The sequence below is a fragment of the Xenopus tropicalis genome, chromosome 3 (assembly GCF_000004195.4).
Source record: "Xenopus tropicalis strain Nigerian chromosome 3, UCB_Xtro_10.0, whole genome shotgun sequence".
Classification (NCBI taxonomy): domain Eukaryota; kingdom Metazoa; phylum Chordata; class Amphibia; order Anura; family Pipidae; genus Xenopus; species Xenopus tropicalis.
In genome coordinates, this window is record NC_030679.2 from 68,660,440 (window position 1) to 68,804,618 (window position 144,179).

Here is a 144,179-nt window from a genome sequence, read left to right on the forward strand (position 1 = left end):
TTGTTTGCAGAAACTGAAAGTGTAATGGATTTAAAAATTATGGAACTTGATAGGAGTGAGGTAGAATCATAGGAATAATGGAGTAAATGGTCTTAAGAAAGTGTTGGGGATACAGATATAATTCTTAGAGTCGGTAAGAGGAACATTTAATTTAGTAAAAGGAATAAACGACTGCTTTCTAAACTAAGGTCTATTGGTCTTAGTGAAGTCATTTGCACATGGTTAGAAAACTGCCTACAGGATTGTGTACAGAGGGTGGTAGTTAATGGTACATTCTCTACTTGGAATAAGGTTCTCAGTGGGGTCCCTCAGGGTTCTGTACTGGGTCCACTTTTGTTTAACTTGTTCATAAATGACTTGGGGGAGGGTATTATAAGTAATGTATCAGTGTTTGCAGATGACACACAACTCTGCAGACCAGTCAATTCTATCCAGGATGTGGCATCCTTGCAGCAGGGTCTTGACCAACTGGCAATCTGGGCAGCTAAGTGGCAGATGAGATTTAATGTGGATAAATGTAAGGTCATGCACCTGGGATGTAAAAATATGCAAGCCACTTATACCCTTAATGGGACTGCACTAGGCAAATCCATAATGGAGAAGGACCTTGGAGTCCTTGTAGATAATAAACTTGACTGTAGCAAGCAATGCCAGGCAGCAGCTGCAAGGGCAAACAAGGTTTTGAGCTGTATTAAAAGGGGTATAGATTCACGGGAGGAGGGGGTTTGTCAGAAACTGCAGGGAATCGAACCCTGGACATGGTGCTGGACTGCTGGTGCACTAGCTTAATGAGCCACAGGAGGCTCTTTGAGCTTCGTGGGGTCTGTTGCCCTTATGTGCTTTTGACATCGCTACCCATTTTCCTTAAGTCTCAACCAATCCTGTTTATCACATTGTTGCTGTTTTACTAATTACCTGCCTCTCCGGGCAACACCCAGTTGCTCGTTCATTGTTCCTGCTGAGCCTGGTCTTGCCACTTCTGATTCTGTGTTCCCTGCCTGGTCCCTGTCTGATTTCCCTGATTTGACTTCTGCCTGACTTCTGATTTGCTTGAACTCTGCCTGGACTGACCTCTGCCTGCTTACGGATTTGCCTGTTGCTGGACTCTGTATTTTCTTCATCTTAGGCTTGTACATTACTTTTACTTTTTTTCTGTTTGGTCTTCATTAAACTTCCTTGGTTATCATACTTGGCTGTCTGGCCCTTAAAGGGAGTTCTGGGGGTTATTTACTTATAGGCTCCTACCTGCTGGTCTCTTGCCAGAGGCCAGTCCTGACAGGGTTATTCTTCCCCTTTACAGAGCGCTAGTAAGGCCCCATCTAGAATATGCTTTCCAGTTCTGGTCTCCAGTGCTCAAAGGAGACATTATTGAGTTAGAGAGGGTCCAGAGAAGGGCAACTAAGCTGGTAAAGGGTATGGAAAGTCTCAGTTATGAAGAAAGACTGGCCAAGTTGGGTCTGTTTACACTGGAGAAGAGGCGCTTAAGAGGTGACATGATAACTATGTATAAATATATAAGGGGATCATATAATAACCTTTCTAATGTTTTATTTACCAGTAGGTCCTTCCAACGGACACAAGGGCACCCACTCCGTTTAGAAGAAGGGAGGTTCCATTTAAATATTCGGAAAGGATTTTTTCCTGTGAGAGCTGTGAAGTTGTGGAATTCCCTCCCTGAATCAGTCGTACTGGCTGATAAATTATATAGCTTTAAGAAGGGGCTGGATGGATTCTTAGCAAGTGAGGGAATACAGGGTTATGGGAGATAGCTGGAGGTTGATCCAGGGACTGGTCCGATTGCCATCTTCGAGTCAGGAAGGAATTTTTTCCCCTCTGCGGCAAATTAGAGAGGCTTCAGATGGGGTTTTTTGCCTTCCTCTGGATAAACTAGTAGTTAGGCAGGTTATATATAGACATTATGGTTGAACGTGATGGACGTATGTCTTTTTTCAACCCAACTTACTATAAATATCAAGTGAATTGAGGAAAATAAAATGGCAAAAGCAAGTCTTGCTTGCATGTTCCGCCTAATTTATAGGGATGCACTGAATCCAGGATTCTGTTTGTGATTTAACCAAAATGTAATATTTTTCAGCATAATTTGGCTAAATTCATGCCTCTGGCCAAATCTGAATCCAAATTTATTTTTTTTCTTTGACCCCATCCTTATCCTAAGTTGCATATGCAAATTAGGGTTTGAATTCAGTTCGGTATTCGGCTGCATCTTTTGCAAAAGATTCAGGGTTTGGCCAGATCCTAAAATAGTCAATTTGGTGCATCCCTAGTAATTTACTTTTTTCTTTCATTATAGGGATCTAGAGAATTCTCTCTCTAAACTACATAAATCCAGTAGGGATTGTAGTGTATCTACCTTTCTATTGGGTAAATGAACCAGAGTTATGAGCACCAGACATGACCTTAATAGGAATATAGTGGTGCTGTTCCAAGTCATATCCAGTTTTGTGTACCAGTGGGAAGTGGCCGTTGGAGAACCTGCACTGCATTTAAGCCTACACATATCCTTGTGCTGACTGCTAGCTCCCAAACTGAACTCCACTCAAACACTGCCTTTGATCTGCACTTTTGCTAGAATCTGGACCATCATGGTAAATAACCATGAGCCCCTGTAGGCTTTTCAAATAGTTATGATGAGCTTTTCTACTGCATTCACTACCTCCACTACCTCTACTGCATCCACCTGCGACCTATCCAATAAAGAGTTTATTATGTGCTCCCCATTATCCACTTATACATAGCTCACCTTGGCCAGCATTTCTTCACAACTGAGATCTTCCATACCCTTTACCAGCTTAGTTGCCCTTCTCCAGACTCTAATTCAATACTATCCAATTTGGAGAAAAAACGGCACTGTATAGTCTAGGTGGAGCCTTATCAATGCTTTATAAACAGGGAAAATATGAATCTATACTTTTTTTAATACAGCCCAAAACCTTGTTTGTCTTTGCAGTTGCTGACTGGCATTGCTTGCAGATAATTTATTATATACGAGAACCCCTAGGTCTTTCTCCATTATGTTTCTTGCCTAGTCACATTAGGGGTATAAGTGGCTGCATATATTGACATCCCAGGTTCATAACCTTACATATATGGGCATTGAATCTCATCTGCCACTTAACTGCCCAGATTGCCAGTTTGTCAAGACCCTGCTGCAAGATGCAACATCCTGGATGGAATTAATTAGGCTACATAGCTTTGTATCAACTGCAAACACTGATACATTACTTAGAATACCCTCCCCTAGGTCATTCATAATACATGATTCTTAATATCTGTCCTTTTATTAGTTATTGGTCAGGCATTTCACATTACATTGAACAAATGAACCCTTACTAGAACATTTTTGGACTAAGGAGTGTCAGAAGTGGCACAGTCAGGCATTTTCCACTTAATTAAATGGCAGAGGCAGGAGCAATTAGGGCTGCTTGTCTGTCAGCTAAAATATGTCAGGGGGAGAAAACACCCTGTCATCAACATATAAGCAAAAAGTTGTGGAAAAGGCTTTGCTTAGTTGCTGAACTACAGTTGTCTGTATTTCACTACAAAAGGCTTAAATAATTGGATTTTAACAAGAATTTTTGGAATGTTTCCTTTAAGTGCCCCAGGTTTAAGTTTTATTTAGATAAGTGTCTCACTAAGGATACTCCCAGCAGTTAAATGAGCTGATATGGTACCAGGGCATGGACTTTTACTATCTTACAACTAGCTGTAGTAAAATACTTTGTAAAGAAAATGGCAGTATATTGCCTGGTAGCAAACTTATCTAAGATTTATGGGACCATGCATACTGTTCCAATTTTTGACGGGACGGTCCCTCTTTTAACAGTCAACCTGCAGTCCCAGATTCTTACTGAAAAGTCCCTCATTTTGATCTGCACTGAGCTCTGAAAAAAAGATACAAAATTAATTAAAAAGTAGCTTTTGGCAGAAATCCCAGAAATCTTAACAAGCTTCACCTGCAATTAGATACATTGTTCCTAAGACGTAATTATATAAGTGGGCTTTTGGCAGAGAGCCCAGAAAGTTTACAAGATATACCTGCACTTAGATACAATTTAAATCAATACAAAAGTTTTTTAGTGAAAAAAACAAACATTTATTGGCTCAGAAGATTTTTTTGAATTTGTGTTAAATCTTCTGAGCCAATAAATGTTTGTTTTTTTCACTAAAAAACTTTTGTATTGATTTAAATTATTTAACATTCAGGACCTTTTGGTGAATTTAACTTAAGTTTTTCTGCTCAATTTATTTTTTCTTAATTACTTAGATACAATTGTAACTAATAAGCTAAACAGGTCTCTTGGGGGAACTGAGACTTGCAGCTTAAAGGGCAATTTTAGCTTTTTTTTAGCAAAACTGTAACAACACATAAAACAAGACCCCAAACCCCCAAGAAATGTGTTCAAACTTTAAATAATCTGCCAAATTTTGTAAAATGGGAGTGTTAATTAGGGGGTGTGGTTGCAAAAAATGGGCGTGTTAAAAAAAATCTACACATGCCATTTCTTTTTGTCCCTTGTTCCACTTTCCATATGTTGGGGGGTATGACATCATGAAGATGCCAGTGTATCAAAGCCCTTCCTTTAGCAAAAGAAAAGAAAAAAAGTGTAAGAAAAAAAAACATGTCCGTAAAAGCCTTTAAAACAGTCAAGACTTTTCTGTCACATATACACATAGGGGTATATTTATCATGCTGTGTAAAAAGTGGAGTAAAACAAAAGTGATGTTGCTCATAGCAGCCAATCAGATGCTTTGCTTTGGTTTTCTAACTGTTGAAATCTAATTGTTGATTGGTTGCCCTGGGCAACATCACCGGTAATGATTCACTCCACTTTTTACACAGCATGAAAAATATACCCCATTTTGTACTGTTTAAACTACTGTGTTAAGAATTAGTTACCATTTAAAAGGGTGGGAAGATAAATTAGCTGTAGAGACAAAAATCTTGTGTGAAAATCAGAGGAAAAATACATAGATTGTCTTTATTGCTGTAGTTCAAAAGAAGCATTTATATACATTGTATTAGTTTAATTTACCATAGAGTTGTTTATTAGTAATTACTTATTTTCAGCATCTTTTTTAACAACTTCATTAGTGACTAAAATGCTAGCAATGTTCATATCTGACTACAAACCTTAGTATTAAGAGATATGCATCTTGCAGTGCATCACTCCTAATACAATTCTTTCATGATTTATTTTATAATGGATTGTTTTATTTTACATATGTTATAAAATTTCATGTTCAGTTGATGCTAGTATTTATCTTCTCAAGATCCTGCTGTGCATTTATACATCTTATGTATAAATGCCTAATTGTATGATATATTACCTGCTTGTCAGTTATGTTTGCTGCTTCACTATAACATCTGAACAAAAAAAACAGAATTTGTGTCAGCCATGCTTGAAGTAGATCAATAAAAATGCTAGGTGGTATTGTATGGAATACCCTAAAGCAGTGCTATCCAACTTCTGTGGTGCCGAGGGCTGGAATTTCTTTAGCATATATAGTGGAGGGCTGTTAATGGAAGCCCATTTTGACCACTCCCCTTTTTTAAACCGCACCCACTTCAAACCACACTCATGTTATCACAAGACCATGCCCACATTAATGGTGGTAGAGCAGCAAAAACCCAAATGGTTGGTGCTCACTGCAGGGATATCAACCATCATTCATATGTAAAAGAATTATATTATGTCATATTAAGACACACCCTGAAATCCATATGCCTTCTCCTCCCGTGTGGATAGCACAGCTACCCCCAGCACATAATTACATAATTACACACCTTAGGGACCATTTAATGGCTATTTCCAGCTACTAACAAACTCCCAGAACAAACCTCTGCTAGGTTTACCTCCTACAGGCAGCATAGGGCAGGCAGAGTATGGCACATACAGGCAGCATAGGACAGGTAGATTATGGCACACAGGGGCAGCATAGGGCAGGCAGAGTATGGCAAACAGGGGCAGCATAGAGCAGGCAAAATATGGTACACACTGGGAAGGTAGGGCAGGCAGAGTATGGCACATACATGCAGCATAGGGCAGGTAGATTATGGCACACAGGGGCAGCATAGGGCAGGCAGAGTATGGCACACACAGGCAGTATAGGGCAGGCAGAGTACTGCCTGTGTGTGCCATACTCTGCCTGCCCTATGCTGTCTGTGTGTGCCATACTCTGCCTGCCCTATGCTGCATGTATGTGCCATACTCTGCCTGCCCTACCCTCCCAGTGTGTACCATAATAAATCAACTTAATCTAGCAGATCCAAATTACAGAAAGACGCCTTATCCAGAAACCCCCAGGTCACGAGCATTGTGGATAATTGGTCTCATACTTGTACATCAACGTCTCTTTGCAGTTGTTGATATTCAGACAAGAAATTTCCATCCTTCTTTACAAAACAATGCCTTTTACTAAAATTTACTGAAGCTTCATTTTATTTGTATTGGCAGATACAATCTGTTTCCAAAACAAATAGTGTACCCACTGTGTGTGTGTGATAATGTCACATTTGTCATGGTTTGTATGCATCAAAGACAGCATTATTTTCTAACACATGCCTTACATGCCTCCTGCTTTGTGCAGAACCAGTTGTAATATATCTAATTACTGAGTATTCAGTACTAAGAGATTGCTAGCGTAAATTATGAAAAGGAAATATAAAAAGTTTTTGAATTAAGAACACAATGAATTAAAAAGCAATATAAAGTTTTATTTTAAATTTGAACTAAATATATCTAAAAAATATTTTTAAATAAATCACTTTATTCTTAGCTTTGCGCTTGGCTACATATATTATCCTGAAAAGGGATATGGCACTAATTAATACCTAATGGAAAAACTATTGTAACTTAGTGTGTTGCCTAGCTACCAACATATAGTATTACTGACATGCAGCAGAAGCCCTGCATTAAAGTGCTTTGGTTTATTGGAGTCACAGAAGGTGCTAGTGTATCTTTTGTAAGGACAAATGTCATTTATTATTTAGTCCCACTAACTTGAAAGAAATGCATCAGAAAGAACCTTTGTGTATGCAGATTAATTGTGATGCTGTTCTGTATATACTGGTTCCATATTTTATGCTTAATATAACTACGGATTTATGATGTTTTACACAGGCACAACAGGATTCATTTTTGTTGTTAATGTAAAATGTTGCTAAGAGCCATCTTACAGTATAGGAAAATTCCAAAACAGTATTAATGTTGTTTATCAGTCAATATCAGTGCTTTAAAGGTACATTTTAGAGCCTAGCAATTGCTCTTGGTGAAAATTGGTCAGGGATGTCCTACAGACCTCTAGAAATGTTAAAAAGATACTGTCATGATTTTTATGGTGTACTTTTTATTTATAAATTACACTGTTTACATAGCAAATAATTCACTCTAGCATTTAAAATGTTATTCTTGAACCAACAAATGTATTTTTTTATCTGTAATATTGGTGTGTAGGCACCATCAACTGGAGAAGTCGCAAGCCGGACTTGGATTTCTTACTACTGAGTGCTATTCTGATATCTACTAGGAGCTGCTATCCTCTTACCTTCCCATTGTTCTGCTGATTGGCTGCTGGGAAGAGGGTGATATCACTCCGACTTGCAGCTCAGCAGTAAAGTGTGACTGAAGTTTATCAATGTTACATGGCTGTGGCACCCTGGGAAATGAAGAATATGGCTAGCCCCATGTGAAATTTCAAAATGAAATATAAAAAACAGATTTCAATGCAGGAATCCGCTGGAGAAGCTCTATAAACTGATGCGTTTTGAAAAAAACATGTTTTCCTGTGACAGTATTCCTTTAATCTCCCTGCATTTCTTGACTGCCAAAGGCCTTACAGCAATAATGTTTGTTTAGCTGAGTAGCTAAAGGACATATAGCAGAATAATAGTTATAAAATACATAAGTTATCCCAAGTTAATGCGGGCAAGTAAGAATTATTTGGATTGCAACTATCACAAACCACAAATTCTCCTTTAATACAAAGCAATTTTATATTCTGTTGATCTCTATAGAAGAAATTTCAAATTAAGTCCTGTCATACAAATTTCTGTTTTTGTACTTTGATTAATACAACTAAAAATTATATTGGCTAGCATATCCTTATAATTACTATAGGAACTGCATAGCTGCAGTAGTCAGTCCTAATACTAGCTACTAGGGTTGCCACCTCTCTAAAAAAATGTTTACTGCCCACTGGGGGGGAAACACAAAAGGGGGCAGGGCAGTGATGTAAAAGGTGTGGGGCAGTGATATAAAAGGGGTGAGGTGGTGACACACGGGTTGACGGAGGATGAGTTGAAAGAGGATCGGGGGGATAAAAGATAAAATTGGGGTGAAACGGGGGCAGGCCAGGGGCTCCTCTTAAGGGTATTACAAATTTACCAGCAACTACATGACTGGTACATTTTTAATACCAGGCCTGGCCTTTTCAGGTGTTTCACTGGCTAGACCCGAAAAATACTGGCCAGGTGACAACCCTACTAGCTACGTGCCACATGGACTAATGCAACTCTATACTTCTGTTTGCAACCTTTCCAAATGGGTATTTTTACTGTTAATTTAATGCACATTTGAGTGCAGGTTGCATTTTCCTTAAAGCAGACAAGCCAGAGTAGTTGTTGGGAATTTACAAGTCAACAACATCTACAGTGCCTGTTGTGTTAGCCCTGCTACTTATACACAGATATAGATAAATCTGTTGCTGCTTAGACATCAGTGTTGTGTAGCTGAAAAATAAAATAAAATGGTAGAGTACTGTACAAAGTATATATACAATTCATTTCTTAAAGAGCTAAATAGAAACATAAATAGCTGGAAAAAGGTGAAACATTCATCTTATCTGCTAATCTGTGAATGTTTACAGAATGATCATGAATAATTTGGAGAGCACAGGATAAATAATTAGACTGGAAGTAAAGAAAAGATTAATGAGTTGAGGACTGTGGGATAATTAAAAATGTGGAATCTTGGTATGATTAGTAAACTCTGGATTATGAGGTCTGTAATAAAAAAGGGATTGGAGAATGATTAAAGCATTGTGGATTGTGGTATGGGTAATGCATTCAGGATTATGTATTGATTAATGAATTGCGGAATAACTGAAGTGCGGATAATGATGAATAAATGTGGGACTGTTAGAAAAATAATAAGTGTCACTTTGCCAATGTAATCTGGTTGTTCAATAACGTTTTACCGCAGTGTCTGCAAGAGAAAGGGGGATGGGGTGGGCTATGAATTGATCATCATGTTTAAAGGTATTGTCTTTTTAACATTGATATGGTTTTCTGTACTCAAATGAAAGTCGTCAATTATTAAAATGTGTATTCCAAAACACAATATTATTAAAGCACACATGACAATTAGTACCATCAATGAGACTCACCACAGATCAATCAATTCCTATGGAACAGTTGCAGGATTGTAGAGAACTCACCACGTGAAGTTATGCTATGACTCTTTTTACATTTGTATGCCTGGTTGGCAGTGCCAGACACATTTTGCAGCATCCAACTTACTACAGATCTCCCATCATATGCTTTAAAATAAGTGCTGGGGCATGCAGCTGTAATCAAAACACTTTGGGGCTGATTTACTAAGACACGAATTCGAATCCGAATTGGAAAAATTCCGATTGGAAACGAACATTTTGCGACTTTTTCGTATTTTTTGCGATTTTTTCGGCGTCTTTACGATTTTTGCGAAAAAACGCGAGTTTTTTGTAGCCATTACGAAAGTTGCGCAGTCGCGATTTTTTCGTAGTGTTAAAACTTGCGCGAAAAGTCGCGCCTTTTTCGTAACGTTAAAACTTAAAAGGCGCGACTTTTCGCGCAAGTTTTAACGCTACGAAAAAATCGCGACTTTGCGCAACTTTCGGAATGGCTACGAAAAACTCGCGTTTTTTCTCAAAAATCGTAAAGACGCCGAAAAAATCACAAAAAATAAGATAAAAATGGAAGATAGTGCCCAGGTATGCCTGGTCCATGCTCCCTTACCTCCTACTGTCCCTTGCTCACATGCACAGAGACACCCCTTCACCCACAACGTCACTGTGCATGCATGCATGCGTTTCTTCGCTCTTGTGTATGTTGGGGGGCGGAGGATGCAGGGGCCTAGGGTGCCCGGTCAGCTTGGCCTCCCCCTGATGTAAACGTAAACAAAGCTCCGGACCGAATGTCAGACTAATTTAATTGCCTTTTATGAGGAGGTGAGCAGGAACTTTGACTCTGGGATGGCAGTGGATGTCATCTACTTTGACTTTGTTAAAGCATTTGATACAGAACTGCACAGAAAATTAATGAATGGTGGTAAACGGAACATTTTCTAATTGCACCAGTGTTTTTAGTGGAGTGCCGCAGGGATCAGTCCTTGTTCCTTTGCTTTTTAACTTGTTTATTAATGACCTGGAGGTGGGAATTAAAAGTACTGTTTCTATTTTAGCAGATGATACTAAATTGTGAAAAATAGGATGCTGCCTTTGCAGAGCAATTTGACAAAATGTAAAAACTGGGCAGCAAAATAGAAAAATTAGGTTCAATGTTGAAAAGTGCATAGATATGCACTTTGGTAGAAATAATATAAATGCAAGTTACACACTAAATGGTAGTGTGTTGGGGGTATCCTTAATTGAAAAGGATTTTGTAGATAACAAGTTATCTAATTTCAGGCAGTGTCATTCTGTGGCTATTAAAGCAAATAAATTGCTGTCATTGACTCAAGGAATAAAAACACAATTTTGCCTCTTTATAGGTCCCTGGTAAGGCCTCACTTTGAGTATGCAGTGCAGTTTTGGGCTCCAGTCTCCAGTCCTTAAGAAGGATATTAATGAGCTGAGAAGAGTACAAAGTTGTGCAACTAAACTGGTAAAGGGGATGGAAGATTTAAACTATGAGGTTAGACTGTGAAGGTCATGGTTGTTTTCTCTGGAAAAAAGCGCTTGTGAGGGGACATGATTACTCTGTACAAGTACATTAGAGGGGATAATAGGCAGATAGGGGATGTTCTTTTATCTCATAAAAACGAGCAGTGCACCAGAGGCCACCCCTTTAGATTAGAGAAAAGGATCTTTCATTTGAAACAGCAGAGGTGGTTTTTCATGGTGAGGGCAGTGAGGTTGTGGAATGCCCTTCCGAATGATGTTGTGGTGGCAGATTTTGTTAATGCTTTTAAGAATGGCTTGGGTGATTTCTTTAAGCATAATACAGTGGCTTGCAAAAGTATTCGGCCCCCTTGAACTTTTCCACATTTTGTCACATTACAGCCACAAACATGAATCAATTTTATTGGAATTCCACGTGAAAGACCAATACAAAGTGGTGTACACGTGAGAAGTGGAACGAAAATCATACATGATTCCAAACATTTTTTACAAATAAATAACTGCAAAGTGGGGTGTGCGTAATTATTCAGCCCCCTGAGTCATTACTTTGTAGAACCACCTTTTGCTGCAATTACAGCTGCCAGTCTTTTAGGGTATGTCTCTACCAGCTTTGCACATCTAGAGACTAAAATCCTTGCCCATTCTTCTTTGCAAAACAGCTCCAGCTCAGTCAGATTAGATGGACAGCATTTGTGATCAGCAGTTTTCAGATCTTGCCACAGATTCTCCATTGGATTTAGATCTGGACTTTGACTGGGCCATTCTAACACATGGATATGTTTTGTTTTAAACCATTCCATTGTTGCCCTGGCTTTATGTTTAGGGTCGTTGTCCTGCTGGAAGGTGAACCTCCGCCCCAGTCTCAAGTCTTTTGCAGACTCCAAGAGGTTTTCTTCCAAGATTGCCCTGTATTTGGCTCCATCCATCTTCCCATCAACTCTGACCAGCTTCCCTGTCCCTGCTGAAGAGAAGCACCCCCAGGACATGATGCTGCCACCACCATATGTGACAGTGGGGATGGTGTGTTCAGAGTGATGTGCAGTGTTAGTTTTCCGCCACACATAGCGTTTTGCATTTTGGCCAAAAAGTTCCATTTTGGTCTCATCTGACCAGAGCACCTTCTTCCACATGTTTGCTGTGTCCCCCACATGGCTTGTGGCAAACTGTTAACAATGGCTTTCTTCTTGCCCCTCTTCCATAAAGGCCAACTTTGTGCAGTGCACGACTAATAGTTGCCCTATGGACAGATTCCCCCACCTGAGCTGTAGATCTCTGCAGCTCGTCCAGAGTCACCATGGGCCTCTTGGCTGCATTTCTGATCAGCAATCTCCTTGTTCGGCCTGTGAGTTTAGGTGGACGGCCTTGTCTTGGTAGGTTTACAGTTGTGCCATACTCCTTCCATTTCTGAATGATCACTTGAACAGTGCTCCGTGGGATGTTCAAGGCTTTGGAAATCTTTTTGTAGCCTAAGCCTGCTTTAAATTTCTCAATAACTTTATCCCTGACCTGTCTGGTGTGTTCTTTGGACTTCATGGTGTTGTTGCTCCCAATATTCTCTTAGACAACCTCTGAGGCCGTCACAAAGCAGCTGTATTTGTACTGACATTAGATTACACACAGGTGCACTCTATTTAGTCATTAGCACTCATCAGGCAATGTCTATGGGCAACTGACTGCACTCAGACCAAAGGGGGCTGAATAATTACGCACATCCCACTTTGCAGTTATTTATTTGTAAAAAATGTTTGGAATCATGTATGATTTTCGTTCCACTTCTTACGTGTACCCCACTTTGTATTGGTCTTTCATGTGGAATTCCAATAAAATTGATTCATGTTTGTGGCTGTAATGTGACAAAATGTGGAAAAGTTCAAGGGGGCCAAATACTTTTGCAAGCCACTGTATCTAAGGCTATTTTCATACTAAAATCTACAATCAGCATTGATATTGGTATATATAGTTTATAGCTGGGGTTTGCTTGGACAAGTTGAACTTGATGGGTTTTGGTCGTTTTTTTATCTCCCACTCTGCTACACAGACAGTGTACAGACCACCCAGTATATACGGCTAATTAATATAAATTAGCAGAATCCAGATGCAGCACTGAAAGGAAGCCTGATATAAAATATGTCCTCTAGGTGAATGCTTCAAGCAATGACTGTAGAACTGTTATGGCTATAATTAGACTGGACAACCAACAGTTCTCTAGCTGATGACTCAGTGGGAAGCTGTGTGTTTTAGTTGAGCAACAGCACCAGAGAAACACCCACAGCACCAGGGGCTAAAACACTACTTTGGAGACATATTTCTTTAACATGTTATGGACTACATTCCTGCAATAACCTTTATCTTTATCCAGTATGTTTCCACAGCAGAAAAGGCATTTTCTAGTCACTGTATATGCAAATAGTTTTCACTGTAAACCCGATTCAATGTCAACAGCCAAAGTCAAAGCTGTGTGCTCTAGCTGTGATAAAAGAGGCAAGTATTAACAGACCAACACAGTGTTCTTTTCACATAAAGCAAAGCACAGTTGGGGGTACACCATCACACTGTGAACAAGCATTTCTACATTCCGGGACCTTTTGTGCTCACAAATTGCATCCAATATTCTTTTTGACAGTGAGAAAAGCTATGTCCTGTAGCTCAAAAACTATTTATTATTGAACTTAATGAAAAAAAAAATAACAGGTTTTCTTGGTTGCATAGTGATTATATTAATAATCAGGCAGAAATTATCACTTGAAAACATTTTCAAAATGAGTTGGTGTTGGTAATTTCTGACCGACCAGAACCTTATTACAGAACAAGACCCTGAGACAAGGTTCTCAGTATATCAAATTATTTATTAATCAAATACAGAGTCTTGTGGAAACTTTCAGCAACACAGAACAACAACTGAAATGTGTCACCAACAGCTTCAAGTGAGACCCTGAAAGTTTCAGTCTTTTAAAGAAAATGTCATACCTTATCTCAGAAGTATAAGATACCCACTTTTACAACTTTCTGTGTGCTCTGTGGTTACAGCTGTGCAAATAACAAAGTGCATGTGGGGTCTTAGCTAGTCAGCACTATCATGTCTAATCCTTGTGATTTTATAAGATGGCATATTAGACTTTTATATTCTATTCTATACTTTGCATATATAGCGTATTTATATACTTTTATCTCCTACCTCACCTGCCTTGGGTTGCCTTTATAGGGGACACTATATAGGGGGATTTTATTTGTCCCTTTATATATACAGAAATTACCCGTCATAAGTGAGCGTCTCAACATTGGGGTTATCTAAATTAAAGGAACAATATTCCCCACACAACATAGGTTCAATGAATAGGGTTTGTGCTGAAGATACTTTTTGCTTATTATTTTAATCACAAAAAAATTATGTTTTTGTTATTTCTTGAGCTAAACAGCAAATCTGAAGCTACTCCATGTTGGTACTTGTGCGGTAGATCATTCGATTATCGTAGGTGTGCATATATTGTTAGTAATAAACTGATTTTAAAAGGACTAGCAACACTTAAAAATTATAACGTTTTATATGCCTTTAAATATAATGTATTGTTACACTGCACTGGTAAAAAGTGTGTTTTTGCTTCAGAAGTTCTACTGCAGCCATCAAAAGCCATTAAGAATAAAATGGTATTAGATTTTACACAGGAAGGTATATGGGTAAAATAAAACTTTTTTTTGTATAACAAATTACATTTGTTGATTGCAAAGAAATCTTTTATTTCTTTATTTGCATTACTGGCCCTGTAACCATTTACCTGCCAATGACATTGATTCTATGCCATCAGCAAGCAGAGGGACAGCGTGACAATTCTGTCTACATTTCTTGGTTTAAGTTCATGCTATGAGAAAAACATGTTGCTTAGCAACATGCTTCCCCATAGCACTCCTAAATCTGGTGAAATGCTGGCAGCAAATGATTTATGGGATTCATTTTGTTAATATTGCTTATTCAGTTACATTTTCTTAAACTCTTTATAGAGATTAGGGATAATTATTAAAAGACTAGCTATAAAGAAAATAGGTCATCCACATATCCTGCTATTTTGTGCTGCTACTTGGATAGGCGCTTGAATACATTGCAAAATATGTACAAACAATCCCTGTTTCATTTAAAGTGGGGGGGGGGGGGATTTTTGGTAGCCAAATTCACAGAATGTGGTATCTGATATACCCATGGATTGGTAATCAAAGGAGTACTAAAGCTTAACTAAAGAAAAAGGCTAGAAATATTGTACATTATGTTTTGAGCTTCTGTACCAGCCCAAGGCAACAACTGCCAATTAGCAGGGAAGATCTATGTCTCCAAAGATGCCCCAGTAGCTCCCCATCTTCTTTTCTGCTGATTCCCTGCACATGCTCTGTGCTGCTGTCACTTACCTGAAATTAGGGACCAACTCACAATATACTGTATCTATAGAATATAAATGTCACTATATAAGGCTGATTAGTAAATAATACCGATTATTATTGGTAGTCTTATAGCTTCACCCTCTTTGATAGACAAACCTCATTTTCTTCTTTTTATAATTTGCTACAACCCCTTACCGTAGCTTCTCAACAGCTGGCCAGAGCAGAGTACTGCTCTATTGTAATAACATGATTTTGTATACAAACGATCGTAAACGGCGAGAAAACCTTTCTGACTTTGATCCTTCTGTGCATGATTTTGGAAGCCTCCCATAGGACTCAATGGCACTCTGCACACCTGGCCAAAGGAAAGTCACGGTACCGAAGCTTGAATGAATCACAAACTTTCGTACTCGGCACGACAAATACGATTTAGTCACACAACTTGTTGCGCTTTTTGTTGCAAGGTACGAAAAAGTTGCGCAAATTAACAAAAAAGACGAACAGTACGAAAAATACAATTTTTTGTATTTGGAAGCTATCGTACTTTGATAAATGAGCCCCATAGTATTGATGTTAATAGAAAACTGCACTGGCCTTCAAAATCCCAGAGCCGACACACAGAGTAGGGTGAAAAAGTTGGCTTTTTTGTTAATATTGGGCTATTTGCTTTATTGGACATGTCCACATGACACAAAGATGTCCTCCAGGTTGGTGTGGTTTTCTGGCCCAGGGTATCAGGTAAGTGATTACAGTCACTGGGGGGGGGGGTACCTAACATTTACCACCCCCGAGTAATTGAACCTTTCCTTCTTCTTAATTTGCTTTTTATGACATGGCACTTTTATTTGGTGATAATATTTACCGAGGTGAAGACATTCTGGGCTACACAGCTCATAAATCTCTTTCTGATGCATCAGTTTAAAAAGCATATTTAATGTTTTGCTTTTTAATTAACAGTTCAAATGCTGCATATATTACATCTAATGCAGAGCAGAAAGCTGTAGCTCCATACATATCCCTGCTGCACTCATTATATTGTGCCCTCTAGAAAGCTGAATATTTTTGTGCATGCTCTGATGACTCTGGTGCTTCTATTTATGGATGGTGTTTCATTCAGCTGCAATTGGTTATGAGCTGCATGTTCCTCTTACCCAGTTATATGTCTTAGCTCAAGTTCAAAACTGTTGTACTTTAAGAAAAGAAAAGTCATGTACTGTGCATTTAATTTTTTTCCTTGCTTCCATTTTGATATTTTAGATATGAAATGTGCATTGTTATTGTGCATTTTAACTCCTCACCTAAGTAATCTTTGATTCCCAGAGAGTAGTGTGATCCTGAAAACTGTTTTTCACTTGTACATGAAGCACTGGCTTCCATGCTATCATATATAAGTTCATGCTAATGGTCTATTTGGCTTGTACATAAACTGATACATGAAGGTAAAAAAAAGGTAAATCCTCTCACTGCTAGTTGTGCTTCCTATAGTGTTTAGAAAGGATTTAGTTTATCCTTACATTTTTAGCACAAAAATACATACACTATATTTATTGCAAATGCAGTATATTCCTTCTCACTTACCTATGGCTAACTAATTAGCTGTCAACTAGGAGTATTTTGGATGGATTCTGTAGATCAATTTGCGGTCATTAAATTTGACCTTTAGGTCTATTGCACCTAAATTCATCAGGCCATGTGACAGTGCTCCATGCATTATACGTTTTCTTAATGCACACAGACTGTTAAATATCTATTAAGTTACAACAGTTGCATTTTAGAATTAAAATTCCTTGAAATCTAAGGCTTCACAGAGCCAGTTTCCATAGTAACTGTCACCAGGGGAAGCTGCCTCAAATAATAACCTAGCAAAATTAGTTTTTGATGATGGATTCATAAAGAGCTAGGATAAAACATCTTGTGTGAATTTAATGATGCCAAAGAAAGAGGGTCATATAACAAGTGCCATGTGGTTGCAGAAACCTTTTCCTTTGCTTAGCAATGTCATGAGGGCAATTCTAAGAAATACAATTTCTCTGGCAACAGCTGACTTTGGAGAATGGCTGCTGCAATTATTATGAATAACAACAGAATATTTTATGCAAAATAAATGTTATGTTTTAGTGAAGAAAAACAGAAATACCACTAATTACAAATAAGCTGCTATTAATGGGTTCAGATTTTGTTCTTTAAATATCTTCTAAGTCTCCTTATCCAAGTTGCTTTTTTCTCCCATCTTTCCTCTGATGATATGTATAAATATATACACCTTTTTCCTAGTGTCCCAGATATCCCTAGCACAGATTAATATTTGCACATGTGCAATAGCGTAAAGCCAGAACCCAAGTGCTGATGACTTCAAGGTTAGAATGCCAGCTCAGCACTTCTCTGCCAGATAGAGTCCATAAGATATAATCATATTTTAAAAGGATTTAAATTATTGAGAGGAGAGGGTTCTAATTTCAATTAACAAGGTACTGCTAAGGTCCCGTTTAGAAAATGCACTGCAGTTTTTGTCTACAGCAATGAAAAGAAGGATTGCCGAAAAGGAGGGGGTCTAGAAATAAAAAAAGATCCAGCTGATAAAGTGTATGTAAGGTTCAGCTGTGAAGCTGCCCAAAATGAGAACATGATATATTTATACATATAATATATAAGGTGCATATGCAATAAACTCCAGTGACTTACTGACCTGTTTATTTCTTCAGAAGACACAAGGGCATCCCTTTAGAAAAAAATGGAGCTTCCATATTAAGATGTGAAAAGACTACTTTGTAATAGTCTATAAAGCTGTGATATTTACTTTGTGAGCTGGCTATTTTGGCAGCAACATTAGACATAAAGAGAGGGATTGGTAACCTCTTAAGCAAGCGCGAAAGTACAAGGTTACTGAAGTTACCACCTAATAAAAGTTGATCCAAGGAATGGACTGATTGCCCTTTTGGAGCCAGAAAAAAATATTTCTGCTCTGAGACAGACTGGAGACAGTGTGGGGGGCTCATCTTTCTTTGGCTCAGCTAGAAGTTAGGTAGTCCTTACATGAACAATAAACAGGTTAAACTGATGGACATATTTTTCACCCTCAAACTATGTAATTATGTGCCTATATGTAATATTCCTGGACTTGATTTTGTTGGACTTAGATGAGGAATCAGAGGACCATATTATAGATCTGTATGAAACTGAAGTTTATTACAGTGCAATAAAAGTATCATTTCAGAGAACCACACCATTCTACATCTTCAGTAAAATGTTCCAGAAATGTAGTGGTTGAACAAGTCTTGGAAACCTGCCAAGAGGGGCAGCCATCTCAAGACACATTCATTGGAATGCATGTGGAACACACCTACTTCATGTAAACACACATATGTTCCCAAAATCTTATACTGAATTTGAGAGAAAACACGGCAACATCTTTTTATTCTTCAAAACATTATTTTTTTTAACTTTTTTTACATGATTTACTTTAAAAACCTGTAATCTTCATAAATCAGTTTTTCATATTCAACATACAAAATTTTTTTTAAAAAATGGTTGATACATTTTTAATAAATACTGTGAAATATCTTGCTATTTATTTGAGTGAAGAAGCATCCATAATGCACAAGTAATTACATAAAGAGGTGGCGGTGAATTGACTGGTTTTGCTGTACAAGAAATTTATTATGCTAAATGAGGCTTTGTTTCAGCTATTATACTTTGTGATTCTGTTAAAATAAATAGAGGGGGGTGGGAAATCAGCTAGCCTAAGGTTCAACTGGATGGCCTTATTGTTCTCTTTGCCCCTCAGCCCAAATTTCGTAGCCTTCTCCTGTAAGTGGAGTAAACAGCATTACCAATTATTAGTTTCTCTTTTACTGTCATGCTGATATTTTAGATCTCCACCAGATGTCACCCTCAGACCACTAATTATTGAATTACAGGTATGGGACCTGTTATCCAGAATGCTTGGGATCTGGGGTTCTCCAGATAAGGGGTCTTCCTGTAATTTGGATCTCATAACTTAAGTCTACTGAAAAAATTATTTAAACAGTAATTAAACCGAATAGGATTGTTTTGCCTCCAATAAGGAAAATTATATCTTAGTTGGGATCAAATGCAAGGTACTGTTTTATTATTACAGAGTAAAAGGAAACCACTTTTAAAAATATGAATTATTTGATTACAATTCAATCTATGGGATATGGCCTTTCTGTAATTTGGAACTTTCTGGATAATGGTTTCCGGGTAAGGGGTCCAATACCTGTACTAACAAACTGCTTTCTCACATGAAATAATTATAAACATATAATGCATGTATTAAAAAATCTTTTTTAATACATCCTAACAACTCCTTACACAAATGGATGTACACATATAATATGTATATCTTATATATACACATGAAAGTTTGCCCAACATGGGATAAAATGTACCTGGGGTTTTCGAAATGTGCTAAACTCCAGTCTGTCAAAGCACCTCTCCCAGACGATCACTTTGGTTAAGCTGGTTAAAAATGGCCACTCGACTTAGAGAAAAACATCATTTCTACAGTGTACCTAACCCCTCGTGAGTCTGGGTCTCCTCTTAATGCACATAAAACATTAATTTTTTGTTGCTACCAGTCCATTAAGTAGGGAGACGTTATTACTGACACCCATTTATTTTAGGTGACTTTAAGGGTCATATCAACCACTAGGTGTGGCTAGTGTATATTAGCTAGTGTATATTAGCTGGCAGAGAAATGCCTAAAGCCACCTTAAATTATTGGGATGGAGTATAGGCAGTTTTGCCTGTTTACCTGCTCACTAAGGGGCTGATTTACTAATCCACGAATCCGAATGGGAAAAATTCAGATTGGAAAACGAACATTTTGCGACTTTTTCGTATTTTTTGCGATTTTTTTCGTCGCCGTTACAACTTTTTCGTAACCATTACGACTTGCGCGAATTGTCGCGACTTTTTCGTAGCCGTTACGATTTGCTCGTATATTGTCGCAACTTTTTTGTATTGAGCGCTCGTAAATGGCGGGCAAACCTTTCAGACTTTGCATGATTTTGGAAGCCTCCCATAGGACTCAATGGTACTCTACAGCTCCAACCTGGCCCAAGAAAAGTCATGATACTGAAGCTTGAATGAATCCGAAACTTTTGTACTCGGCGCGACGGCTCCGAAAAAGTTGCGATAATTTGCGCAAATCATAATGGTTACGAAAAAGTCGTGACAATTTACGAAAAAAATCGCAAAATACCGATCATTACGAAAAAAACACATTCGGAGCATTTGTGGATTAGTAAATGTGCCCCTAAAACTCAAGACAGCACAAGCAGTGCTATTAGCCTATGGAGGCACTATCAGTTCAGGCAGCTGAATCCTTCACCAGAGGAAAGGGAAGGGGGGGGGGGTGACATCACTCCAACTTGCAGTGCAGCAGTAAAAAAAGACAAGTATTTAGAGCAGGGCCACCTGGACTAGTAAGGAAATGGCTAGCCCCATGTGTTATTATTAATTATATAATAAACACGTATTCCCATGACAGTATTGCTTTAACCCATGGTTCAAAAACATAATTTCACTTCTAGCAATAGGTTTCTCTCTCCAAAATAAACCTGATTACTAGGGATGCACTGAATCCAGGATTCGGCCTTTTGAAAATGTAACCTCTCCGTAACCTAATCAGCATATGCTAATGAAGATTTAACCCTTCCATAACCTAATTAGCACCTGCTAATTCGGATTCAGTTAGGTATTCTACCAAACCCTTTACAATGGATTCGGCGCTGATTACATATGCGATCTTTACCACATCAGAAACGTTAGTTATCTAACATCATAACTGGAGTCAAAGCATTTTCCCATACAATATTCCCTCCTATTATCTTCCCAGCTCAGAAATACGCTATCATTAAGAAACCAACGCACACACACACGCACAAAATGAATGCAAACTTCAGATAACGCGCACTTGCTCCTTTCACTAAGGGGCGGGGCTTTGCTCAGTCGCCTAACAATGACGTAGAATTTCCTCGCTAGAGCCGTGGATTTCCTGCGCGTGTGTTTGTAGTTGCAGCGGATACGATTCCAATATGGCATCAGCTTTGGAGAATTATATCAACCGTATCCTTTGTTGGGGTTGTTGGCATAATATGCGGAGGGCTTGCACTGAGAACCTATGGTGTGCGACTTTTAACCCGACGGTCAGAATAAACATGCAGATTAGCAGTCTCCCCTGCTCTCTGAGCTCGGCTGCTACAACTCTCTGATACCGGGGTATTGTGGGAAATGTAGCCTAGCACGGCTTGGGGGCTATTGTTTGGAAAGCGACTTGTGCTAGAGAAATACAGTATGTGGGGGATGCATGTTACTTCATCATTCGTCTGAGGGTCCTAAGTAGCTTTAATTACAGTTTATCGTCCGGTTCCTGTATTCCCTGGGGGAACCCCGACTTACTTATCACAGGGCCAATGTTGACCTGGGCTGTAACCCCTAGCAACCAATTACCAGTTAGCGTCTGTTTTTTTATTTTTTAGCCAGCTGAAAGTATAACAGGTGGTATTCATTTTAAACCTCCCTTTTAAATGAATGCCTGTTAGTGCCCTTTCCCCCTGTAACTTACCTATAGTGTGAAATGCTCAAATCTAATGCGAGGGGATGATATTATACATGGAGTGAGGGGATGATATTATACATGGAGCACGGGTTTGCCTATGTTACATTTGCTTGGCTATATTATTCTATGTTAAATTAGAACTCTAGTAGGAAAACTGCTGTGGTCCAGAAGCACTGACATTCAGTAATATACAGTAATACACTATTGTGCGGCTAGTAGGAAAAGTATTTCATTTTTCAATAAAAAAAAGTGAGAATTTTTCAGTACATCAGTATAGCGTTTTATTACAGGTACGGGGCCTGTTAACCAGAATGTCCTGGACTTGGGGTTTTCCGGATAAGCGGTCTTTCTGTAATTTGGATCTCCTACCTTAAAGGAACAGTAACAGCATAAAATGAAAGTGTTTTAAAGTAATTGAAATATAACGCACTGTTGCCCTGCAATGGTAAAACTCGGGTGTTTGCTTCAGGAACACTACTATAGTTTATATAAATACACTGCTGTGTAGCCATGGGGGCAGCCATTCAAGCTGGAAAAAAGGAGAAAAGGCACAGGTTACATAGCAAATAACAGATAAGACACCATTGTATTCTACAGGGTTTATCTGTTAGCTGCTGTATAACCTGTGCCTTTTCTTCTTTTGAATGGCTGCCCCCATGGCTACACACCAGGGTTTATATAAACTCTAGTAATGTTTCTGAAGCAAACACACAATTTTTACCAATGCAGCGCAGCAGTACGTTATAGTTTAATTTCTTTAAAATATATACATTTTTTGGTGTTACTGTTCCTTTAAGTCTACTAAGAAATAATTTAAACATTAAATAAACCCAATAAGGTTGATTTGCATCCAATAAGGATTCATTCTATCTTAGTTGGGATCAAGTACAAGGTACTGTTTTATTATTACAGAGCAGCCATTTTTAAAAATCGGAATTATTTGATTAAAATGGCATCTATGGCAGATGACCTTCCTGTAATTCGGAACTTTCTGGATAACGGGTTTCCGGATAAGGGATCCCATACCTGTACTACAGGTTTATATAATGCATTAAAAGCAAAAGTGGAGAAAACATTTTGCATGATTATATACAACAGGGGATCTTAGAGCAATAAGCAATATTGGGTACCGGAAGTCAGAGGTATCATAAACTGAGGATTTGTGTACTGACTCCACAGCCCTGGGGGCTCTTAAGCTGAGTGATGTACCCCATTGGGCACTATACAGTATACTGACGATATGCAATAAATAGTAAATTAAAGGAGGGAGGCATCCTTCATTCTAAACCAAATTCTGGGTTACAAAGCTGACTCCCAGAGTAATATAAATTACATGTTAGAAGAGACGGGAATGTAAGCTGCACTTCTGGATACAAAATTGAATACATTAAAAATAATTTTTGCAAACTTCAAAATGCTTTTTCCAACATTATATTATGAGGTGTTGAAGTAGACTTTTTATTTTTTCAAGGATCCATGGTCCAAAAATTCGTAATATTAACTTCACTTGTGGCCCCTGTAGCCTGACTACCCTGTAATGTGTTTTATGCCATTGTCCAACCTTAGAGAAAATGTGAATATGTTGTAGTTAAGGGAATCGCACACATTACAGTAGATGATGCATTATAAAGAACTCGTTTCACTTTGAAAATGGTGCTCTATATTTTTTATGATAACGTTTTACAGATTAAAATAATTCCTTGACATAAGATTCAGGAACTGTAGCTGTAATTACATCAGATGGTAGAATGATTGTGGTAAGTATTTATTTACTTTACTTGCTTAATATTTGCTATTAGAATTACATTCATATATTTCCTCAGCATGTATCTGTAGGTGGAGCCAGGCCCAAGATCCTTTGGAGGAGAATAAGCAAATCTAATGAAGCAGTGCTTCTATCTGTACTGTGTTTTGTATCAAAGTGCTTGGCTAGGTACAGATGCTCATTTTTCACCTTCTGTTGACATTACACTTTGGTCCTGAAGTTCTGGTTGTGGCAAGTTCAACCTTTGCTATAGCTGCATTTTTAAGCACTACACAAAGTGAATGCATAGCCATATCTAGAAGGATTTAATGATCCTAAGGAGCTGCTTTTTTATTTTGCTTATGATGATGTCTTGTCTGGGGCTCAGTGAATCCTGATCTCTAACTCACACTTTATTTTCAGCTGAGTAAAATGTAACATTCACAAAGATCAGCTCCTTCAATACCATATGAAGGGGAGACTCTTCCTCTTTAGAAAAAATTCAAGTATTTGGAATATTGATCACAGGTGATGGAACAGCTAGAGTGTGAGAGTAATGAAAATATTTAGTCAGTATCAGTTGTGTTGTACTGATCTCTGGTAGGAAAGTAGGTGCTGAGGTCTTGAATATTGCTTTTGGTCAATGTTCCCGTCCTCACCTGTAGTCAGGAACTATGGATCCTAAATGAAAGAAAAGGGCCATGGGAGGCTACAATAAGGTCTATTCATAGGGTCTCTGTGGTAGTGTGCAGAGATGTGTGATCTATGATCTATGGGGTGCCTAACATGTTGGCTTTAACAGAGGTCATAGATGTTTGAGGTGATTTGTAGTAGTAACCTTATATTTTAAAGTATAAGTACTGGCATTCTTTATTGCAGAGAGGCTAGATAGAAATGAAATATTCTAATTTAAAAAACAAAAACACACTGACACTTCACACATTTCTCTCCCTGTCTTGTTCTAACTTTAAATCTAAATGGAAAGTGATTGAGAGTAGCATCCAGAGATGCCAAACAACCCTCTGGTGGGCATCATAGCAACTGGGGAGAAAGTAAGATATCAGTATAGAACAGATAACATAATGAAAATGTTGCAGAACAGGTAGTGGCAACTCTGTGGTTGTTGTTGCCTGGGCTACTTTTAAACATGCTTTTTATATTTTAAGAAATATTTATGACTTTTTTGTTTTAGGGTACACTGAAAGGTTTTGATCAAACCATAAACCTGATTTTGGATGAAAGCCATGAACGAGTATTCAGCTCATCCCAAGGAGTAGAGCAAGTAGTGCTTGGTCTTTACATTGTAAGAGGAGACAATGTGTAAGTATTCTGCAAAAATCTTACTGAATTTATGGGAAAAATAGCGCACTGATTTGAAACAGGCCCTAAGTCACTCTATTTGTGTTAAAATATGTATGGATCAGCCAAGCCAAGATCCCATTAAATTGGTTGCATAGAGATAAAATAATAGCCCCCTTTCTGGGTTTCCCCCAGAAAAAAACCAATTTGGAATATACTTAAATGACAAAATCAGTACCTTTTTCATAAAATAAACCGTCTTCTGAAGCCTAGTTCCCCTTTGTCTCCCCTTCCTCTCAAAGCTGCCTGCAGAAATCTGTCGACGGCTGCAGGCTGGAGTATTGTGAAAAGCGCTGCTCTGCATTCTGAACTGCAGGAAAGCAGCAATGCAGGGTTGTTTCTCTGTGTAATTCTTAAAGGAGAAGGAAAGGCTAATAAAGAGTTAATCAAGCTGCAGGCATACCTTCAGTTCTCTCAATAGTGCCCTTAAGTCTCCCCATATTTCTCCCATTCAGATGATCAGAAGCCAAACAGGAAGAAAAAATGCTGAGCTGTGTAAAGAAAGTTCCCATAATGCCTCACTCCTGCACCAAAAGCAAGACCCCTGTACATGCTCAGTTAGTAAGACTATGAGTCAGCTTCCTGCTGACTGGCTCAGATCCACATTCCTAAGGTAGTGAGTTCTTAGCATTCTTGAGGGGGGGGGAGCAGGAGAGGGCAGAGAGCAGGAGAGGGCAGAGAGCAGGAGAGGGCAGAGAGCAGGAGAGGGCAGAGAGCAGGAGAGGGCAGAGAGCAGGAGAGGGCAGAGAGCAGGAGAGGGCAGAGAGCAGGAGAGGGCAGAGAGCAGGAGAGGGCAGAGAGCAGAAAGCTGCGTGTCTCTGGCAGAGGAAAACAGACACTCGAAATCTTTTGACAGAGAACTCAGTGCAGCGTTTCTGTGAGTGCTTATGGCTGTATTTACATAGACCTTTCTGATAAAGCTTACTTAGTTTTTACCTTTCTTTCTCCTTTAATACATTTATGGGCTTCGTTATCTGAAAACCCATCATCAAGCCCTGAAGGTCATCTCCCATAGACCCCATTTTAAATATTTTAAAATTTTTAAAAACGATTTCCTTTTTTTCTGTAATAATCTTGTTCCTAGCGAAGATATATTTATATAATTAATTTCCTAAACTATTAGGTTTAAAGGGGGCCTGTCACCAACAGATAAAAAGCTGTATAATAAAAGTCCTATAAAAATTAAATATGAAACCCAAATTCTTTTTTTAATAAAGCCATACCTGTTAAAAATTCATTTAAATTCTGAGCTGTCTGTCATATATTTCCTGCTCTGTGGAGATCCAAATTATGGAAAGACCCCTTATCCAGAAAACCCTAGGTCCCCAAGCATTCTGAATAACAGGTCCGATATCTGTATATTAATGTTACTACTCTTGAAGTATGTGAGAATTTACATACAGAAGCCATAATAATGCATTTGTAAAGCCCTTTCTCTACTTTAGCACTAGAAAATTAGTGTTAAAAAATCACTTACATTAAACTGACATTTTTTCTTTTTTTTTTTTGCTCTTTTTTTCCTCTCATGCTTTTCAAGCATTAATTTCAAGGTCTCTTATCTAGAAAATTCCCTTTAGCCTTTCTCTTCCCTGTAATCTCCCATTTTCCCCAGCTCAGTTATGCTTTCCACCATCTTGATTTTACTGTTTTTTTTTTTTACTCTTTGCTCCCTGTTCCCACTGTCACTGCATATACATAGTGGGTGTTGTCTCCAAACTGATCAAGCCTGCAGTTTTGAGCCAACATCCTCCCAGTGTGGGCAGGGACAGGCGGAAACCATTCTCACTGCTAGTTTAGTTTTTATTATGCTTGATATATCTGTTGTGTTATTAATGCTTTTCCCAGTCTATGGTGTTCAGTTATATTCATATTCAGAAACTGCCCCCAAAAGCCCAACCAGAGTAACGGCAGGTAGTTTAAAATAGAAACATGTTTTCTAATAATTCTAGCAATGCTGCATTTTGAAAAATGCAGACTGAGTGAATATAATATATAAATGGTTGTAGGACATTCTGATTCTTGGCTTGGATGAGTTTTTGAACAAGCATATTATCCAAGGCTATTGTGACACTAAAATCTAGTTAGTATTGGTGTTGGTGTATATGGTTTATGTACGCAGGCCTGGATTTGTGGCGAGGCCATAAAGGCCCGGGCCTAGGGTGGCATAAATTTAGAGGCAGCGTGCTGCTCAGCCGGATTAAAATTTGCTCGCATACAGAGCACAGGGGATGGGGCGCGCAAAGAACTTCAGCGCGTCCTGTCCCCAGTGCGAGTGAAAAGGGGGTGCACGCAATCCAGGTGGGGAGAATGCTCAGGGGAGGCGGCAAATAGGGTGGCCTCAGGGCACTGTGTTTATGTGAGTGTATAGATAGGTCAGTATAGGTTTGTGTGTGCTGGGTTCACTTGGAAGGGTTGAACTTGGACTTTTTTGGATTTTTTTGGAATTTTTTATTACAACTTTACGGAAACTATACCCCCAAACACTGTAGGTCTCCCAAAAATTATATTGGTAAACAAGCTCATATGTTAAACCCTGTTTCATCTAAATAAAAATACACTCTTTAGTAGTATGTGCTATTGGGAATTCCTAAATAGAAAACTGTAATTTTTTAAGAATTAAAGGAAGCCCCCTGGGATCATAGGATTTACAGTTCACACAAACAAGCCAAGACACATACATGCTAGGCCCCATCAGCCAATTATTAGACACTTCTTCCTGTTACAGTTAGAGCTACATTATTTCTGGTCATGTGATCTCTGAGGGAGCACCCAGCCCATCACTAAATGGTGGATCCATAGTAGAAATTATGTAAAAGGGCAATGTCATGAACACGCCACTCTCAGGCACACCTGACACGGGGACGGGGAACTAAGGGGTTACACTTAGTCACCTTCCACACAGGTTAGACTAACATCAAGCACCCCCAAACACACCACTGCCACAAATAACTTCGCTGCCACCATATATCATTAACAGGCGATAGAAACCTAATACACAAATATATCAAACAAGCTTTCTTACTGCAGTTAGGGTTAGTTTTCCACTAATTCCACACTCCAGCAGTCACAGGGTTAATTTACAAACACACTCTCCTGCTGACAGTCCACTAGTTAATTACCGTATATACTCGAGTATAAGCCGAGTTTTTCAACACTAAAAATGTGCTGAAAAAGTAACCCTCGGCTTATACTCGGATATATACGGTATATGGACGACCTTACCATGCATGTAAATGCGTCGTGCGCACAACATGTACGGTGCAACGCTGCACCATTGAGGGGCGATTGTTCCGCACCCCCCCCTTGGGCAACTGTAGCTAGCCAGGCTGGGAGCAAGCTGTGCCGATGCGCACAGACCGGCTGTGTCTGTGCGGCGCGTCAGCACCCCCCCCCCCAATCCCCTGTGGGCGTCCGTACCTTGTGTGCTAGCAATAGCTGGGCAGGGAACAAGCTGTGCCGATGCGCTGCGGCTGTGTCTGTGCAGTGCGTCAGCACTTTCCTCCGTGGCCATCCGTACCCCATCCGTTCCCTTTGCAGTGCGGCGATGCTAGCCATAGCCGGGCAGGGAGCAAGCTCTGCCGATGCGCTGTTAGCGGCTGTGTTTGTGCGGCGCAGTACCGAGTGAGTGTCTGTGCTACGTGATCTGAGCCACACTAACTAAAAATAATCTTGGGCCTTCAGCCCATGCAAATCCCGGGAACCTCCTGCTGCTGGTGCTGGGGCAGCCAGGCAGTACTCATATGCCTCATTATGTGCGAGCCCAGAGACAGGCAGGGCTGCAGCCCACAGAGGGAGGAACAATTAACTGCCACAGCCTAAATAGCAGCTTTAGTACAACAAAAACAACTGCAAGGGGAAGCTATTACTGAAACACCCAGGTAAACAACTCTAGATATGATATGTAACAAAGGTAAAGTGGTTGCTTTCTTTCTAATCTGTTATCCTCTAGTCATGCAAAGCACACAGCAGGATGGCAAGTACTTCATAATTAGTATGGCAGCTTCCTTAGCCTTCCCAAACTTGCTTTTGTCTGCTGCTGTAGAATTTTTCTTTCCCTAAATTTGATATGTTATCTGATCTGATATGTTATTTGATTACTGAAACTTCGCTGTAGCTGCTGCATTTCCCACCCTAGGCTTATACTCGAGTCAATAAGTTTTTCCAGTTTTCTTAGGTAAAATTAGGTACCTCGGCTTATATTCGGATCGGCTTATACTCGAGTATATACGGTAGCTTCTACACAGAATTTGCCCCCCTACTCAACACACACACAGCCAAGCAGTTAATACATTTAGGCCTGAGCAGTTATACAAGGTAGGTGGAGATCGTTATAGAGCCAAAGGACAGAACTTATTAAATTTTATATTTAATATAACAAAGGTAAATAGTGCAAAAAAGTTTTTACAAAAAGAGACCTATACATACAAAACAGTAAATCGAATAAAAAAAAGTTATCTTTTGTGTCCTCCTGAGGTAAGAGTTTGGAACGTTGAGCCCATCCCCCAACATAAGTTAGGACCTCCAGAATGAGCTAAGGAATACCTGGGCATGTGTGCTTTTTATGTGCTGCTGGGCCCCTCCCTCATTACCGCATGCATGAGGAAGGAGGGCCCAGGAACTGGTCACATGACCCCCCGCCCGTTTACAAAGTTCACGCCCCCATCCAATGAGAAAGGGGAGGGCGGGTCACCATTTGGTAACTGGCTGTTCTGGTGACATTTCTTTTCCAGCTAGCCTCAAATACTTATGGGGTCTGTGGGGAGCTCTAGCTACAAGCTAATGACTGGGCGCCATGATTTTTATCTTTAGTAAAAGATATGTATTTTATGGGCCTAAAGAAATATTAGCTAAGAATCTGCTAAGAAGAGACAGACCCCCCCCCCACTTGTAGCACAGGTATGATAATTTGGTTACCCTTGTTGATTCATTCTGGCTCTTTACACCTAACCAGACAGTGCGACTTCAGTGTCAGTTACTGCTCCAACATGACAGGCAATGTTTACTGATATATATTTATATTCCAGTTTCGTAGGATTCTTTAATAGGTCACTTAGCATAATATAAAGTATCTGTTGGTTAAAGGAAAAAGAAAGGTGTAAAAACTAAGTAAGCTTTATCAGAAAGATCTATGTAAATACAGCCATAAGCACTCACAGAAACGCTGCACTGAATTCTCTGAAAAAAGATTTCTTGTGTCTGTAATTCCTGTGCCAGAGACACCCTGCTCCCCCCTCCCTCAAGAATGCTAAGAACTCATCCCCCCCTTAGGAATGTGGATCTGAGCCAATCAGCAGGAAGCTGACTCATAGTCTAACTAACTGAGCATGTTCAGTTTGGTCTGCATGTCTGTGCAGGAGTGAGGCATTATTTCTTCCTGTTTGGCTTCAGATCTTCTGAACAGGTGAAATATGGGGAGACTTAAGGGCACTATTGAGACAACTGAAGGTATGCCTGCAGCTTGAGATTAACTCTTTATTAGCCTTTCCTTCTGCTTTAAGTATTCATTCTGGGGGTATAGTTTTCCTGCAACTATGTAATTTCCTAGTGTAACTGATCCTGTGGCATAAGAGCCATGTTTTTTTTATGGTACATTTAGAAAAAAATGTCATCCACATTCTAGTATTCTGCTGAATTTTATATTGTGCCATAGCTCTAACTTTTTATATCTCACCCACAGGGCAGTCATTGGAGAAATAGATGAAGAGACAGACTCTGCACTGGATTTGGGAAACATTCGAGCAGAACCACTAAACTCAGTAGTGAATTGAAAAACTTCAAAGAAATTGTGTAAATCTTGGACTGTATATGGTTTATTGAATACAATATTTTTTACAAGCTAAGGAATTAAGAAACATTGTACTTGAGCTGTTTACATGTTATTTTAAATGTGTCCTTCTCTATTATGTACATTAAAATCTTTCTACATTTTAAATCTGTTTTTTTACAGCAAATCTTTAATGACACTTTCTTCTGCACTGACTGTAATCCACTCTACCTCAACCCCATGTATTTACAGACATCTATTGTTCAGTACTGGGAGACCATACTTTTAACCCCTTCCCTGTTGTAATATTTTAACTGTTTAATGTTGAGCCTGTTTGAGCTCTGTAATTGCTATTGCCCTTAAGGGATCACTCCAGCTTTGCAGCTGGATACCTCAAACAGCTTATTGATGTTGGAAATATATTTTAGACCAGGAAAATTAATCAACTCTCGGCATGCGTGAGTTAGGTACAGAAAGTCCAATACAACATCTAAAATTGTTAGCAATAAAGCTTAATAAACAGCTACTGAACAGTAGTGAATGTTTAATAACCGAGCTCCAACATCTCAGAATAGTCCTTCCCCATGTGGGAATTAACAATTCAGACAATTACTTTCCATTTTAGTGCAGAAATAGTTAATAAACATTTAGTAAAAACGACTGATCCCTGTTAAATTGTCCCTAAGATAAAGCTTTATATTACTTAGTGTTAGTGAGACTCCCTGTGTCAATCAGAGCTCTACATTCAATCCTATAATATAACTATAAAGAGTGGAAATTCTTTAAATCTGTCAACCAGAATAGGAGTGTGTAGGTAGTGGGCAGAGGAATGTCGCAATGCCAATAAAAAGTGCAGTTGCATTGTTAGGATTTTTTGATGCAAAAATGAATTTACAGCTCAACTGCAGATCAAATGCTGAATTTGCTGTTTGGGTAAATATTTCTCAAATAGATGCAGTTTCTCCCAGCTGACTCATATACCATGAATTTTGAAACTCTAATAACTTACATTTTGATCATTTTCCCATTGTACATGTTTTTTCACTAAATCATTTCATTTTTCATCTTGTCATAGCCCATGTAGGAGATAAAATGACGCTTGATTTGCAGATGCTCTATGGACTAATTTTAGAAAAAATGTATAACTTGGTATATTTGTGTAAGACATGGGTGCCAGTTTTTAATTCTCCTGCACCACCTTTGTATGATTTGTAGGGCTACCTTATTGTAAAGGGCTTTTCTAATGCATGCAACTTAGATGGTGTGTTAAGAAGGGCCTGGTATTGTTACTTAATCACCCAGTGCACAAAAAAGCTACTGTTAGAAATGGAGGAGGTGCAAACTATGGTGTAACTATGTTAACAAAATATAGAAATGTTTTTTTTTTTAAGGGAGCTAAAGCATAAAGGACACTGGAGAGGCCCCCCAAACACATTAACAGTGTCATGTGGATGACGCGATAACTCATGAGCCATCCTCTAAACTGCTTATTCTGGTTAGATGTGATGCAGGTATAGCATTATCCAGAATGCTTGAGACCTGGGGTTTTGTGGATAAGGAATACCTTAAACTACCATTCCCAGAATGCATTGCTTGTACTTGGAACAAGGCAAAGGAGTAGGGAATGATCCATTAGCACCAGGAGCAGGGAATTGACAACCTTACATGGTTTATTCCAGTGCTGTCCAACTGTGTGGCCCCCCACCTGTCTGGCTGCTTTGATGGCTTACCTTTGAGTAAGCATTAAATGGTATCAGTACTGAGATTAACTGGCCCCCTGCATGGTTAACACCTCAGATTCAGGCTGTAATCCCTCTGTATTGTTTAAAAATGTAATCCCCTGTGTTTTTCACACCTTTTAATACCTGCAGTGTTCACACCTCAGGCTCAGACTGTAATCACTCCCATTGTTCACTTCTTCACACCTCAGACATAGGTACTGTAGGCAGAGTATGGCACACACAGGCAGCATAGGTCAGGGAGGGTATGGCACACACAGGAAGGGTAGGGCAGGCAGAGTATGGCACACAGAGGCAGCATAGGGAAGGCAGAGTATGGCACACACAGACAGGGTAGGGCAGGCAGAGTATGGCACACACAGACAGCATAGGACAGGCAGAGTGCTGCCTGTGTGTGCCATACTCTGCTTGCCCTATGCTGCTTGTGGGAGGTGAACCTGGCAGGGGTTTGTTGTGGGAGTTTGTTAGCAGTTGGAAATAGCCATTAAATGGACCCTAAGGTGTGTAATTATGTACTGGGGGTTGCTCTGCTATCCACAGGGGAGGAGGAGGCATATGGAATTTAAAGGTATATCTTAATATGACATAATTCTTTCACATATGAATGATGGTTGATATCCCTACAGTAAGGACCAAGCATTTGGGATTTTGCTGTGCTACCACCATTGTGATAAAATAGGTGTGGTTTGAAGTGGGTGTGGTTTCAAAAAGGGGAGTGGTCAAAACTGTCTTCCATTAGCGGCCCTCCACCATGTATGCTAGAGAAATTCCGGCCCTCGGCACCGTAGAAGTTGGACAGCACTGGTTTATTCCAAACAGTGGATTGATTGTGGAAAAAAAACATAAAAAAAACATATGTTTAATATATATAATAAGCATGAGCCCAGCTGTACAGCCTCATGTCGTATTTTTCCTTTAAATGCACTTCCTGTATAGTCAGATAAACCTAGGGTTTCTAACTGACATTCACAGTGAGCTGTTAAGCTTAAGGCCTGGTGGTGATATTCTAAAACTGCTAATATTTTTAGAAGCTGCACACAAGTTTTTCAAAGTGGCCTCTAAGCCATAACTGTTTATCAATACACAATTCCCTTTAGCAGTTTGGGGATGAGAAGTACTTGCCCATTGTTTGGAAGATACTACACAGACAAAAGATTTTTGTTAATAAAATATTTAATGTAAGCATATAACCGCTCTCATTTCACAGGTTTATAATAGAAACTATTGTTTAGATACAGTTTGAGAAATATAGCTTTGTTGTGTACTATCAGTATCTGTACCAGATCAGTTATGAATTCAAGCTTACAGAATGTAGCAAATGGGTGGATAAAACAGTGGAATTAAGACTGATAAAACCTACAAGTAGAAAAGCACCAAAGACCACAGAGTTATTTAAAATATCTATATTCATAAGACCTTAATAGGGATGTGCCAAATTCACTATTTTAGGATCTGGCTGAATCCCAAATCCTGCAAAAGGTTCAGCTGAATACTGAACCGAATCCAACCCCTAATTTGCATGTTTATGTGACAAAAAAAATCACATGATTTTAAGGATGACTCCAAATCCTGCTGAAAAAGGCTGAATCCTGGATTTGGTGCATCACTACTTGAATATTTCATATCATTGTTATCATGTATATTCCATGGTCAGTATAAAGTACTGCTAGCTCAACCTAAGCCCTTAGGGTAATTTGCAATGCCTCAGGTAACATTATATCCTCTAGCTAGTAAACTTACTTTATTCATGTGACAAAATATAAGAAAAAAGTAAAGAGACAATTCTAAAATAGAATCATTTTCTTAGCCTTTTCAAGTATTTTCTGGAGGTATTTTTCTGAGAATAAAATCTGGGTTCTTTGATGCTTTCCTCAGGCTTTTAAGATACAACGCTGTTTGTAGCAGTCGGCATATCTTTATTTCAACTGCAGCATTCAAACCCCATTATGGCTATGCAACTACTTTTATGCACTGATTGTAGCTGAATGAACTGGTTTATAAAAATACATTCTAGAAAATATTGGCACTAAAATCTGTTCTTTAGTATAAATACTGTTACAGAGTGAAAAGAGCACAGAATTCTCAAATAACGTACCCTTGCTAACAGATATTTGTAAGATATGTTACAAATGGAATATTCTTACATCATCAGACAGAATGCAAACAAGAACATGTATGGTTACATTTAACAGCAGCAAATGGTGCAAAACATGCACTCTTTCAACAAATGGTTTGACATAAGTGGACTCTTAAATAGTTACTAACAACATAAATAGATGCAGAACAAAAATCCAATATAAAAATAATACTACAATGTTCTTGCTAAATATGTACCGTAAATGTTTGTAGTGTCATTACAAGAAGTTCAGAGCATACCAGACATATCAATAGAGTGGTACAGCTGTATGTATAGATTGCCTGTATTGTTTCATATGCGGCCGGCTCCCTAGGGGCAAGCATAAGTACCAGTTTGGGTGAGGGGGCAAGGGAAGTACGTTGTATTGTTGGATGTTGGCAGCACTATAGCAGTGTAATCACAGCTTCATGGATTTTTAACACTGAGGACTGTACAAATGTTCAACTACAAGGAAAGGATTGAAACCAAGAAGTCTGCAAACCTGTGTTAAATTCAAACCACCTTCTGTGTTGTCTAGGGATGATGAAGACAAAGGTGTGTAATAGCAGCCATCAGCAACTCTCAAATAGAAACAAAACTCATGTACAGACTGCTTTAGTGTGCTGTGGATGGCTTAGGGTGTCGCAGGTTGTAGAAAATTGTATGTACAAGTGCATTGTGCAAGACAGTTGAAGGGGTGGTTCATCAGGTAACTTTTAGTATGTTATAGAATAGCCAATTACAAACAGCTTTTCAGTTAATCTTTATTATTTATTTTTTTCTAGTCCTTTAATCATTTTTTGCAGCTTTAAAAAAGGTATCACTGACCCCCGCAGCCAAACCAACTACTGCTGTGAGGCTACAGTTTTATTTATTATAACTTATTTTGATGCAGGTTCTCTCCTATTCACACACCAGCCTCTCATTCAAACCACTCCCTGGTTGCTAAGGTAATTTGGACCCTGGTAACTTGCTGAAACTCCAAACTGGAGATCTGATGAATACAAATTGAAATAATTAAAAAAAAATGATAAAAAATGAAGACCAACTGAAAATTGTTTTTGAATATCACTCTCTGCATCATACTAAAAGTCAACCTAAAGGTGAACAACCCCTTTAAGTAATATTTCCAGGTAAGTTAAAATATTCACATTATTGTAAACAGTTTAAGTTCATAAAGTTTAAATAGTGTTTAGATCTTGTAATTTTTCTTAAGGACCTCAAGATACTGCTGTGTGGCTCTGGAGACTGGGTCTTGGTCGACGTTTAAGTTTCTTAAGGATCCCGCAATGGAACCTACAGGAGAAACTCTTGCAGAGGAGCCAGATTCTAGTTCTGCATTCGCTATTAAAAAAAAAAAAAAAAAAAATTAAAACAAAGAACACTGTAAATGCAGCAAATTAAATATTTCTGTGAGGGTTAAAACAGAGCATGTACGTTTGTGACCTTCAAGCCACAAACAGGTTCTTCAGAGCATATTTTCCTTGACTGTACAGTAGGAAGAACTGACCAGCAGGCATTGCTGTTGTAACAAACTGCACCATATTAGTTTATAAACAGCTTGAAAGGGATTCTGTCATGGAAAAACATGTTTTTTTGCAGAACACATCAGTTAATAAAACGTCTCCAGCAGAATCCTGCATTGAAATCTGTTTATCAAAACCAAAAATATTTTTTATATTTAATTTTGAAATTTCATATGGGGCTAGTCATATTCTTTATTTCCCAGGATGCCACAACCATGTGACCTGTGCTGATAAACATTATAAACTTCAGTCCCCTCCCAGCAGCTGATCAGCAGAACAATGGGAAGGTAGCAAGATAGCAGCTTCCAGTAGATATCAGAAAACCAAGAAATCCAAGTCCGGTTTGGGACTCCTTCAGTTACATGGGAGTAGGAGAAACAATAGGTTACATGAAAGCAGTTCTGATGTGTAGCACTGGCTCCTTCTGAAAGCTCAGACTCAGGACAATGCACTGAGATGGCGCCTACACACCATTATTACAGCTATTAAAAAATATTTTTGTTTTGGTTCAAGAATAACATTTTAAATGGTAGAATTAATTATTTGTAATATACAGTACATAGTGTAATTTAGTAAAAAAAAAACACCTTAAAAATCATGACAAAATCCCTTTAATAGCTTTGCAATGATAAAAAAAATCTATGTAAAACTATGTAAAAGTGCTTAGAAGCACCTACTGTGATCAATTTTACGTAAATTTCATTTACATGCATAAACTGCCCTTTAACATGTTTATAAAAATAAAACACACAATTACAGGGAAAAATGTACACACACCTTGGTCCAATTCTTTAGTGATGTTTTTTTCCAGCTCCTGCTGCATCTAAAAGAAGAAAATAATTCAAGGTTAGATTCACCTATTTTATATGAACTGAAATGTATTCTTTCCATACTTGGCCTTGAAATACAAAGTATACTTACCTGTGATCACTTGCATGATACTTAGCAGATACAAGTTTCTTACCTTAGTAAGGTAGTTTTCTACTCTATTTGTATTCATTCCATTGGCTGTTGAACTAAGGAAGCTTCCTCCAAGTCTGAAACCACTATTAGAGAAATTCCCAAAGGAGCTTGCATCTACAACAGGACTTGTGGCAAGGCTGCCATTCATAATACTGCTGGCAATCAATGATTTGGTTCTTTGACGCTCATTGAGCAGCTTAGCATTGGCATCTGCAAGTCTTTCGTTAGATCTGTGGGTGTAGGTAAGTACTTCAGTTTAGTACGGATTTCATTATAAAAACCAATGTTAAAACAGCTTTCTTTAACTTGCTATTTAAATTATGAAGTGTTTCAAGTCAATGAAGACACAAGTGTTGGAATATTCTGTACTTTCTCAAAGATCCACTTCAATCCAAACTTTTATCACAGCAATGTAAATCTTATCAGGATTGTGCCTTGAAATGTATTTATGGGAAACATGAGGGAAATGTGTCTGAAAGTAGTTTTTTTTTTATAGACCACCAGGCTGAACAACCAACACTGAGGACTAGATGAAAATCATTTCACAGATTGTAAATTCTATAATATGCAGCCCTTCTGGCTGGGGGAGCGATTTTCCAACTGCTACTTTATTCCCTCTGTTACCCAGCCCCTAGACAATAAGCAGAGGCATGGAACCAGTGGACCCCAGGGGGCACAGAAAACAGCAGACAAGTACATCACCTGCTGCTGTTGTCTTCAGTTCCAACATATGAGTATGTCCACAGTACATATACAATAACCTCTACATAACTCCAGTATATTTTCAAGTACCTTTCAAGTTTTAATGCCAGAGAATTCCTATTTTTCAGTTCCTCATTGTATAGTTCCTTGAATCGTTCAAGTTCTGTTTGAGTGGACTCTCTCTGGAGCATGTTTTCTTGCTGAGCATTTTTTATTTTACCGAGATCAGATTCTAGCTCTTGAATTCTGTGCTCCATTTGATTTCTTACTGAAGCATCATTTGCAGCTCTTATTTGTTCCAGTGTCTCCTGTGATGCAGCCTGTGACTGAAAATCAAAAAATTGGTTTTGTCACTAAACACAAATGTAATATGTGTATAATTTGATCAAACAATGCATACTACTTATACTATACATCCCAACAAATGCCAATATATGAAATTAGAAATACTGATTCAGCAGAACAGGGAGCTAAAATCTTGGTTTTTCAGATAAAGGTTTATTTCCCTAATATGGGGTACTAGTTCTTAAAGGAGAAGGAAAGCTATAATCACTGGGGGGTGCCAAATAATCACTTATCTGATACCCTGGTACTCCTGTTATAGGAAAACTGTGCCAGCCAGAGTACCTGTAAAGCGAAAAGCTAAAATACACGTAGAGACAATTATCAGTAAATTAAGTAGTTGCTACAAGTAGTTCTGTGTTGTAGGGCAGTGACACACGGGGAGATTAGTCACCCGCAATAAATCTTCACTATAGCGGGCGACAAATCTCCCGGCATGCCATCCCATCGGCAAGAATCTATATCGCCGGTGGGATGGTATACGCATTGCTTCGGTCGCCTGAAGTTGCCTCGCAAGGAAACTTCGGTCGACTTCGGAAAACTGATGCGATGTGTATACCATCCCACATTCTTGCCGGTGGGATGGCATGTCGGGGAGATTAATCGCCCGCAATAGTGAAGATTTATCGCGGGCGACTAATCTCCCCGTGTGCCACTGCCCTTAGGCTACTAAAGTACATTTGTAAAATAGCGCTGTAATGCTATCAACTTGGATTCATGCTGGTTAACAATTCACCTTTAAATAACCTTTTGTTTGTTTAAGATAAGCTTATTATAAGAAATGTTTTAACTGCTCATACTTTTAACCATTTTCTATTGGTCTATTCTGCCTTTTTTGAGTGCCTATCTGACTGTCAGGGTCACAAATCATGGCAACAAAAAATAATTGCTTGTAAGGCTTTAAGTTTGTTATTATTTTTAATTACTTAAATTTTTGTTGAGGCCCTCTGCTATTTATCTTTAATTCTGCATTGCTAACTTCTGCCTGATTGCTGGGGTAATTCAGCCATAGCAATCAGACAGCTGTAAATATTCCAAGCATCAGTATAAACATAATTCAAAAATCACAACAATAAAAAAAAAAAAAAAAAGGCCAAATAGATATTGTCTTAGAATACCACAGTCTACTATCAGTTCATTTTAAGAGGAAGAGCCCTATTAATATCAAGTATAACATACAGAATCATTTTACTACAGATAATAAGACATAACAGTTAAAAATGAAGAATTGTAAAAGCTATATAAAAAGGGAGAAATGTCAATGCTGTATTTCAGGGATTTCATAATACTGTTTTCTCATATAAAATACCCTATCCTTGTATAGAATATAAATCATTATCAAGTATGGCAGACTAAATAAAAGACAGATACCTGAAGAAACAGATTAACTTCTTCTAATTTCTGTTTTAATTCAAGTCTTCCTCTTTCTTCTATTTCTCGCTTGTGCTTTTCAATAAGACTTTGATCCACCTTGTTTATCTCTATCTGCCGCTTTAAGTTAGCTACTTCATCTTCTAGCTGCCTCTTGCCCTTTTCTAAGTGTTCCTGACTCTTGTGAAACATCTTCATAGACGATAACTGTTGTTGCAGATCTCGATTTGCAGCTTCCAGCTGCTTATAATTTGAGGATTCGTTTTCCAGACGAAAAGAAAGTTCATTAATCTGTGAGAAGAACAGGCTTAATTGTATAAGATGACATTATGCATTTCGCATAAGGGTGGAGACACAGGGAGCTACTAGTAGCAGCTACCTGTCACGACTACAAAAATAGACAATGCTGATCATTTACTGATAATTGTCTCTACGTGTGTTTTAGCAGAGGCAATTTTCAGTATTGTCTTTGGAAGGGTATATTTTTGTTGTTTAGTATCTGTGACAAGTAGCTCCATGTGTCTTCGCCCTAAAAAAAAAGCGACCCCATTTCTAAGAAGCAACAGAAATAAAATCAGTTACTAGGGATAACATTCTGCAGCACAAAGCAGATACTAGACAGAACATTTCATTAACCAGACTAGTGATTTCAACCATAGCTGTTACACATAAAGTGAAGCTATCAATGTGTGATGCTGTAGTGTTATCTATAACTGCCCAAAGCATTCCACTGATTCCCCAAGGGCTTCCACACATTCTTAAAGTCAATTGGTGCTGATTACAGAGCCCACATATATTATATATATAATAAAAGGCACTAAGTTTGCCCAGGAGCAGTAACCCATAGCAACCAACAAGACATTTAAACAGGTGACCAGTAAATGCTACCTGTTGATTGGTTGCTAAGAGTTAATGCTCCTGGGCAAACTTAGTGCCTTTTATTACATAACCCCAAAATTGTCTAAGGCTGGTGGCATAGAGGGAGATTAGTTGCCCACAATAAATCTTTGGCTACCGCTGGTGACTAATCTCCCCAAAATGCCTTCCCACCAGCAAGAATGTGAATCATTGGTGGGATGGCACACGCATCACTTTGGTTTTCTGAAGTTGGCAGAAGTTTACTCATGAGGCAACTTCGGAAAACTGAAGCAACACGTATGCCATTCCACCGGCATTTCACATTCTTGCCGAGGAGATAAGTCGCCTGCAGCAGAGATTATTTATCGCGGGCGACTAATCTCCCGGTGTTAAAAGAATAAGGGGTACATTTATCATGCTGTGTAAAAAGTGGAGTGAAACACTACCGGTGATGTTGCCCAGGGCAACCAATCAGCAATTAGATTTCAACAGTTAGAAAACCAAAGCAAAGCATATGATTGGCTGCTATGAACAACATCACCGGTGATGTTTTACTCCACTTTTTACACAGCATGATAAATATACCCCTAAATCTCTTGAAGGAACCCTCCATGAAATCCTGAGGTGTGTTATGCCTCATACATACTGCATAACATAAAATAATTTATGTTATATGCATAGGAATGTAACAAAGCAGTACTGTTCATATAGTAAGCCCAATATTCAATATAAAATATATTCAGGGGCCATGTTTTACTCTGATTATGTTTTAAAAAGAAATCTGTGGCTTACATTTATATTAGAGACTACATCTGCCACGCAGACTTCCAATTTTATTGCAGTGTAATAGAAAATTATTTGAAGAAGCCTTTGAATAAGAAGCTTCCAATATGCCCAATGTCTGTTATTTCTTCATCTGTTCACTGTGGGATTTATTACACAAACTGGACTACCAATATAATGCAATAAATACAAAAACACATTTGTTTTTTTTTCATAATTTTCCTCTTCTTAGGATTCCTATATTTACAGTTTTAATTACTAAATGCAACAGAAATATCATGGCAAACGTGTACTATTGATATTGTGGACTGTGGAAAAAGCAAGACCTTTTCTTTTAACTTCATGATGTCAATCTCTTTTTCAAAGTGTGTGCTCTTGAACCCATCTTGAGTACTTTGTTGGGTGCCAACAGATTCAAGTTCTTTTATTTTCTTTTTTGCAGTTTTCAGGAGTTTTTTCAGTCTACAACAAAAAGAAATATATCCAACCTGAAATATATCCAACTGTTAATATGCTGTGACAAAGAACTGGCAAAATGTGTACTTCTGCATTTTGCCAGTTCTTTCGGCTGAAGCTTGGTAGTCTTAATAAGGCAACTTTATTTGTTAATTATATGGCAAATGACAGATGACAAGATTGTCAGGATGTGCATAGTTAAAAATATGATACGATTTTTTATTCCTCCCAAAGACATAAAGCTTTTTCTTTTTAAGTATATAATTACCCAGAAATGTCTCTTTGTAACTCCGCATTCCTCTTTATTTCCTGGTCAAAGCGTGCCTCCATTGATCGTTTGTGTTCTATTAACTTTTTCACTTTCTTTTTTTCACTTTCAACCTAAAATATATAATTATTATTTTTTTTTGTATGCAGGAGGAAACTGGTGTGTCCTAAGGAAAAAAAACCCACAAGGACGGGTAGAACATATATACTACATGCACAGAGTGTCCTGGTTGAAATCAGTCCCAGTGCTACAAGTGCTCAGTAATACTAGCTACTGCGCCACAATGCTGTAGCAAAGGAAACTTATATACAAAGTATAATAAAAGTTCTATATAGGAAAAGGTTCTATAGGAAGGTTTTGCAAAACTGCATGGAAGCTAAATATTAAATAATACATATTAAATAATTTCCCAGTAAAATTTTTAAACAAACATCATAAATGCATTGTGTCCAAAAACACTGCATTCCCCACAAAACACAAATACATATGGAGGTGATATTTACTTGGTCTGCAAACTCTGCCTTTTCATGTTCAAGTTCTGCCAAGCGGATTCCTAATCGCGATCTTGACTTTAGTTCTTCTTCCCACAGGTTATGCGAGTCCTGTGCACTTTGAGACAATGCTGTTTGCTTATGCACCTTAATCATAAAGATAACTGTCAAACATACAGTATGTATCTGTTTAAACAATGCATTCATATCAGTGTAAATGGATACAATTTCTATAATTACATTTATTTGAATCAATTTTACCCTAAGGCTCGTGACCTACAGGGAGGTTAGTTGCTACTACAGGCGACTAATCCCCAAAATGGCGTTCCACTGGCAACAAATTGAAACACCAGTAGAAAGGCAAGTGTGTCACTTCTTTTTCTGAAGTTGCGTGAAGTTGCCTGCAGGAGGAAATTTTTCACAACTTTGTTTTTCCAAAGTGACACATATGTCTTTCCAGGGCGATTCATTTTATTGCTGGTGCATTTTGGGGAGATTAGTCGCCCACAGTACCACAGATTAACCGCAGGTGCCTAATCTTTCCATGGCCATGAGCCTCAGAGTGAAATTGATTTAAATAAATTTAATTATAGGAAACCTGTTCTTAGTCGGGAAACATTCTGCAGAAGCTGGGCGCAAAAGAAAAGTCTATAGGTTATTTGGGGGTAAAACACACATCACAGCACTAGATTATTTTTGTGGTGGGTATATTTTTTATATACTATTATATTACAGTGCTCCGTTTTAACATTTGGGACAAAGACAGTGTCAACAGTTTGGCTGACATGGGAAGGACTCCTAATTCATTAAAGTAGGTAGTTCTTGATCTCTAACCACACAAGCAAGAAAGTGTTGGTGATAGCAGAAAATTAACCTCAACACATAACAGTTCATTACATCTAGGAAGTGCTAAAGAGGAAGAAGTGACCCGCCTCCAAAATGCTGCAAAGGAAAAAACAATGTTGAAAAATAAAAAAAACAAAACAAAAAACCTTTTACCTGATGGTTTAATTTTTCTTCTAATCCCATTTTTGAGGACTGTAAAGACGCTATTAATTCTTCCAATTTGTGACGTATCTGCAAAATGAAAAATATGAAAGAACCATTTAATTTAGGCTAAAGGATGTCTCATTTATATATTATTTAAAGAAGAAGTAAACCTTTTTTTTTCTATCATAATAACATACCTTAGTCCCTGCATTCAGTCTGATCTGGTTTCTGATTTATAAGTTGACATCTCCAGCTCCTTTCCTCATCTTCCTGGTACAGCAGAAACCCAGCCCCCCTCTTCCTGTTCAGATCTCCTCATCTCTTTGACTAGAGGTAGTTCAAGAGAAGAGCCTTCTCTGCATGCATGACAGAGAAGAAGCTTTCTGTGAATGCACAGAGAAGCTGGAGCCAGTGTGTAGCAGCAGCTTTTTTCTGTGCCCATACATAACTGCCCGACTCACTGTGCATTCCCAGAAAGCTCTCCTCTTCCACTACAGAAAGCTGAACAGGAAGAGGGGGCAGGGCTTCATGCTGTACCAGGAAGATGAGGAAAGGAGCTGGAGATGTCAACTTATAAATCAGAAACCAGATCAGACTGAATGCAGGGACTAAGGTATGTTATTAATTTTAAAGACAGGAAAAGAAAAAAAAAAAAAAAAAGGTTTACTTCTCCTTTAAAAGGGATGCAATTCCAAAAATAACATTTGGCGTAACGAAAGACAATAAAATTCCATTTCTTCATAAGTCTGTGATAAAAAAAAAAAATGTTTCTATAGACAGAACAATGCTAACAATTTTTATTTCATAAGAAAGACTTATCTGACAAGTAACTGCAGTTTATTTTAACGTAGCTGAAGACTGATACCTACCCCTTATTTCACTTCTGGACAGCCCTTTTTACTGCTCTTTAAGGGCTATGACACATGTAGCTGCAAAATTACCTTTCCTTTAAATCTGAGACTTCTATATTTATGATGTAAAAACCTAATTTTTAGAGTATTTACATAGTATGCAAATAAACATTTTAGCCCCTCTTTTAAAAAAAACAAAAAAACAAACACAAAAAAAAAACATTTTTTTAAATTTTTTTTTACCATGGCAGCAGTGTAGAGTTTCCAGAGTTACCTTTTAACATGCACTTTTTTAAAACTACACTTAAAAAACGTACTGAAAGAGTTTCCCGGAGTTCTTTCTGAAGTATATCAATCTGTCCTGCTTGTTGTTTTGCAGTTGCTTCAAATTTGGCATTTTCAATTTCAAGTCTGAAAAACACAATTGTAAATCAAATTCCATTGGATACAGATTAAAAAAGCAGCTATTCTTTTTATAGTCATTGAAACATAGAAATATATATTTTTACTGTACACATGGAGAATAAAATACATTGTATTCAAATTAAAAAAATGCCATGTGTTTGACTTCAAGTGAAAGATAAATGTATGCAAGTATTTTGGGAAATCTTAAAGAACCAATGTAAGTATTCACTCTGGATCAATTACAATCATACATGTGAAACTGTCCCTAAACCATCTAATGGGTTATGGCCAAATCTCCTAGGTTTGTGAGACACATTTTGTAGCGCCTACTTTTGTACATGTCCTTCCAGTTCTTTAATGGCATTTTCATCTCCAGCGGCTGCTGAGGAATATTCCTGAACTTTCTGAGATACAGCCATTACTTCACGTTCTTTATCTTCTAACAAATTCTTTAACTGATGGTGGAGTCTTTCTGCCTGATTACACTGCTCTTCTAAATCTTGCACCTGCAAAAACAAACTTGTGAATCTCTCAAAAATGTATAGTGTATAGTTATTATTGTGTGTGCACATTTATACACAAAGTGTAGACAGTTCAGCAAACACTGCTTTAAAAGGGTAATAAAATGATATAACCCTCTTGTAAACAATGTCATAAAAGATCAAATTGTACATTTTTGCAAGATAATTCCTAGCAGTTTTGCTCTTACACCTGACATTTCAACAATAGGAAATACAGGTTTTCTACATTTAGAATATTTGTAAAATGATTGTGTAAAAGTTGCACTGTACTTTAATTCTGAACTTTTCTACTTCTTTCTGAAGGATTTGCTTTTCCCCCTCAATGTCATTTCGATAACGTGTAATAACTTCCAGAGAGGCCTCTGACATTGATAATTTCTTCAAAGCATCAGCAAGTTCTTGTTGCAACTGTCTTAGCGTGCTCTAAAAAAAACAAATCACAAGAGAACACCGCATTCAGACCACAAAGAAATTTTTTTACAATGGTTTTACAAAATATAAAGGTTTTTGTACATTTCCCTTATCTTAGCTATACTTCATAAGAGTTCATAGATTAAACTCAGTTTGCAGAAAGCCGTCTTCCCATATTGCATTCAGAAGGGTGGTCACATTTGTTTCACTCTGTTCTTTTGATTTATTAGGTTATTATTTTCGACTATTAGGTGTGTATGTATACTGTATATAAAACAAACTTGTATTTAGTCTGGATCAGATAAAGGATGTCAAAAGCCAGATCTGAAAATCTTTATGCAGTGTTTTTACTTGTAATCTGTACAGATGATTCATTTGTGTAACCCTGTTTATATTCTTTAAGAATATTAAAGAGAACTAAACTTAAAATCACTGGGGGTGCCAAAATTTAGTTTTCTGCTAACAGGAGCACTGGTCTTGGGTAGCGGCTAATTATAATAAATTATGGGGCTCATTTTTAATTTCAAATTTCAATTTTTTTTTAAAAATGCTGCAACATTTCCGAGATTTACTATGTGTTTTAACAGCTAAAAATCTGAATTCGACAAATCGCCAGATTAAACTTGTAGAGTTCATGTCGAAGTCAATGGCAAAGGTCCCTTTCCATGAAGTTTTTTCTTTCGTCTCGAAATTTTGCTGGGTTGTCTGAAAATCATGACTTTTTTGAATTGTTACAGCAACAATTCGACAAAGTTAGGATTTTTGCAGCGAGAATTCAATAAAGTTGGGTAATTTATGACTTTTCTCGGAGAGACTTTTCCTTGCAACGTTTTTTTAGTAACTATCAGACATTATGGAAAACAAATTTGAAAATGAAAAAAAATGAGAAATTATGGAATTTTATTAAATCTGCCCCTATAAGTCTGTCTCTAGATAAAACTTTTGAAGCACAGTCATAGGGCTTTTTTTTACTTATAGGTTGCACAGTATACGTGCGGTATTTTGGCTTACCAGCTACAATTTCCTAAATCCGAAGTGCCTTGAATATTCTTATATGGGGTGCTTTTTTTACAGCGTGCTTGCGAAAATCTTGCCTTCACAGAGTGACCAACAGACACTGGCAGGACTAAAGCAATGGCAGAATCGTTACTCATTTTCCTGAAGTCTAGTCGGACTAATTACATGCAATATTACTGAAAATTTTACTTTCAGTACTGCTACAGGTAATAGGATACCACATTAGGAAAATGTTTGTCCCCATTTGTATTCTTACTGTACTGTAAAATCGTATATACGCACACATAATTAAAACATATGTGAAAACACTAGAGTAAACCTTACCTCTCTCTCCACTTTTTCAGTTTCAAGTCTATAAAGTTGTTCCCTGGTCTCATTATATTTAATGATCAAGTCTTTGTTCCTTTCTTCAATTATCTGAACTTGCCTCTCTGCATCTGCTCGAATTTTGGCAATGATCTCTGTAAATTTGTCCTGGACATCACTTACGGTTTTATCTTTGATAATACCTTTATTATTTACATCTTCAATTTGCTGGCGGAGCAGCATGTTCTCACTTTGGATCTGTGCTAATTTTTCTTGTAAGGACTCTTGCTTAACAGTACTTTTGCATATTTTGTCTTTTTCAAGTTGGAGTGTGTGTTCAAGTTCCTTTATTCTACCACATGTGTGGGTTAGCTCTCTTTGGGTGCTTTCAGAAAGAATGACTTTGTCTTGGAGAGACGTATTTGTCTGGCGAAGTTCATTCTCCAGACTGTTGGACTTGGTCTCAGCTCTGATAAGTTGCTGGGACAGGTTGTTGTTGTTTTCCCTAATGGTGGACAACTCATGATTTAATTTATCTTGTGAACGCAGCCACTCATCTCGCTCTCTCTGTAAGGTGCGTTCAACTTCTATTTTTAAAGCCTGATTCCTTTCTACTTCCTGTAATGTAGAGGTCAAACGTGAGCGAATGGACTCTAGTTCTGTTTCTAGCCTGTCCTTGCCTTGTTTTTCATGCTCTAACTTTGAACACAGCATGGTATTCTCTGTCTTAAGTGCATGAAGCTGACTATTATATTGTATTACAGTTTGTGTTAAAGTTTCTTCATTCATTTTAAGATCTCTTCTAAGATCAGCAATCTTTTCCTTTAGATTTTCATTTTCATCCATATATTTGCTTTCTTCTTGTTGATTCTGAGATCGAACATGATCCAGTTCTAATTTAAGTACATTCATTTCCTCTTGCAAGTTGCTATTTTGCAGGATTAGATCTTTCTCTCTTTCATCTATTTTAGAAAGTTGTCCATGAACCTACAAAGAAAAATATATAGCAGAATTCTGGTTATTTGCCTCTTTTGCAACATGCTCTAGGTGATCTATAGATCCATATAATTTGTTCTGCCTCTATCAAAATATGCCTCACCATTTGTACTACAAAGCATGTTCAGCATGAACATATTTTTTGCCTATTGTTTTTTGTTATTTCTTGAGCTAAACAGGGAAACAGGTTATACAACCACCCTCCATACTTTGTTGTGACTGTTAGCATACAGGGGGATTATCTGTGTACTGGTAATCTAGCTACGTCACAAGGACGAAACACAGCATAGCTTCAACTAAAGCTATAGAGTTTTAGAACAAAAAGTATGCTCAGCATACAGCATACACTCAAATAGTGAGTTCAGTATGATCACTGAACTCACTATTTAACAATGTGGTATACTGCCACTTTAAAGATGAACTGAACATTAAAGGGGAATCAAGGGAAAAAATCACAAAATATAAAATGCAATATTACCTTTGCAAAGCTAGTAAAACTTACACAATCACTTACACAATAAACAACTGTGGTTGGTACGTAACTTATGTAAGTTTCTACATAAGTTACATAAATTCCAAGGCAATTGAAAGACAGTTCAGAATAGCTTGACAGGGGCAGGCAGCAGCAAACTCCACTGATCACCAATGAGTAAAATAAGGTAATTTTCACTGCCCCTAATAAAATGACTTATTAGCACATTAATTAATGGAACTTTTTATATCAACTACTTATTATAGAGTAACATCAGCTGTTTATATTGGAGTCCATTTATTGAATTATTTGAGTTATCACCTATTATAGACTGTAAGATCTTTGGGCAGGGCCTCTTCACCTTTTGTATCAGTTATTGGTTTCTTTGTATGCATTTACAGGGTATGTTTCCCTATATAGTTACACCCCTGCTTTTCATGTCGTAGCTGGTTATTTTGGAACAGTCTAAATATGCCTAAGCAAAGGGAGCACCCATCAATGTATCTGACCTAACTGTCTATCTAAATCTGACTTCATCTCCTGCATGAAGAGAATTAGATTAAGAGGGGGATAGTGAAGAGTAAATTTTCTATGTGATGAAACTTAGATTGCATTTTAATTTTTGCAATAGATAGATAGAAAAAGATTATTTGTTATATTAGCAAAATTCAAACTTGAAATTTTTCCAAACTCAAATGTTTACTTAAAAAACTTGATCTCATAAACCCATGGAAAAAAACCTGAATGCAATTCGTATTGTACCCATCATCTTCAAAAAAAAAAAAAATAGAAAAATTTGAAAAACCCGAATTGAAAAAAAGAATTTTTTTTTAACCATAATTCAAATGCATGGAGTTTAGGCTCAACAAAAAAAAATACAACTATCTGTACAAATTCAAACATTGATAAATCAGCCCCTTAGCCAAGAGATTTGTGCCACATGTTTTGGCCTTCTGTACTAGCCCCAGGTCCCCACAGTCCTTCAGCAGCAAAAATCTGTGCCTCCATATTTTCTGCTGTTTGGCAGGATCTGTGCCTCTGTCAGGAACTGTGTGCGGGACAATTATTTGATCAAATCGGCATGCTGAAAGGATATGGCAAAACCTCAGATAAATAGTTAAACTACAAAATGACAAAATGAAAAAGCTGAAAGCCAGTTGCAAAGGTCTTGAGAGGTCTTAGAATACTGCTGCCTACTCTGTAATAAAAGTTACTAGGTTTACTGAAGCTTTAAGAATGAAACCATTGTATTTTAAATTAGCTTATCGGTTATCTGCAATTTAAAGTGGACTTTAGAGCCAATCATGGCTGCTTCTCCTGCTACAAGGTGGCAATTTACATTTTAATTGAATTAGAATTTCAGAAGCAAACACTGCTTTTACCAGAATAAGTTAATAGCCCGTTATACTTAAATGTATTAAAAAGCCTTTCATTTTTGTGTTTTATTCCTAATCTTCCTTAATAAAATATGTCATTACTTCAGCATTTTTTGTCCACATTTTCTCATTTTCTATCTCTTCACTTTTCCTCCTTATATTATTTAGGATATCTTCTTGAGCAATTCTTGCATTATGCTCATGGGATAATAATCTTTGCACTTCATTACGTTCTTCTTCAACCTGACAAAATATAAAATAAGTTGAATGTTCTAAAACACACGTATAACGTAACTAATAAAGTGTAATTAGGTTAAGCAATTTACAAAGGTATAAACTTTTCTACATTAAAGGACATGTAAACCCCACACACAAAAATCTAATCAGTGAACAGGCTCTTTGAAATCTTTCAATACCTGCCACACTGGTTGTCCAGAGGTTAATAGTAAGGCTGCAACATCTCCTTAATCACTTAGAAATCCTTCTCCTCCTGTAACCCACTCGGCCCCCTTCCTTCAGAAACTTGCTTTGATTCCTGACTTGCCAGACATGCTCAGTCGTTCTAAGGTCAGATTACTAAACACACCTTCCAGTCTAGCAGTCAGTAAAGAGATGGCATTGCTGGTTCCCATAGAAACTCAGCTCTAACTGCCTGCTTCAATTTTTTTCTCCTGAGCTCAGCTTTACCATTACAGTGCTCAAACAAAGCAGAACTTCTATCAGAGACAGTTCTGCCTGTTTGAGCCTGTATTCTTGATTAAATGTATGCTGAATAAGGGTGTGTATGCTGTTTGCAGATTTAAATGTATCTGATTATGTATCAGAGGAAAAATGGCCACCGGGTGAAAGTTGCTATTTGCTTTAGGAAAATGTGATGGTGCTGGCAAGCGGAGGGGATATACTGTATGCAGTACAAATGATGCCATTTGGGTGGGGGAGACGTGCCCAACTGATATACATTGTAGGCAAATGTAGGCTTTACATGTCCTTTAAAATTGCTCAGCCAAATGATTTTTGCATGTTCAGAGAGTGTTAAAGTAACTTTTCTACATAAGCCCATCTCAATGAGTTCATTTCAAACAGAATGCAGGTATGTTTTCCTTTTAATTGGCTGTATCTAACCCTTTTGGATCAGAATCCTTTAGATTGTAGCGTATGGAACAGTAACACAACTGTAAATGGAAAAAGGAAGCTCTATGGATCATATTTCCCAGTTCTGAAAACTACCAATCTGTAATTAAAAAAGGAAGATACACTATTTTACTTATTTTTTACCATTCTCTGCTTTTAGTATTTTTCCATTTTTATCCCCCTGCCTTGTTACATAAAATGGGAAATATTTTCTGTGTTCAGTTTGACAATTCGTGCTTAGTAGTGATAAGCAAAATTTTCAGTAGGCATGAATTGACAGTGAATTTCCGCGTTTCGCCATTGGCAGATTGTTTCGCTAATCAGGCACAAAAATTAGCCACAGAATAATTTGGTGTGTGACAAAAACAAGTCATGTGCAGCAAAAAAAATGACAGCCATAAAGAAATTAGCTGCGCATGGCATTTTATGTGTTCCACCTATTTTTGCATGGTTTTATAAATTTTTCAGCGAAGCAAAATGGGACAGATTTGCTCATCACTACTGCTCAATCAAAAACCACTTATGTTGCACTGAAAGCTTATTTATTTGGTTATCATTTTAATCATACCAGGGAAAACAGCCATGGTTGTTGTGATGGATAAGCCTTTTAATGACGGGACTTGTATACAAATACCAGATCTGCTTTTAAAGGGAATACCTTTGGACATATATTAGCCTCAGATGTACTACATGCATAAAACTTTCCTGGCTATTAAAAATAAAAACTAAGTTCTAATCTACAGCAAAGATTCAAAAATGCCTTTCTTGAATATCTTTACAATTAGAGAGGCAGAAAATTATTTCCAAATCCATCCCTGGGAGCACCATCAGAATGTTTCTATTCACAAAAATGTTTTGCAAATGTGCTTAGATTTGAACTGCTTGGAATCCTTTACCTGTCTCACAGTGTTCTGCATACTCCTCATCTCAAGTTCCAAGTTTCTTATAGTTAATTCAAGCAGTTGCTTTGCCTCCATTTCTTGGCAACACTGATCCTCTTTTCTTCTCAATTGCTCTTGGCTTTTACCATAAAGCATTTCTGCATTTTTTCTTTTTTCCTCTTCCTGTTTAAGTGTGAACCTGCCAAATAAAATAAAAAAAAAAAGCACATTTGGTTTATTGCTATAATTTTGCATTTCCACGTGATTGTATGCATAACTTTCTAGTTATCTAAGTGTCTATTTCTGTCCTTAAAGAACTTCCAAGCTGTATTTTACCAATACAAACTGTTCGTTTAAAAGCACGTTTCTGACTGCCCATGCTTCTCCCCAACTGTGTAAATGGAGCGGTGATTCCAAACAGAGCTTCCTGCTTTCAAAGGTAAGCTCTAAGGATACTATCCTTTATCTACCTAGCAATAGCAGATTTCTGGTTGCCCCACTTTCTCTTCTCTTAGAATGAAGAGGATGGAACCAAGGCAGACCATTTCAAATGGGTTTATTGTATAACCTACACCAAGGGAACACAAATACAATCTAGTAAAAAGAAAAGGGATGTCTCAAAATTGTTTGCAGGGGTCACCTTCCAGGACCAACAGAACCAGGTTTGAATTTCAAACGGAAAGCAGACCTGAAAGGGCAAAACCACCCCCTCAAAAGAAACTTTCAAAGAATGACTAATGCCTGTTGTTTTAGGGAAAAACCAACAGGACTCTAGAAATTACTAGTTTTTGGTAAGAGATATGAGGACATCATGATGTTTAGATGCAGAACAGTCCTGCTCCTTCTGCAAGTCTCTCCTAGCCACCATCCCTTCACTACCCAACCTTACTTCCGCCCTCACTTTTCCTCAGGTGCTACTATTTTGTTCTGATGCCTGAGAGCATGAAAGTCTACAAAAAAAATTAAAAAGTGCTCAGTTGAGTGAAAAACAGCAAAATATATTTGTTACATGTCTGAGAGTTTTCTAAACTTTACTGATTAGCAAAATATACTTTATTTAAATATTAAATGTATTAAGGTATTAAAAAAAACAAACTTTAAAATCTAATATGATCAAGTGAGATATATTGCTACAAGTACTATTGATGTTACCTCAAACTGTTCAGATCACTTTCCGATTCCACCTTTTGGTGATCCAACATTGATTTAAGCTCCCTGTTTTTCTCAGCGATTTGCTGTAGGTCTTTTTTCTCATTTTCCATTTTTTTTACTTTACTTGCTAGAAGTTTATATCTTCCATTCTCCCTTTGTATAGTTCTTTCATATTCGTGAATTATATTTTGAAATTTTAACAGGTTAACAGAATCTGCATGGTCAGATGATAAATGATGTTAAGGATTAATTAAAAGGTTGCTATAATGATACTACACAATATAAAAAGGGAGTTACCTTGACTGTCAACACCAAGTTGCTCAATTAGCATTTTTGCATTCCTAAAAGGTAAAGTAGGTGTTCCATATTCTTCAGTTGCTGTGTCTGAGGATGGACTAAAGTCCTCCAATTCACCTGCATTATCAAGCTAGATAAAAAAAAGGAAAATAGCATATACATTTAATTATATAATGTGTGTGTGTTATAAAAATGTATGTGTGTAAAGTCATGTAAGCCTACAAATTGTGCTTTGACAAGAATCCAGTTACTGTAAGTTTGTGACGACCCTTACAATCAGAAAACACAGCCAGGAGCTTCACGAGAAAAGAACATTTAAACACAAGAGAGGGTGGTGTAATTTTTGTGTTTAAATATTAATTTTCTGAGAAAAAAGGGCAGCATGTATGCAGGATATGGAAAGGTAAGCTGACTTTAGCTAAGGAGCAACAATGCAGAAGTGAAGTGATTTATGGAATCTCTACAAATTATGGGATTACCATTTTCTTTTCAGCCTTTAAAACAGCAAAAAACAAATTCCACTATTTTTATTTTAACTATTTACCCGTCCATGTGTTTTGTTAACTTGTTAGAGCTTTGTCAAGGAGCAGCTGTGCTTCAACTGGCTATTTAAAATCTAAAACCACACCTCTCAGGCCACCATCTAATAATGCATACAATAATATCACACACCACAGATACTGGTTTGTTTACTTAAAAGAGTACATTTTTATTTTTACCATTATATTTGTCTAAAGGAGAAATCATTAAGTCAATATTTATTAAGCTGTAACTGGTCCGGTTTACTCATTTAGCCGTTTCAGCTGGCTCGCTGGTCACAAGATGTGTGGCCTAACATCACTGGGGGCTTGACCAAACAAAATGTCTTCAGATAGACAGCATAAAACTACCCTAAATGTAATGTATGGATAATTCAGTGAAGAGTGGCTTATTAATTACCAGTTACCCCTAAAAAGTTCCAGTGAAAGCGATTTATATAGTAGCTAAAATATGCCAACAAGGAAGTAGTGGATTAAAGATTAAAATCTTGTTTAAAGCAGTCAGATCTTCACCAGCCACAGCAAGAAAGAGCAAACTGATTGACAGACATGGATAAAATAGGAAATTAAATAGAATGATTTTTATCTGGTTTAAGTAAATCTAGATCAACTGGATTTTTTGAGTAATCATCGATGGTACAGGTATGGGATCCGTTATCCGGAAACCAGTTATCCAGAAAGCTCCAAATTACGGAATGCCTTTCTCCCATAGACTCCATTTTAATGAAATAATTCAGATTTTTAAAATGCATTTCCTTTGATCCCAAGTAAGATACCATTAATCCTTATTGGAGGCAAAACAATCCTATTGGGTTTAATTAATGTTTTATTGTTTTTTTTGTTTTTTTTTAGTAGACTTAAGATATGGAGATCCAAATTACGGAAAGACCCTTTATCTGGAATACACTTGGTCTTGAGCATTCTGGATAACGGGTCCCATACCTGTATTTCACTACTAATCCAAGCAGCTTTTTCAGTTCAACTAACTGGTAGGGGAAGTCCTCGGCATATAAACTCTTCCACTAATCCAATCACAATGGCGACTGCTGTGGAGTTACTGTGATAGGATTACCAAAGTATCATGCAACTCACAGAGACCAGTGTCAGATTTACTTATACTAGGGGGCTGATTTACTAAGACACAAATTCGAATTGGAAAAATTCCGATTGGAAAACGAACATTTTGCGACTTTTTCGTATTTTTTGCGATTTTTTCGGCGACTTTACGACTTTTCGGAAATTATCGCGACTTTTTCGTTACCAATACGATTTGCGTGAAAAAAACGCTAATTTTTCGTAGCCATTCCGAAAGTTGCGCAAAATCTGGCGATTTTTTCGTAGCGTTAAAACTTGCGCGAAAAGTCGCGCCTTTTTCGTAGCGTTAAAACTTGCGCGAAAAGTCGCGCCTTTTTCGTAGCGTTAACTTAAAAGGCGCGACGTTTCGCGCAAGTTTTAACGCTACGAAAAAATGGCGATTTTGCGCAACTTTCGGAATGGCTACGAAAAACTTGCGTTTTTTCGCGCAAATCGTATTGGTAACGAAAAAGTTAAGACGATTTTCTGAAAAAATCGCAAAATACCGATCATTACGAAAAAACCGCAATCGGACGCATTCGGCCCGTTCGTGGGTTAGTAAATGGGCCCCTAGATGTACCATGACCTGGATGAATGAAAATAGTCAACATGGTTCTTGCTTTTTTTAGTGGTTTTCTGAAGCCTTACAATTAATAGCTGTACTGACACTTGCAGTAACTGGTAATCATATACAACTGGACTCTTTTAGGCTAATTGGAAGACTTGCAAAAGTAAATCAAACACCTAACTCACTAAAAACAGTCATCACCAAAAGAAGGCATAATCCTTGCCCAATCCATAGCCAGTATAATACTGCTTTGAGGTGCTGTCATATAACCATAGAAAAAGACAATAACTGAAAGAGTGCTGATGTGTGACAACCCTCTACTTCCCTACAAGTCATCTAGCAGTTTTTATATTTCTGAAAACTGTCCAATATTTTTGCAGTTTGACCACATTTATTACACACAAAAATAAAATAAGTTAAATATAAGCTCCAGGTATATTCTGAACAGTTTTATGGCCAATATACATAGATTTACCAAACTATGTGGCCCGTAAGGACTCCCAAATATAAATGCATAAACAATTGAGCTTTTGCAAACAATGCCCTTTCCTATGTAGTGTGTGTCATACCATAGCACCACTCTATCATAATCTAAATTCCCCCAACTCTATCTGATACTATCACAACTATTTTCCATCATTTTATCCCGCTATCCACTGCCTTATCTTTATTCACAATTTCCCTTTTCCTCTGCATTCAGTTTTATATCTTTAATTCGTCCCTTTTCACGTAATTCAGCCTCTAATTCAGGCATAACCTGCAGTGATGCCATTTTCTAACTTTCTGCAGCTTTAGATAGGGCTTTTTTCCCTCAAAGTGTAAGTCCCGGTAAAGCCACATCAAGACTGGAAACGCTGGAGAAAGGTTTAAAGCTCTGGTATTACAATAACAAATATGGGATTCAAACTACTGCATTACCCCTTCTTTATTCACAAGAATAAAGAAGTGGGGGGATGGCACCCCTCCAGTTCCAGCACTGCACGTGTGTGATTTAATTCATTTGTTTTGATTGTGATTTAATTTTTTTTGTATTTACTTTGTGTAAAACAAGTCAAAACAAAAACCAGCAAATTCAAATTTTTATAAAAAGAAAATACATAATGTGTTACATTACCTTGTTGGTTTTGCTGGTAAATTTGCCAGGAGTCCTTAAAAAAAAAAAAAGGGGGGGGGGGGGGGTTATAGGCATGTGTGAATAATGATTATCTAGTGGATTAATGACACTATGTTAAAGGCTAATACATACGGACAACAGTAATGACTTAAATACAACTGTTAATGGGGTACTGTCACAAAAATGATAATTTAATGTAAGCGTCTCAAGTTAATGAGCATGTTAACATATCGAGTAACTCGTTACTCTCACCCTCTACATAGTTACATAGGGACCAGAGTCCATTAAGTATGTAAGTTCAACCCCTCTAAGTGAACCCAGCACACACAAACCTATACTGACCTATTTATACACTCACATACATAAACTATATATACCAACATCAATACTTAGGGGCTGATTTACTAAGACACGAATTCGAATCCGAATTGGAAAAATTCCGATTGGAAAACGAACATTTTGCGACTTTTTCGTATTTTTGCGATTTTTTTGCCGACTTTACGACTTTTCGGAAATTATCGCGACTTTTTCGGTACCAATACGATTTGTGCGAAAAAACGCGAGTTTTTCGTAGCCATTCCGAAAGTTGTGTAAAATCTGGCGATTTTTTCGTAGCGTTAAAACTTGCGCGAAAAGTCGCACCTTTTTCGTAGCGTTAAAACTTGCGCGAAAAGTCGCGCCTTTTTTCGTATCGCGATTTTGCGCAACTTTCGGAATGGCTATGAAAAACTCGTGTTTTTTCACGCAAATCGTATTGGTAACGAAAAAAATCGCAAAATACCGATCATTACGAAAAAAACGCAATCGGACGCATTCGGCCCGTTCGTGGGTTAGTAAATGTGCCCCTAAGTATAGATTTTAGTATCACAATAGCCTTGGACATTATGTTCATTCAAGAAAATAATCCAAGCCCCTCTTAAAGGCATCAACAGAATCTGCCATCACATCATCACTAGGAAGGGCATTCCCCAACCTCACTGCCCTCACAGTTAAAAAACCACCTACGCTGCTTCAAGTGAATGTTCCGTTCCTCTTATATAAAGGGGTGGCCTCTGGTGCAGGGATTGTTCTTATGGGAAAAAAGAGAACACCCCCTTCTCTGTCTATAGCCCCCTCTAATGTACTTGTACAGCAGGGGGCTCAAACTCAATTTACCTGGGGGCCGCAGGACGCAAAGTCAGGATGAGGCTGGCCGCATAAGGGATTTCACAAAAAAAAGTCCTCAAATGTCATTATAACAGTTTTAATTATTTCTTCTGAACATGAAGTGTCCTGAACATGAATAGAAAATTGAGTGAAGATCATGAACAGTTCTTCTGAACATGGCATCTTTTGCCTACTCCTTGCTGCCAGAGACTTGACAGCGCTTCTTCTCACAAATCTGAACCACATTTGGCTTTAGAGAGGAAGCAGTTGAGACCCTCAGTATGGCTTGAAGATGATCATCATTAAGTCTAGACCTGTACTTTGACTTATTGAAGTTCAAGTTGGAGAATAACTTTTCACACAAATATGTGCTCCCAAAAAGGCACATGGTGCGCTTGAACATTCGGGAAAGCTCAGGGTAGCTGGGGGGCAATTCTCTCAAAAATTGCACATGCATGTCTGCTTTTCCACTCATCTCCCTGAACTTGGCTTTGATATCAGAGTTGCATTGCAGGTCAATGAGCTCCATTTGAAGCACAGGAGGGGCATCTTGCACATCAAAGGAAAAGGGGTCCACAAAAATTTGGAAAGTGGCTCTGTGCGTTTTGAAGTCTGCAAATCTGTGATCAAATTCCTTCTCTAGCTTAAAAATAGCATCAACATATTTCTCACCACTGAATGGTATGCCTGCATCCACAAGTTCCTTGCATGCTGGGAAATGGCAAAGGTTTGTCTGAGAGAGCTGGGATTTCCATAACACAAGTTTTGTGGAGAATGCTCTCACGTTGTCATAGGCAGCGCTGACGAGCTGCCCCTGGCCTTGTAACATCTTGTTTAGTACATTCAGCTTTTGTGTGATGTCAACAAGAAAAGCTAAGTCTATGAGCCATTTGTGATCACTCAACTCAGAAACAGCCTTCCCATTCTTCTCCATGAAGGCTTTCACTTCTTCTCTCAACTCAAAAAATCTTTTCAGGACATTTCCCCTGCTGAGACAACGTACCTCGGTGAAATAGAGCACATCTCCATATTCTGACCCCATTTCCTCTAAAAAAGCACGGAACCTCCTGTGCGTTAAGCCCCTGGATCTGATTTGGTTGACGCATTTCACAACAACAGACATCACATTGTCACACGGCAGGCATTTGCTGCAAAGGGCCTGCTGATGGATAATGCAGTGAAGAGCAATCGCCTCCTCTTCTACACCCTCCTCTTCAAGTTTTTTTTTAACAAGTGCCACCAGTCCATTTTTCCTCCCTGTCATCGATGGCGCTCCGTCGGTTATTATTTCAACAAACCTCTTCCATGGCAAACCTGCATTCTCAATGGCATCACACAGATGATGAAATATCTCATTAGCGGTGGTCTGGCCATGCATTGGAATTATTGTGAGCAGCTCCTCCGTCAATTCAAAATTGCAATCAACACCACGGACATAAATTGTGAGCTGAGCAGTGCCTGTTATGTCTGTGCTCTCGTCAAGAGAAACTGAGTATGCATCAAAACATTTGGCTTTCTCACACAGTTGATGATAAATGTCACTTGACATGTCAGAAATGCGCTCTGCCACTAACCATGTAACTAGCTTGGACTGATGCAACATTCTCTTTGGTTGCTTTCTTGAAGAAATCTTGTTGCCTCATTAGACATGCTTTAAGACTGGCAACCCGCTTGGCTCTCGCATCCCCTTGATTTGCACATTCCTCAGCATGTTTAGTGGAATAATGGCGTTTCAAGTTGTATTCCTTGTGCACTGCAACTTTTTCTGTGCAAATAAGACATGTGGGGATGCCCCTGTGCTCAACAAATAAATACTGCGTCTCCCACTTTTCCTGAAATTGTCTGTGCTCGTCATCAATCTTTCTCTTCACTGCAGGCTTTGATGAAGTCATGATGAAGGTATGACAAAATCTAATTCTGTACTAAACTTCTCTCCCTTGTGTCTGTTCTAATTCTAATTGGCTTTCAGGGGATGGTGCAAGGCACGGCGGGCGGGAGCTGCTGATTGCGGAAATGACGATGTGCCATCGTGGCAGTTGCTGTGGGAGGACATTCTATGTGCAGGGTTAGCTGCTAAGGAGCTGGTTGTGCGCATAGAGCGTCTTCCCATGGTGACTGTTGTGATGGCGTGGCGTCATTTCCGCGGTCGGCAGCTCCCGCCCGCCGTGCCTTGCATTATCCCTTGAATCGCAATAAAAATCGCGATCCATTCATTGCGAAGGCCGGCGTTGGTGCGGGCCACAAAATATTGTACCGAGGGCCGCAAATGGCCAGCGGGCTGCGAGTTTGAGACCCCTGTTGTACAGAGTAATCATGTCCCATCCCAAGCGCCTTTTTTCCAAAGAAGACCTCAACCTTGACAGTAACTTCATAGTTTAAATCATCCATCCCCTTTACCAGTTTAGTTGCATGTCTCTGCACTCTCTCCAGCTTACTAATATCCTTTTTAAGGACTGGAGCCCAACACTGCACCGCATACTCAAGGTGAGGCTTAACTAGAGACCTATAAAGAGGCAGAATTATGTTTTCATCCCTTGAGTAAATGTGCTTTTCCCTTGAGTGTATAACTTTTCAAACTGAACCTTATTTTTCATTTTGCCGCCCAGTTTTTCAATTTGTCAAAAGTGGCAGCATCCTGCATGGACCTTATAGTTTGGCACAATATAGTATCATCAGCAAAAATAGAAACAGTACTTTCTATGCCCACCTCCAGGTCATTAATAAGTTAAAAAGCAAAGGAACAAGGACAGAGCCCTGCGGTACTCCACTAACAACACTGGCTCCATTACAAAATGTTCAATTTACCACCACTCTTTGTAATCTATCTTTTAGCCAGTTCTCTATCCAATTACAAATAATATGTTCCAGGCCAATGTTCCTTCTTTTTAGCATTAACTTTCTGTGCGGTACTGTATCAAATGCTTTAGCAAAGTCCAAGTAGATGACATCCACTAACATTCCAGCTTTGAGGTTCCTGCTCACCTCCTTATAAAAGGCAATTAAATTAGACTGGCAAGATCTGTTATGCATAAAACCATACTGGCACAAACTTATAGTATTGTGATTTGCAATGTAATCAAGTATCCTATCCCTTATTACCCCTTCCAAAAGCTTTCCTACTACTGATGTCAGGCTAACAGGGCTATAGTTTTCAGGCTGAAAACAGGATCCCTTTTTGAATAACGGAACCACATTAGCAAATCGCCAGTCCCTCGGCACCATGCCAGGCCTCAATTAATTCTAAAAAATTAAGTGAAGAGGTTTGTCGATCACAGAGCTAAGCTCGTTTAATACCCTGGGATGAATCCCATCTGGTCCTGGACCTTTGTATGTTTAAGTCTCTTTAGAATTTCATCCAAAATGACCTGTGCATCAACAGTTATATTACTAGAATTGGGTCTATTAAAACAGAAGCCTTGATTAGCTGGCTCCTCAGTTGTGTAAACTGATGAAAAATAAGAGTTCAGCATTTCTGCTTTTTCCCTGTTCTCATCAACAAAGTGACCCCCCTATTGTAAGGGTCCCATCCCTTCTTGCTTCATTTTTTTACTATTTACATATTTTAAAAAAATAATTTTGGATTCCTTTTACTCTTTTCTGCAATACCCCTTTCCATCTCTATTTTAGCTTGCCTTTTTTTGCATGTTTTATTTGCTTCCTTGTACCTGATAAAAGTTTCAGCTGTCCCAGCTAACTTGAGCGCTTTAAAAGCACGTTTTTTTCTTACCAACCTCGACATTCACACTTTTATCCAACCATAAAGGTTTTACTTTGCAATGTCTTTCCTTATATACTGACCTGTATACTTGTTAAGCAACATTTAAACATATTCAATTTTCCTTCTGTGTTTAACCATGTGAAAAGCCTTACCTAGATGATACATTGCAGAAATACCTTTATACTGGCAAAGTCTGCATGTCTAAAATATAGTGTTTTAGTTACTCCCTTTAAGAGCTGTCTCTGCAACATTATCTCAAAGGAGACCATATTATGATCACTATTCCCTAAATTCTCACCCACACAACTCTTAGAGATGAGTTCAGTATTATTAGTTATCATCAGGACCAAAAGAGAATCATTCCTAGTAGGTTATATCTAGTATAAATAAATTTGAAGCAACTGGACTTGTTTAGTAATCATTGAAGACGTTTCACTACTCATCCGAGCAGCTTCTTCAGTTCAACTGACTGGTATGGGAAGTCCGTTGAACTGAAGAAGCTGCTCGGATGAGTAGTGAAACGTCTTCAATGATTACTAAACAAGTCCAGTTGCTTCAAATTTATTTATACTAGATATACCATGACCTGGATGAATGAAAATCTTCATAGACAGTTCCTAGTAGGTTCTTGAACTGCCTGAAACAAAAAGTTGTCATTTAGCATATTGACAAACCTACTCGCTTCTTCTGACATGGCCACCCCATTACTCCAGTAAGTCCCCTACAAAAACAACTTGACCTAATTGTGAAACCTCCTCCATTTGCAATAGCAGCTGGGCCTCATCCTCCTCACTTATACAGGGTGGCTTATAGCATACGCCAATTCAGCCCTGCTGAAATCTCTACCCAAAGGGATTCCACACCCTCCCCATTGTTGTCTCTGGTAATTTCTTTAGTGCATGGCTTGAAATATGGTTTTACATAAAGACAAACCCCTCCACCCTTTTTAATCCTTCTGTCCCTCCTCAAAAGGGTGTAACCATTTAAATTCACAGCCCGGTCGCATGTTTCATCCCACCAGGTCTCAGTGATACCAATTGTATCATAAGTGTCAGTACATGCAATAGACTCCAGCTCTCCTATTTTCCCTGAAAAGCTCTGTGCATTTATCTTCATGCAGGAGCTGGGAGTTCGACAGTTAGGTCGGATATAGTTTGTTTTTTTTTGGGGGGGGGGGGCTCCTTTTGCCTAAAAGATGTATGCTCTTTCTTTCAAAATCACCAGAAATCCTGTCTCTCTGCATGCAGGATTTTTTCCAAAGTCAGTTATTTTGTTTAGATTTTGTACATGCTGGAATCAGTTATTTGAGTGAGCTACTGTATAATACATCTGCTAGGATAGTAGATCTATCAACCAAAATCAAACCCTGACACCTGCATAAAGAGACAATGAAGAGAGACATGCTGAGAGAGGGATAGTGAAGATACATTTGATTGTTTTAGAAATGGTAACGTTTAATTGACAATATCTAGAAAATTCCTTATTAAACTCATTTCAATTCATTTTTGTGAAGCCATTTACAGCATGATGATAAAATGCTTACACATACCTACAAACTTGGAAATCGTACCTTCCATCATCTTCCTGGGAAGTGTCACTTAAAGTGCTATCATCAAATACTTCAAGTGGATCACCATTAATGGTGTTTTTCTTCTGTTTCCAGGATAGTTTACCATCAAGAACAACCTTTCCGTTTGATGGTGTATTGTTTCCAAAATGCATTATGTTTTGCATTCTATCAAAAAATAAAAAAACATGTTTTATTGTCCATGTTTTTTTAACACGTCCATTAACTCGCTGCTAAATATTCACTGTGAAATGACTAAAAGCTGAGAAAAATGCAGCATTTTGTCTAAAATATATATTAAAAAAGAAAAACATATAATCACATGGGTGACAAAATATTAGGAACTCCCCATTAATATAATTGCTGGCCTCTTACCCTGGGCCAGCCCTCCTGTTTACTTGAAAAGTGCACTGGCCTGGGGTACTACTGCAGGAGCCTTACACTGACATCTTCTTCTTCTGCATGTTCTTCTATGTTCTAGTCCAGTGGGCAGGTTGAAAGGCCAAACTCCAAAACATAAAGCCAGCTCTTCAGTCTACTGCACATGTGCACCTGGCACAAGGCAGAAAAGAAGTAGAACATGCAACTAAAACTTAACCCATTGTATTAACCTAGAAACTGAAAACAAGGTTGATGTGTCAAATTCCGATTGGTCATTAACCATAAGGTTAAAGTTAGTTGGGCAGAAACTCCAAAAGCACTTTCTTAAAGTCCATGATAATAGGAAGTGTAAAATGGAGCCAGAGAAAAGGTCTGACTTTATAACTGCCTTTTATCAACTGGGAGGGGATTTAGCGGCTATCTGATCGACAGGATGTGTTTAAGGGATTCAGTCACTGGAAAACATGTTTTTTTTACAAAAAGCATCAGTTAATAGCACTCCTCCTGCAGAATCTTGAAGAGCAAACACATTATTCTATATTTAATTTTGAAATGTGAAGTAGAAGCTAGTCATATTGGTTTCCCAGGTGCCCTCAGCCATGTATTTCCTTTCAAAGGCCAAAATAAAGGATAATCGCTATCATAAAGTACCAAACAAAACTAAGCAAGGTGCAAACTGAACTCTCTAATAGCCAAAGAGGGAAATAATTACAAACAATATATATAGATCTGCACCAATACTATAATTAAAAAATTGTAACCTTTTTACAATACATTAAAACAGACCTCATGTACAAAGCCTGACGCGTTTCATGCTTACCCAGCACTTAATTATATCCTCAGCCAAGTGACTTGCGCTTTTTTCATTCTTAGGGCTGTGGCAGACGGGGAGACTAGTCGCCCGCAACAAATCTCCCTTGTTGCAGGTGACTAGTCTCCCCGAAATACCATCCCACCAGCGAGTATGTAAATCGCTGGTGGGATGGCATACGCGGTGCTGCGATTTCCCCAAAATTGCGGTTTCCTCTCAAGGCGGTACATACTTACTGGTGGTATGGTATAACATTTTATAATGTACAGAGTGTAATTTAGTAATAAAACGTCATCATAAATATCATGACAGAATCCCTTTAAGGGATTATATAGCGCCATTCATATTTGGAGGAGGGTATTTAGCAGTTTGTGTTGGCCAAAATCTGTTTTTTTATTCTTGAGAAAGAGCACAGTTGGTGTTCGAAATGTCTGATTTATTTCAAGAAATTTCAATTTTTTTTTCCTGTTGAGTGCGTCTTGCACGCCGCACATTGGTGCATGCATGCATAGTAGTTTTGGTGCCACGTCACTTTGGCACCAAACACTGACATCACCAAATTCAAACTTTAATAGTATGCTCTTGTTTGTTTTCATTGCCCAAGCTGGCTCTGTGTATCCAGACCTTAGCTAAGACTTGTTTTTGATTGTTGGCGTTGGTGAAAACGCTGGAAGCTAACAAGAAAATAACAATAAAAAACAATAAATCATCTGTTAATGCTTTATAATAGAAAATAAGGGGAAAATAAGAAACTGTATAAATTAAAAGTAGATGTAGATGACATTTACAGCACAAGACCAGTTTAATATTCCGATGCTAAACAAAACCATATACAGCCACCCCAAAAATGTTTACTCTAGTAGCTAGTACTATCTGACATTTCTCTTTGTGTCATAAACATGCATATTCATTTCTTACCCTTTTGCTGATCCAAGCTTTTGATTAATGTCTGCACATTGTTCAGAAACAGTATGTGCTTCTTCAGCAAACATATTGCTATTTTCTTGTTTTAATTGCTCCGACTGTGTTTTTGAGTTTTCATATTGTTTGTTTTCTTTCTGATCTGCCTGTTGTAATAAAGAAAAATAAACGCTTGTAGAGGTGCCATATCAAACACAAACTGAACATGATGAGAAATGAAAAAAAAGAATTGAAAATGAAGCACAGCACACAATGCACTTAGCTGATTTACCATTAATAATAAAAAAAAAATAAACCAGCAACAGAAATGGCCCAGAAAGATCTGATGTAAGATGGAGTTAAAAGCACACACCAAGCAGAATGAAAATGTCCCAGTTGAAGTTTATTTTCCCTTAAAAATAACAGAGAAATTGAGGATAGAATACAGAAGCCTTCATCCATACTCCAAGGCTTTGCTATCTAGAGTATGCAAAATATGCAAGCCTTGAATCTTTAGAGCCCTCTCTAGTGGGCTGGAAAAATGATTACGATGAGACACCAAAAGAATTACGAAGTAGAAGCAAACCTCTTTCTGCAGTTGTCCTTTCTCTTCTGCTAAATTCAGGAATGCCATTTGTAGAATTCCTACCTCATTCTTAAATCTTTGCATATCTTGCTCAAGTTCTTTGTTCAGATTTACACTGGAGGCTTCCACCTTGGAGGCTTGCATCACTCCTGAACTTGCATGTTCAGTTAGAAAGACCTGTTCAGGTTTATCACCACGTTGTTGATCCAATAAACACTTGGTAAAGTTCTGAATTTTACTTACTTTACTCACTAAAGTCATTGTTTCTTTGGAAAGGTTTGAAGATAAATGATCACTATCTTTAATCATTAAAGTATCGTCTTTCTGAGCTAAAGACACTGTATCTTCTATGGGCTTTTCCACTTTCAAACTACCATTACAGCATTTCTGGTCCTGAAAAACGGTAACATATTTTTCCTTACATTCCAAACCCGGCAAATCTGCAAAGTTACCTTTTTTAGAAGTACCAAAATTTACAATAAATCCCTGAGACCTCTTTTCCCTATCCTGGTCCCACGGCACATTATTGCTCGGAAGACTCCCATCTGTGACTGAATAAGAAGTTTCACTGTGTACCAATGTAGGTTTAAATTCTGCACCTGCTGCATTGTCATTTTCTTGTTCCGAGTTAGGTAATGTATGTGTATAATCTGTACTGGCTAAAAATAATTTGTTGTTGTCAGGTTTACTTTCATTAGTTGAGGTTTTATTGGTTTGTGGTCTTCTTTCTTCAGTAAGTTCACCAAATTTTTGCTTCAGCTCAGCGGTTATGTTTTTGAAATGTGTTTTCACATATTTTTTTTCATTGTCGACCCACATCTTTTCATATTTCTCTTCCCACGATAGTTCTAAGTCAGACGACGCAAGAATGTCTTCCACATTTTGCATTACAGTCTTGGCCTGATGTTCAGCCTGATGCGGGGCATTTTCAGTCCGATTTCTAACAGTCACATTTGTTAAACTTTGCGTCTTTAACACATGCTTTTTTACATATACACAGACAAAAGAAATTAGACAATGATCATGAATTGCAATTTAACCAAACATACATTTAACAGGTGCTAACAAAGAACGTCATATGAAAAGTTTCAAATATTTAACAAGGCAAAGTGACCAACACAAGAAGTTTTCAATGTAAACAAAAAAAAAAAAAAAGCATTTAAACACTGCATACATTCTAAACTTGCTGAGTCTCTGGAAGATGTAAGAAAATAGCAGGATGTCTATAGTGGTTTTTTTTTTTTTAAGACAAACTCAGGTGATAAAACATATATTGCATTATTAACTACAGTATCTCTTAAAAATGCAGAAATCATTTCCTTTGAGAAAACACAAAGAGCCACAAGCCCAATACACTTGTGTATGATAATGTAACTGCCAGTACATTTTCCAACACATTTTGCCTGGCATGTGTTGATGCTGTCATTTTCTTGATGTTTTCAAGAAAGCCCTAAGTCCCCTGCTAGGTTATTACCAAGCAGCACAATGCATATTTATTGCATATGGCATCAGTATATATTCCACTAACAGTGACCTGGAATAATTCCAAAACCTGGAATCGTTTTTCCTTTGAACTTGTATTCTATAGCAACCAATCTTCAATTAGCTTGGTCAAACTTTTAAAAAAAACATTATTTCATATTTAATATCCAGTATCCATAGGTGCAAACACATTTAACCCTCTTTTAAAAGGATATAATGGGCCCAGGTGCACAGTCATATAGGTGGGGATCACACCAAGTTACCGTATTTTCCGGCGTACAAGACGACTGGGCGTATAAGACGACCCCCAACTTTTGCTCGTCCTCCCCAACATCATCCAGCTATCCCTAGCGTCCTCCCCAACATCATCCAGCTCCTCTAGCATCCTCCCCAACATCATCCAGCTACCCCTGGCATCCTCCCCAACATCATCCAGCTCCTCTAGCATCCTCCCCAACATCATCCAGCTACCCCTAGTGTCCTCCCCAACATCATCCAGCTCCTCTAGCATCCTCCCCAATATCATCCAGCTCCCCCAGCGTCCTCCCCAACATCATCCAGCTCCCCCTAGCGTCCTCCCCAACATCATCCAGCTCCCCCTAGCGTCCTCCCCAACATGCTCCAGCTCCCCCCCAAAATCCTCCCCCACATACTTTAGCTCCTCCCAACATCCTCCTCCACATACTTCAGCTCCCCCAAGTGTCCTCCACCACCCCTGCTGCGTCCGGCTGTTTCCTCCGGCTGCTTAGGTTGCGCCCCGTGCACGCTGACGTGACGCGTATGCACAGGGCGCAACCAATAAAATTAACCGCTGACCACCAATAAGCCTGTAATGCTTTAAAGGGGTCAGCGGTTAATTTTATTGGTTGCGCCCTGTGCATACGCATCACGTCAGCGCGCACGGGGCGCAACCTAAGCAGCCGGAGGAAGCAGCAGGCGAGCGGGAGGGGTGGTGGATAAAGCCGTTCCCTTTAAAGCCGGATGAATCAGGCGAGCGTGAGGGGTGGTGGAGGACGCTGGGGGGCCCTGCAAGCCGGGTACTTGCTTGCAGGGCCCCCCAGCGTCCTCCACCACCCCTCCCGCTCGCCCGTGGAGGACGCTGGGGGGCCCTGCAAGCAAGTACCCGGCGTATAAGACGACCCCCGACTTTAACCCAGATTTTTCTGGGTAAAAAAGTCGTCTTATACGCCGTAAAATACGGTAATAATATAGGTAAGGGAGGTTATCCAGAATGCTTGAGACCGAATTTCCAGATAAGAAGTCTTTCCATAATCTGGATCTCTATACCTTGTCTACTAAAAAATAATTTAAACATTAAATAAACCCAACAGGATTGTTCTGCTTCAAATAAGTATTAATTATCCCTTAGTTGGGGTCAAGTACAAGGTTCTATTTTATAATTACAGATAAAAAATAAATTATTTAAACACTTTTGAATACTTTGATTAAAATGGAGTCTATGGGAGAGGGCCTTTCCATAAATCTACACTTTCTGGATAACAGGTCCTATACCTGTAATAATATTTTGTGAATGCCGCGAAATTTAAAAAAAAAAAGTTTACGCAAGATGACAAATGCATATCATGAAACTTACCAGAGTGTTATTTTCCACTTTTTCTTTTAAAGAATCTATATGTAAAAAAATGAAATGAATGACAAGCCATTCTTGTTAATAACAATACATTTGACACAATGGTAAAAATTTTTCATAATTAATAGCATCCCACACAGAATTTGGGATGTATAATGTACCAGAAGCTGTAAAGTATGTGCAGCTGCACAGAGAAAAAATAACTCTGTGGAAATAATTTTACACTTAACTGTTACTCATTTTACTATATTTACGGAAGAGCACTGGGGCCACCAAAAAAATTGTTGAATTCTGACTTTTAAAAGTCCAAATTAAGACTTTTAAAAACTCATAATTATATTTGAAGTGTGAGATTTTTTTTTATGTTTATACAAAACCTGCTGTTAAAACTCGTAAGTTCAACTTTAAAAAGTCATAATTCAACAGAATATTTTTTTTTTGGTAGCCCTAGTGCTCTTCTGTACAATATTACAGTATAAAAATATGAATTGAATATTTTATACTAATTATTTAATTTATGAGTTGGCTTTAGTTCAAAGCACATGAGACAGGAGATATCATTTTCAAAACTGTTCTCTTACACAAAATAAAATGGATAAAGGTACATTTTATTTCAATCACTTCTGTGTCATCCATACAACCTTTAGTGCTGAAAATAGGATGTTTAATATGATCTGTTATCTGGAATACTTGGAACATCTAGTTTTCTTTATGTAATTTTGAGAGCCATGCCTTAAAGAGATACTGACACCAAAAATTAAACATTTTTTTTTTTATCTTATGCAACACTGTTTATGCATGCTATTTATAATTTTGCCTTAAATGTAGTTGCCCATTGCTTTTACATTACATATATGATCCCCGACGTTACTCTATGAGGGGGCTGTCATATTTGTTCAGCAGTAGTCTGTTAGCATTAGAAGCAGATTGAGAAGGGACAGTCAGGTTGGCTAAATAGTCAGGTTTAGGAAGTTCAAGTAACAATTACTTACAAAAGTGAACCTATCAGAGAAAATAAACAATCAACATGACCTATAGGTAACATTTCATGTCCATTAATATTTTGAAAAGTAGTTTTCTAATTTTGTTAAATAAGAAAAAAAACAACAAAAACATGATTGTTTTGCTGCTAACAGATTTATATACTAGCTTACTGACCATCAAGTAAAAAATGGCATTTCTGTATGTCAAGAGCTTTTTAGATAATGGGTTTCCAGATAACAGATGCCATCCATACATGTGCATGTCAGAATCAATACAACATTGTCATAACCAGTATTACTCCCCATAAAATTATGTAATTTGAACTTTATAAGATGATTTTGAAGGCCACATAAAAAATTACCTTCTTTGCAATTTGGAATTTCTGGGATAGCATTATTAGTGGAATTAAATTCATCTTCTGATGCTGTAGATTGACCATCCTCATTGGGTTTCAGTACTGTTTGTATAGGGACAGGAGGAATAATAGAGCTGATTGGTAAAGGAGCCTCAGCCCGTGGCAGTGTTTCTTCTCTTGTGTTCTGCACTTGATTTATATTCCTTTGATGGGGCATTGTATATTTTGGTGAAAGGCTGGCAGAGTCCCAGTCTGATGCATCTTTAAGAATATATTAACAATGCACAGATTTGTTAAATTAATTAAAGGAACAAAAAATCTAGTGAGTAAAATAAATAAATCACTTTTTTTGTAGATTATAGCACATTACACAGCATTTGCAGCTAACATCTAAATAATTTCTACTTGCGTTTTGATATAGATTGCACACACTCTTCATGCATTTTGTGCAAGCTGATCCCATATTGCCCTAAATAACTGGTACAGTATCACTAAAATTAAGCAGTCAATCCATTTCATACCATTTGGAGATGCCCCAAAAGAATGCAGCCAAATAAGCATGCTTAAAAATCAACACCACATTATGTAAAGAAATACAAGTTATGGGCTCAAAAGTCCACATACTAGCAGCAGGCAAATAGCAAATTTTATGAGGCTTTTAAACATATTAAGAACATCACTTTTTAAAGACAGATTTAAAGTGATAAACACAAGTAATTATAACCAGCCCCCAGTAATTAAAATCACATACAGAGACCCCAGGCCGGTGCTCCTTTTTGCTAATGTAGGAGCGCCACACTACCATAATTTGCTTCCTTCTGGATCTTCTCCATTTTCTGGTCATGGTGTGCATAAGCAGTAGGGTAAAAAGCATAACTTGTATTTTCAAGCTGAACAGCTTGAAAATACATTAGCAAAGTTGTACATTCAGCATAGTACACAAATTGCACACACAAACATTTGTTGTACTAAAAAAAAAATGCCTCATATACTACCTTCTATGTCATCAGCATCATCTAATCCTAAATCGTCCATTAAATCTAAAACAAAGTATACAGAGATTAAAATTATGAAATATTTAAAAATGTCTACATGTATAGTTCATTAAACAAACTTTTAATTTTTTTTTACTTGGCTTTAATGCGCTTTCATTTCCTTTTGCCACCGATTTGCTTGAAGAAACACACTTCTGTAAAGTTTCGTGACCCAGCTTTGGCTGTTTATGTTAACAATAATTAAAAAAATAATAAGTAAACAATAATGTTGATGGATTCAGCACAAAAAGTAATTTAACATGTAGTGTATAAAAATATTACCTTTTTAGGTTCCATGACTGCACTTTTCTCTGAAAACTCTGAGGGAGAAAAAAAAAAAAAAAAAGCTAAATACCATGAAACAGAAATAATATATATTTATGACATGCAAAGCCATGTTTGTCTGCTGAGCCACTCACCAGAAAAGTATTAAAGCAAAATATTAGTATAGCAAGAAATCTACGTCTATTAGTGTGGTTTTAATGGTCATAAGACTTGTTTTTATTCTGTCTGTAAGACTCCTACCACTTTGGCTTTCAGGCCAGCACACATCATGCTCTGGAATGCTTCTGGATGGCCTTAGAAAGGAAGGTCTGTAAGAGACATCTAACAGAGGAACTAAGTATATTTCATTTTTTGTTTCTAGTTGGTTGATCATAGTCTTAAACTAAATAATATACATATTTAAAATAACTGTTCTGTAAACTAGTGAACAAAATTTGTAAACATACATGAACTTTCAGTGACATCAGATAAAACAGAAAAAAAGGTTTTATTAAACCTTGTTATTAAATAGGTTTAATAATCCTTGAAAATTTACTGTGGGCTGTAAGCAGTTTTTTTAGATTATATTACCTGTAAACTTGAGAGGTTTAGACTTCTCTCATGACAACTACTGTTAGTGAAATTCAGGAAAATGGTATGAACAAATATATATATATATATATATATATATATATATATATTTTTTTTAAATACATTTAAATCAGTCATTAAAGTGGCAGTATACCCATATTTTTAATATTAGTTCAATGAAGGGGACTTCTGCTCAACTTACTTTTTGCCTTTTGTTATGTATGCCTTTGTTTCAGCACAAACTCTGCTTAACGATCTAACTTTGAAAAGGTGGCATGCTGCCTCTTCAATATGCTGCACATTTGCCCTACTCAGCAATCAACAGTATACAATCAGCACTTAGTTTTATTCTTTCAGTGTTAGCAAACATCTATTTGTGTTTTTTTAGCTTAATTATAGTAAGAAATGTGCATCAGCTTGCTAGCCTTATGGAAACATATGAAGCATTGAGTCAGTATTCTAAAACTAAACTTAGACCCCACAGCTGTTGTGACCCTTAAGAAGTCTCATCTAAAAACTGTGGCTATGATTCCTAGCTCAATGCATCACATCTGGAGGAAAACTCAAACCAATAATACTTAATAGAAAATGTAATAAGCACAGGACATACCCTCATTGGATTCCTCTGAAATACACTGCATTTGAGTTTTAGCAGCAGGCAAAGGTAAGTCACTAACAACTTGTTTTCTGGAACTTTCAGAAGCAGACTACAATGATAAATAAAAACACTGGTTACAAAAAGCACAACCCGGAGTATTATTTAACATTATAACATACCAGAGAAACTAAATTATATATATATATATATATATATATATATATATATATATATATATATATTATAGCCAATTTGAGGCCAGATATCGGTCGGGCATGTCCCTCGTTCCTGCCCCTACACGGGCCGATAAGCTGCCGAATCAGTCCAAGGGATCGATATCGGCAGCTACAATCAGCCCATGGATGGCCACCTTTATTTTTGCACAGATTAAAGACATAGACATAGATGTTACATTTTCTCCACAGTGACACCTTGTGGCGAAATAAAAAAAAAAAAAAAAAAAAAAAAAGGTGTGTGCTAATATATGAGTGATTTAGGTTATAATGATGACATTTTGGCACCCTTTTTAGAGGGGAAATGACGGTATATAATATTTAACACTAGCACTTTTATCCTTGATAAAGTCCCCATTGTGGGCTGAAATGTTGGATGCACAATTGACTATTTTTTGGCTTTGGTCAGAAATCCTTTGCTACTAAAAAAGCTGATTAATTTTAAGGTTAGATTATTATTTACTTAAAACAGTTGGATAATATTACTGCCTGCAACATATACATTTGACAGATATATAAGGGTGGATGGGATTAGAAAGCAGGCCTAAAATCAGAATCATTTCTATATATATATATATATTTAAGAAAGCTAAAATATATATAAGCCTATATTTACATTTTAAAGGAGAAGGAAAGGCTAATAAAGAGTTAATCTCAAGCTGCAGGCATACCTTCAGTTGTCTCAATAGTGCCCTTATGTCTCCCCATATTTCTCCCGTTCAGATACAACTAATCTTTTGACAGCATTTCTGCGAGTTCTTATGGCTGTATTGACCTTTCTGCTAAAGCTTACTTAGTTTTTACCTTTCCTTCTCCTTTAATATAGATACTTCCATATTTGTAAAACCGAAACCTTAAAGGACATGTAAACCCCACATGCAAAAGTGTAATCAGTGAATAGCCTCTTTGAAATCTTTCAATACCTACTACTCTAGCTGTCCAGAGGTTAATAGTAAGGCTGCAGCATCCCATTAATCACTTAGATTTCCTTCTCCTCCTGTAACCCACTCAGCCCCTCCCCCAGGAATTTGCTTTGACTTCTGGCTTGTGGGCATGCTCAGTTGTTCTAAGCTCAGATTACTTAACATGCCCTCCAGTCTAGCAGCCAGTGAAGAGATGACATTTCTGGTTCCCATAGAAACTCAGCTCTAGCTGTCTGCTTCAATTTTTTTCTCCTAAGCTCAGCTCAAACAAAGCAGAGCTTTTATCAGACAGTTATGCCTGTGTAAGCCTGTATTCTTGATGAAATGTATGCTGAATAAGGGCTCTGTGTGTGTATGCTGTTTGCAAATTGAAATGTATCAGAGGATAAATGGCCACCGGGTGAAAGCTGTTACTTGCTTTAGGAAATGTGATGGTGCTGGCGAATGGAGGGGATATACAGTATGCAGTACAAATGATGCCATTTGGGTGGGGGAGGTGTCCAACTGATATACATTGTAGGCAAATGTAGGCTTTACATGTCCTTTAAAATCTGACTGCCTTTGTGTTTTTTTTTTTTTACAATTAGATGAACAAGCAAAACGGTGATGAGAAATCTGATTTAGTTTTAGTTTTTTTTTTATTTAGTTTTAGTTTTTTATTTTTGTACAAAACACCTGCATGCATAAACTGTGCATTTGTGGAATAAAGGCTCTAAAGGGCAGTGCATGTGCACTAATACCTCCTCACTTGGAAATAAATTTTATTTTTATTCTAAAGCAGCCACAATACCACCCTAATTACACATAATGGTGTACTATTTGATTTACAAAAATGTATCCTCATTGAAGACCCTTGCTAATGGCTTGAAATTACTTAATGGTAAGTACAATTTTCCCTTTTACTATAGTCTATACAGGAGCAGTGGCTAACTCCATTTTTTAGCTCCAATCATTCGCAGCTTCAGTCAGGTGATACATATTTTCTCTAGGAAAGAAATACACAGGGAGTTCATTTACAAACATATTTCCTTATTCTCTAATAATAAAACAGTACCTTGGATTTGATCCTAACTAAGATATAATTAATCCTTTTGGGGGTCAAACAATCATATTGGGTTTATTTAATGTCTAAATTATTTTTTAGCAGATTTAAAGTACGCACATACAAATTATCTGGAAAACTCCAGGTCCCAAGCATTCTGGATAACAGATACCATGCCTGCATATTGTTAATGTTCATACCTCAGAATCCCATGGAGATTCAATATCATCTTCTTCTAAGCCCAGTTCAGACATTAATTCCACTATTTGAATAAAAGAAGAACTTGTTAAGCACTAGCTCAGTTCATGCAGATGTTGAGGTGGATGGATTCTGAGTATTATCCCACTGATTGTGTCCAGGGAATGTTACACCCCTTTCAATTCCTTAATAATATAAAATAGATCACTCTGAATAAGTTTAATAGACAGTTCAGTCTATCCATTATAAAGTAAAGTAGGAAAAGGAATGCCAAACTTATGGTAAGAAATGTACAATTATGGTTGCTAGATCCCTAATTTGCAATCCCCATATCTAGTATACTACATAAACTGGGGTGAAGGGCCCAGAAACCACTGCTGATAAATCTGAAAATATACACTTTGGGGATACTACCAAATTTGGGATTAGCTTTCAGGTTTAACACCAATCCAATATGGAAGGGAGGAGGAAACATAGAAGGCAGAATTTTTTATTCTAAAACTTCTACCCTCCTGGTCAAGGTTACACATTAACAAATTTCATTTTAGCACTTATAATTCCAGGAAACCTTAAGATGATGGTTAACCAGTTATACTAGCAAATCAGGTTGAAAACAAACATACAGGGCATGTAACTGGACAATTATTTGTGTTCTAGTGCACAGCAGTGTGAACTGGCCTTATCTTTTCAGTAGGGATGTTTTACTGCGCTCAGCACGGATATTCATCCCCATGAGTAGATACACAGGACAGGCAGATTAAATAGTGCCTGTGTTACCGTGCAGTGGAAAGCTTTAAAATCTATATACTGTATTTTGGGGGTTTTTCTATAACCTCACTCACCCTTTGAATGCACTTGAATTTTATAGCAAGCTGGAAAATGTAGTCCAACAACAGCTGTAATTAATATTGCTGATGTAAGCAGATGCATCATTATAGTCTGTTTCATATGTACAGTATGTGGATACTAGACCAAATTTAATATGGCTGCTGCAATATATTAGAATTCCAGCAGTCTACTACAGCTATGCAAAATAAAACGATGTGCAAAGAGAAAGTGAAATGTGTTATAAGACATCTTGACTCAAGGCAAATACTTAAAGAAAATAAAAAATGCACATCATATACAAAAGAAGCCCATATAATAGAATATTCTACACACCTTTTCTAACACCAGGACCTCCAACATCTTGCAGTTTTTCTTCAGAATATGTTGTTTCACCAGATAAGTTTAGAGAAGGCATATTTGCTTTAAAGGGACTGCTTTCTACAGATTCTTCAAAATCACTATTGTCATTTTCATCATCTGCATTTGAAGAGTCTTGCTAAAGAAAGAACACGAAAACTTTCAGAATATTGGACTAATTAGCCCTTTAGAAACTGTAATGTGGAGACATAGAATGGAAGTCCAAAGTCAACCAATTTACTTATGGCTTCCAAAGCTCACCCACACATGTTTGAACTTAGCACAATATCATGACATTATTATCCCTGTTCCATAACACGCAACTACTTTATATCTGTATCATCAGCCTCTCTATATTAATTACAAGTTTTATCACCTGCAGTATATTAGATGTGTTCAGTGTAATTTCTTAGTTATTTGCTTTACTTTAATATAAGGGCATATTGCTCCTGAATTCAAGTGCCACAATTTGTGCACAGTAAATGCTTTAATTTTTATAAATTTTTTTTATTATTTTACAGATATTATCCATTAATGCTGTAATTTCAGAACCTGAATCAAAGGTCACAGGTAGCTGAGTTGTAAATTAAAAATGTACATTTTTAGTGTTAAAAGGAGAAGGAAGGCCATTTTGGCATTTCATTGCCAATAGACTAGGCACAATAAAAGAAGCGAGGGGGAGAGAGAAGCAAACTGAGCAGACTCGTGCTGTGCCCTGAAGGATTTTTCTAAGAGAAGGAAGTCTGATTACGAAAAACATGTCCTGTCATTCTTTTGATGGAGGACTCAGTGCAGCGTTTCTGTGAGTGCTAATGGCTGTATTTACATAGACCTTTTTGATAAAGCTTACTCAGGGAACATTCATTAAAGCACGACAGGTCCGATTACGTTTTTTATGTATTTTCTGCTATATTTTCGTTAATTTGTGCAACTTTTTTTGTACTTTGCGATAATTTGCGCAATAAAATCATATTTGTCGCAGCAAGTGCGAAAGTTTCGGATTCATTCAAGCTTCGGTATCGTGACTTTCGTTTGGCCAGGTTGGAGCTGCGGAGTGCCACTGAGTCCTATGGGAAGCTTCCAAAATCATGCATACGAATTCTTCGTATTCAAACGAATGGAATTTTCGTGACTTTTGCAAACATCAGAAACTATTGGATTTCGTCATTCGGATTTGTACTTTAATGAATCTGGCCCTTAGTCTTTACCTTTCCTTCTTCTTTAAGCCTCCTTTAGAGGGTGTTATACAAGCCTAGAGTTATAGAAGCCTGGAAGTTTTCCAGTTTGTTAGACCTCTGCTCATTTTGGTATACCATTTAAACACAGTCATGTTATAAAAATCAGTTAAAGGAACAGTAACACCAAAAAATGAAAGTGTATAAAAGTAACTAAAATATAATGTGCTGCTTCCCTGCACTGGTAAAAGTTGTGTGTTTACTTCAGAAAGTCTACTATAATTTATATAAATAAGCTGCTGTGTAGTATGGGGGCAGCCATTCAAAGGAGAAAAGGCACAGGCACATAGCAGATAACAGATAAAACACTATTGTATTCTACAGAACTTGTCTGTTATCTGCTATGTAACCTGTGCCTTTTCACCTTTTTTCCAGCTTGAATGGCTGCCCCTGTGGCTACACAGCAGCTTATTATATAAATTATAGTAGTGTTACTGTAGCAAACACACCAGTTTTACCAGTGCAGGTCAACAGTGCATTATATTTTCATTACTTTAAAGTTCTTTTATTTTTTTGGTGTTACTGTTCCTTTAACATAGCATTCTGTGTAAATGCATGCACACAAACTGAATACAATACTTCAAGTAGCAGTCTGATACAAGACTCATGAAAACAAGGAGATTACAAAGAGAAAGTCTCATAATACCTCCCAACTTTACAGACTGGAAATTCCTGATGTTGCAGATAAAATCCTTTACTTGCTCAGTAATAACTGTAACTGGTAACCCCCGTCCCCCTTAAGATTACAAAATCAAAACTGTCCACATAAACAACTGGGACAATTGGGAGGTATGAGATCTAGAAGTAAATGTAAACACAAACCACACACACACACTAATTACTTTACCTTTTTCAGTACTTACATGTATCTTCAATATTTGTGTCTTAACATCATGCATACATTTGCAATTCTTTATGTTCAGCTTGGATACTGTCTTGATTTTATTATCAGCTAAACTACTGACATTAGGAGGATCTTGATTTCCCCTATGCGCATAGATTTTGTTGTATTTTGCACTATGGTCAACATGTTGTCTTGTAATTGTGGCACACTCATCCTTAAATGAAAGTTCATCATCTTGACTATCCTGTGTGATGTGTCTAGAATCATCTTTTTTATCACAGGTTTTGACTCTTTTGGCTAATGGGGTTATTTCATTTTCAGTTAGTGAAGTTACATTGTCATCAGAATTTTCATACAATCCAGTTATCAAAGAAACTGGAATGCCATCACCTTTCAAACGGTCTTTGAAATCTTGTGATGGTTGTCGAGTGTTCATATTGTCATCACAGGTGTTTTTTAGATACCTCTCTGAAAAAGTTTGTTTATTAATCACATTGTGACTGCTTGTTGAAGTAACATTTTTCTTATCAATTTTTCCAGAGAGATTCTCCAAAGCTAAATGGGGAAGAACTGCTGATGCTTTGTCATCAAAATGCTCATCTGTTAGAGTGTTACTTTTATCAGTGCATTCCTTACAGTTTTTATAATCACAACCCTGATGTTTTAAACATAAACTTACTCCATCTCCACATTTACTTTCTCCACATGTATTGGGTGTCCTTTTAAAATATTCTACTTTATGAGGAACATTGTCACCTTCCTGACCTTTACATGGTTGTGGATCATCTTTATATTCTTTTTCTTCACAATGTCCAAGATCTCCTACACATTCTACTTCTTCTTTCTTACATGGTCCAGGATTATCTTTGGTGATTTCCTTGTCACATTGTGCAGAGTCTTCTTTAGATTCTTTGCAGCTTCTTTGCAGCTCCTCATGCTGCCCAGATTCCTCCTCACAGTCTTCATCCTCAGTTTGCTGAAGGACTTCTTCACAGTTTTCATGGTCCACAGATACATTCTCACATTTTTCATCTCTACAATGTTCAGATTCTTCCTTAAATTCCTCATGCTCACACTGTTGAGAATCATCTTCTTCGCATTCTTCATTCTCACACTCTTCAGAAGCCTCCTCACAATCTTCACCCTCACATTCTTCAGAAGCTTCCTCCGAGTCTTCATCCTCACACTGTTTAGAAGCTTCCTCACAGTCTTCATCCTCACACTGTTCAGAAGCTTCCTCACAGTCTTCATCCTCACACTGTTCAGAAGCTTCCTCACAGTCTTCATCCTCACACTGTTCAGAAGCTTCCTCACAGTCTTCATCCTCACACTGTTCAGAAGCTTCCTCATATTCATTTTCTTCACCCTCATGTACAAACTTTTCAGCCTCTTCATTCTCTTTACTCTTCTGTTTACTGTCTTCATTCACATCATCAGATTTCTTATGAGAGTTCATATTAGAAATATCATTTTTACAAACTCTTTTCTTAACTATATCTGAACGTGGTTTGGAATTTGCCTTCTTATTATTCGAATAATTTTCTTTCCAAAAGTAAGGCAAAGAAAAAGAATAAAACACAAAATCAATAACTGTAGCAGTATTAAACATTTTACCTTAGTAATAGTCGAAAGGGGAGAAGAAGCCATCTGGGGAGGTTTTGTAAAGGAGCCAGGAGTAAAATACAAAGGATGCGGAAAGGCAGGTGTTTGGGAAAAAGGTTTAGGATGGTGCTGGTGGTTCACATCTTCATCTCGACTATCATGAAGAGATTCATCTTCACTAATTGATGTACTATGCAGAGTAAAGCCTACAGGTTGGGTTGTAGCAATACTAGAATTTCCCAAAGCTACATCAAAAACAAAAAAAAATATAATTTGACATGAAATCAAGTAATTAAAGATTTTTTTTTAACAAATAACTTTAGTATTTACTTACCATGCTTTTTCTTTTTCAGAAGTTGTGTTAAGCTTGGCTTTGGAGTCTTCTACAAATTATTTAAAAAAAAATAAAATTTATATATATCTATAAAAAAAATACACATTTATATATAAATATACGCACACTAAATCCAAACTGTAATTACAATTGGTGCATATTTTCTACATTTTGGACTGACAATAAAAATTCTGTTGATTGAAAAGTTCTTTAAAATCACCACAGGCAGGTGCTTCCACCCACATACTTTACTGTAGGTATAAATAAACCATGTGAAGAGCTCTGAATGGCAGAGCTGTATCGGAGTGTGCCATAAAAGTAGCTGTTAAGCGTTGACCACCAGAAAGGTTTCGGTGCAAAGACAAAAGCAATGTGTAGCACAAATGGAATACATTCCACACCTCAACAGATACCATGCTTATAGTAAAGCAATTGTTAAAGTATCATGTTATGGGACTGCTTTTTATTAGTAAAGACTGTGAATGCTGTTAGAAGGAAAAAAAAAAACAAAGTCAAAGTAACTGTAGAGGCTCATGTACTATAATTGCCAAATCAAAGCCTTCAAAAATCACACCCAAACAAGTAAAACGGCTAAATGCCTGCCCTAAAGGAATTAAAGGTAATGTTTGACATGTTATAGATACAAATATTCTAAGCAACTTTTTAACTGTTTTTCTTTATTAATTTTGTATGATTTTTTAAATCAGGCCTTCTCCTATTGATCTTCCAGTGACTGTGACTTAGTTGCAATAGTAAGTTAAACCTAGCAAACAGATGGCTGCTGAAATTCTAACCATGAGATTTTCAATAAATGTAAATATTTAAAAAACCTCAAAAAATTAAAAACCTTACGACTGATTTCAAATAAAAAATGCAACAGATAGAAAAGATGGCACCCCAGAAATACTAAATAGTGGGGAAGTAATACTTATAGGTGTGCAGGTCATTGCATACCTTAGTGACTTCTAATATCCTTATAGTTTACAATACAAGATACATTTTTCCATATACTGTATATTTAATGAAACCTGCATTTCCATTTAGGAAACCACTATTAAGGTCTCCCAAGTTAAAATGATGAACAGAAAAGAATATACAGGTATGGGATCCATTATCCAGAAAGTCCCAAATTATGGTAAGGTCATCTCTCATAGAACTTGTTTAAAATGGACTCTAATTTTTAAAAATAATTTCCTTTTCTCTGTAATACTGAAACTGTACCTTGTACTTTATCCCAACTAAGATATAATTAATGCTCCAAAGCAATCATATTGGGTTTATTTTATGTTTAAATGTTTTTTTAGTAGAGTATGGTGATCCAAATTACAGAAAGTCAACTTCTCTGGAAAATCCCAGGTCCCAAGCATTCTGAATAACAGGTCCCATACCTTTAGAATAGAAGTTTAATAGGATTAATAGAATGCAAGACAATAAAATGAATTCAAGGACATAGATGGGGTGACCTTACTTGATCAAATTCAAAGTGATCCAAAATAGACTTTTTTTTTTCCATTAAAAAAAATAAAATTACATATGAAATTTACATATGGTTTTACACCTCTCACATACAACATTATAAATAAATACTTATTACATTCTAGTATACCTGTGGGCAAAAATCTAAATCATCATTGTCTTCATCTGAAGAAGGCCATGAGTCAACATCTCCTGACTTGCCAGATATACTATTTAAAAAAAAAAAAAATACAAAGTTATAGGTATATATGGGTATATCAAGAGCCTGATCACACTAGTGTTACATATAATTATTACAAAAGAAATCTTTGCATTTAACTCTGATAATAAACATCAAAATTCCTGCTGGCATGGGCAGCTGGAAGCAGACACTGAATTGTGTTTCTTTGCACCCTACTTGACAGGCAGATGCATTGTTCTTGGCGTGGCTCAATACATATATAAATATAAAGATAAACTTTTATTTGTACATCACAGTGCATCATTCAAAAATAAAGATTTTTTTCTATTTACTGAGGATCCACAGCAAATTATTTAAAGATATTCACAGTAAACAAGTTATGCGAAAAGTACCACTGCAAAATTAGAAAGTTTAGTCCACTGTATACTTGCAGATCATGACAACACATGTAAATGCCCAAGTTGCACTGATGCTATATGAGCCCCTACAGTTCTGGGTCGGCTGGTATCCATCAACACACAGAAGTTAGTTGGTTAGCTCAGTTCTCTTTCAGCAGACTAACTGTAGCACAAACAGACTATACCGTTCTGTGGCATCTATACATATAGACAAATTCTAGTCCCTTGGAAAAACTCATATTCTACTTTAATTATTTTTCAATGCTCATAAACATTTATTTGGCCTGTAAAAATTAACTTTTATTAGATGTTATGTATTAAAGTGTTAAAACACTACTGTATGCATGTTTATTTTATTTCACTGTATAGATAAAATGCTGTATTATTCCCACTCCACAATTTTTACTTTTTCTCCATCAGCACATGTATTTACTGTCACCATTTATATTTTAGGTTTTGAGTAGTATACATATAATCACTTTCCACTTATTGTCATATTGTTCAAAATTGTGGTTTGAAATATGTTATATAATTTGAGAAAATTCTCTAATTCTTCATTATTTAGCTGAGCATAGATTAAAAAAACCCACAAGAAATTCTTACCAACTTTCAGACTCTTCTTGAGAATGACTATCTGTAATAATAAACATATTAACAGTAATTAAAATCCACGTATACTATGTAAGGTTTGTAAAAATACAATGTTTGCATCAAACAACTGCTGAAAGAATAAAAGCAACAACATTTCTATAAAGGTCTAAGGGCTCTGGCACACGGGGAGATTAGTCGCTGTGACAAATCTCCCTTGTCACGGGTGACTAATCTCCCCGAAAATGTAAGTCGCCGGTGGGATGGCACACGCTGCGCAGGCGATTTCGGCAAATCCCCGAAAATGCCTCGCGAGGCAACTTCGGCGATTTGCCGAAATCGCCTGCACAGCGTGTGCCATCCCATCGGGCGACTTACATTTTCACCGGTGGGATGGTAGTTCGGGGAGATTAGTCTCCCCGTGTGCCAGAGCCCTAAAAGGTACTGAGAAAAAAATGAATAGCTGGAAAAATGCTAGAATGTTATAATTTTATTTACTCATTTAACTGAGGTTAAATTCAATGTAGATTAAAGGCAAAATGACTTTCATTGACAACTGAAACTTAAGTGTCAAATGGAATTGCATTTCTCAATTTATTATCTACATGACAACAGATAAACTAAAGTGCAGTTTTACCACTGCTGTATGATGATAAAAAAAAAAACAAAAAAAAATACCGTCTATACCGTTTTTGTTTGTTGCAGGGCTGGCCAAAGCACAACCAGCTTCACCAGTTGTACTCGGAGTGTTGAATATGGAGGTCTCTCTCCTTTTAATGCTTCCATAACATGGAGACATGTTCACCCTTTTCTTTGAACCATGTTCAATAATCAAGTGTGAGCAACTGTAAAACAAGCGAAACAGATTTTTTTAGTCAACCATTTACCAAAATGATATTCAACGGGGGGTAGAGTCACCTACAAATGACATGTAACATGTACAGGAAAACCAAATGCTAAAAGGTCTGATTTAAATTAATAAAAACAAACAACCCTACCCCCTATTGGTCCAATAGGGTGCTTTACATTTAATGGTATTCAGAGTGCTAACAGGTGCATAGAGGAGTTTTGCCAAAATGCCGATGCTCCAAAGGGGATATAAGGCTGAGGAATTCATGGTGTCTTGTAAATTGTATTCACACTATGGATCGATAATGTATTATGTAATTTTACTAAATAACAATAACCACAGTGACATTGTTATTTTGATTTAAAGCATATAAATCAAAAATAGTTTAACGTGACTTTATCTAAAAAATCTTGCAAAAATGAAATAAGAAAAAAAAATTAAAATGCTGTTCCTACAAGGGTCCAGTCCCCCCCCCACTGTATTATTTTGTAGGGTCAGCATTTGCAGCAATTATAGTTCTAATTCTAAAAGCAAAGGACAAATACAGCTTTCAGTATTTATATTCACTAATAACTTTAATAGCTTTCATTCATTAAATATTTTTAATACATGTTTAAAGAAAATTTGCTTTGCATTCAGAAAAAAAAGTTTTTTTTATTCTTTGGGTGGACATTTCCTTCCCATTTCTGACTTACCGTTATACATTTAATAACTTATCTACAACTACCATTTTAAATTTTCTGAATATTGAATTGGTATTCCTCTCACCCAAAAGTAAAATTGTCCTGTATAAATATCAAAACAAAACTTAAATCATAGCTTTTGAAGCACTATAACCAACTACCTGAAATATATACACCAGTGCTGTCCAACTTCTGTGGAACTGAGGGCCGGAATTTTTCTGGCCTACATGGTGGAGTGCTGATAATGGAAGTCAGTTTGACCACTCCCCTTTTTTAAACCATACCCATATTAATGGTGGTAGTACAGCATAAACCTGCCATGCTCTACCTTCCCTACCCTGCCTGTGTGTGCCATACTCTGCATGCCCTATGCTGCCTGTGTACGCCATACTCTACCTGTCCTACCCTGCCTGTGTGTGCCATAGTCAGTCTGCCCTACCATGCCTGTGTGTGCCATACTCTGCCTGTGTGCATGGCACACATAGGCAGCATAGGGCAGGCAAAGTATGGCACACACAGCAGCATAGGGCAGGCAGAGTATGGCACACACAGGCAGCATACAGTGACACAATGCTGGCACTGCTCCTACAGTGTGCACAACAACTATATATTTATATACTTTTTAATTGCAGTACCACATCAGTATTTGTTCTTTTTGTAGTGTGCAGGGTTTATTTGTGGGTTTCTACTGCTCCTACATTCTGAGGAGTGAACAGGTGAACAATGTGGATGATTACAGCCTGAGCCTGAGGTGTGAACAATGCAGGGATTAAAAGGTGCGAACAACACAGGGGATTATATTTTTAAACAATACAGGGGGTTTACAGCCTGAATCTAAGGTGTGAGCAATGCAGGGGGCCAGTTAATCACAGTACCAATACCATTTAAAGCTTACACAAAGGTTAGCTATCAAAGCAGCCAGACAGGTGGGGGGGGGGGCACACAGAGGGGGGGGGGGGTCGCGGGCCGGGCCGTCAGTTGGACAGCACTGATATACACCATTATATATGGATTATGGGAAAGACAGTAGTAAAGTGGTGACTCATATCTGGTAAATCTGCTGTGTATTTTTTTTCTTTAACCAGCAAGCCACACTTCAAGGATAATATTGAAACTTACGCATGATGTCCATTCATGACGCCATAATCATCAGCAGTCCAACTTTTTTCATCCTTTATGTTTATATCCGCCTCATTCTGGAGTAATATTCTCACTAAATTGTTCTGACCATTATTTGAAGAAATCATAAGTGATGTTCTGCCAATCAAAAGACAGATGTCAAAATTTTGTAGCATGACTACAAAAATGAAAAAAATATTCATGAAAATATAGGATTCTTAGATTGCTTAAACTACCACCCAACATAACATTTAAAGTGACAGTAAGACATTTACTCTAGGAAATACAGGTATGGGATCTATTATACAGACTGCTTGGAACCTGGGACTTTCCAGATAGGAAATTCTTGTGAAATGTGGAAAGGCAAGCCTTAAAAGGGGACTTCGCCCAACCACAAAAAATAAAACCAATTTAAAAGTGTCTCAGAATATCACCATCGACACAAATGCACTGGCCCAAGACACCTTTCTACAAAGGACCGTACTGCCATATTCTTTGGTTTTCACAGGAATCCCCTACATCTATTAAAAGCTGGGTACATGCACTTGCCCAGAAAATGGCTGGAAAACCAAATCATTAAGCAGTGCAAAGTACCCCACCGCCACTTTATTGTTTATAGAAGAGGAACTGGCCAGTGGTAAATGACTAAAATCAGTATATGGTGCCTAAATATTTGGCACCGCCTGTAGATTCTACTTTTTATTTTTCCTTTAAGAACTATTTGTTTAAATAAGAATATAAGGGAAATGGCATTCCTACATACTGGGATTTAGATAATGGGGTTTTCAGATGGATCTGTATATCTGTATGTATTAACCGTATTATCTGTATGTTTTAGGAATTTTAATATTAAAAAAAAATAAATAAATTGGTTCCAAAAATGGAATTTAGCTATGAAAGTTAATATGGATGTCAAAATGTATATACTGTTTCCTGCACTAAATGTACAGTAGCTCACATATAACCAAAAATTATAAATACCCTCTTACCTGCCACCTCTGTCACATGCATTAATATCAGCTCCTTCCTTAAGCAGAAATTCCACCATTTCTTCATTATTTTCTGTGACTGCAAGAATAAGCGGAGTACACCCTTCCTAAAAAAAAAAAAAAAATATCCTATATGATAAAATGCCACAAATTGAAACAAAAAAGGGTTCAGTGTTGCATTTAGAGCCTTCCTAAACTGCTTGTTAATTAAAAACCAACAAAATGCAGACTGCATTAAGTGCAGGAATGGCTGAAAATAAATGTCCTGTTTTAATATTAAAGGAAAAGGAAAGGTAAAAACTAAGTAAGCTTTATCAGAAAGGACTGCCGTATATACTTGAGTATAAGCAGAGTTTTTTAGCACCCAAAATGTGCTGAAAAATTAACCCTCGGCTTATAAGAGTCCCTCCAACTAACACCCTCTGCTACCTGATTCCCTGTGTGCTCTTCTTTGCTCCGCTCCTTCCTGGTTCCTTGCCCCGCCCCCCGGCATTACATCACACGCTCCCTGCTCTCAGCTCCGGTGTCTGTGTCTAATGGTGAGGGGGAGGGAGAGCCTTTACAAGCAGGCAGGAATGGAACTGTTTAAAGCAGGCAGGCAGGCAACGGAACATCAAGCCTGCATGCTATTGAGGTGAGGAGGGAGGGAGGGAGAGGGAGCTCCTTGAAGTAAAGCTCAAACTGAATCCTCTCAGTTTATGATGTACTCCTTTTGATATACAGGTTGAGGAGCAAGGCATTAATGAGTGATTACTTCTCCAGGTGACCCTGCTAGAGGAGGCAGTAGAGGGGAGCCTGGCATCTTGCATACTCATTCTCTGCACGTATTTGTTCAGTAAGATTGACTTCGGATCGGCTTATACTCTAGTACATACGGTATGTATATACAGCTATAAGCACTCACAAAAAAGCTGCACCAAGTCCTTTATCAAAAGAAAACCAGAATTTATTTTCTTTTCTTCTATTTCTTTTCTTTTGTGTACACATGTTCTTCGGTACCAGACTTCCCTTTCTCAGAACAATCTTTTAGGGCATGGCACAAGTCTGCTCAGTTTGCTCCCCTCTCCCCCTCCCATCCCAACACTCTTGCTCTCCCAATTGTGCTGTGCAATCTGAGCTACCAGCAGCCAAAGCTGCAGCACGGAAACTACGGAGACCAAGCTAAAACTGCAGCTGCTATCGTAAACAGAGGGAGCTTCTAGGGCTTTTTACTCTTTTATAGTAAGGCTGATGGCCCACGCCGTCATCAAGTCACTTTGCGCGAGATCAGAAAGCAGAAGACACGTGTAGGCCTTTCCACCAGCAACTCCTAGGGGCTGATTTACTTACCCACGAACGGGTCGAATGGAGTCCGATTGCGTTTTTTTCGTAATGATCGATATTTTGCGATTTTTTCGTATGTTTTGCGATTTTTTCGGATTCTTTACGAATTTTTCGTTACCAATACGATTTTTGCGTAAAAACGCGAGTTTTCCTATCCATTACGAAAGTTGCGTAAAAAGTTGCGCATTTTTCGTAGCGTTAAAACGTACGCGAAAAATGCGCAACTTTTCGCGTAAGTTTTAACGCTACGAAAAATGCGCAACTTTTTACGCAACTTTCGTAATGGATACGAAAAACTCGCGTTTTTACGCAAAAATCGTATTGGTAACGAAAAATTCGTACAGAACACGCAAAACATACGAAAAAATCGCAAAATGTTCGTTTTCAAGTCGGAACTTTTCCAATTCGGGTCGGATTCGTGGGTTAGTAAATCAGCCCCCTATTGTAGCTGGTGGAAAGACATTTTGAAGCATTTAGTCGCTTGCAGTAGCAGAGATCTATCGCGGGCAACTATCGTGCTCTGTGGGACATGAGTCTAAAGTTTTCTGCAGAATAAATATAGCATTCTAGCTTGCACTCTTGTGGTTAATCTATTGGCAATAAAATGCCAAAATGCCTTTCCCTCTCCTTCAAGCAATTTATCATCACAAAATGTCTGTTTAATAATCAAGTTATTTCATTTTTATTTACATCTAGGGTGATATTGGTAAAAATGCGAAGTTAAATTTAAGCCAAAAAAAGAGTAAATAAAATGAATCACAATTGCACCAGAATTTATGAACATAAATAAAACATAAATAAACATGCACAGAAACCAATACAGCTAGTAAACTGATCATAAACAAATTTATTAACTTTGCTGGTATACTCGAATACAGGTTATGAAATGCCACTTTTATTTATTTGTATTTAAATTAGGGATACAGCAAATGCACTTTTCCCTGGATATGGCCGCAGACTGAAACTTCTATGAAGGATTTGGACAAATCCCAAAGTTAGCATATATAAATCAGTGTTAATGAATAAACCCTTTTTTTTTTTTTTTTTCTATTAATAAAATCTTAACAGTTTCCCAGAATTGCCTAACTTTGTCCCTCTGTTCTTTCTGACCTGGTTTCAAAGTTACAAGCTGCTCGATTCCTCTCCTTCCTTGTTCAGAGTGAAGCTCTGTCCCCACTTCCTGTTCAGGTCTCTCATTACATTGACTACCTGTAGTCAAAGTGAAGAGCCTTCTGCGCATGCCTGGAGGCAGCAGGCGCCAGTCTGTGCATTAGCAGGGTTTTTTTTCTCGATGAAAGACCTGAATAGGAAGTGGGGGGCGGGGCTTCACTCTGAACAAGGAAGGAGAGGAATCAAGCAGCTTGTAACAGAGGACAAAGGTCAGAAAGAACAGAGTGACAAAGGTAGGCAATTCTGGGAAGCTATTTAGAGTAATTTTATCAATAGAAAAAATTATTTACCTATTTCTAAGTCCTGGTCTTTGCATGTGCTCAAATATAAATATACAAAATATGGTTCTGCTTCTGTATTTTGATAAATATTTTGCAGACAATTAAGTAGAGACCAAAACTGGTTTGGTCCATCCCTAGTGCTAAAAGGGCTATCAGGGTTGTTACACTGTTGTTTGGAATGCCATTTTACAATAATTTTAGCATAGTTTTTAAATATGCAATAAATATAGTGATGCACCAAATCCACTATTTTTAGATCCCGCCAAATCCCTTTGCCAGAAAACATCTATAAAAAAGTCCGCCCAGTTCTGAAACAATATTCCTTAAGCAGATGAAACAAAGATCCATACTTTTATCTTTATCAATCTGGTAGCTATTCAATGGGAACGAATGCTTCATGATCCGTAGCATACCACATTAGCTATGATACATGGTGGAGGTAGAAACGTTGGACACAAGTGATATGTAAAATAAAGCCATTTTGTTGTTTTGATACTTACACATGAGAATGCTGGTTCTTACCAAACAAACATTTTTTGACCATGCACCTCGATAGAACGTTTGGAGGGGAGTTCGGGCACATTTTCTTTGTTATATATATATACCAGCGTATAGTTTGCACTTCGTTTGTGTAAGGTAATTGCCTGGTGCCAGAATCAAAAAAACTATATACCATCATATAAAACTGCACTCACAGGTCTTGCAAAGTGAAAAAAAAAACCGGCAATTTATTGAACAGATATTTCGGTCTCAGCAGAGACCATTCTCAAGGTAACAGGGCAAGAACAAAAGCAGACATAAATAACCCTCCACCAAGAAATGGCACCAACCTGAACCACAGGGTGCATCTCATACTAGGAATTCATATGCTAACATGCTTGGTCACTCTTTCCTTCATTTGTATATAACAAATGATATTTATAATATAATTTGCAGTTTGTTAAGGAAACATGCATGGAGTTTCCCACAGATGTTTGTTTATCAACCATCGCACACAAAAGACAATATGGACACTACTCTTGATAGGAAGTAGCCCATAACACAAAGTTGGGTTCTTTTGCAGAAAGAGTGTCACCTTCAATAGATACATACACGGTGGAATTTTTTTTTAACTCTGAATATTAACTCTCTTTACCTTGCTTTTGTTATTCACATCCATCAGGGTTTTCTCAGTGAGCAGCAGATGCTTACTGTATGCTCTAATGGGGTAACCAAGGCAATGGCAACGAGACTCCACTACTAATTACGAGAATGCCACTCACTGAGATAAACATAGCCACTGCTTTACTGATCAGTAATCCATTTTTACTCTAAATTTTGTCACTGTTGAATCCCTACCTATGGCAAAAAAAAACTTTTAAGGATTGGTACTTTAAAGGGGACCTGTCACCCAGACATAAAAACCTTTATAATAAAAGTCCTTTTCAATTTAAACATGAAACACAAATTCCTTTTTTCTATAACACACGCATACCCATTATAAAGGCATTTAAAAATCCCAGCTGTTAATCATATATTGCTTGCCCCGCCTCTATGCCTTAGGCATAGTGGCGAGGCAGACAATAACTTTAGCTTTCCGTTCAGCACTACCTAGATGTCACTGCACATCTTAATTTTCCCCTCCTTTCTCATCATTTAATTGTATAGCCAGTACTTGGGCATGGACATCAGGTCCCCCCCTTCTGGCACATAAACAAGATTTCTGCATGATACAAAGCTTGCCTTAATAACAGTGTCCACAAAATGGCGCCTGCCTGCTTGCTGTGATTGATTAATTCCAAGATGGAAGGAAACTAGGTTTATATTATTTAAATAGTTTCAAGTCACAAACTATCAAAACTCTTTTATATGCAACAATACCTGAAGTTCACAGGTGGGGCTTTTAGATATTTAATCAATGCATTGTTTGCAGCTTAAGGACTAATTTAGGCTGATGTCAGACGAGGCGTAGGGCGGATATTTTCGGCAATGCATATTTTCCTACATGTGCCTGCACCTCGAATGAATGGAATACGCTCGGGTGCAGGCTTTTCCGCTTGCCGAAAATATCCGCCCTTTGCCTCGTCTGGCATTAGCCTTAGATCGGATTTTGTGGTCAAATTGTATCTGACCCAAAAAATCTTGTCATACAATAGCACTACATCCCGTTACTGCAAGAGCTGAACTACAGGTGAGATTTTGTAGGATGGTGTTGTATCAACATTTCACATCCTACAAGTGGACTGTAGTTGCATGAGTTAAAAAACAACAAGACTGATACAAAAATGTGACATGTACACTACATGGAAGCTTTATCTGATCCGACTTACGTTACAACTGTGGGGATCAGATTTTATAGGATCATAGATCAATGTATTTCAATGATAAAAAAAAAAGGCTGTCAGACACCATCAGATTTTATCTTGGGGATGCAGACGCAGCATTCGCTTCAGACATGCTGAACATGCCAGATAGCAAAGCTTCCATGTAGTTTAGACAATAGATTTTTCTATCAGTCCCATTATTTTTTTAAACTATGCAACTACATCCGACTTGTAGAATCTGTCTGTGCAATCTGTCGATCTGACACCACCCTATTTTTAAAACACTATTTTATAATGATAAATACTTTTACTGAAACATATTTTTCTAATAGTATGTATAACTGGATAATCCCATATTAAAATATTGCCATTTTAAGTACTAAAGTACTAATTACTGTTACAGGTAGGACCTGCATTGCTTTCCTGTCAAGTATTCAACAAGGGAGCACAATTAAATTACTAAATTGTAGTCTAAGGTAGTCTAAAATGTTTTTATTTTTCTGTTCATTTGATGTATTTTGTATTCTGACATCAAAAGCATTAGTTGGTGAATTCAGAAACCAGGTAACTTTCACTTATTAGAAACTACAATGAAAATATGAATTAAAAGCCACAAAATAAAGAAAATTATTAACAAATAATAAATTATCTCTAAAATTAAATACATATAACTGTAAGGGGAACAGTCTCTTTAATTCTTCATTTCTCCTCATCAAAAGGGATGTGAATGCTCTACAAAAAAAAAAAAAAATCTATTGCAATGGTCCCCATGCAATAATTTTTTCATGGCAGACTTTACCTTATTAAAAGCATTGATGTTAGCTCCATGTTCAAGCAGCTGCTTAGCAATGGAAACAGAGGGAATAAGAGCAGCCAGATGAAGAGCAGCATTTCCATTAATATCCACAAGATTAGGGTCTGCATTATGTTCAAGCAAAACTGTAGCACAGCTTTCTTGTTGACACTGGATTGCCTAGTAATAAAAGAAAAACACAGCATTATATAATTAGTATGCTAATAAACAATTGGATTCCTTCATATCTTTATACTTCTGTATGGCACCTGATATTGGCAGCTCTGCAAAATATAAAGGTACTTATGCTGTGGGTCATATGTATAATATCTGACTGAGTGGAAATGCAAGCAATAACATATGCGCCAGTCCTCACACTTGTGCGTATCTGCGACAAGTGTCATTGTGCCCACAAATACATAGAGAACTAGCAGAGAAATCAAACAATGTCATTTTGAATCCAGAATTAAAACAAAAGTATGGGGAGAAGACACTTCCATGTAGCCTTACCATGGCTAAAGAGAGCTAGGAGTGATCAATCTGGATATTTAAACTCAGCCAAATCTAGGAGGAAATTAAAGACCCCACATCACCACAATATCTGGATTAGAATGGGTGCTTAGGATGTATTATGTGAAAGCAGTCCCAGATGTAGATCCAGAAGATCATTAACTGCTGTAGAGCTCTGGCATTGGTATTATAAAGGTCTGTGTACATCAGCCCAGAGAGAGACAAAGACACATCAGAGTGCTGGTGGCAATAATCTTTTATATGGAATATGAACATTATGTGTTTCCCGGTGTCTGATTGCATAAAGCCAGTTTGTTGTATCCCGAGAGCAGAGCATGGTTGGGGTTTTGAGGTCATTGCCATACAAGTAATTGCTCCACTTTTGTAGAGCACGAAGAGGGATGTCTACAAAAAGCAAGTGTCCGCTTGCTTTCAGGACAGCGTTCTGTCCGCTTCCCCAACCAACATAAAGAGAATGGCCATTTTAATGGGTATCCCCCGAACTGTCCTTGTCTTGATCCAGAAGCTTGTTGAAACGATGTGTGAGGATCAGGTCACCATCTGAAACATCCTTCGGTATACCCAGGATCAGTATTTTGCAGCTGCAATTTTCAGAGTAAGAGTCCTACGGCAAGGATCTGTTTGGCATGGCAATCCATTTGGCTTACAGAGACATGCAAGTGGCGGCTGACAGCTCTGATGTTCTGATGTACTTCAGCCTTAATAATTGGCAATGTCTTGTTTCTGTGCTTCTGTGAGCAGCTGTCAGAGGACACCCCTTTAAGACAGGGTAGCTATAAAACTTATTATATTTGAAACTGAGCTTCACTGAGGAGAATGCAAATGAAGCAATAGGGGAACAATCCAAATTAGGGCCATCCTTGATGTTCCACGTTAGAAGATGTTACCTTTAATGAACTTGGATATTTCTTTTGGACTTTAAAGATTTGGTTGAGGATGTCAGTTCTTTGTTCAGCTTGCATTTTTGTGAGAGGGTTACAGTTACATTGGTTTTAACAGGAGCAGAATTTTTCCCCCCTCCCCCCCCAAAATAAACAAATAAATTGTGTAACTTTTTACACTGGCAGTTGGTTGAACCAGAACTTATTTAAGGGTTTTACAGCATATTGTGAAAATATCCAATCTGCCATACATTTTTAGGGAATGTATGATGACTTACTTACTATTCAACTTCTCCAGCCTTTGATGTAAGCGAGAGCGAAAAAGGCAAGCACCATCAAAAGGCAACACCTGTCTCAACCAGCACCAATATGTCCTGGCATCAGAAATGCACAGTTGGTACATTGTAAAATACTATATATAATTGCTCCCCCAGTGCTTGCTTGGATTTCCTTCTATACCCCACAAACATAGAGGCAGTTTAACTGCTTGCTAATAAAATGGATTATAGTGTGTGTGAATGAGATAGGGAACTGTGCTCAAATTTATGTATATGCTATGTAATGGAGTTACTGCTATAAAGCAAAGGTACCTACATCCCAGTTTATTATGTGCCTTTGCACTACTTGGTACAGTTACCAGAGCTCTCCATCTGTTATAGAATCAGCTACATCTGCAATGCTTTTAACTCTGCTTGAGAAGCAGCCTATTTTGTATGGTATCTAGTACAGTTGGATGACTTAAAGATGCTCTTTAGATATATTTGATACCAGTAGGTCAAATATTTCTCAATGAAATATTCCCATGAAAATAAAATATATTAATAGATACTGACTATGCTACAATTGTAAATACTTTCTCTGTCATTATTTTGTAGAGATTTGTAAGCCACAGTATGTTTCATATAGTACGGAAAAATAAACAACTCTCCCATTTCATCTACCCTATTTTGGACCTAGAAGTATGCCAAGATATTTATTTTCTAGTTTTAGCAGTTTCTGAGATAAAAGCATCTTTAGACTGCCAATACCAGGCTTTTGTCTCAGCAGTCAGCCTGGTAAATGAATACAGTGCAAAGAAAGTACAAAGAAAGTGCACAGACAGTTAGGGTGGCTAAGGGCCGTGACAGACGGGGAGATTAGTCGCTGTGCAACAAATCTCCCTTGTCGCAGGCGACTTATCTCCCCTAAATGCCATCCCACCACGTAGAATGTAAATCGCCGGTGGGATGGCAAACGCGGTGCCGAAATTTCCTCTCAAGGCAACTTCGCCGAGTTCGGCAAATCACCGCGCCGCGTATGCCATCCCACCGGCAATTTATATTCTAGCCGATGGGATGGCATTTTGGGGTCGCCCGCAACTAATCTCCCCGTCTGTCACGGCTCTAACACTCTGGGCCTTTCTGTTTAGCCAAACGCATAGCAGTACATTACTCTATAAAACTGCTTATATCTAAAAAAAAAAAAAAAAAAATACACCATGTGATATGATACATTAATAGCTATATTTCTTTACTTTAGCCCTACTAAGCATAGTCTCTGAGGTTTATTAGAGCTGACCGTTATTGAAACAATTGTTGCTAACATTCCACATTCCAGTGATGAAAAATGCATCAACTAACGTAATGAGTGATGGAATGCAGTCTGAACATGCACAGTAGCGAAGAACGCCAATGCTGTTCAAACACAAGATTCTTGCCTGCTGCAATCTCTGTCTTTGATTATAGTTGAAATGAAAACTACTGATTGCAGACTAGCAGTTTTTCTATATAAAGATGCAGCCAATGGGAAAAGGGTCATGAACACATAGGAATGTTAACTACAGGAGACAAAAACATGAGACAAGATCTCATGTTCACAACAATGATAAATAGCTATATATGTTTAAAACCACACAATAAAACAATGCAGTTTAAAGATTAAGAATATGGGAATTACCTTCAGTAAGGGAGACCGATTGTCATTGTCACATAGGTTCAATTTAGATTTGTGTTCTAGTAACACTTTAACAGTATCCAGTTGTCCATTTGCACATGCAATATGCAAAGGTGTCCTAGAAAAAAAACACACAGGTATCAATTAGCATAACAATTTGCATGCTATTTATATTAGAACTTCAAACACTGCTACACTTTACAATACAAAGAATTACAATGTGGAAAATATATTGTAATATTTAGCAAAAACAAACAAAGTTTTAGGGAAGTTCTCATAACAAGCTAAACCTGAAAAAACAATAACATTATTACGACTTCAGGTGCGTCACCTCTTCTATCTCCCCTGCAATTAAAATAAGACTCAAGATAGCAAAGCCACACCTGTAAAGGAGAAGGAAAGGGCCAGGGTGCCTAACATTTTGGAACTCCCCAGTGATTTTACCTTTTCTTCTCCTTTAAAGAAGTGTACATCTGCAAGCCACACTAACTTAAAACTTGAGGTTCTCATTTATGATGTATCGTTGCATTTTCCTAAAATGAACAGTTGATAATTGTTCTTTCTTAAAGGAGAACTAAAGCTTAAACAAAGATCTTGTACATTAAGTTTTGGGCTCCTGTACCAGCCCAAGGTGACCACAGCCCTTTAGCAGCGAAGGTTTGTGCCTCCAAACTTGCCCCAGTAACTCCCCATCTTCTTTTCTGCTGCTTCGCTACACATGCTCTCTGCTGCTGTCAGTTACTGAGCTTAGGGACCGACTGTATATAGAATATAAATGTAACAGTAAAAAGCTGATTAGTAATTCATTCAGATTCACATTACATGACCGATCTAAAACCAGGGCAAATGCATCAGAACTGAACAATCAGCCCTGTAGCATCAGTTTATATGACAGACAAACCTCATTTTCTGCTTTATAATTTGCAACGACCCCTAAGCTCAGCTTCTCAACAGCTGCTCAGACCACACGAGCATGTGCACTGTCCCGGACAGTTCCAGGGGGGGTGGGGGGGACAGACTCCAAGATCTATAGAGATGCTGAAACTTTAAGCCAGTGCAGTCAGTTTGTAATATAAGTTCTTGGTAAAGTGGGGTTACGGACCCCAGCAGCCTAAAAACTATTGCTCTGTAAAACTACAATTTTATTATTCCAAACAGGTGAGCTGCTCAACAAAAAGCTGAATAAATAGCAAACAATAAAAAAATAGTAATAAAAAAAGCAAACAGAATGATACTAACCAAAAAGGTGAATCACTCTAGCGCTAAGCAACATTGATTCATGGTAAAAGTCCACATTCCGCCATTGGTGAATATTTTTGTGGAACCACAGTAACAAAATGTCCATTAACTCCAATTTGAAAGAAATATACTGACTGAAAAAAAGTTGGTGCGAAAAACACCCACTTGCTCCAATGCAGTTTGTGGGGGAAAAGTGGCTGCTAATAAAACACCCCTTAACTTCAATGTATTTTACATGGGGAAAAAAGGCAGTTTCAAAACTTTTAGAAGGAACAGGAAAGAACACACCTTTAAAGGACTTCTCTGTGGTTCTACCCCTCCCCCCAAATGAATCAAGTCAATACATTCTCTTTCCTGCCTGGTGCTCCTTTACGGCAGAAACTGAACTTGCTGGTAGTGCATGATGTGTAGGTTGACCCAAAATTCATAGGACTTGCAGGTTTACCCACAAGTCAGGTAGGTTCAGGGTTGAAATTTTGGTGACTATTGCAGGTTCGGGTTGGGTGCAGGTCAGACTAGGGAAGTACATTTCTTCTCTGCTAAAGATTACCTTGATTTGGAGCCAGAAGAGGTAGCCTGCAGAGCTGGAAAGTGTGTGTGCAAGCCCTACAATGGCAAAATTTTGACATGACTATCACTACCAGCCAGGAAAAATAAAAAACATTGTGAAGCAATCTTATTCCAGGTGTCCTCTGTTTATCATGAACAGTAGAGTAAAATTTTCAGATTTTACTCTACTGCACAATTTTTTACATCCGAAGTGTAATACCTTGCTTAATTCCTGGTGCAACCTAGGGAACTTGCACTCACTGGGGGGTGGGAGTGCCTAAAATGTTGGCCTCCCCCAGTAAACCCCTATTTTCTTGTCACTTGAAGATTTTTTTTTTTTAAGTGCATGCGTATGTTTCATTGAATAAAGAATTAGAAATGTAGAGTAGAATGGATATACGTATAAAATCAGGGCGAGAAAAAGGCCATCTGCACATGTTTGTATGAGTATGCATATTTGAACCGAAATCCACTGTGTGTCTGCACTCAGGCCAACTTAGTGCCTGTTAGTGCAAAAGGAAGCAAAATTTATAAAAGTATGAAATTGGAACATGACAGGAATTCCTAGTTAAGGTAGTTTCTGTTACATAGCAAAGTTCTTATAATATTTTTTTTTAAAGTCTTTGATTCAGCATGTCTGTTAAATCACATTGATCGCTTGATTTTACTATGAATTACTTCCATTCTACTATGTTTTCCTCCTTTTTTTGCCTGCTGTAGTATCCTGTATCCTGATATTGCTTTTCTCATTGACATATCGGTATGAACAATTTTATTTTTTAATGCAAATAAAAAATGTAAAAAAAAAAAAGGTTTAGTGAATCTTGGATTTGTAACTACATAGTGTAAAGAAAACAAAGTTGGACAGTTATATGCTATCAAATTACTTAAAACCCTGGTATACTGTCTCTATGACAATAGGTTTTGTGTTTAGAGTCACATTTCAGTTTCTGTCTGTTGAGAATAGGAGGGGTGAAAACTAACACCTTGGTTACTTGCAAAAAGTGTTTGGATTTCTCTTGCCATGGCAATGGGAAAACATTTGAATCCAGTGATTCTTAAACCGTAGAAAGATTAATAATAAATACATAAAATCTTATATTACTAAACTGATGAAAACCTATTTTGGGGTGAAAGGTGCCCTTTAACATTTATAAATAGAAGTTGATGTGTTGGTGTTACAGGTCTGTGTGCTATGCTTTAGACTCCTAATCCTTATTAAACAACTAAAAGTAGATTACCTACAAGAAGGATAACCAACCCCCTCGTCACACATACATACTGGATTGGGAATTATTGTAATCCATACTTTGGCCACAACTGGGGCATTTTCAACTTCTTTGCACATTCAACTGCAACAAACTTCAGCATCTGTTTACATTTAGACTTGCTCTTGACATTTGTGGTTAAGTCATTCAGAAGTGTAAACATTGCTCCTAATTGTGTTTGCAAAGCAAAAAGCCTATGCCACATGATCAATATTTATAAACAGAGTCCCCTCACCTGTTCTCTTTATCCAGCTGGTTGATATCTTGTTTCTTAATCAGCTGTTTTATCTTGCCAACATCCCCAGCGGAGGCGGCGCGGTGCAGTTTGCTTAGGTCCTTATCCTTCAGCTCATACCCTACAGAAAGGACACTACCGGTGTCAGATGTATTAGGCGATGGGCCCCATTTTTTTTTCTTTCCAAAACCAAAGATTTTCTTCATTTTTGTGTAAAGCTTCCCAGTTATGGACGGAGTGCACTAAACGTCCCTGTATAGAACACTAAGCAGTCTTATAAGAAAGTAGCTATAAGGGCTACCTCAATAAGAGCAGCCATGGGGAAAGGGAATCATCCAGGGGCCCGGTTGTGCTGAACTTACTTGGATTACCGGGCCCCCTGCTATCAGAGATCTGCAGACCTGGCTAAGGAAGGGCAGTTGCTATGGTGCCTGCATCTTCTCTCTCCTACACAGCTTTATGTTCTGCTAGTTTTGTAACAATTTCCGTCCCGGTAGAGCTGTATGAGGATAGAACAGGCTGGGGGTAAAGTTCAAACGTCACTCTCTAATTCAAGTAACTGCACAGTATCCAACAATCCCGCTTTGCCTAATGCAGACCACAGTCCAGGATCGCTACTTGTGCCTTCAGCAAAGCTGTTAACTACAAGCCTCATCTTTCTGCAAATCCCGACTCCTCAAGTCTCATCACGCGAGAGTAGGAGCCATGACAACATGTACGCGCAGTGACGCGCAGGGTAGCGCTGCCTGTGGGACTGGCGGCCAGGGGCGGGGTAGCACAGTTATACGTTAATAGAAGCAGTTAGTGTGGGGCTTGCTCCGTTCTCAATCTGTTTTCTATCTGCTCGCACGTCCTGGTTTTGTTAGATAACAAAAGCAAAAAAAAAACCATGAGTGGTAGCCATGCGCCCCAACCCTCAGCTCCAAATATTTCATAAGCGATTTATGATTTCTACTGAGAGCTCCGACGTTGGCCGGGGAACTGAGAATACTTTATTCTCGTTTTGTGCAAACAAGGGCCAGGTGACGTTGAAATCTTTTAGATTTTTGTACTTCTAGGGAACCAGTACTAGGACCAGAGCTAGGCAGACTGGGTGGAAGTGATCAAACATAATCTTATATTTCCTGATGTGTGCAGGTCCTTTTTAGTTCTGCAGCAGAACATTCTGTGGCTCCGAAAGTGTGTTGGTGAATACCAGTGCTGGCAGGGTTTCCCCTGTTTCATGGAGGAGTTAGTCCTCAGCGGCTGTCACCCATAGTCAGGCCCGGATTTGTGGAGAGGCCACAAAGGCCCGGGCCTAGGGCAGCAGAAATGTAGGGGTGGCATGCCGCCCCGCCGCAACGGAATTTTCAACTTTTTTTCAATACGGAGCAGTGGGAACTTCTCCCCACTGCTCCGTATGGGGCTTTAAATGTATGCGCATGCGCGCTAGCAGGGGCGCGGGGATGCTCGTTCGTGCATGCGCATTGGGGGGGCGGGCCGATCAACGGGGGTGGCCTAGGGGCGCCCAGAAAACAAATCGGCCCTGCCCATAGTTACCCATAAAAAGATTTTTCTAAGTTGGGTCCAGTGTCTAATGCGAAGACAATATTTTTCACAATTTAGGGTCTGTGTATGGGCTAATGTAGGAGAATCTATGGGGTACAAATATTAGTTCTTAAACTAGGTTCCTAGAATTTTTTCTGGTTGCCGACAGTACCTGCCACCATTTCATAACCTGACCAAAAAGAAACGAGTTTATGTGCAAACTAGGGGCAGGTAAAGTTAAAGAATGTAAGGTAGAAAGGCTTCTTTGGCTTAACCAATGCGGAGTTATCCATGGGATTAGCTGCCAGTGGCTGTGCATTAATATTATACAGATCCTTATTACTCAGGCCTTGGGAGTAACATCTTCAGAAGAGTAATGAGAAGATTTATTTGGTGAATAACTGTCCCTATTGCTAACCCCAAGCTAAAACAGCAGAGTAGCGCAGCAGCGTACGTGGCCGACATCTTTGCAACTGAAGACACCGGGTCTCTCCGGCGATATGAACCTGCTTGCACATGCGCAGTTGGAGGTCGCAGGAAATCTGCTTAAACTGGTCATTTGCAAGCAGGGTCCATGGCGGTGAGACCCGAAGACTGTTCGCTTGCAGGGAAGATGTCGGGCAGGTACCCTGCTGCGCTACTCTGCTCTTTTAGGTTGGGGTTAGCGATAAGGACAATTTTAAAAGTTAGAAACTATGCCATAAGAGAGGTGCCCGGGGGTATAGTTCTCCTTTAAAGGAGAAGTAAAGGCTAAGTCACTTGGGGGTGCTAAAATGTTAGGCACCCCCAAGTGACTTTAATCGCTTACCTTGTACCTCGGGCTGGTGCCCCTGTTAGGAGAAAACAGCACCAGCCCAGGGTACCTGGAGCGATGCGCTTCCTCCTTCCGCCTGCGTTTCGCTAAGACTAACACATAGGCGCATGCGCAGTAGAGTGAAAAGCCGACTTCTCTGTTAAAGTTCGGCTTTTCACTCTACTGCGCATGCGAGCGAAGCCGAAAGGAGGAAGCGCTGCAGCTACCCTGGGCTGGCGCTGTTCTCTCTGTACAGGGGCACCAGCCCGGGGTAAAAGGTATGTGATTCAAGTCACTTGGTGGTGCCTAACATTTTGGCACCCCCGAGTGACTTTGCCTTTCCTTCTCCTTTAAGCAAATGCTGAAATTGCATATCTTCCAAGGGGCCTGCTTTTGCCAGGACACCACTGATTTTTGGCCCCCAACTAGCAGTCCCAGATAACCAGTTAAAAGTCCCATTTTCTTACTGGTTGTAGCAGTCTCATGAGATTAGACCACAATGTCAATCCCCATTCTACAGTATTTAAAGCTTGGGCACCTGGAGAGGAGGGGTGTGTGGATTGCAGTGGAATATATGGCTGATTTCTCAATCGGCTACAGGCTCTTTGCCAGGGATGGGCTGCACCTCAATGATGATGGGGCAGCTGCTTTGGGGGAAAAGATGGCTAGAGGGTTGGAGGAGATTTTAAACTAGGAGTGGGGGGGGAGGGTGCAGCGGGAAATTCTGTGGTAGACAGGATAGATGAGGTAGTGGGCATAGTAAGGAAAATTGGGGGAGGAGACTTGCTTCGGGATACTGATAATGGCAGGGAGGCCCATAAGTTGTTTACACGTCATTCTCACGCCGGAACCAGTATTAAATGTATGTTTACCAATGCAAGGAGTCTGACTGGTAAAATGGGAGAGCTGGAGGTACTGGCGTTGGAGCGGAAATATGATGTGATTGGTGTTGCTGAAACTTGGTTGAATGAGTCTCATGACTGGGCTGTTAATATTGGGGGGTATACATTGTTTCGGAGGGACAGGGGCAATAGGAAAGGAGGAGGAGTGTGTCTGTTCATTAAGCACGACTTAAAAGCAAATATTAAGGAGGAAGTGATGGGGGTAACAGAGGGAGCTGAATCCTTATGGGTTGAGCTTCTCACAGATAGTAAAGAATCTACCAAGCTAATTGTAGGGGTATGCTATAGACCCCCTAATGTAAGCGAAGAGGAGGAGGCCCAGCTCCTGTTGCAAATAGAAAAGGCTGCTAGTTTGGGGCAAGTGATAATAATGGGGGATTTTAATTACCCTGATATTGACTGGGGCAATAGTACTGCCAGGACAGTAAATGGGAACAAGTTTATAAACTTGCTGCACGACAACTTTATGTCACAGGTTGTTGAGGAGCCAACCAGGAACAATGCTATACTAGATCTAGTGATCTCTAATGACCCAGAACGTATAGCAAATGTGCAAGTGGTTGAACCCCTGGGTAATAGTGACCATAATGTTATTTCATTTGATGTTTGGTGCAGGAAACAAATTTACACGGGGGCAACAAAGACACTGAATTTTAGGAAGGCAAATTTTAGCTCCTTAAGGGCAGCGCTTCAGGGCATAGATTGGGGCATTATGTTTTCTGATAAAAATACAGAGCAGAAATGGTTGTCATTTAAAATGATATTAAATCATTACTGTTCTCAATTCATTCCATTAATAAGAAAAAGTAGAAGTGTTAAGAATCACCCTATGTGGCTTAACTCTGAGGTAAAGAAGTTAATAGGGAAAAAAAGGAAAGCTTTTAAGAAATATAAGTCAGAGGGGACAGTAGCTGCGTTTAATGAATATAAACACTATAACAAGTGTTGTAAAACAGCAATCCGGAAGGCAAAGATAGAAAATGAGGAGCGCATCGCGGCCGAGGCCAAGACTAACCCCAAAAAGTTTTTTAAGTATATTAATAGTAAAAAGATGCAGGTTGAGGGTGTGGCCCCATTGAGTTATAATAGCAATATGGTTACAGCGGATACAGAAAAGGCAGATGTGCTTAACCAGTTCTTTTCTTCTGTGTATATAGTAGAGGAGCCAGTGGGCCAAGTCTCACCCAATAGCTTCACTGTTGCCTCAGCTCCAACTACACAGTGGTTGGCACAGGATATGGTGCTTAAAGGGTTACACACGATAAATGTAAACAAGGCACCTGGGCCAGATGGAATACACCCTCGGGTACTGAGAGAGCTAGGGGCAGAATTGCAGTGGCCCTTGTTTCTGATATTCTCAGACTCTCTTTCATCAGGTATGGTACCTAGTGATTGGAAGAAGGCGAATGTCACTCCCATATTTAAAAAGGGAATAAGATCTCAGCCTGGCAATTATAGGCCTGTAAGTTTGACATCCGTGGTGGGCAAGTTATTTGAAGGCTTGTTAAGGGATCACATTCAAAATTATGTAGTGGAGAATGGCATTATGAGCAGTAATCAGCATGGCTTTATGAAGGACAGGTCATGTCAGACCAATTTAATTGCTTTTTATGATGAGGTAAGTAAGAAGCTGGACAGTGGGGATGCAGTAGATATAATCTATTTGGATTTTGCCAAAGCATTTGATACCGTTCCCCACAAACGACTGCTTTCTAAGCTAAGGTCTATTGGTCTTAGTGAAGTCGTTTGCACATGGATAGAAAACTGGCTACAGGATCGGGTACAGAGGGTGGTTGTTAATGGCACATTCTCTACTTGGAGTAAGGTTCTCAGTGGGGTCCCTCAGGGTTCTGTACTGGGTCCACTTTTGTTTAATTTGTTCATAAATGACTTAGGGGAGGGTATTATGAGTAATGTATCAGTGTTTGCAGATGACACAAAACTCTGCAGACCAGTCAATTCTATCCAGGATGTGACATCCCTGCAGCAGGATCTTGACCAACTGGCAATCTGGGCAGCTAAGTGGCAGATGAGATTTAATGTGGATAAATGTAAGGTCATGCACCTGGGATGTAAAAATATGCAAGCCCCGTATAACCTTAATGGGACTGCACTAGGCAAATCCATAATGGAGAAGGATCTTGGAGTCCTTGTAGATAATAAACTTGGCTGTAGCAAGCAATGCCAGGCAGCAGCTGCAAGGGCAAACAAGGTTCTGAGCTGTATTAAAAGGGGTATAGATTCACGGGAGGAGGGGGTTATTCTTCCCCTTTACAGAGCACTGGTAAGGCCCCATCTAGAATATGCTGTTCAGTTTTGGTCTCCAGTGCTCAAACGGGACATTATTGAGCTAGAGAGGGTCCAGAGAAGGGCAACTAAGCTGGTAAAGGGTATGGAAAGTCTCGGTTATGAAGAAAGACTGGCCAAGTTGGGTCTGTTTACACTGGAGAAGAGGCGCTTAAGAGGTGACATGATAACTATGTATAAATATATAAGGGGATCATATAATAACCTCTCTAATGTTTTATTTACCAGTAGGTCCTTCCAACGGACACGAGGGCACCCACTCCGTTTAGAAGAAGGGAGGTTCCATTTAAATATTCGGAAAGGATTTTTTACAGTGAGAGCTGTGAAGTTGTGGAATTCCCTCCCCGAATCAGTCGTACTGGCTGATACATTATATAGCTTTAAGAAGGGGCTGGATGGATTCTTAGCAAGTGAGGGAATACACGGTTATGGGAGATAGCTCTTAGTACAAGTTGATACAGGGACTGGTCCGATTGCCATCTTGGAGTCAGGAAGGAATTTTTTCCCCTCTGAGGCAAATTAGAGAGGCTTCAGATGGGGTTTTTTGCCTTCCTCTGGATCAACTTGTAGTTAGGCAGGTTAGGTATAGGCATTATGGTTGAACTTGATGGACGTATGTCTTTTTTCAACCCAACTTACTATGTTACTATGTTACTATGTTACTATGTATAACTTTATTTATAAAGCGTTACAAGGATACGCAGCACTGTACAAATTAACAATATACAAATTTACATACAGGCAGGACAAGTATTATAATAAATACAACAAATAAGTATAAATATACACAGAGGTCTCTGCCCTGTAGAGTTTACAATCCCAAGTGGTTGGGTAATTTACAGATTGGAGGGCAAAAGAGCGCAATATATGGGCATTGACCCTTAAATGTGAGTGGAATGTTTGAAAGGCCACTGCTGTGTCTGTCATGAAATGTTTTGGGGGCCACAGTGTGTTTTTCCAGTTGTATAAAAAGGGGTGTGTTTTTGTTATTTGGGCATTATATTTTATAGGGTGTGGCTACAGTGGGCGTGGCTAAGTATTCATAGCCACAGTACATATATATGCATCAGTTAATTAGGCCCCTCTCAGTTTTTCAAATATCGGGAGGTATGGAGTTGAAGAAGCCACAGTTCTTTCTATAAAGGAAAACTATACCCCCAAACAATGTAGGTCTCTATAAAAATATATTGCATAAAACAGCTCATATGTGAAACTGCGTTATTTATGCACCTCGACACGTAAGAAGTAAAAAAGTTATACAAGTTAAAAAGCAATCCATTGACCTCTTAACTATCAGTTACCAAAGATATGAGCCTCAGGATACATTGGCAGCCTATTGGGTCATAAGTGAGGCCAAATAATTGCTTATTACGTAGGTGTTTTTACCCAATGTTTTTAAAATTTTGCATCCTTTTTGAAGTAAAATTTAGACTATTTTTCTTAAAGCCTTAGGTCCTTATTAGTATTACATGTATGGGACCCATTATCCAGAATGCTCAGGACCTGGGGTTTTCTGGATAAGGGGTCTTTCCATAATTCGGATCTCCTACCAAAAGTCTGCTAAAAACATTATTTAAACAGTAATTAACCCCAATAGGATTGTTTTACCTCCAATAAGGATTAATTGTATCTTAGTTGGGATTAAGTACAAGGTACTGTTTTATTATTACAGAGAAAAAGGCTTCTTATATAGAAACCAAAGAGAAGGTAGCCATACCATTAGTATCCAGACAAGGGAGAAAAGATTTGGCTTTGAACAGCTGGGATAAAGACTTAGCCACAAATTTGCATTACACCCATAGCTCTACATAATTGTTTGAACATGTATTAGCAGTTTTTTTAAAATTTAATTTTGATCAATTATGTGTGTGAGGATTTGTATATGCGGCCCACTTAATCTCTTTCTTTAATTATTCATAATGAATGGTGCTCTTTAAGGGCTTAAAATATAGAAAAACAGATGTTTATTAAGTCAGCATTTTGTTCCTTCATAGGACCTTACTCAAGACAAGCTAACAGTGCAATCAAGCCTCTTGAATAACCTTAGGAATGTGCAGCAAGGTGGCACCAAAACATCTCCATGACATCACTGTAAACAAAAAGAAAAACAAAATTTAAACAAAAGAGAAACACTTGAGTTACAACAGTGTCAGTACATGAGAGAAAACCTTTACTGATTTATTGGAATTTCTTAGTATGTGCTTTGCAGACACACAAAAACAACTGAAAGTCTACTAACTTGGCAGTAGCTGTCACATAACCAGTTTTATTTTACAACTTAGGAACTCCTGTCCTGACTGCACTAGAGCTAAACTGAGAGATCCAAACATAGAAGCCAGATTTATTTTTTGTGTTGTGTTTTGCCATGGTTTTGCTGCATTTCTTGCAAATTGCAATTGCGGATTTCTTTCTGCAAAAAATAAAAATTGTGCCACCTTGCCCATGAGCACAAAAAAACTATTACAGAAAACACCATGAATGGGGCAAAAAAATTGTACCAAAAAAAATTAAAGAATGATAATACTTATAGCAATGTGTCAGTTTTAAAGCTCCCCGACGCTACTGTGCTCAGAAAAAACCAGCTTGCCTCATTTCACCTCTCCTTTTTCTTAACTGCATTCTTCACTTTTCAAACACTTGTTCTTGTTTTTTAGTTTAGGCTGCAGCATACCCTGTTATATGAGAGGTTTATTACATTTTTTAAGCAAGTGTGTGTTTCAGAAAAGCACTTGCAACTGAGCAGCATGCATTTCTTTATACTGGCCTGTGGGTATCACTGTTATACCATTCATGAATTATTTGTGGTCATAAACCAGGCAGTGAAACCATGCATGATCTGACTTTACCTTACATCTTCTGTAAACAATGTAACAAAATTCTGTTCTTATCAAGGCAATTATTTTATGGCATGCTTTTACTGTATTTATAAAAGAAACAAGCAAATAATATTGTTACATAGTTACTAGATGACTAATATCTGCAAAATAGTTGCCTCCCTTTAATCATAGCACCAGACTGAATACAGTATTAAACAAATATAGATTGCAATGAGAAAACCAAGCCCTAAGCAATGTAATAGATTTATTTTTATTAAAATTGCTAGACATTTAGATTATTTGAATATTAATTTGCTTTTCAGTGAAGATATACAAAACATGTTTCACAACATTTAAAATTGTTCTTTTGGGCAGACATGCCATGTATATGTACACAATCTTTTTAAAAGACTTATACAAGCAGTAAATAAAGAAAAAATATTGATGATATCTTGTACACTAAAAAAACCTATTAGAGTTTCAAAAAAGGGTTACCTAACCCTGACAGAGGAGGAGTCAAGAGAGAATTTTCCATTTGGATTGCTGTTGCAAAACCATATTTGATGTTACATGATTTGATCCCAGGGACAGCTTGTACAAGTTTGGCTCACAGGTGTAAAAAGAGGGCTATTTAAGTTGTTAGTCAGTTGTAAGTCAGTTTAAATTATAACCCTTTTTAAATCAGCCCACGCCAAACCTTCAGCAGTAATAGAAAAAAATCTATAAGGAAATAGCATTAGGCAGAGTGCAAGGTCCATTTTACTAATTGCCAACAACAGACCTAAGGCTATCTCCTTTAGGTTTGGTTCCTAAAAAAAGATTCCAATCATTCCAGGTATTCCTGCCAGATACCAAACTTCAATGAGTTTTTTTTATAGTATATATATATTTTATATATATATAGCTAGTTAAATAGAGGTGTGGGACTAGAATAGGGTCATGGGCACTGAACTTTTGGAAAAAGCTAATAAATGACCCTTTACCCAAACAGAAACGCGTATACCTAGCACGTAGATGCCCTGATAAGTTCATGGCCATCTGGGGAGCATGGCTAGAGGCAAATCAACCATACTAATCGTGTCTCAGACACTAGAATGGAACTCTTAGTCAGTGATATAACTGCTTTAATGTTATGCTGATAACCTTGACACTTCCCCCTCAGCTCCCCTCTTTACATTTTTTCCTCTCTAACGTCTTCCTCTTTGTTTCTACCCCCCCTTTTTTTTGTCCTTGTTGTGTTTTTTCTGATATGTTAAAATAAAAAAAAAAAGGAATGGGGTCATGGGGGAGGAAAGAGGGAAGCACATAGTATACCTGTTAAGGAGATTGCACCATTACAAAGAGATCTGTATGACAGTAATTATTGATCTTTAATGTAACTCTCCAATGAATTATGTAAATATCAAACTAAAAACTAGTAACATCCACTGTTTGCTTGCAATTCCATGGAGCTTGTCAGGCAAAAAAAGGAGAGGAAGAATTAATTGCATTTAATGAAAATTATGATATCTGAGGGGGGATGAATCATATCAGTAGCCTGTTACTTTAGATAGTTATGCCCTTTTTAGAAGGGACAGAGGGATTTTAAAATGCAGTGGAAAAACTCTCGTAAAGTAAAGCCAGAGTTAAAACCATGCACTAAAGAATAAGAAATGGCATTGAGAAAATGGGTAGTGATTTCAGCTGGATTTAAAGGAATACTGTCATGGAAAAAAAACATGTTTTTTTTTTCAAAATGCGTCTATTATACTCTATTCCTGAGTATAATAGAGCTTCTCCAGCAGAATCCTGCATTGAAATCTGTTTTTCAAAAACACAAACCATTTTAATATGTGACCTGTGCTCTGATAAACTTCAGTCTAACTTTACTGCTGAGCTGCAAGTTGGAGTGATATCACTCCCTCCCAGCAGCCAATCAACAGAACAATGGGAATGTAGCAGCTTCCAGTAAATAACAGAATAGCACTCAATAGTAAGAAATCCAAGTCCGTCTTGGGACTCCTCCAGTTACATGGGAGTAGGAGAAACAATAGGTTACCTGAAAGCATTTTTAATCTAAAGCGCTAGCTCCTTTTGAAAGCTCAGACTCGGGCACAAGGCACGGAGATGGCTGCCTACACACCAATATTACAACTAAAAAAAAATACTCTTGTATGTCCAAACAAGGACAACTTTGCAATATGTAAACTGGGAAATATATAACAAAACAAGAGTTTTATGGTTTGATAAAAAAGTTTGCCGTAAGTTTGGTGAGAAAACGTGCAGGCCAACAAGAGTGCAAAAGAGGCAAACCAACCATGCAAAATAGCAATCAGAAAAATAATTAAAATAGAGAATGAATAGGGCATAGCAACAAGAAGTAAACTGAATCCAAAATGATGTTTTAAATATGTACAGTAAATAGTAAAAAAAATAGCAATAAGAGACAAGAAAGGCAGAACAGTAAATTGGTTGATGAGAGCAACTGTTATTACTCGTCTGTGGAGTTATAATATGAAAGTTTCCTTTGTAATATACCCAATTCTTGTAGTTTACTCATTGGTGGCTGGTTGAAATTTACCAGACAAATTTAAAAAGCTCTCTATAAAAAAAGGATAAAACAGCTCATATATAAAACATTCCTTTATCTGAATAAACTATTTTCACAAAAATATACTTTTTGGCAGTACTGTATGTTCCACTGGATAATCCTAAAGAGAAAATTTCCATGTCTAATAAATACATGTTGCAGGGCAGCCCAATCTGTAACAAAGTACAATTATGTGATTATCCAATCATTTTATTTGTGAGTGAATTTAAACAGGCCTAATACCTTAATACAGTTGTAATCAGAATTAATTTAATAAAACCTCATATAAAAGTGTAGCAATAATTTAACAATAAATAATGCACCAAGACTTCATATAATGTCTAACCACAGAACAATTCACCTACTTTTTTCATTTCTATGTGATTTTTAAAAGTGTAATTATCACATTTAAAAAATACACTATTAAAAAGCCCTAAAGAATTAATATGAAGTGGGAAAATTTTTTCTGTGCAGAGTTTCATTTTTAGACTTTGCTAAATATGCCCCTAGAGGGCCAATGTATTTATTTAAATAAATGTAACAATGTATTTACATATTAATTTGAGTTCTTACTGCAATTAAAAAAAAATTTGTGCAAAAACTCACAAATGTAAAACTGGGGTTTCCATTTTTCTGATATTGTTTCTCGAAAAATTCGAGTTTTTCTAAAATAACTCCCATAATTCATGATTTATTAATGTTTAGTTTTTTTGTCAAAAAAAATTTGCCAGATTTGATCTGTCGAGTACCATTAAGTCCTATGGAGAACTTAAGAGGAATCGAATAGTCAGTGACAGCCATACTTGACACATTTTCAAGGAGAAGTTAATCCCCTTATTGTTTTCATTCACCCAATTTCAAGGAGAAGTGAATCCCCTCATTGTTTTCTGTTTCACTAAGTTTTAAGGGGAATTTAATCGTCTCATTGTTTTCAATTTCACACATTTTCAAGGAGAAGTTCATCCAATCATTGTTTTCTATTTCACCCAGTTTAAAGTGAAACTTAAACATATTATTGTTTTCCAAGACTGAGTGCCAATGCTCCTAAAATGGCTGCTGGAGCAATTCCTGTTATATCCATTTAAACTCTAATTTTTCGAGTTTTAACAATACCTTTGGCTCCAAAAAAATTGGGATTTTCGAGGGTAAACTCAAAATAATGATCGAGTTAATTTCGAATTTATACCATGTCAAGTTCATACAACTTTCAAGGTCAGAAAAAAAACACATTTTTAGTTAATCAGCCCCTTAATACCAGAAGGACAAGTTAGCTTAACCCAACCTATACTACTGTGACACTCAAAAGTAAAATGTATAATCTGGGTGTCCTCAGCTTAATCTTTGTATGTAGAGACTAATTATCCAGTGACTGCTACAATTTTAGTCTGAATACATACAATACCTCATTGTCATTATTCACAGTAAAAAGAAATTAACAGTACAGAGATTTTAGGTGCTGCATCTGTCAACTTCTAGGGGCACATTTACTAACCCACGAATCCGAATTGGAAAAATTCCGATTGGAAAACGAACATTTTGCGACTTTTTTGTATTTTTTGCAATTTTTTTCGTCGACTTTACGACTTTTCGGAAATTGTTGCGACTTTTTCGTTACCAATACGATTTGCGCGAAAAAACGCGAGTTTTTCGTAGCCATTACGATTCGCTCGTATCTTGTCGCAACTTTTTCGTATTGAGTGCTCGTAAGTGGCGGGCAAAACTTTCAGACTTAGCATGATTTTGGAAGCCTCCCATAGGACTCAATGGCACCCTGCAGCTCCAACCTGGCCCAAGAAAAGTCACCATACTGAAGCTTGAATGAATCCGAATCTTTCGTACTCGGCACGAAAGCTGCGAAAAAGTAGTGACTTTTCGCGCAAGTAGTAACGCTACGAAAAAATCGTAACATTTTGCGCAACATTCGGAATGGCTACGAAAAAGTCGCGACAATTTTCCCAAAAATCGCCAAATAGCAATCATTACGAAAAAAACGCAATCGGACGCATTCGGCCCGTTCGTGAGTAAGTAAATGTGCCCCCTAGTATCAACAATAAAAAATATTGTTTTCAGATCACAGGGATAATGAAATTATTGGATCTAGCCTGACACACAGGTAGATCCATTTATGGAGCTGGAAAACTTGAGTGGCATAATTGAAATGACTGCTACTAGCTGATATCAGAGGACACAGAAGATGAGGGATGTAGCGCCCAAAACCCTTGTACTGGTAATCTGTTTCCAGTGTGAAGAATGGTGGTTAGTTGGTTGTAATGTAAATAGATGCATGGTACTTCTAAATTGTATAAATACATGAAACCTTAGTCTTTATTGTAACAAACAAATAGCAAAACAATTTTAAAGTATGTGTTAAAATGGTATTATAAGAGGGGGTAATTATGTGATGACAGCATTCCTTTAGTGTAATCAAACCTACCAGTTAGCAAGGCAATTGCAGTTTTGATGACGTTGTTTATAGTGAGTTTCATGTAAGTTCCATTCCCAGGGTCTAATTACCATTAAAATCAGTAGGCAGTTGCACATATAATGAGATACTTGAAAATATATCCAGTACCCGTTGCTAGAGATACTAATATTTATTGAATAACACTTCACGGCTTCAAATATTTCCTTCGGCTCCATGACAACAGAGCGAACATTTTGCTCAGCTATAATCCCAATTGAGAGGAATAATGAATAAATTACTCTTCTAAGTAGAAATGAAAATAGGGATCTAAAAATAAGCACCAGCTCTGCTTTGTTGACTTTATTAATATTCGTCCCTGGAACCTCAACAGTTGTACAGTTGTAATTATACCCGTACCACTGACATGAAAAATGCAGAGTCAAAACTATTTTATGTGGCAGAGTAGAATCTGTAAAAGAAATAAATGGCCTTTTATTTAATATATGTTATCTGAAATTGTTTTTGTACATTGTGCAGGAGATGACCTGTGAAGTCTTTTATTCCTATAATTTAATGTTTTACTCTGTACCTCAGACCTAAATGCTTGTATCAATAGCATTTTTGTCTGAAAGAATAGGAAATAAAATAGTGTCTAAGAAAATGTATGTTATTAAGGATCCACGTGAGTATTCCTGAAATTTCACTTACAGCCTTGGGAAATGTATTTTGAGAAAAAATGGCTTAACTTTATGACAGGCAATCATTCTTTGAAAAATGTAGACTAATTATATATTCTTTGTCATACTCGGCCACTATTTTCAACAAGAGTAATTTCAAGACTGGCATATTGTCATTTTATAGTCTGCCTACAGATCTGATGTATGAAGATATTAAAGACCGTATAAGAAATATATTAATAGGGAACTAATAATATGAATGGGAATTACAGTTAACTCCAATTTTACTTCATTCTGAGTAACTATATAGGTATATTTATGTACTTTCTTTTAGTGGTCTTCTAGTTGTATGTATGTATGATAAGACACTTTGGTCAAGGACATATTAATATTAATGCTTTATTTAGCAAAATATATTTTGTGTGGAAAACGCAATATTCTCCTATCAGGTTTGATATGGTGTAAGTATGTAAAATCTTGCCCCAATATGCCCTTTTCAGAAAATATTAATAATAATGATCTCCACTCCTTGTATGGTAAGGAACATACCACCGACCAATAAAGCATACTAATACTGTACATCTTCATATTAAAACAAAGGCACAAGTTGCACTCAGAAAAATAAATGAAAGAATTGTAGGCACTAGAGTTAATTCTTTGCTTGGGTCTCTTGATTTAATGAGTTGCTTTTATGAGGAACTGTATAGCAACTACTACTACTGATATAAATAAACAAATATATCTATTGGTTGTTCTCTGGGCTTAATGCCTTGTGCCAATATACTTTACTAAACACTTAGGGCGAGGGCACACATTGCATATATCTCCTTCTCTCAGCCATTCGTTTTTCCGGCCAGGCTGAGAGAAACGTATCTGCTTGCCTATGCTCCTCAGTGTGCTGGCACTAAAATCTTTGATTCACAAAGTAAAATACGGTGCAGCACTGCAAAATGGTGAAAAGGTGAATTTTATTTGTGACAAATACTAGGCAACGTTATCAAGTCTACTTGTCTAACACACTCGCTATAAATCAGTGTAAAAGGGAGAGGGGTAAACTCCTCCCATTTTTCCTATACATTTCCCATAGTGCTCTGTGAAACAATTTTCATATATGGATATAAGCTCCATCCGAGCTTTTCAACAGTATCACACACTTGCAAACGTGTTTGATCTTTTCTTGAGTCTGGATGTCTATAATTTAGAACACCAGTCATCCCAAGGTCTGGAGCTGTCAAAAAATAAAATAATATAAAACAGTATTATTGCACAAGAAGCACAAAGAACAACATATAATCTAAATAAATGACATTGGAGAATAACCACAGTTTAACTCACCAGGACTAAGTGTGCCTAATACTAGAATCCACTTCATCTCTAGTTTCTGTAGCTGAGATAATTGGTCACCATCACGTCTCAAAAAAGCACTCCTTTGTGAAGTTATTACAGTTAGAACAGTTTAGGCAAGTAAAAGTACCAAATTTGGGTTCTCCAAGAAACATTTGTTTCTGTTGTTTTAAAGGTCCAATGTCAGCTTTAAAGGACAACGAAAGGTTAATATAAATTAAAAGTAAGTCTAAAGGCATTCTATTTAAGTACTTACTGCATATCTAAATTCCCAGATCCCTGCTTGCTTCTCTGAGATATGGTGCTGGCAGCCTACAGCAGTGTGAAGACTACAGTGACATCACTGAAATCTCTCTGTCCTTCATGTAGGCTGCCAGCGGCAGCCTTCCTATTCTCTGAGCATGTGTGTAACTTGATCCTGTATCCTGTTTTGAGCTACACATGCCCACCAGCCAATCAGAAGCGGATCTGGCAGAGGGGAGGGGGGGAGGGAATGAAACACGTGCAGTATGAAGCAAGGAGGGAGAATACCTTTTTAGAGATGGCTGTCTGTTCTAGAAAATCTGAAGTAAGTGTGACTGAGTAAATATTTGATTAGGTGAGCCCAAAGTGTGGCGTTTTTAGTAAACAATAGGAGGACTATTGGGCAGTATGCTTTTTACATTCACTTGCATTCTCCTTTAATAAGCAAATCTCTAAAGTTTTTGCCACAATGGTATGCAATTAATGGGACTTCATTAAAAGCTTTGACATGTGTAGCACAGGTTTGTAACAAATTCCAATGTTTTTTTTTATTATTTTCCTTATTGAATCGCTGTATATCTGTTTATAAGGTTAATCACATGTCCTGTTTTGAACTTTTTGTTTTCGATAGCTTCTCTGGATAACCCCTTTCTACAAACCTCCATTGCATCTCACATAAGGGTTGATTCACTAACGCTTATCACATGCTTTTTTGTTGTAAAATAGACATGAAAAAACAACGCGCGATTCGTTAAAGTATCGCATGCATTAAGTCGCATATTGCGTGCATTAATTAGCGCGCAACCGAATGCGTTAATTTTACCGCACTGCATTAATTAGCTCACAGAAATAATACTAACGCAATTCATAATAACCAAAAATGAGATAATAACCACAATAGTACAGCATTTAGTTCTTCTCTTAAAGCATAACATAATTATCATGTTATACAAGGTGCATACACCTTATGCATACCTCGCTGCATATCATAGCAGGGCATAATAGGAGGTTTATGGGTGTCCAATTAAGTTTAATGTTACTGCAGTGATGTTTTCGATATATCATGACAACAGCCTTAATGCTAAACTTAAAAAGGACCAGAGCTCACCAAACATAGATCCTTGTCAAAATAGAGACTACACGTATTATTTTCTTATTCTTTATAGACTTAGTCACTTTCTAATTCCACCATCTTCATGCTGTTTTTGTATTGTTTACCCCTACTTTGTTCCTTGGGTGCCCTAACTGCTTTTATATGACTGGATGTACATTCTATTCCTTGTAGTTTCAATGAGACTGACAGGCGTTAATATTTCTGAGGTGCTGTTATTTGTGTCACAGCAGCTGTTCTTTGTCAAGCGCTTTCATCATTGTCTCTTTTGAATGACTATATATTGTGGATGTGTTTTGCACCTGTAACTTTTTAAAACTGTGTTAGTTATGTATGTATGTCCTTCTCAGATTGGGCTCCTGTACTGCATGTCTAATACTGAATTGGATTAGCCTTTTTTTCATTATTGTGGAGACATTAAATAAAATAAGTTATTATTAAAAGCATGTAGCCATATAACTTCTAAATGGTTTTCCAGTTGAATGGACAGAAAAAAACACATCCAAAGCAAATGATTTCTAGACAGTATAGAATAAATGCTCATGAATATAGAAAAGAATAAATGCTCATGATAAATAATAATATAGGACCAGTTTATCGCTACATGTCTAGGGATGTGGTCATATAAATTTTGACTACACCAATGTCATTTTTAACAGCTGAGATGTAAAGGTTAAAAAATGCATAAATGCTTTACTTAGTTTTATGCCTATTGTATTGCTTTTACCTTGACTGTGTTATTCTTTATTATAGTTTTACTCATAATTAATTGCTTCTGAGTTCTAATGTTTAGGAAACAAATACTGGATTTAACAGCATTTATAGCATATAAATAATGAAATAAAGCTTTATTTCAGATGTGGATGTTAAAGGAGAAAATCAAACACTGGCAGGTTAGACACCCCCCAGTGATTGTAGTCACTTACTTGATACCATGCGCTGGTACTCCTGTTAGCAGAAAACAGCACCATCCTGGGGTACAGGCAAGTGAGCCATCCTCTTTTCCCTTCTCTTTTATTTTAAAATCCTGGGGCTGATGCATCCACAGTAGTGTGAAAAAGCTGGCTTTTCATCCTGTTTTACATAGGAGGAGCTCCCACATATGCTGACATCTATACGGATAATTTTGAAAGGAATTTTGTTTATACAAATACACTGTTCACTCAGTATACTAGATTATATCTACGCTACATGTGTGTGTACAGGGAAAGTATCGCTGCACAGATGTACCCCATGCCTGTGCAGTTTTGTGCTAACAGGATTTGCTATCAGGTAAGTGATTACAATCACTTGGGGTGCCTTCATTTGGAACCCCCCAGTAATTTAACCTTTCCTTCTATTTAAGTTATCAAGATAATAATCAAAATGATATCTTCACTTAATATATTATGTCTCATGACACAAAATTTTACTTTTTTACTTTAGGGAAATATAATTTTTTTTATAGCACGACATGATAAGTTTGATAACCTTAGTTAACGTCTAGTAGAGCGAGGTAAATTAAAACCCTTTATTTTAATGTTAAAGAATAATTGCTGTGATATATGAGAATGACAGACTCTGACTGTTTTATGCAGTAAGGACAAGAATAAGCACTGTCTAATACTTCTACGGTAGTAGAAGTTCAGTTAACTTTTTGTTTTTCTTTTCCAAGTATTTTTTTGCTCCATGTACATTATTTTTATATTTGCTACGGGTGCATTGGCTTTAGTTCTGCTTTAGTCAGGGATATTCTTAGATTTATGTAACATTCAGTGGTAGAAAAATGCAGCTTTTAACCCGTGTGCAGTAACTGACATGATTGACATCTGCCAGTCACTGCAAACATGGGGCGGAGTCCAATCAGAAAATGATTTATGGCCAGGAAGCTGAGGCAGTGAATACTGGATAAAACACCCACCAGGTGTTACCACATACATTTTTTTTCAATCTATATTATTTTTTACATATTCTATACAGACACAAAACATTTTATGATTACATTATGCCTTGCCATCTTTCAGAAGAAATATATTATTATAGTGTTGGACATGGTGAGGACATTTGCCACTTGCCTCCTACTACTCTTGGTTGCCCATCATTTTGCAATAGCCATACCTAAGGTTGGCTATAGAATTAAAGATTTATTTTTTGAGAACAATGATAGGTAAAAATATGACTGTTGAGCTTTTTGGGCAGTAACTGTAACCAATAGGAAATTTCTAGGACTAGAGGAAGTGATTGTTTTAAATTCTACCTTAACAGGTTTAACTGTAACATTTTGTGGGTTTGCAACACATGCCTATGTGTAGTCTACGGAAGATATTGATCCAAGGAAATTTCAGAAAAACAGTCTAAAAGTGCTTTTTGTTAAGTTAAATAAGCATATGCTAGTTTTAATTATATTTGTTAAACTCTAAAACTGGAGTGGTTTCAGTTTCTGTTACCCACTATTGTGTTATAATGTTTTTTAGAAATGTTTTACATTCATTTTTTTTTTTTTTTTTATTTTAAATGTTTTTATTTTGTGGTTGAAAGTAAAGCATACAGAGGAGCACCTTTTGGGTTATCCCAGGGGGCCAAGCAAATTTATACATAATCATAAACATAGGGAAAGAGGAGGGGGGGGTAGGGGAAGGGGATAAAAGAGGAAAAAGCAGTTCAGGGTAAAATAATAAATTTAAGTGATAGAGCAAGATAAAATAAAATGGGAGAGTAACCGGTAAACTTAGGGGAAGAGTTCTTATGGGTGTATGTCGAACTTTGTCCTGTAGGTAAATAATCAGGTCTTGTCTTTTAATGTTTCAGTATGTCTTCAGAAGGTATCCTTTCCAGGTTAATCTTATGGGTGTAGTGAAATATTTCTGTAAGTCATCCAGGGGGCCCAGATCTTGTTGTGAACTTTTAGTTGGCCTGTTGAGATACTTGTTAGCCTTTCCATAATTAGCATATTGTCTAGTCTAGTTTTGACAGAGTTGATATCCAGAGTTGCTGATTTCCAGGCTTTGGCTATTGTTTGTTTCGCTGCTGAAAAGATGTGGGTGATTAATTTCCTCAGGTATTTATTGCCACTGGGAATGTTTTTGTTAAGCAGAGCTTCTGCTGGGCTCTTTCGTAATGAGAGGCCGGTTACTGCCGTTATTAAAGTATAGATTCTGATCCAGTACCGTACTGCAACTGGGCAGTCCCACCAAGTGTGCATAAACGTGCCTTGTTGGTTGCATGCTCGGAAGCATGATGGGGATGCTGAAGGATACCACTTAGAGACTTTAGTTGGTACCAGGTACCATTGATGTAGGACTTTTTGGGAGGTTTCCTGAGTCAGCACATTTATGGAGCATGTGACTGTGTTTTTGAAGATGTCTCGCCAGGTATCTTCATCGAAACACAGACGCAGCGTACTTTCCCAGGTTTGTACAAATTTTAATTCCTTAATTGGAGTTAGGTGGGTTGCTGTGTCATATAAATAGGATAATGCCCCTTTAAGCGTAGTGAGTTGCAGACATAGTCTTTCGAAGGCTGTGGGTGGGGGGAATTGTTTACCCTTATGGTGGGATCTGATGTAACTCACTACTTGGTGGTAGTGAAGCCATTCATGTTGTGGAATTTTATAATTGTCCTGGAGTCTTGACCAAGGCAGGAGTATGTTGCTGCTGGTTAGTGAGTGTATAGTGTCTAGGTTGGATTGTTTCCACCAATGAAGGGCTCCTGATGACTGGCCTGGATCGAAATCTGGGTTGTTGATAAGGCTTGCAACTGGTTTATGTGGGGAACAGAGTTTGTAGGGTTCCTTTGATCTGTCCCAGAGTCTGACCAGATGAGTTATTATAGGATTTGTTTGTGTCTGAAGAGTAGAGTGGGTTGTCCATAGTATGTTCCGTAAGGATATATTAGGCAGAGAGTCTTGTTCGATCTTTACCCATATTGGTTTATCTTCAGGTAAGTGCCAAGGTATCAGTTGGGACAGTTGTGCTGCAATATAGTATCCTTTCAAATTGGGGATGCCTAGGCCACCCTTGTGTCGGTTGCGGCAAGCTGTAGCGCGATTGATTCGCGGCCTTTTCCTGTTCCAGACAAATTTTGTGAAAGTCTTTTGCATTTTTTCTATGTAGTCCTTAGGGGGGGAGGTTGGGAGGGTGCGGAACAAGTATAAAAGTAGGGGAAGGGCAGACATTTTCAGTGCGGTTACTCTCCCAAGCCAGGATAATTTAAGTCTTTCCCATGACTTCACCATATTTAGGATCTTTTGTTCTATTTTGGGATAATTTTCTTTGGCTAAAGATCTGTAGTCAGTTGATATCAAGACACCTAAATATCTTATAGTTTTGGTTTGCCATTTGAATTCAAAATTAATTTCTAGTAATTTTTTGAGATGGGGCTGGAGGTTTATACTTAAGGCTTCTGACTTAGAGGGATTAATGTTAAGCCCCGAAATCTTAGCAAAGTCAGAGAGAGTATCATATAGATATGGGAGAGAAGTCATGGGATTAGACATTGTCATTATTATGTCATCAGCATACATTGTGCATTTATATTCAGAGTCCCCTGTTATTATACCCGAGATTTTTTTGTTTAGCCTTATTTGTTGGGCTAGGGGTTCGAGTGCTAAGGCAAATAATAGAGGGGACAGGGGGCATCCCTGTCTAGTCCCTCTGCCAATTTGGAATGCGTCTGATTGGAACCCCATGTGGCTGACTTTAGCTGTAGGGGAGTTGTAAAGGGCCTTAACTACGGAGAGAAAAGGGATGGGAAAATTATAGGCAGATAACACTTGGTACAGATAGTGCCAGGAGACCGAATCGAATGCTTTTTCTAGGTCTAATGATAAAAGCATGGAGGGAACATCTTTCATTTTTGCTATATGTATAAGATTTATGATTTTGCGGATGTTATCAGTGACTTGTCGTTTTGGGATAAATCCTGACTGATCCTTGTGGATAAGTTGTCCTAGGAACTGGTTGAGTCTTGAGGCTATTATTTTAGCTAATATTTTGATGTCTAGGTTTAGTATTGATATGGGGCGGAAATTTTTACAGTTAGTGTGGTCCTTCTCCGGTTTAGGTATCACGGCTATTTGTGCTTGTAAGTCATCTCTGCTAAAGTTGCCTTTATTAGTCATTATATCGTTAAATAATAGGTGTAACCATGGGATCAGTTTAGGGGCGAATAGTTAATAAAATTTTCTGTGAACCCATCAGGGCCTGGGGATTTATTTACTTTCAGTTGTTTTATGGCTACCTTAATTTCTTCTATGGAGATTGGTTCTGACATTAGTGTTTTCTGTTGGGGCGTTAGCAAGGGTAGGTTTGCTTGATTTAAAAACTGTTGTAGTAAAGTTGGGCTTGGGTCTTTATGTTTTTGATACAGTGTGTGGTAATACGTTGCGAATTCCTGAGTGATTCGTTCTGGGTTTGCTGTCAGGGATCCGTCTTTTAATTTAATTTGGGTGAAGGGGGATCTGTTAAATTTATTTGATAATTGACGGGCCATCATTGTGTCGGCCTTGTTAGCCTTTCTATAGAATTTTTGTTTTGTCCATTGTAATTTTGTGATTTCTTTCTCTGTTAGGAGTAGGTTAAGTTCTGTTTTGGTTTTTTCTAGTTCCTTTTTAGATTTGGTGTTATTAGGGTTAGTTTTGAGCTGGTCCTCTAGTCGTTGCATTTTGTTGTTCAGCTGATTAATGGTTTTGGTTCTTTCTTTGTTAGTTTTAGCTTTGATTTGGATCAGGATCCCTCTAATGTAAGCTTTGTGTGCTGCCCATAGAGTTGGGCTAGCAATATCTGGGGTATTGTTGCGGGAGAAGTATGATTCTAGTTCTGACTCTATTGTTTGTTGATGTTGTGGGTTAGATAGGAGGGAGTCATCTAATCGCCAGGTGGTGTTTGAGGGCTTTTGGGCTAAGCTGGCTAATGTTAGGGTAATAATGGAGTGGTCTGACCAGGAGCAGGAGAGGATTTTTGTCTGGGATATTTTAGGGGATATCAGCTTATGAATTAGGAACATGTCAATTCTAGAGTGGGAATTATGTGGGGCGGAAAAAAACGTAAAATCTTTCTTAAATGGATGTTGTTCCCTCCATGCGTCCACCAAGAGATATTTGTCCATTAACTTTGCAAAATAGTGTTTGTTTTTTCGGTTACGTTTGGATACTGGGTTGGGTTGTCGGTCTATATTTGGGTGGGTTACTTCATTAAAGTCACCAGCCAGTATTAGTGGACCTCTGCACTTTTCCTCTAGGATAGAGAAAAAATCCCTATAGTATGTTTGTTGGCCTTCGTTAGGGCCATAAACTGTTGCCAGAGTTATTGGGGTATCCTGTATTTGTCCCACTAGGATTAAAAATCTGCCTTCCGGGTCTGATTTTATAGTAGTGGTTTGGAAGTTTAATTTTTTATGGATGCCTATAGCTACTCCTCTATGTTTTTTTTCGGCACAGGCAGTATAAACAAGTTGGTATGAGTGGTGGAAATATTTAGGTATGGAAGTGATAGAAAAATGAGTTTCCTGGAGGAAAAGAACTTCAGCTCCCAATTTATTATAATGCCGGAATGCCAGTGAATGTTTTGTGGGGGAGTTCAGGCCTTTGGTGTTATGAGATATACATTTTAAAGACATAGTATGTAAGACAATAAAGCTTAAGGAGTAGGCTCATAGGATACCGTGTAGAGAGACCATTAATTATACCCACAAGAGTAACAGCATAAAAGAAACAAGGGGGGAAACTTCTATAACAGTAAAACATTGATCAAACAAGTGGTATAAACTTATCAGAATCCTGCAAGGATTTCGGGAAGGTCAATCGGTTGACCTCGGTTGGGGGGGAATTCCATCCGGAGGGCTCCCTCGTAGTTGGTAGTGAAGTGAGGCAGCATTAATGATTCAAGGATCGCTGTGCCATAGGACTTTTGCGCCAGAGTGGTGAGATGGACCTTTCGCTTGAGCTTTTCCTGGGAGTAGTGTTAGGAGTGGTCGGGGTTGGTTGTTGTAGCTTTAGTCGAGTTAGGAGTTCTAGGCCTTCTTGCGCTGTCGTCGCTGAGTACGGGCGGTTTTGGAACATGAATGTTAGCTTAAATGGGTATCCCCATCTGTAGCGGATCCGATGAGAGGTCAGGATGGTGAGTACTGGTTTCATGAGCTTACGCTTTTGAATTGTCAGTGCGGCTAGGTCGGCATAAATGGAGTATTGATGGCCTTTGTATTCCAGGTGGGAAGCGGCTCGGGAGGCAGACATTATCGCTTCTTTCGTTGAGTAGTAATGAAGCCGCGCAATTATATCTTTCGGTGGGGCTCCCTCACGTCTGGGACCGAGGGCCCTGTGGACTCTGTCCATGAGTAGTTGAGAGTCTGTTATGTCCGGGACTATAGATTTTAGGAGCTGTGGTATTTCCTCCTGTAGGTTTTGTATAACGTCGGGGAGACCACGAATCCTAATATTATTTCTGCGCGACCGATTTTCTTGGTCTTCCAAGTTATCTTGCATGTCGGTAAGTTGTCGTTTTAATTGGGCAAGCTGGATGTCGTGCTCAGCGGTCTTACTGATCAGGTCATCGACTTTGTCTTCAATTGCTGCCGTACGTTGGCCTAAGTCTCGTATCTCTTGAGTGACGTGATCGGTAATTTTTGCAGCTACCGTATTTAGTTCGGTCTGGAGTAGGCGTTTGAACTTGCTAATTAGGATTGAATCTCCCGAGTATTGCAGTTGAGTTTCCGGATCGGAATCTGCTGGTGGGGATTCTTGTTCAGATTGTGGCGATGCCGTAGGAGATGAATTGGCGCCATCCGCCATGTTGTCGTTGTGGGAAGAGGTAGGCCGCCTATGCGGGGTTCCGGGTATCTTACCCTGGGGTTGGGCTTTCTTAGCTTTGCTGCCTCGGGTCATAATTACTAGCTCAGATGGCTACGATTTGTTGTTGTAGGCTTGTTATTTTTATGAGCTTAGTGAGTCCTCCGGTAACGGAGCGATGAAGATGTGCGTCTGCTCAGAACAGCAGCATGGCCACGCCCCTTACATTAATTTTTTTTACATATCTTATTATACTCAGGGGAAGATTTATAAACTACCAAACAAGTTAGCAGTGAAATAAGCAAAAACATTTAATGGTTATAAATAATTACTAAATCAAATAATTGATCATACTATACTAAACACTAGGATGCATTTCAGTACCACATGGTCCCCATACACCTCCCTCCTTACACATTTCGCACCATATACCCTCCACTTGTATTTTCTACATAATGCAGGGCTACATTATAAGATTTACTAAAGGTTGCATTTTTCTTAATTCTTAAAGTCAATAGGACAAGCAGAAGAAATGTACCAAGTTAAATTTTGAAACATTTCTATGCTTATTTAAAAATGTTTCAGCCAAGAAAGTGGTCTGTACTTGTTGGTTTGCCTCGCAAAGATTATACAAAACACAACAAAACATCCTTGAGCTAGTCACTGAAGTCAAACATGGAGAGGTCAGAAATGAGAAGAGAGAGCACTGTGATGTGTCAAGCAACAGAGCTTTACTGCTGAAAAGAAATATTGAGGAACACTGACCCTTTTTAAATGTGCAGTGTAATAAATCAAACCAATATTTCAGAACTGCTGTGTAAAACATTTTGATGTTTGCCTAACAGTTTTTTTAGTGCTGTTTAACATGAAACAAATTTAGAAAATAAGAGACTCATGAAATGCTGGAAAACAATTTGAATGAAGATGTTTTTGGCTAAATCACTGGGCTGGCAGAATTGTAATATTACGGAATTCAGCAACAAATGGGGACTTGAACTATGAGTAGATAGTTTTTTATGTGAGCTGTATTTGGTGCAAATTTTCATCTGCTATTAAATTCTGTCTGATAGGTAACAATAATAAATAGTGTGCAGTTGATGTATTTTGATGCATATTGTTTATTTACAGCGTAAAAAAGAACTGTGTAGAGAGTCATGTTGTTAGCTGCGATTATATCATCATTATAGTTCCAGTATTCAGCCAATTAGGAAATCAGTGGGAGATACAATAGTTAATTAGACTTTCAAAAAAGTTAATTGAAATGCAAAGCACTAACATAAAACAGAGGTTGTTGGAAGTGCGTCTGCTATTTCTGGAAATGTGACCTACATCCTCTATTAGCAGAATAAATGTTCCCAATATATTTTCTGTTTGTCATTTAGGGCAAGGTTCCAGTTTTTGTTTTACATAAAGAGGCAGAGCATTATTGACTATTGCCTTATTTTATTTTATGTTGTCTGTTATAAAATATAGGCTGTCATTTTGCCACTGTAACAAAATTATTCAGCATGCATTAAATGTGTAGGATTTTCACTAGTTAACATTATTTACTTCTTCATGTTTAATTTAGGATACCCAGTAACATAAAGATAATGAATTGAGTTCCAGTATTTTCCCTGCAAGTGGATTTTAATAGAACTTTGACCCCAAACATGTTGTGCACCAATATTACTGCTTGGATCTTTATTACAAAATTAAGTCCTTTATTTGCAGTACTGTAAACAACATCTACTTATTTTGCGCCACCACCACTTTTCTTCTGACTATTGCCTTTCTGTATATACCAGGCTTAAAGGACATGTAAACCCCACACACAAAAATGTAATCAGTGAACAGCCTCTTTGAAATATTTCAATACCTGCCACTCTGGTTGTCCAGAGGTTAATAGTAAGGCTGCAACATCCCCTTAATCACTTAGATTTCCTTCTCCTCTGTAACCCACTCAGCCCCCCCTCGGGAATTAGCTTTGATTTCTGGCTTGCCAGACATGCTCAGTTGCTCAGATTACTAAACACACCCTCCAGTCTAGCAGTCAGTAAAGAGATGGCATTGTTGGTTCCATAGACACTCAGCTCTAGCTGTCTGCTTCAGAGGCAGTTCTGCCTGTGTGAGCCTGTATTCTTGATGAAATGTATGCTGAATAAGGGTCTGTGTGTGTGTGTGTGTATGCTGTGTACAGATTTAAATGTATCTGATTATGTATCAGCTACTATTTGCTTTAGGAAAATGTGATGGTTCTAGCAGATGAAGGGGATATATTCAGTACAAATAATGTCATTTGGGTGGAGGAGACATGCCCAACAAATGTCTATTTGAAGGCACTTCTCATACTCCAAAACGTGTGTGTATCAAAGTATGAAACGCGCCCAACCAAGCACAACCATGCACAATTTTAGTGCCGATTAGCAGAGGGAATGCACCTGTTACAAAGATCATTCCTGACAGCTTAAAGAAAATAAAAAAAAAATTGGATTATTTAACAGTAAAGTCTTGAAACTACATGTTACTTTATATAAAATTAAGTTGATCTTTGGAAATGATGGGAGTGTTGTAATGCAAAGTTACTATGTAAACAAACTATATTAAAACCAGTGTTGCTTAGCAATCTGTTTCAAAAGGATTTACACTTGCTTATTACCAATGACCATATAACCTTGTCTGAAAATATATTTTGCCAATAAAGAATAATACTATGAACAGTTTACACTGGCATCCAGGCTATCTATACACTCACCTAAAGGTTTATTAAGAACACCTGTTCAATTTCTCATTAATGCAATTGCATTATCTAATCAACCAATCACATGGCAGTTGCTTCAATGCATTTAGGGGTGTGGTCCTGGTCAAGACAATCTCCTGAACTCCAAACTGAATGTCAGAATGGGAAAGAAAGGTGATTTAAGCAATTTTGAGCGTGGCATGGTTGTTGGTGCCAGACGGGCCGGTCTGAGTATTTCACAATCTGCTCAGTTACTGGGATTTTCACGAACAACCATTTCTAGGGTTTACAAAGAATGGTGTGAAAAGGGAAAAACATCCAGTATGCGGCAGTCCTGTGGGCGAAAATGCCTTGTTGATGCTAGAGGTCAGAGAAGGGTATTAGTATGGTGTTCCTAATAATCCTTTAGGTGAGTGTATATGGCACTAAAAACATATGGTGATGGCTATATTAACTCCCTTAGCCCCATCAAAGCTCCAGGCCCTGAAGGGTTCCTTGCAGTATAAAATAACAAACTTCTATAAGGCACAAATAATTGTTCTTTACAAGGATAGGAAGGACCAACTACTTCTTACTGCTTATTGTGTCTGTGTTATTGGCATTATTAACTTTTTCATATATGTATGTATGTATAACTTTATTTATAAAGCGCCACAAGGGTACGCAGCGCTGTACAATCTTACAAATAACAAAATTACACACAGGCAGGACAAGTGTTATAATAAATAAATAAATACAATATATATATATATATATAAATGCACAGGGAATAAGTGCCATGTGGTATGAGACACATTAGGAAGGAGGTAATTTGAGTGATTTGGAATTTTAATCTAAACATCTCTTCATTGGCAATATCTTGGGATAATTTAAGTGAATGGAGAAAGTGAAAGGAGAACTTAGAATGCAAATATTGCGGCGTATTATCCCTCTTGAGTGTATACGGGTATATAAATTCAACTTGTAGGGGAACCATATATGAATTTTTCATGAACTTTAGAAATTGATTAAATTATATTAATGAATTGTTGTTTGGTTTTAATGAATTTTATATGAATTGTGTGCCTTATATATATTAAGTTTTAGATCTGGCCAGCCAGTTTTTAATGGATTTCTAATTTACCTAAAGAGTAATAAAGCTGTCAATTGTATGTAAGTGTGGGTTTTTTTTGGCCACATTTTTTATCTATAAGTGGGGCCTGAAGGAATTAGTGGCTATTAACCCCAGAACAACATAGTGATCAAGGACCCACTACTCCCTGGCTCTTACAGCCCCATATCTCTAGTAGATGTTGACACTAAGATTTTCGCCAACTGGCTTAATCAGATGATTCTGATATACTACACCCTGATCAATTCAGCTTTGATATTATGTTTAATTTTACCGTAAAGGGTTTATATTTTTATAGCTCTATTTCCCATTTCTATGTATATGTTATTATGGTAATGTATAAAAATTTACAGTAAAAAATAGGAGTTTCACTACACAGTTGGGATGATGTCCCTGTCCGAAGAGCTACAGTCTCTTAGTATATTTAGTGATACCAGGTGTTGGGAATATGCTGTCTGGTATCTGTGATTAAGCTGCTGTTTCATAATCCTCTGCCATATACCTGAATAAAACAGCCCCTTACAAACCAGACAGATGTCTATAGTTCCTTTTTTATGAAGTTCTGCCATCTTTGACTAAACATTCCTTGGTGTATATTATAGGTAATTTCTAGGAATGTTCATTATCCTGTTTTTCTATAGAGTTTTTCTAACTTCAACGATATGGTTGCCTGTAATGAGACTGCCTTATCTTTTCTCGCAGGAGACCTAAGTTATCTACTTTGTTACCAAAAACTGGTTTATAGCCACTTATCCACCTAATTTTGCATACTGGTTTCTATTTATAAAAAAAAAAGCTAATTTTATCATTGTTTTATCACATGAAGCCACCCTAAAAGGTATTAGAACACATTTTTGGTTCCAGACTATATAGGAAGCGAGTAGTAGCATCATTAGATGCAGCCAAAGCATTTGATTTGGTGAAGTGGCAATATCTGTGGTATGTACTAAGTTTGGTTTAGGGCAAGATTTTATTGACTGGATGTAATTACTCTATGTCACCCCGGTAGCCTGTGTTAAGATTGATAATATTACATCTGACGAGAAGCACCAGGCAGGGTTGCCCGCTATCTCCATTACTGTTTGTGCTGGCAATTTAACCATTAGACATAAAGATGCGCCACTCCACCAAAATCACAGGCTTAAAACTGTAAGATCTTGAATAATGCATAATTCTATATGCAGATGACATTCCGCTTTACCTGTAAACCCCCCGGGAATCACTGACAACAGTTCTATCTGTGGTCAACAAATTCGGGAAATACTCCAGTTTGTTTATTAATTGGGAAAAATCTAATATTCTTCCCATAGACAGTGACATGTCGACAGAGCATTTCTCAACATCTCCACTTTTATGGGTGAACTCTATTAAATGTCTTGTTATTATAGTAACCACCACAATCTCAGACTACATCTGTCTTAAACTGAACCCAATAATTGAAAAACTAACAAATACTCTCAGGATCTGGGCTAATATATACCTAACATTGTGCGGCAGACTGAATATGCTTAAAATGGAATTTTTGACCACATTTTTATACATTTTCTATATTTTACCTTTTGCAATCCCCAAATCCACATATGCAACAATATAGTTGAGTAAAGTTGAAAGCACAATCACAGCAAGCAGACAGGTACCATTTTGTGGACACTGTTATTAAGCCAAGTTTTGTATCACACCAGAATCTTGTGTATTCACTAGACTGGGAGACCTTATGCCCATGCCCACGCACTGGCTACACACTTATAGACCATAAAGAAGGAGGGGAAATGTGAGAAGTGCATTGACATCTAAGAAATGCTGAACTGAAAGTGAAAGTAACTGATTCCCCTGCTTCGGGCATAGAGGCAGGGCAGGCAAGAATGTAAGCTTCATGTATAATTTGCTAAGGGCTTTTATAATACAGGTTTTTAAGTGTGGGTTACAAGTTCCCTTAAAAAAATAATATTTTGGGAGATACATAGATCTACTATTAATATGATGTGGCCCTGGGAGTATATTTGAGAAATTTGCAGATTATACAAACAGTAATAAGTTGGGTCTAAACTGTGTCAGTTTTTTGCCCATTCTTATCAACTTTATACTTTTAGTTAGGTAATATTCTAGGATGTCAATTCAGTCCCCAGGATTAGTATTATAGAAAAATAATCTAAGCATAATCGGAATTGACCCAATTTTAGAGCCTGTTTTAGATCTTGGTTAGATCAGAGCTTGCGCCTAGTGTGGTTCATGTATAATGTCTTGATATGCACTTATGTCAAGAAGACCAAACTTTTAGGTCTAATATCACTAAAAAGAACATAACATTTATGTGGTACATTAGTTGCAATACATCTTTTGTTGTTTAGTTGCTAGATTGTACATAGTGTCATATTCAATATGTTGGCCAACATATTTTGTGACTATAATGTACACTTGCTACTTTTCCTGATTATACCTGAATACTTACTTAGTTCTTCTGATGAAGCAGTGTCCAACATTTTAGACAGTCTCATTGAACACAGGACACCTTGCTTAGGTTATGATATTGCTTCAGGCAGTTCTTGTATTCCTGTTTCTTATATACTTTATTAAAATAAGTTAGTTAGTTCTGTGTATAGGATTAATCTTACAGTATGTGACTGCTGCAAATATGCACATAGGCTAATGCCAGACATGGCGTTTGGTGTATATTTTCGGCAAGCGACTTCCGGCTTGCCGAAAATATACACCATAAATTCAGTGTGGCATCAGACATACATTGTACATACACAGTTGTAATTTCTTTAGGTGTGCCAATTTCTGACTCTTATCGTGTCCTTAACACTATACTTTATATTATGAATTTTGAAATACTGTGCACCCTAAAATCTTGTGTAGTGCGAGATTCCTTTATATATATCCCATACACAGTTGTTTGCTGTTTTTATAATATGTGCAATTTGCTGTATACAAACACATAGGTTGTCTTGGAACACTGCTCAGATGTTTTAAGTAATTGCACTGGTGTTTGTGTAGTGTTGTTTCATTGGTCACCTTTTAAAAGGAAATGTACAGGGCTGTGTCCATTAAACTTGCTTTTATTTTTACAAATTGCCTTCCACTATTCTATGTTAGACTTGGTATACCTCTTCATTTATATGAAGTTCACTTGTCTTTTCTTTTATTTTTGAGCAGTTTTAACACAACAAAACAGTATTTTTTGCAAAGATGCTTTGGTGCATAAAGAAATGGTCAAATTGTCCTGTTGTTCTATTTCCGAATGTTACGTGGTACTTGTATAAGACCCTCACAATAGTGGCCATTGTGATTTTCTTATAATAAAGAGTGATGTCCAGACTGTTACTTTAGTTGTCTGCAGATGTTGAGAACTGTAGTGCAACAATAGTGGAGAACAGGAGGTAGAAGATGTATATATTATACCCATATAGATGTTAGTGGGTTAGTGTATGATTTCTCAAAATACGCAAGTGATGGCAAATTGTCACTTATTCATATTTTTATAAATTTTATGAAGTAGGATCAAAGGGCCTTATTAACAAAAGCTGACAATCTAAAGAAGTAGATTTAAAACATAAGGAGTATGAAACAAGCAATGGGGGTTTAGTACTCTTTTTCCTCAAGGCTGTCTTGGATGTTGTACCAAAAAATATATAGGATAGAAGATACCTTCTATTGGTTAACTTAGTATATTATAAAATACAAGCTTTTCAGCTTAGGTCCATTCTGCAGGCAGAAATACCATGTCTGAGGCAGGCTAAGTAGCCCCGAAAGCTTGTATGTTTTTGTCTGAAAATAAAGCTTCAGGCAAGCAAACCCTTCTACCCCACTTACCTTGCCCATCCACTCCCTCTTCCCTTCATAGCTTTATTATGTCTAGATTATTGTGTATTTGAAAAAAGTTGCAATGCAAAGAATATTGCATTGTCTTGTTTTAAATATAATAAGGTATATTTTGTTCCATTAAATATAATTAGAGGGCATGTAACATGAGCATATCACTGTGCAAAATTGCAGCTAGACAGTAGCAAGTGCAACCAATTAAATATTAGATTTCATTGTTCTACCTGCAGCTGGCTGTTGCAAATCTGCCTATTGTAGTAATAAGCCCCTGCTCTAGTGTGTATGTATGTTATGTATATGCTTGTATAGGGGTACTAATATAAATGTGGGGAACATCAGTAATATTTTCTAACTATAGAATCTAATGTAATAAAACAAGCATATTAAAGGAAAACTAAAACATTAAGGCTTGAAAAGGGCGAAATTCAAAATGGAAATAGGTCAGGTGGAAAAGAGCAGACTAACCACTGTGTCATGTAGAATATTACATATTGAATATAGATGAGCAGAGAGTTCACTTCATAGTTACCAAAATGCCCTTCATAAGCACTGTAAAATAATTGCATCTCCTTTCAAAATTAGGCAATTATTGCAGGATGTGCTTTAAAGAATATATCCATTAACAATAAAGACAGCAAGCATGTGCTCCTGCATAAAAATGGAAGCTTAAAGTACCAATCATGATGGATTTATTGTTTCAACATGCATTCATTGTGCTGATATATGGGCACACGGAGCATTATTCTCTAGAAATAAATACTTGTGTTTTCAAACTATTAATTGCACAGTTTAATAAAAGAGGTTATATGCACATGAATTAAGTGTATCCTGAACATTGCATTTTAATATAGCTGATTTATAGATACTACAAAATATAATTAAGAGAGGTTTTAGAGGGGAATAGTAGCCATACATGCTACCTCAGGAAATTAAGTATTTTTAGGAAATAGCTCATCTAGCAAAGGATAAATTGTGCTCACAAATATGCTCAGTAAACTGACTTGTTTGTCTTTCAAACCAAGTTTTTACCAAATCTTAGTTTAAAGGAGCCACCCTGTCTATGATATTGGCAAATGTTTTCCTTTAATTTCATAGGTAGAATTATTGGGTAAATAGTAATGGGGTAGTTCCTGTGTAAAAAGGCTCTGAAAGCATGGGCAGCAGAGGAGTTGTTGGGGTTCATTTATCAACACTGGGGAAATTTGCCCCTGGGTAGTAATCCATAGCAACCAATCATACTGCTCATGGGAAAATTTGCCTAGTGTTGATAAAAGTCTTGGCTCACCATCCTAGGGCTTGAGGAAGTGAGATGCTGATAGCCTGGAACACTTTAGGGTACTGAGGTTGAAACAGTGTGCAGTATCATATAAATTGTTAGAGGAGATGAAGCAGCTGATGTTCCTCTAATTTGTTTTAGTGAGGTTTTATCATGGGGTATTGGGGTGAAGAAACAAAGCTGGGCATGTTAGCTGCAGAGAAAACAAAGTTCTATCTTAAACAGAAGAGGCACGTTGCTGAATTTTTCATGCCAAAAGGACCTAAAAAATCTGTCAGCATAGTTCAAAACTCAGGGACCAATTTAAAAATAGCAGTTTTTCTAGAGTGAATTATTTATTTACTACACTGGAACAATTTGTTCCAGGACAGTAAGAAAAATGTCCTTATCATTAATCTTCACCCTACTGTGACTGCTATTGACACAGGTATCTTTATTGCTAAATGCGTCATTTGGAAACATATCTTCTGCTAGTTGTTTAGGTAACCAGTGAATCTTTTGTCTGGATTTTCACTGATCCATCTGAATCGGTTTATTATATATTATATTTGCAGTTAATTTAATTGTATTTTATATGGATTTTATGCCATTTATTACCTACAGGTTGTCTATTGTGCAGGAAATAATGGACTGTTATTTACTGACATTGTGGTAAGGGGAAATTGTTGTGCCACCAATAGATGGCACTATGGTGCTAGGCTATAAATGTTGTTTACGTTTGGATCAGTTGCATGAGAAAATGCTAAGAGGTCTGAAACACTGATGTTGTCTGGGTCATGGCCCTTCTTTTTTAAGGCTTTTTAAAGATGAGAGCCTGTTGCTGGGCTGTCTGTAAATAAATAAATGAGTTCCATCTATACTGATACCAGCGTATATCTGGTAACTATAATTACAGATCCTGACCAAGATGATAATCAGATTGGAGTCTTTACATTCATATACAGTAATGCCGAGATTCAAAAGATATAAGGAGAAATAAAGGAGGGAGAAATCCCCCCTCAGTGGCACAACTATGCTGTACAGAACATGGAAAAAATTGCTGAACCTACAAAAGAAAGAGGTCAATCTGAATCAGATATAGTTTTAATGGCATAGTATGCTACAGCAATGTTATTTCTCATGGGTTGCAATAAGATGTAATGCCGAACCTGGGCACTAATGTTCTTATTCAAAGATGGCAATAATGGCATGGCAGTTGTATTCATGGATAGTGATACAATTGAATTTACTAGGATGTTACCTGAACAAATTGGAGGAAATTGCCAACCTAATACCTAAAGCAATTAAAAATTACTTTATGGCTGAATATCCTTGTACTCTTGTCCTATACTTAATGCCCAGAATACATTTGCAGTCATTACAGAATTCACAGGCAGCCCAATAGTTTCGAGTATGGGATCAGTATTAGAATAAAATGTGTTTTCATCCATTGGTTCAAAATATGAATATCTTCTTAATGGACACAGATGACTTAGGTAAATTAAATTCTCTGTCTGATATGAGCCCAAAATACATGTTTTGCAGTACTGTAAGTTTTTACACAAATATACCTTAGGATGAAGGTCTGAGAAATAAAAATAAAGCTCCTTTTAGATTGTCTAGTGGCTTGGTTTACATTCTGCTTACTGCGTATTAACTGTAATCAAAAGAAACTACTTTCATTTTGAGATGGTACTACTGACAGCGCCAAGGTACATCAGCAAGAGCATTGCCCTATCATTTGCTGTTTGGCCACATCATTGAAAAGGAATTTTTCCTTGAGCATAAGTAAATAGTGCAATATTTACACTTTGTTGATGACATTGGTTATTTGGAAGAAAGACATCCAACAATTAAGTTTACTACTAAAATGTCTACGGTTTCATTGCATTTTAGGATGTTCAATTTACACTGAACAATGGTAGAATTATTACAGTTTTCATAAGCCTCGATGTGTCCCAGCTATCCCAAAAGTCCACTTTTTACAGGCTGTAGAATAGCCTCAGGTGATGATGGCTGTTGATAGGCTACATCGATCCTGATTAAAATAATTGCAAAGAAAGGTTATAATAAAATATCCTTTTTAAACACAGCCAAAAATTTTGGGATTTGTCCAGAAACACATTACTGTGACAAAAACCAAGGTCAGGCAGAGAGCAGAAAGATCAGAGATTACTATTTGGGAGTAAATAAATGAAACAATGTCAAATTATTGAAATAATTATGAAAAAGGTTCTGGCTAATTATCTAAGGCGATAAAACATGCTTAGAAGCACATATCCTTTGCTAATGTATTAAAAAAGGCTAAAGATTAAAATATATTCTTCAAAATATTTTCTACAGCACAATATTGCAAATCAAAAAGGATGGAAAGAATTTTAAAGGTAAATAGTTTTTACCCTCTGCATCCTGCCATGCTGAAGCTGTGTCTGTTGCACATCAATTATAAAGGGTGGAGTTGTTTAACATCTCACTAGGGGCACTGGTATTAAATTAAGAAATTATGCAACTCGTGATACAGTGGTTTCTAAAAGATTGCAACTGCTATTTTAGCTTGGTCTTCATAGCTTCCTGCTGTATAGCTCTAGCCTAAGGATTTAAAAGGGCAAGTGAAAAAAGGGCTTAGGCTAGAGCTATACAGCTATGACAACCAAGCTAAAATGACAGCTGCAATCTTAAGCATACAGAGAAAGCTTCTAGGGCTCTTTACTCAGGTATGGTAATGCTTTCCGCAGAATAAACATAGTGTTCTAGGTGGCACTAATGTGACAAATCTATTGGCAGTAAAATGCCAATGACTTTCCTTCTCCTTTAAAGTGAATACTGCTACAGATACCCTGGTTTTATGTAATTTAAACCAATGACAACACAATATGTCGCAACTGAAATGGCAGGTACTTAAAGTAGTTTAAGAACCTTGATGAAAGAGAATAAAAGGTTGTTTTTAATGCTAATAGAAGCAAAATGGATATAAAAGTGATGTTGTTGAGAACCCATGGGGTTACATGATCAGTCTGGTAAGCTTCTTGTAGAATGTATAGTAGTTTAGGAACCCTGATGAAGAGGGAATAAAAGGGTGTTTTTAATGCTAATAGAAGCAAAATGGATATAAAAGTGATGTTGGTGAGAACCCATGGGGTTACATGATCAGTCTGGTAAGCTTCTTGTAGAATGTGCAATTAACCTATGATTTTCTCTCTTTCTTAACAGTGCTGCCTTTATGAATATGGATTACTAGTAATTATAACACTCAAAGTCCCCTTTTAAAGAAAAAGGAAAGTCTAAATCATTAGGGGGTGGTGCCAAATGTTAGGCACCCCCCAGTCATTGTAATAGCTTGTTTAACCCTATCAAACAGAAAACTGCACTGGCCCAGGGTATTTCTGCAGAGTTCTTTGGTGTGATGTTTCTTCCACTCCTCTTTTCTTCTCACTGGGTGCGGGAGAGTGCAAGTGCAAAAGAGTGAAAGAGGCAGTTTTTCATTTCTAAGTGTGGCTTGCACTCTACTGCACGTGTGCCTGACCAAAACAAAAAGACAGAAGACTCAGGAGAAGAAGATTGAGTTATTAACTATAATCAGCATCCCAGAGTATAAGGGAAGCGATCCTAATCACCGGGGGGTGCCTAACATTTTGCCCTCCAGTGATTTAAACTGCTTCTCCTTTAATGCTGGAATCTGTTTTCCACATGATCCACAACAGTTCAGAAAGAAGAGGAAAATAAACTCCCCCGGAGCTATAAGCACTGGAGTGATAAACAATCAAAATGGGAATAATATAATGTAGTAATTTACACTCGTAATATATCATCCCAGTGAAGTGAAAAAAAAAAAAAATTCTCCAAAAAACATTTTTATTCTTTTTTTATGTTAAGTGTACTCTTAAGGCGACAATCAGGGGTAATTTTTAGAAATTTCTACTAAACTTATTTCCATGAATGCCTGACATTTACATTAAAATCTGAACTGAAAAAGTCCACGCAAGCAAAAAAGAAAAGTTGCAAAAGTGCTACTGTTATGAAAACTCATATTTTTCAAATTGACGCACAATAAAACAGTGTCAAAGATGCATAGTAAATCTCAGAAAATTTGCAACTTTTTCCCTGCAACTTTTAGTGCTAAAAATCTAAATCGGATACATAATTTTTTGTTATCATAGTACCCAAATTTTTGTACTTTTAAAGTGGACCTGTCACCCAGACATAAAAAGCTGTATAATAAAAGCCAGTTTCAAATTAAACATGAAACCCAAAATCATTTTTTTATTACCACATCCATACCCATTATAAAAGCATTTAAAAATCCCAGCTGTCAATCATATATTGCCTGCCCCGCCTCTATGCCTTAGGCATAGAGGTGGGGCAGATAGTTACTTTCACTTTCAATTTAGAACTTTTTAGATGTTGCTGCACTTCTTACATTCCCCCTCCCTCCTCACCATGTAATTATGTAACCAGTTCATGGACATGGGTATCAGGTCCCCCCATACTGGCACATACACAAAATATAGGCAGGATGCAATGCCTGCTTTGATAACAGTGTCCACAAAATGGCCTCTGTCTGCTTGCTGCAATTATGAATTCCAAGGCTGAAGAAAATAAGATTAAAATAATTTATATAGTGTAAGTAAAGTTTATTTTGCTTGCCAAACACAATAGAAAACAATTTGGAATTATTTCTTAAGGTGACAGGTCCCCTTTAAAAATAACTTGTAGTTAATTAGAAAGAATTGGTTTTAGGTGTTCATTTGCTTTGAGTATATCCTAAAGTTTTTTAATAATTTCCTTTACCTCCTTAGCCATAGGTGTATTAGTAGTTATAAAAGTGAATTTCTTTTTTTCATATTTTATTCCCTTTATTTTGTCAACTCTTTAATAAATCTTCTAAATAATTGTTCTTGCCTTAGTTTGTGGCTCCCTGATGACCTTCTCTTTGTATCCTCTTTGTTTAAATCTAAGATAAGATCCATTTGTTGTTCAACAACTTCTGTTTCAGTTTTTGATCCTGCATAACCATCCATATGGTGTATTATTAATCTACTGAGGATGATGATTACTGGTGGCCAAGACATAATTACAAACATCAGCTGTCTTGTAGTATGTTTATAGAATGGGGTTTCATATCTTTAATGTATAATTCTGCAAAAAAAATAATTTTAGACTCACTCAGATTCAATGTGAACTCAATATTCATATCATTATTGTTCAGCTTGTTAATGAATGGTAACAATCTGACCTAGAGAGTTATTATTATTGTTAACATGGATTTAAAAAGTGCCAACATATTCCACAGTGCTGTACAATAAATGGGTTTATAAACTGAACAAAACAGAATTACAGTATATACAAAGCAACCAAGAGCCCACCCAGCAATGCCCTGCCCTGCCCTCTGGGTAATTTAGTCAATCTTTTGTTACTAGAATCTAACACAGCAGCATAGTATTTGCATGACATAGTATTCTGACTCATACAAATACTAAAATAAAAAAAGAGAGAGATGAACTAAAATAACAATTCTATTAGAACATTGTAGTGATGATCTTTTAGTGTAGCTTTTCCTAGCCATTTTTACTATCCCATTACACCATCCTTACATTTTTCATTTGTAGTAGACATTTTAGTATTCAAGCATTAATTCAACTTGATTTTTTTGTTTTCTGCCATCTTTCCACATTAAACGTAGTTCTTAATTTACTTTGCTTAGACTCTTTGAAATGAACAAGGATTTGCGTTGCAAGATGATTCTCTATCCTAATCCCATTATCATGAAATTATTTAACACATTCTTTTTCTTCTGTATCATTCAGGCACCCAAAGAAACTCTGGCTAAAGTGATTCTGGCAGAACTTCCACAGCAAGTGGTGGACTATTGTTAGAATCATAACCTGCCCCCTATTAAGTCTGACAGTGTATAGCTGTTCCTTCCAAATGCTCAAAAGCAAGGAGATCTGCGTTCTTTCGTTGGATTTGCCCACCTTGCCCAAATGTACAAGTACCTCACTGCTTGCCACATGGATGGCATCTTCCCCACAACGTATAGCAAATGCCTTTTTATCTATATTTATGGATATTTACTTGTCCCCATGTTGTATTTGACAAAAACGTAGTGCTTAAAGTAATAATAATATATACCTACCAGAGGTCAAAAAAAGTTACACATTACCACTAGTTGAAGTAAACTATATTACCTACAATATTTACAAAATGTAAATTGTATATTTTAAATATATTTTAAAACTAAACTACATATCATTGTACAGTGCCACTACAGGTATGGGACCTGTTATCCAAAATGCTCGGGACCTGGGGTTTTCCGGATAAGAGATCTTTCCGTAATTTGGATCTCCATAACTAAAGTTTGGTAAATTTATTTAAATGTTGAATAAACTCAATAAGATTGTTTTGTCTCGAATAAGGATTAATTATATCTTAGTTGGGATCAAGTACAAGGTACTGTTTTATAATTACAGAGAAAAAGAAAATCATTTTTAAAAATGATATTATTATAATTATATATTACTTAATTATAATGGAGTCTATAGGAGATGGCCTTTCTGTAATTTGGAACTTTCTGGATAACGGGTTTCCAGATAAGGGATTCCATACCTGTATTAAGCCATTAAGCCTTCTTTGTTATGTACAAAAATAGTTGCTTAACTGACACCCGTAGAAAACTAGCGAGTACTTGGTTTAACTGTGGTTATAAAACAGTGCTTGTCTGTCAGTTTCAGCCCAGTACAGCATATTGCACATAAAATAATAATAGTTACATTTATTGAGGTTTAAGGAAATGCAAAAATATAGTATTATATTATATATCTGAGAAACCTCCCTCTCTCTCTATATCCCCATATAAACCCATGTATTTCTATCTCTCTATATATATCTATGCTATATATCTATTTCATCATAATCTATATAAATCCATCTACTAACTACATCTCCCCTTCTATATATATACATCTATCTGGCCTTTTTTACCCTTTTTTGGAATGTAGAGGTGTCAAGAGCCTTTGTGGTACTAGAACAGATGGCCAGGTATGTGCAGTAGATGGTGGTCGATCTCGATCTCTATCTGTTCTTCCTAAAACGCAGATGTTCCCAGTGGATGGTATTGGATCTCAGCTCCACAGAAATGCATAACTCCTGCCAGGTGTTACACCAGAATGGAAAACCTTAAAAACAGATGTTTTTATCTCCTGGTGAGGAGTTGCAGCTCAGGACTGTAGGAATGAACATGCTGTTGAATCTAAAAAATCCTAATTTAAAAATACAATTAAAGAGATTGAGCATTCGCACAATAATACTGATCGGTGAATGATTCCTTTTGAATGGAGAAACTGCAATCCACAAATTATCTCTGCTGTGTGGAACCTTTTAACAAAAGAATACACTGTCAGTTCTATAGCCAATAGAAAATGTATCCTATGGTACACCTTACTGAGTTAAATTTGTTTAATTTTTTTATTATTTCTTGCTTACTTAGCTTAATTTGGTTTCCAGCAACCAACACAAAGCACTACTAGATTATTAAATAAGAAGAACTAACAGTGCTACAACCAGTTCCAACCCAAAAGTCTTGTACAGAGCTGAAATTTGGATTATACTAGTGGCCACTAATACAGTAATGAACAAACCCCTCCACTGAGCCACTTACACTACTCTGGGTATCTTGAATTTTCCCCATTTGCTGATCTCATAGAAAGGGTTTTTTTCTATTGACTAGGTCCATTGTAAAGAAGGCATGGCTCTGGATAGAGGCAAATGAACCAAAAACCTGAACAATGCAATAAGCACACTTTACCAAAATATTCATAGGGTATAAAAAAACATGGGTCTTACATTTTACTGAGCAGTAACTTTACTGCATTGTAATACTATCTCCCCAAAGTGATACACATCAGGAATCACAGAAAAAGATTGCCAGCGCTCAGTCTAACCCAGGCTGTAGTGTTGACCAGCTACTTCAAACACTCTTGTGCCAGCACTCAGTCAAACCCACATTTTGGAGTTGACTCCAGAACATACACATCAGGGAGTCAAGATTTAGACATGTGATATTGCACAAAATTGCCACTGTTGCCTAAAAATCAGAATGGAATTTAACTGCTCAAAAAGTTAAACACATTTTTGAACAAATGACACAGGTATCAGCTTATTAAAAGTTTCCTGACTGTTAGAATAAAGAAATGCTATATGGGAAAGCTATGATTAGTACATTTCCATTGATTGAGGAGATTGATATTTATTTTGCAAAAGTCGCTAATAGTAAGGTAACCAGTCATGGACAAGTCATGTGATGTTTACTGGGACAGTCAATACTAATGTGTTAGGCACCCCTCAGTGAGCAGCTTATTCTACAGTGCTGTAAAATAAAATAATAATAACATGAAAGGCAATTTTACTTCCAAAACACAGGGACAGATTCATGAAATCACAAGTTTGAATCCCGAATTGGATAAATTCGGATTGGATACGAAAATTTCTGAAGATTGCAAATATCACGAAAATGCTTCCGAAAAAATTGTATTAGCCACGATAATATTGTATTGGCGATCCGAAAGTCACAAAATTTTTCGTACCGAACGATTGTAAACAGCGGGAAAACCTTTCCGTTTTTCTCGCGCAAATTTACGAAAAAGTTGCGCAAACAACGAAAAATTTGGTGAAAATACGCTTGGAGTGTTCATGTCTTAGTAAATCTGCCCCACAGTGTTTGTGTTGATTGATAAATAATGGATGACTGCTAGGCTTTTATTTTAACCCAACATGGCTGTTGTCTTTATTAATAATATAATACCAACTTGCTATTGCAGGCCTCCAAGCATACATAACAGCAAACTTAGTGGGAGCCAACTTGGGACCCAGTACTGCAAAAGTGCCTATCCTTACAAATGGGTCACTGCAGCTGAATATGTTAAAACATTTATTAACTGTGTATTATTGTTATTACTGCTACAAAATTATTTACCAATCCATAAAAGAAATATGAATTATACAGATTCATGTATAGCGTGGACACACTGTGCTTAAAATCTCAATAATAATGGGCTTTTAGCCAGGCTAATCAGTGTGTCATTGTTCATTTGGACAATTCAAACACAAGGAAAGTATTCAGAAAATGGCAATACAGGTATGGGACCTGTTATCCAGAATGCTCGGGACCTTTGGTTTTCCGGATAAGGGATCTTTCCGTAATTTGGATCTCCATAACTTAACTCTGCTAAAAATCATTTAAATATTGAATAAACCCAGTAGGCTTGTTTTGCCCCCAATAAGGATTAATTGTATCTTAGTTGGGATCAAATACAAGGTACTGTTTTATAATTACAGAGAAAAAGGAAAATAATTTTTAAAAATTAGAATTATTTGCTTATAATTGAGTCTATGGGAGATGGCCTTTCCGTAATTCGGAACTTTCTGGATAAGGGGTTTCCGGATAAGGGATCCCATACCTGTACTGCATGATTGTAGAATAGCACTATCATTTCCATTTAACATTCCCATTTGATACTTCTCAATCTTATCCTGAATATGTGATTGAAGCTGCATGGAACTAAGTCCTAGTATTGCACAGCTCACCTAAATTTAGTTGGTGATTTTTTCTGAAAAGTTACTCAAAACTGAGAGACTTTGTATGCTTTGTATATTGGGCCACACTTGATTCAACTGAAAACAAAAGCTATATTCCAATTCAATTTTGAAGTTCCCCATAGAGGTGAATGATGTTTTTCCCATCTAATGCCATAGGTCTACTTAATAATCTACAAACCAATATGCATGTTATTAACCAAATAACATGGAAGTAGAGACCCCAAAATAAGAAGAATGTATATTGAAAAATCATGCTGATGCACAAACACCCTGCCTCTGTTTTATGTGACCAAAATATATATAATAGTCTATTTTTGTTCAGTTATAAAGCTCTAAAAAATTATTGAAAATTGATCCAAAACCTGCATTTAACAACATTGTATCTCTCCCAAGTTCTTGTGTAAAATGATAAATTATCCTAACTATGAATGCCACTGCTCTTCTGAACTGTTTGATTTCACTTATGTATAGATTACTCATATTGTGTGGCATGTGGCGACCCCAAAATATAATGAATGTAAACACATTTTTACAACTAACTAATGGGTAAAACTAAACCCATTAGGGCTAATGTATCATTGCACAGGACACACATTCAAGAGAACTAAGGTACAAAAATAACACCCTTTAATGTTTCTTGCATTAAGAATCCCGGGGCAATGGCTATGTTCTGCACACTGTGCTGGATTCAGATTCTTTGGATTGTAAACTGTTAATTGTTAACGTTATATTTTTACACTTAGCATCTAAAGATACCATCGTGTAATTGTGGTGTCTGGGGTTTCATTTTGTTTGGTCCAGAATTAAATATGCTGATTAAGGTACAATGTGCTGTGCTGTCAGATGCAGGCAATGTCCCATGGATTCCTCTCTAAAAGCACAAAGTACTGTGCTGAGTGCTACCCAGCTGTTCCTTGGCTGCAGGATGCGTCTCCATTCATAAAATCTGTCACTACTGTTATCTTTTATGAATGGTACATTGGGAATGGAAACTTACTATAGGGAACTAAATGCATTCAGTGGAGCACATGTTTCATTCACTCTAAATCTCATTGAGTTTTTAAAAAACTGATGGGAGATCTAAGCAATCCAGTGAACTATGACCTCCAACTACCCTAAGAACTGTCATTAATGTAAGGCCTACATGGCTAGTAGTTTGCTCCTACAGGCCGGGGTCACATAAACACGGACTGTTTCATATCTGTGACTGAAAAATGTTCTAATATTAATCATAAAGGGATGTTCGCTAACATCCTCATCACACGGGCCTTCTTCCTGATGTTCTCCAATGTTTTCTTAGCGATTTTCATAGCAACACATGATGATCTTGCCACAAAGTCTAGCCAGCAACACCTCAGAAAGGCAAGAAGAAATTGATATTAAAATGCACATTCTTATTTACTAACTGCCACTAGGTTAGACAATTAGCCAATTACTCACTCTGGAGAATCCTCCCCGGCTGACCTTACCACAGAAACTATAGCTTTTGATGTTGCAGGCGTTGGGGTTTGGGGCACAGGTCTTCTCCTGATCACTTCCTCCTAGTGAGAGAAAAAGATCACAGTAACAGCTCATATAATAAACAAATTAAACATTTTATCTGTAAATTTCTTGTTTACATTGCACAGAAATCCAAACTAACTGATAGAAAATCCTCTATTACCAACCAATTTTCTTTGGGGGGGGGGCTTATATCTTTTTAGCTGATTCAGAGTGGCCAACTGAATTTTTACTTCTATAGTAGTGGTACCATTAGTAATCACACTAAATTAGCAGGACTCAAGACTCTAATTGGAGTACCTAATGGCAGCCCTGGATACCCAACATTAACCAAAAATTATATATCTTTACCATACGTCATACTTTACCTTCCCAACCTTTATATTATGTTTTCACTAGCTTTTTTTTTTTTAAATTTTTTTTCAAGTGCCCAACTATATAGAGTATTCAGCAGTATGTTAGCCAGAAGTCATGCATCGTTGGCAGTTATTAGCCTATACCCTAGCAACTTGTTTCCAAGTAAATCTGGGGTATATTAGCAAAAACCTATAACACATTGCCACCTAAAACACACTTTTGAACAGGCCCAGATTTAAAGGAGCGCTTGCGCATGCGCATTGGGGAGAGGCCGCGTTCGCGCATGTGCACGGGGGGCGCGCATGCGCAGAGGGGGACACCTACAAGGGCGGCCTCGGGGCGCCTCAGAAAGAAATCCGGCCCTGCTTTTGAATCTGAGTCCTACCTGCTAATCTATCCTTTTTACTTCTTTCCTCCCTTAAACTTGTGCTACTCCTTTGACTGGATGCATTTCTGCTTATCTCCTTCTCCTCTTCATTCAACATTCTTTTTTCTCTTCTCCCTCTTCTTTATAGCTGCAATTTTCAATTTAAACATTAATTG

At 37.6% G+C, this 144,179-nt stretch overlaps 2 protein-coding genes across 7 annotated transcripts; one reads left to right on the forward strand and one right to left on the reverse strand.

The window, feature by feature from the left end:
• The first annotated feature begins 21,200 nt into the window (after positions 1–21,200).
• lsm8 (LSM8 homolog, U6 small nuclear RNA associated) lies at positions 21,201–30,885 on the forward strand. Its single transcript, XM_002934957.5, has 4 exons — positions 21,201–21,357; positions 23,567–23,607; positions 24,787–24,914; positions 30,631–30,885. The coding sequence occupies exons 1-4, from the start codon at positions 21,327–21,329 to the stop codon at positions 30,719–30,721; spliced, it is 291 nt and encodes a 96-aa protein (XP_002935003.2). The 5' UTR covers positions 21,201–21,326; the 3' UTR covers positions 30,722–30,885.
• Positions 30,886–35,509: 4,624 nt separating this feature from the next.
• On the reverse strand, positions 35,510–99,567 carry ankrd7 (ankyrin repeat domain 7). 6 transcript variants are annotated; one of them, XM_031898974.1, is made up of 40 exons: positions 98,827–99,567; positions 95,539–95,653; positions 92,198–92,371; positions 86,322–86,428; positions 85,333–85,470; positions 83,368–83,525; positions 82,696–82,726; positions 81,644–81,722; positions 80,038–80,086; positions 79,716–79,948; positions 75,999–76,161; positions 74,840–74,901; positions 72,454–72,550; positions 71,514–71,594; positions 71,271–71,308; positions 71,086–71,170; positions 70,950–70,994; positions 69,961–70,215; positions 68,619–68,653; positions 65,543–66,523; positions 64,975–65,123; positions 62,868–63,032; positions 56,434–56,467; positions 53,139–53,268; positions 52,842–53,055; positions 51,705–51,888; positions 49,780–49,920; positions 46,852–47,820; positions 45,370–45,522; positions 44,909–45,084; positions 44,491–44,584; positions 43,332–43,409; positions 42,345–42,479; positions 41,842–41,954; positions 41,444–41,579; positions 39,477–39,767; positions 37,854–38,089; positions 37,063–37,291; positions 36,876–36,921; positions 35,510–35,916 (listed from the first exon to the last, which is right to left on the reverse strand). In XM_031898974.1, the coding sequence occupies exons 1-40, from the start codon at positions 99,030–99,032 to the stop codon at positions 35,765–35,767; spliced, it is 6,957 nt and encodes a 2,318-aa protein (XP_031754834.1). In that variant the 5' UTR covers positions 99,033–99,567; the 3' UTR covers positions 35,510–35,764. The 6 variants fall into 6 exon arrangements, with proteins under 6 accessions (XP_031754834.1, XP_031754833.1, XP_031754835.1 ...); XM_031898973.1 differs by having other exon boundaries at positions 62,847–63,032; XM_031898975.1 differs by having other exon boundaries at positions 62,847–63,032; positions 65,606–66,523; positions 98,827–99,566.
• Between the last annotated feature and the right edge of the window lie 44,612 nt (positions 99,568–144,179).

What these genes read in the sequence shown, in the direction of transcription:
- ankrd7 (XM_031898973.1), bottom strand. Translation starts at nt 99,032, where the DNA reads ATGAAGAAAATCTTTGGTTTTGGAAAGAAAAAAAAATGGGGCCCATCG. An exon ending in CAGTCATGGAACCTAAAAAG is followed by an intron (nt 71,171 to 71,270) that starts GTAATATTTTTA and finishes TAACATAAACAG; the next exon opens with CCAAAGCTGGGTCACGAAAC. An exon ending in AGTGATCTGAACAGTTTGAG is followed by an intron (nt 51,889 to 52,841) that starts GTAACATCAATA and finishes TTTATTTGGCAG; the next exon opens with GTTCACACTTAAACAGGAAG.
- lsm8 (XM_002934957.5), top strand. Translation starts at nt 21,327, where the DNA reads ATGGCATCAGCTTTGGAGAATTATATCAACC. An exon ending in CAGATGGTAGAATGATTGTG is followed by an intron (nt 23,608 to 24,786) that starts GTAAGTATTTAT and finishes TTTTTGTTTTAG; the next exon opens with GGTACACTGAAAGGTTTTGA. An exon ending in ATTGTAAGAGGAGACAATGT is followed by an intron (nt 24,915 to 30,630) that starts GTAAGTATTCTG and finishes TCTCACCCACAG; the next exon opens with GGCAGTCATTGGAGAAATAG.